The following is a 124,418-nucleotide window of genomic DNA, read 5'->3' as shown; positions in this document are numbered from 1 at the left end:
GGTGTACAGATATGGTTACTGAATGAACTGAGTTTCCGATTACTTTCTTTCCATTCCGATTGTAATTGCAATCGGCTCATACGGTAATGTTTCACACTATATTTTACGTGACTAACGTATTGTAAAATCCGACATCAGCTGAAAACCAACGTGATCCGTTTTAAAGTTTTAACTTTATGAGCCGTGCATAATTATTTTTCTTACGAAACTTATCATGTTACGAGTATTACCCTTTTAATTAGACGTCTAGAACACTGGTTGCCTTCATGCCTTCTATTTCCATGCTTTATGGCTGTTATTGTTGGGAATCAATTAAATCGACTACTTACGTGCCTGCAAGATACGTTGTTTGTGCACTGTATTTACATATTTAGTTCTAAACAAAAGAGGGGACTTCCTACTAGGTGTATGATTTTTTAATTCAAAACATGTCCAATGTCTGCTTCTTCAACGCATTCATAATGTGTTGGCGCTTAACAAATTAAGAGTCATTCAAACGTCCAAACTGAAAATTTGTTGGCTCTTTGTCTGCTGTTGTAATTTCCATTTTGTGGTATAATTAGACCGTTTAACTAAGGCGTAATGAAATTGTCTTCTGTCGTTAAAGAACTATCAAAAACTCATTTGGAACTGTTGGACAACAGGAAAACTAAAAAAAAACTTCTATCCTTGATAATACATGACCACTTTCACCCTTCCAGTCAATGTCTGATTTATTAATAGAACATAAATACCTTTATCTAAATTTCACGTGAACGATATAAAATTTTTACGAGTATCCGCAGTAAGTTCTAGGCATAAACATTTGGGTGTAAACGGTGTTGCTTCCAGCTGCTGCGGATTATGTATGTTATCGGCAGAGGGTAAACCAGTGAAAGGGTAAATGAAAAGGTAATGAGGTGTGATGATTGGAAGAGATCATTCGTCTGGAAACATTATCTGTGAGGTTGCACACATTTGAATTTTGTCGATCGAAATGATCTCTGCTGCGTGAATGATGATTATATTGGGACATGCAGAGGGTTGAAGTGGATGATTGATGTGAAATAGACAAGTTCTTCAAGTTGTCTAGATAACTGGACTCAATCTTAAAAGTTTTGCTAATTTAACTATCGGCACGTGATAGCGTAAAAAAAGTGTTTGAATTGAAGTCTGTAGAGTGACAGATTTATTATTATTTAATCAAATTTTATGCACTGGAGATACTGGTTGTTATTGTTTAACATTTTGTCTTGAAGAAATAAACTGTCCCGTTTTTTCACAGTAATAAGCGGAGTAGATAACGATGTGGAAATAAAAATAAGAACTGGAGTTTTAATTAAAAAAAGATTTATTGTACAGGAACTAGAAAATGATACAGAGGCTAAAAGGGTAGAAGGTTATCTTCGCATTTAATTGTCAATAAGCAAGATCTGCCCCTACTAACACGAAAAAAAGGGTGTTGATATCTAAAATAGTGATAATCATTTTTAACATACGCAAATAATGATCAAAATATTACTGTCACAATTAATTAAAACATCAGTAAAAATACAGAAATTGAAATGTAATTCCACAATACCATAGAGCTATAAGATGTATGTTCTTAGGTAATGCATAATCTTTGAATCATTTCAAAAGTTTATCAATCTGACAGTCTGTTTATTTTTAAAGTTTACCGAAATTTGACATGATGATGTCGAACTAATATTTGTTTTTTAGTTGGTCCCAACTTCCTTTTTATTTTTACCACTTATTTTTTCGTAAACATTTATAATTCATCTAAAAAAAAAACGTTCGTTACCTAGAGTTGTATTTTATTTAATACAATCGCAAATTGAACATGCAGTTCGGTCGATCAACTGCAAAGATCCTTTTATTGCTGAATTCAATTATGATACTTGATATCCACTATATTCCAGTGTACAATTTTATTGTCAATATTTCATTCATATAATTTTGCATGAAACCAGTTTTTGGTGATTAATAAGTGAGATAAACAAGTTGACTGCAGTCATAATAATAGAAACACAAATCTTCCAAGTTTATCCCATTATTATTTAAAATCTGACGATTCTATAGCTAAAATCTTACATTAAAAAGATAGCAGATGAGTTATAACGTGAAGTTTTAATGCTGTAAATTAGATTTATCTGTTAAAATACGTAATAAATGCATCTCGCGTATTATTTATTACACCGACAAACTAACAAGAAGCGATATAATATGGTATAAGAAGCAATTCAGATAAAAACACAAAACGTTCATTGAAATAAATTTAAATTCACGGATGGTCTTATCATACCTTAATATTTATTTAGGATATGAAAGTAAACAGTCTAAACGGTTATTTACTTTGTCAAGCAATCACAGATATTTACTTACATATGTTTCTTGATGTTGACATGTGTGGTTATAGAACCGTGTTATCTTTTAAGACCATCGCTGATTCCACATGTATTTTTGATCTACCTTTACCGTTTGAAAGTCAATAAATGATAATATTACATAAGACTCTTTCTGTTTTTCCGTACCTTCGCCTGATCAGAAAGCTGTTTAAACATGCAGACATTGAAATTTTTAACAGATAGCGAAGACATTCTTAAATTTCAAAATGCACATTTTGGTAATTTAAGCTCTTGGACTATCTTGAGACGGTTTTCTATTTAGAACCTTGAAAAGAACCCCAGTTTCAACTGGATTTATTTATTTTGGATCCACATTCTCCGTATTTTAGGGGGGGTAAAATTACAGCCAAACATTCTAGCGCACTGGGAGTGTGTTCCATCATCCGATATTTCGTTAAAAAAGTCTTTGTCAGTTGGTTTATTGTGAAATTTAAAAAGTATTTTTGTTTCAAACTGGAAGCGGTTCCTTTAATAATGCGAATGAAAAATAAGAATTAAATAAATAACTTTTATTTTCTTCACATACATACATTCATGGCATTCTTACATTTTTTTATCAACTGTTAATTTGGTGATGAAAAAGAAATTCTAAGCATACTTACAGCACCTTATTTCCATATTTTCATATTGTAATTTAAGCATCAATAAATATCGAAATTAAATTAAAAACATTGAATTAATAGAGGCAATACAGATATAAATACGCTGAAGTTAATAAGCTTCTAAAATATATTTCAGACATATAACGATTTTTAATAAATATTTTATATACTTAATGACCTAAAAGCGAAACTTTTTTCTCAATAATGCTAGTGACAATTTTCGATTGTATACACTACAATGTTTTAGTACTGTTGCTACTAAAATTATATCACAAGTAATAAAATTGAAGGACCTATACCATCAATTACTTTAAACATCTGGTGGTAGTATTAAATAAATGCCTAAAAACTGATAAGCAGTGTTGTATTTTTGCCCAATATTAATCATCATCAATCACAAATCCTGTTCTAGCTTGTTGAGCATGTTGATTCCTTTGCAAAATATTTAAACACTGCGTCAAACAATGTAAAGAAGCTGCAGATGTCGCTTTTAGCAACAACAAATTTGGATCAACAAAAAAATTGCTTCCAGCAGATTCTATTGTTCTACATAAAGCTGAGTCTGCTTGTTCAGTTTGTGTTAACTGTGCTCTTGCACAACCCATTGCGTCTAATACTGCTAAATGTTCACGTGGAGGTAGAGGTGGGCTGTTTGCACTGATTGCCTAAAATTTATTATTAGAATTTAATTAACTAATTTTAACTGGGGGTACCTTGGTATGAGATTCAGCTACAGCTCTTAAACCATTAACCCATTCTTGTCTGGCTCTAGCATCTGCTGCTCTCAATTTTAACATATCTCCAGAAGCACAATTAACAGTAAATGTTTTTGAATCTTCATCACTGGGGCAAATGACAGCACCTGCTAAATGAACAGACCCTCTGGGAACTGTTCCATCTGGTTTCTCTCCTTCGCAAAGATAGTAATGCAATAGGCCTGCATTCGCATCTACCATGAAAAATCTATACTGCCACCCCTTCATCACATTTGTGTATTTATACAGTTGACCAGAAAATTGTCTCTGCTTGGTGTGTAAGTCCATAACTGACTGTAAAAAAATATGCAAATATACAAAAGATTTTCTTATGCAGTCGGTCGGATTTTAAGCTCACAGCCTTTGAAAAAGTATAAATTTTATTCAACGAAACGAAATCTAACCTCAACTAACTTGTTGTTGGTCATGAAACGTCAGTCTTGAATAGATTATCAACACTGCACGACTGATTAATTAAATAATTTAGTAGCGCCGTATTAAAAATTTTTATATTCGGAGCACCAAAACCATTGTAGAAACAATTTTTAATTTCAAAAACTTGAATTTTTATTGTGTTTATGAAATAAACTGTCAAATGTCAACGTCGCTACCATTTTTACCGACCTTTGCTACGCCTTTCCTAGCCAATCGTACCAAAGATACCCGGCGCTAAATTTGAGTCAAACTTTGAGTTATCTTTCATCTTTAATTAACATTGTTTAGAATAAAACCTTACCATCGTTTAGATTTTTTGTTAATTATGTAATAAAACAATTATGCAATGTTTGCGTGTGGGCGCCAAATACTATCTTCACTGTTTGGCAAAAACCAGACTAATCTAATCAGGAAAGACGTAATCTTTTGACAAGAGACAGTAAGAGACAGTTTTTACTTTCTTAAATTTATTTTCTCAAATTGTTCATAAATAAATTATTATAAAACTTTAAAATACTGTAAAAAATTCACTCTAATGGCCTTTTATGAGCGCCCCAGCCGTGGAAACACCTGTAAAAGCGTTTAGACTCCTTGTTTTTAAGTGTTAGGAAAAGCTTGCGTGGCCGGTCGGGTTGTTTAGCTCTCATATGTTGAATATAAACCTACAAAACCACGAAACCATTAATTTGTTGACGCCATCACGGTAAAGTACCTGTGCCGATTTGTAGCCAAGTTTGATTTCCACTTCGCTGCATTTAGCGCCAGGCCACAAAAAGACTTGTTCTCCGTTGTCCAAAATCATAATGTCATCGTCCGCTAAATCGTCCTAGTATAAAAACACATTAAGAATTTTATTTTAAATAAGAGTGAGCCAACCTGGCAAAAATCTGAACACTTCTCGGAAACCACGAAATATCCCTTTTCATTAGAACATCTGAAAAGTCTTGTGTATTCCATGAAGGTGGCATCTGTTTCGTAAGGTTTTTTGCCTCCCAAGCCAACCCAGAAGAAATTGTCAGGTTCTTCGCCTTCAGCCAATACTTGCAGACTGACCCACGGACTGTTGAACATTTCTTCTGCGATTTCTTGAATGAGTCGGCCTTCGTCGGGGTCTGCCTTGGAACCTATCCAGACGTAAACTATTCCAGCCCCGTCCTCTTGTTCAAAGGGCACATTCAAAATGTAGCTATTTTAAACAAAAACGATAAAAAATTGGTTATTCCTTAAGCTAGTATTACCAGAAAGCTGAATTCAGAGAACTTGCGTCCGGTTTTATTTGCACCAATCTTGTATAAAGAATACTACCATTAGATCTCAAATGGTAGAATTCCACCGCATTCTTCTCTCTTTGTTTTCGTTTCCCTTGATGAATTATAAATTTTCGTTTGAAATGTGCCATGAACTTCATATTCTCCTGTTGCTGGTACGTCCTGACAACCTCCAGCTTGTCTTGAAACAGAAGTTTGAACTTCTTTTGAAGTGTAAAAGTGAACGTCAACCATCCCATATTTGAAGCTTCCCGTCCTTGCCAGAAATAAACAACACAGTGGTAATCGTCTCCATCGTTTGGTACTTCTACTCCATCACTGTCTTCATCAAGAGGCATCCAATATCTACACAAAAATACGTAACAATCCATAGAGTAGAAATGCCCAAGTTCTTCTTCTGGTAGTCGAACAAACTTCTTTCCTTCAAGAACTAACGCCTCCATGACATCCAAATCTTCATTCCACTCTTCCATCAGTTGCTGGGCTTCCGTTAAAGGCATTGCTGGTTGACGAGGGGTAAATAAGGCAGTTAAGTCGTGTTTAGTTTCTTGTTGGCGAGCCCACTTGTGCAAATCTGCACCAGTTTTGTTGACGGATTCTGCGGTGCGAGTAAAATCAACAGCGATGACTTCATCCCATCCCACAAACTTGCATTTGAAGATCTGCAAAATGTTAATGTAATGTTTAATTTTCGGTGGATGACGAAAAGTTTACCTGCGGCTCTATACCATCTCGTATTCGCGTTACCAAAGCGTAATCAGGTCGGTCGATCATGTTGAAGAGTTCCTCGCATAGTTTTATAGCAGCGGCTTTAACAAGTCTTGTCGATTTCTTTCCAATCCTGCATGAAATCATTGCAAGAGTGTAAAAGTATTGAAATTAGTTACATACCAAACAAAGACGTCCAAATAACAATCCAAAATGTACACATTTTTACTGTTCAACAAATCGTTGGTAAGTTTGGCATGAGGCACTTCCACTTGGGGCAATTCTAAATATCCCATTCCTAACTGAATTTGATACAATCTTGGAGGCACAGGAACAAAATTCGGGTCGACATGTTCCTGTAATGGTTCTTCTGGTGGCACCCCTTCCGGCTCCCCTAAAGCTATCCAAAATTCTTTACTTTCATTCCCCATCATTTCAGTGAGCAATTCCGACTTGTTTTTCCTTTCATTTTTGTTAATCTTTTCGCACAAGAGACGAGATTTTGATTTCAAAGTGTTTTTAGCCTTCTTTCCATTCCAGACAAAAATTTTCGGTCCGGTGTCTAAAATGAACACATAGCAAGGATCCAATGATTTTGCACAAACGGCAACTTGTTCAAGATGGATAGATGGACCGGCAATATGGCAACGATAAAATCTTATATCAATAATCTACAACCAACTGTTGAAGAAATGGATGACAAGAGTGTTAAATCTTACGTTCTCTTCGACAGTGAAGAAACCGCTTCGAGTTCTACCGCCTTCAATGTATGTTATTTGAGTATCAAAAAGATTAAGAAACTCTTCGGACTCGTCGGCTTGTTCTTCACGGATGGTCCGACATTGAGCTCCGAGATAATTGCGTAAGTTTACGGCGTGAATAGCAGAACACGCTCGTTTATCGAGCTGAAAATTTTATTTTTCTGACAATGTATTATTAACAGTTAACTTACAGTCGCCTTTTCACCGATCCAGAAGTAGATTTCCCAACAGAGTGTCTCTTTGTCTCCTTGGGTAGTTTTTAACACAATATAACAATCTTCTTCGTAGAATTTTCCGTAGGCAACTTCTTCAATGCGGTTTGGTAAGAAATTTTCAATTTCCCAAATTGTTAAGCCCGGAACTTGGCCATCATCTTCTTCGAAAAATTCAGAGTAATCTAGAGGGGGCTTCTCAAGAGTTTCGTCCCAGCGTTTTGGTCTAAAAAATTGGGGGGAATATACAATTGCTAGAAATTTGAGAACTCACTTTAAGGACTCGGCCTTTGGATCGTCGGCAGGCATTAAATCTTTCTCTTTAGCTATGTCTTTCATTCCCTGTAACAAAGTTGTAGGAATAGAAAAAAACAAATAGAAACAGAACAGATTGTTTTGTCTGTGGCTACAAATATTCTTTTGGAGTATTTATGATATTTTTAGGCAGAGATTTTTATTTGTACACTTTGTGGAGCATGGTCGCTGTGGTAAATAAAAACGATCGTAATCTGAACATTAAATAAACAAAACGAATTACATTTTGAACATTTATGTTGTGTTTATGTTTATTTTAATATCAATAGGAACCTCAACAGATGCCCTCATTTCCTTGGAACCGAATTAATTGGCTTGTTTTCACAATAATATTCAGTAAAAAGAATAAAGTCTTACTTTAAGAATTTTGGCCTGATCCTGGTCCGCTTCTTCATGATCCCGCTTTCCTCTCCGTAGCCGCATTTTTCTGGCAATTGGGTCTTTGCTCGGATCTACAAAATGACAAAAAATAAAGAAACACCACAAAACGAGGATATTACTTTGTGCGGGCGTTGGTGCTGGAACATTGGCCCCCGCCAGTCTCAACTGGCTTTGCAAAGAAAAATCGATGTTGTAGTACTCCACTCCTGCTCCTCTCGTCATTTCTACAGGTTTTGGGGGCATAATCAGGTCGGGATTGTTTTTCAAGTTCACATCAACCAAATCATTAATTAGATGTATGGTGTCAGGTAAAGTAATGAGTCTATTTGAGCTCAAATTCAACTTCTTTAATGAACCACATCTGCATAAGCCTTCGGGAATCATTTCCAGTTGATTGTTGGCGGCGGAAAAAATTTCCAGACATCCTAATTTCCCAATGCCTGATGGGATTCCTTCAAAGTCAATTTTATTGTCGTTGACGAAAAGTCGTCTTAATGTTGAAATCTTGCACAAGGCTGCTGGAAGACTTGTAAGTTTATTGCAAGACAGGTTCAAAGTCTCGAGTTTTTGCCACAATTCCATTGCTGAAAATCTTATTGAGACATTATCAAACACATATGAAATAAATACCAGTTGAAAGTTCTGTGATTTCATTTTCGCTTAAATTGAGTCTTTTCAAGTTAACCAAAGAGTATAAAGAATCAGGGATCTTTGGTAAAGCATTTTGGGCGAGATCCACATCTGTTAAAAGAGTCAAATTTTCCAAATTCGTAGGAAAATTACTGAGGTTGCGTTGGGTGTTCCTCATGTGAAGAGTTTCCAAATTCAGCAAAGATGGTAACTGTCTTAACTGAAAGTGTCCCAAAGGATTGTTGCTTAAAACTAAAGTTTGTAAATTGGCCAATCTTCTGGTTTGAGGAGGTAAAGTTTCCAAATTATTGTTACTTAAATCAAGAAACAACAAATCGGTCAGGTTTATGAATAATGTGTTTGGAATTAAGTCAATCCTATAAAGTACAAAAAAAAATAAAACAAATTGAGATAATTAGTCCACTCACTGATTGTGACTCAAGTTGAGAACTAAAAGTGACTTGGCCCTATCCAACCCCTCAGGCACTTCTTTCAGCTTATTGTGACTTAAATCCAAGGTACTTAACTCTTCCAAATGAAACAAATCAGCTGGAATTCCTGAACTCTTAACTTTATTATGCCTTAAATTCAACGTGCGAAGACAATTCAGTTCTGTTAATTCTCCATGTAGCTTCTCAAGATTGTTCCTCGTCAATGATAAATGTTCCAATTTGAGCAGATTTCCCATTTCTTTGGGAATTTCCACCAAATTTGTTCGATCTAGTTTGAGCCATTGCACGCCCGTCATTGAGCTTACGGCTTCAGGAAATTTATCATTCTGTGAAAATACTTTGGGTATTGAAAAATTACGCTTTTTCAACTTACGCTAAAATCATTTCGGGTGAAATCCACCCCCCGAACGAAGGGAAGTACACCTGTATTTGCCATTTGGTGAAATGTGTCACTCCTGTCACTGTCAATCAAAATCTGGCACGTTTAGGTTAGGTGTGTCCACTCAAGTACTTGCTAGAGATTTACATTTTCAAGAATCTTCCAGATTCTTGCGCCAGATGCTTGCGATTTAAATAACAGGATGAAAACTTGAGAAGAGTTACACCTAATTTGGAATGGAAATTTTCCATAAACAAAAGAAAAATCGTAAATGGGTCAACCTTAGTTCTCTAGATGGCGCTTTTTTTATTAAAGAAAATTGATAAAATTTTTATTTATAACTTAATTAATAAAAAAATAAAATAAGCAGGGTACCCAAAGAGCATGTACTTTTACAAAAAATGATTTATAAATACATTTTATTAAACTCTTATTTAATCTTTTATCTAAAATTAAATTTAACGATACTACGGCCATCTAGGGGACAATAGCTTCAATAATAATAAACGCATGCGTAGGACAGTTTATCAGACGTTTGAGAGACGCTTTTTCGAATAGGTTAGGTCACAAAAACCGAAAACCAGCATAAGTAGTTTTTCAGTTGTAAATACTGTCTATAGACTGAGCTAAATTGTGGCTTGTTGTGTTTCCTCATAGTATCAACTTTTTGACACTACATTCCTACACAAGTAAGTCCTTGTCTTTCTTTGAAGGCGTGAAAAATTTGCTCGTGTTGTAGCATGGATATTCGTCCAAATAACACAATATATATCAACAATTTGAACGAGAAAATAAAAAAAGAAGAACTGAAGAAGTCTCTTTACGCGATATTTTCTCAGTTTGGACAAATCTTGGACATCGTGGCCTTAAAAACACTGAAAATGCGAGGTCAAGCTTTTGTGATTTTTAAGGAAATTCAAAGCTCAACCAATGCTTTGAGGTCAATGCAGGGTTTTCCTTTTTATGACAAACCAATGGTGAGCTTATAAATTGTGGTTTTTAGGTTAAAATGTAATTGTTATAATTGTGCATTGCACCAGGCACAAGCTAAACTGTGATTTGACTGTTTCAGAGGATTCAATATGCGAAAACTGATTCTGATCTTATTTCGAAAATGAAAGGTACTTTCCAGGAAAGACCAAAGAAGATACGCCCACCTCCATCCAAAGAAGATGAAGCGCCAAAGAAGAAGAAGAAAAATAAGGATCCTAATAGAATTCCTGGTGGTAGCAATGCTGAGCAGCCACCTAATCAAATTCTTTTCCTTACTAACCTACCTGACGAGACAAGTGAAATGATGTTGTCTATGTTGTTTAATCAGTAAGATTAGTTTTCGCGCTTTGTTCACTAATTCTAAGACTTTTTTTTTATAGATTTCCTGGTTTTAAAGAAGTACGTTTGGTACCTAACAGGCATGATATCGCGTTCGTTGAGTTTGAAAATGAATTGCAGTCTGGAGCTGCAAAGGATGCCTTGCAGGGATTCAAGATTACACCAACTCACGCTATGAAAATATCATTTGCCAAGAAATAAAGATATCAATAAATTTAATTTAATCAGAAATATGAATGACTTTTTTTCTCGTTTTATCAAACTAACCAAAAAAGAATTTTTTTTATTTTCTTCAATTGTCAACATTGTATCTAAAATTGGGTCAATTTCTCGCTGATGAACCCAAGTATCTACATACATGCCTGATACCTTGTTAGTTACTGTTAGAATTGGAAATGTAGTTACTAATTAACTCGCAAATATAACATTTTTATATATTTTATAACTACCAATGTATTGCCAGATTATGTCTGGAAAATTTGCATTTAAATTATGTTGAATTCTCCGTATTTACACAAAAACAAAACGATTATGAATATTACCCCAGGAAATGGATGAAACGTTCACTCTCCTAGATGGATATTACCTTTACCTACCGCACAGAGAAAAGTACTTTATCATAGTTTAAACATAATAAAGACTTTTGAAAATAATTATTGAGATCTGCTGTTCATTACGTTCTCATTCACGACTCATTCTCCTTCATTAGCCGAAACAAAAGTGTGATTTTTATACCTTTTGCCGGAAGAAGTAGGTAGCAGCTGTACTAAAATTGACGATTTGCAACGCTTAACTCGGTAACTTTTATTTGGGGTAATTAAATTATTAATGTGGACTTGGTAAATAAAATTCTAATTTCAATTTTCTGTTAGTTTCTACGCACAGTTGGAAAATTTGCGGCGATTTGAACAAATTTAATCCAATGATTTTGGAATTTAGAAGAGTTAATCATTAGTATGTCAAAAGCAGCAACTTATACAAATGTTATTAATGTATTGCGAAAATGCGAAGTTGAATCTATAAAATTTTGTCAATTTTAGTTTGTTCCAAAATTAAAAATTTCTAAAGATTTGTTACTGATCTAAAATTTTTTAGTTTAGTAGAGTTAATAAGCATGACAAAAGTAAAAAAATAGCGAAAATAGGAAATTTAATCTAAAATATTGGATTTAGTTATTCCATAATTCAATAGCATTCATTACATTTTAAATGATAACAGCTCTTTCATTATAAATATTAATATACATGGTTAGAATTTTGTGATTTTAGCGTCAATTTAAACATTTTTTGGCGTAATGCATACAGAAATTTAGATGAAATAAATATAAGATTTATGAAAAAAAAATTTAATTTATGAAATTCTGATTTTTTATAAATCAATTAATATCGCCGAAAAAATAACGTATGGTAACAACAGCACCACTGAATTCGATTTTGTTCGATTGGGGATAAAAAAGAGTTGTGCAATTGAAAACATTTTGAAACAGTTGGTCCAAGCATTTAGAGGAGATGGTAGTTTTGTGCACATTCCAGTAAAAATGTCTGCAAGGTAGGAGAGTTATTTTTAATAGATATTAATATTTTTTGAGTTAAAAAAACAGCTTTTTAAATAGTTTAGTGGAAGTTACCAAAATCGTTTGCAGCCTCATTTAAGTTTTGTCATTTTTTTAGGATATTTTGAATAATTTGTTGTAGAAAATTTCAAGCCAGGCGTTGGAATAAGATAATTTTTTCTTCAATTGGATTAATCTCCACCTAAAGTCCCAAATCCTGAAATTTGAATGGTGTGATTCGTCTGTTGCTAATGTCAATCTCTAGTTTAGAGATATACTAGTAAAATGAAGCACTTTTGCTTTTAGTTGCAAAAATACACTTTTTGGACTTTTTCGGAGTGTTCTTCGAAATCAATTGTGTGGGACTTGTTTGAAATTCAATTTATTTGGGATCTGAAGTAGTGAATTATTTTCTATAAAAAAGTGTTATGTACGCATTTACATAAAACCAGTGTAGTATCAATTAGTACCTATTTAGAAGGACAGTCGCCGATCAACCTCCCCCTACAAATAAAACAGTTTTTTGTGTAAAAAAAAATGTTGGCTAATCGCTTTATTATTATGTAAGTTAATTCTTCATTTAGGCAGTCGAGTTCGGACTTTCGATTAATGAAGACGTGCTGTGGAAATTCGAAATATATTTTCGCGTTCGATTGATAGAAATTCAGGAACAACAGGTAGCTTTAAAATGGTATACATCCATTCTTGACATTTAAAAAAAAATCTAATGTTAAAATTTTGGAATGTGGTGGAGTTAATTAGCGTGGCAAAAATAGTAACTTGTCCAAATATCATTCATGTATGTATTCCTTAAATTTGAGAAATTAGAGTAATTAATCTGAAAAATCCACATTTTTTTTTAATTAATATTTGAACACGATCAACTTCTCAAATTCCACCCTTTCATTTTGACAAGACTCAAAAAATCGGGAAAATTTATTAGACAACCAAGGGAAATCACGTTTATCCGTTTCTGCCTCATTTCATTAATATTTTATAACATACTTACTTTTAATTGCGGCTGTGATTTTTTCAGTCTCTTCTAACAACTTGAAGAAGAAATTCTTTCATCTTTTATCTTATGGTTCGAAGAGTTTGTTTCGATTTTTCTCCATTTCTCATTTCTATGACATTCTTGACTTGGCATTTTAATTTTCTTCTCTATCTTTTTCCGGCTACAATCTCTTCAACTTCTTCTAACAACTCGAAGAGGAACCTTTGAAATCGTTTGTGTTTAATTTCAGATATTTTTGTTCAAATCTCAAAATTGAGATATCGGTGGCCAATTTAACCCATTATGTTTCTTTTATTGCCAAAAGCATGAAAATGAAATCAAAATGTGAATTTAAAAATGTGGTAACATGTACATGTCCCTTTATTTTCTACCCTCACGTTCTTTTCAGTTTTTTCTTGAAGAGTACCTCTGTAATGTGTCTATTCCATGCCATTTTACCTTTTAAGATTTTAATCTTTTCTTTTATTTCCTTATTTTATCCAGTCTCAGTCCCATTTCTATTAAAACTTCCTCCATTCCATGATATTTTTCATTTTTGTTGTAAGTCTCCATTACCATGTGTTTCATATTTAAACCCAAATATCTAATTTTTCAACTTCCCACTTTTTCGTTCAGACAGTACTCTGCTCACTGACAAAATCTTTTCCATTTCCCACATTTGTTTGCACTAATTCTTCCTAAAATTTCCCCAAATTTCGCTTTCCCTTCCAGTTCATCAATGTTTTTTTTAGAAAAGCAACTTGTCAAGAAGAATGAAGATGTTTGTCCGAAAAGAAGACAACACCGGTGTAATGAATTTTCCCAAAACCAGATGGAAGTGAATTTTGCTTGTTGTTTACATTTTTAAATGTCCCTGATAAAAATTAAAGATATCTGAGCTATTCGTGTATTTTTTTAATTACTCGCCACCTGAAAAACACCGATTTAAAATTTATAAATCCTCGTCATAATATTATAGTATGTAAAATCTTCAATCAAATTTATTAAATCGTCGGTTTGTTAAGTCGCCAAGTCCATTTCTAAACAAAATGCGTTTTCAATTTTACAAAGGATAACAGAAGAGTTCAGCGTCGGATCCTTTCATGTGTTATTATTTCAGAATTAAGAAACATTTTATTTTCATTCTCCAAATTTGACGACAAATATGTAAAAAATCAAGATTTCTCAATATTGGTTAAGAAAAATCAAAATGGCCTTAGCAACTTAACAACCTAAGCCGACGAAATCAGATTCGGAATCAAAACAGTTTAAAACTTCCCAAAATAGGTAATATTCCTTTCCATCAGTGTACTGTGTAGATTCCTAGAATTATCCTCTCGCAGATTTTCAACTAATAGAACGAATATTCAGTAACACAATGAAAATTTTCTAATTCTAGTAGGTGCTCATAAGTGCAGACATTCTGCTCTTTCAAAAATAATAACACAAGCTGTTTAAAATCTGTAGGATCATAACTTCAATTCGAAGAATTTTCCAAGAACTATATTTTTATATTTTGACGAGAGTTCCGTGAATTGTTTTAATGATGTTTCTGTTTATTTTCCAATCATGCTTTTTAACCACGTGTCAGGGTGAACACAAAGAGAAAATATAAATGTGCTTCGGGTTCCGAGAATAGCAAAGTTATCGCGAAAGTTGAAAGTGGTGAAAAGAAAAAGATGTACTTGTCTAAAAGTTCTTGTACATTTTACTTGTTTTAAAATAAAAGTCTCTCAGTGATTCCGTTTGTATTTCCCGAGAATTCAAAACTTCAATAATTCAAACCACTCGGCAATTCGAACTTAGATTTCGAATTGTCAAGAGTCGTCTGCAGATACAATTTTGTGACATTTTGGAATAAGGTTTTGTTGAAGTGAACACCTGGAATTCTTATTTATAGCTACACTTTGTTAGGCACCCACAGATGTAAATAAACCAATTAAACATCACCTTTGTAACTGAACTTTGGTAAGTTGAACCTACAATAGTACCACAATTTGCCCCACATATCGACCCATCATTGTTTTTATGGTACTACCTTTGTACCACATGGTTTGTTAACTCTCAAACAAATTAAGCTGATAAACTTATCAATACTTAGGGGGCGTTTCCTGTTCCTCCTTCTTGCCATGATTAGTTGAAACAGTGAAGGGAATTAAAGCAGCTCCAATAAATGTACTGGTAGGTGTTGTTTAAAGATTTGAGGGGGAACTAGCGGTACCACTGACAGGTAGCGACAGCTTGTGGTACTACATTGAATTAAAGTTATGGTTGTGGTACAGGTGTAGAGAAGCTGATCAGTACCTGTGTGTGCGACTTACCTGCTGCTCGCTGATGAAATGAATCGCGATCCGTGAAGTTCGGAATGCCGCGCTGCTCAATTCACATATCGTTCCAGAAAGGTTAGTTATTTGACTCGATATTCATGTTGTCAAGGTTTTTTTTTTAATTTATTAGAGTTAAAATAAAATCAATTCTCACAACACGTAAATCACAGACTTGGAATTAAAACACACGTAATAATTTTACACTGAATTAAAATTAATTCCAGGATTTCTTTCATCATGGTTTAAATATACGTTCGTGTGGTTTAGATTTTCGGAAAGTTTGTTTTTAGTACCGCAGTGGTTTTTGAAGGTTACCACAAAAACATGCTCGATATATAGTTCAGTTTTTGTTTTAGTAAAAGTGTTTTGTAGGTGACTGTCTTTATTGATAAATTTTCCGTTGCAGATATATTGACTAATATCTCTTGTTTACATTTATGTTGAACCACATTGATTGCATTTTTAATACATATTCTGTAGGTACTCATCTATGAGCATTACTTCGATCGCACCTAAAACCGTAATTGATCATAATGACTATGATTTCTGATCATGAAATCCATCTTTATAAATGTTTTGCAATTGCCACAAAGCGTGAAAATTGCTTGAGTTATGTTACGTACTGTTTATGGTATTAGACGTATCAAGACTTCCTCTGATCTTCCAACTGCAATTGTGGTAACACTGATCTATTCCGAGATTTACTAGCTTGGGTGTGTTGCACTAGAAAGAATTGTTTCGAGATCAAATTAAATTATACATATCTAATTTATTGCTTTTGAACCTCCAATGTGTTGTAAGATTTGTATTCTACACTCGTAACTTGTAGTAGTGTCTTAGTGAACTCTATGGGGTACGAAAGATTCTCACTGTACGAGCCAGCTGTGAAGAATGGAATTTCAGTTCGTTTATAGTGATTAATAGACCAAGTAAAGTTTTAAAGAAGAGCTAAATGCAAATGTACGAGCACAAGTTTGATACTTGAAAAAACTATAAGGTTAAAAAGTCTCTACTAATTTCGATTTTTTTGTCCACTTGTGATCTTTAATGAGATGAGCACAATCCCTCAGCAGCTAAACGGTGCCAGAGGCGAAACTCATCACTGTTTAATTCGGTTCTTTAGTCATTCAAATTTATATTGCTGCACGAATTTTTGATTCTAATATGAAATTAAGTACCTATGTTGTGTTAACTAAATGATAATGGTTTATTTTAAAAATTTATTATGACCTTTTTAGAAGGGTCTGATGAAGAAGCCTGCGATTAAAGGGTCCTTTTCTAGCTCAAAATAAATTAATATTTGGCTGAAAAGATGTGGATAATGCTACTAAATGGAGGTGAATAATGCTGTAATATGTGCAAACTCTTTATTTTACGAGAGTTGGATGCTCTCTCGGAAGATTTTTTTTTACAAGTGTGGTACATTTATTTATTAATGTACAAAATGATAGTTATTTGAAAGGTTCTTTTTTCATACATCTGTATTTGTTAGAAGGGATTTTGTCCTCTTTGTTATCCAAATAAGCAGTTTGGGATTAATCTCAATTTTAGACCTTCAGGAATTATTAAGGAATTTTTTTCTGTTCCATTTCAAACTGCATATTTTATTATCCAAATTAAATTTATTTTGAAAATTAGAAAGAACTTCATATTTCAGTAATGTGAAAATCTTGAAAACGCAAAAGTTCAGAGCTTTTTTGGTTGTTTTTTTTTAGATGCACCGACACAGATAGGTATGAGTAAATAAACTGATTGTGTACCATCTTACCTTCCATTTTTTTAATTTGCGCGCAATTCTGAAAGTCTTTCTTCGATTTGATTGAGCCGAATGGAGATTCCTCAAAGAAATTTGTCCTAACTTTGATGGTTTAGAATTCACCGTACTTATATACATATATACAGGTAGGTACTTCTTAAAATCAGAGCTTCATTGTCAAATGCAATTTGAAGCATTTCTTCGGAAGTCAACGATTTTTAAAAACAGTAGAAATAAGACCCTAGAGACAAAATGAAAAAAAAATGCGAGCGGCCTGCAGAGAACTTGCTAATTCGAAGTTACTTTTACTACGTTCTACAATAAGTTATTTTTAAAAATTAGGTATGTAAGAAAGTCAAACATTGGCTTAACAATTTAGCATGAGTTGTAAATCCAAATAAATGTTCTGATTTTTACCAGATTAGCTGAATTGTAATATTGAAGAGACTATGAAGAGAAATTTTGATAGGACATAATGCTCGTTTATTTTCTATAAGGAGTAACTTTTTGCTTGTTTAAACATTTTATCACTTTTTAGAATCGAAAGGTTAAATAAACGACAGACATATTTTGTCACAAAAATAGAACAGTCACCTTGTACTTATTATTCTGTCATAAGTGCTAAAAGTCTTGGCAAATTATATGGAAACATGCTCATACATAACAATATCTAGTATAATATGCAGATAAATTGTGAAATTTGTAAAATTTACTTTTAATTCATCAATTTACATAATCCTAAGCTGTTTCAATGCATAGAGAAACACATTTATAGGCATAGTTTATTTGTATTTTTATTTTAGATTGTAACGGAAATGTATTCACTCATGTTACCAAGTTTATTGGCCATTTATTAAAAACAAATTATAAGTGATACTTTTCAAAATTTATAAGAATTGTCGACATAAATTAATTTTATTGCTTGCTACTGCTTTTATAATATTTTAATGACCAAGATTTTTATAATAATGTAACATATGTGGTCGTTTTATTTACATGTTTCTGACAAATGGTACATGCAATAGGTACGCATAAAATTTTAACAAGACTCCTCTGAGTGACTTTTCTATTCGTCTCTGGTACATGGATGATCGCTAATGGTCATGCTACGAATAGTTACCATTTTACCGCTGACCATCTTGATGAAGTCTTGTCCACATGCCGTCATTACTATTTAAGTACATCACTATCTGAAATAGTCTATTGGTTATGGCAGTAATACGTTTAAAAAAGACACCGATATGGGACTTACTCATCATTATGTAGTGTTTCACACTCGCATTATCGTAGATAAACGAGAATATCACTTTTTAATACTTTCGATTGTGATCTATAGCGGTTCCTTAAATATACTTAGTTTGAATTTGTTGCGAAGCGCACGTGTTTTGAGTTTTCAATGCATTTCTTTCTTGCGCGGTGACTGCTTTCAAAATTATTTTTTTCTGGACAAGCCGTTGATATACTTACCGTGAAATGGATAAAAAGTACTATAGCTCCTGTAGTTTGCAATAATGTTTCTGAATTAATGTAATTGAAGCTGCGTCAAAAAATACGTTTGTTGCTATTTATGGTACTCAGATATAATCAAAACATACCGCTTATGTTATTACTTAAAGTAGATTTGTCTGTATATTTAAATGTAGTTATTCATAAATTAAATTTTTTACATAATACTATGTAAATACAAGAGGAATGTCGTTTTACTTTGACGAGTAAGTGAAATAGATTGGCATTCGTAGGTATACATAATTCAATTCTCAAGTCGATATACATCAATGCACTAATAAATTTAAATGCTAATAAATAGAATACTAATAAATTGTTGTAATTGTTAATGAATACTACGAGGCTTCAGTAATTTAATACGACAGCATTTTTTGCGTAAATGGTATCTAATATAAGTAGGTTGTAGATAAACAAGAAAGAAATGTACTGTTCTAGTAGTGAAAATTTTGTTGACATTACCATTAGTAGATGCCACTTGGTTTATTAGCGCCGAGTCGAGATTGAAGTGAAATTATAATGGTGAATATTTCCTTATGTTTGAAGTGAAATTCATCAAACTGATACTAATTTCTTCTGCAAGTGCGATGCCTCTCTTCTGTTTAATAAATAAACCTGTTAACGATAGTTTTTATCTTTGGGTACAATAATAAGTAAATAAATATGTTGCCTCGAGTAAAAATTACACTTTCACTTATTAATCCTTTCGAGCGACTAAATCGTCTTCATTTCGTATTAAAAGATTATGTTTATCTTTGTAAGAGGTAAATTTATGTAATTTTGAACTGAGTTCACCAGATAAAACACCAAGTCATTCTGATTACGTTAACACCGTTTGGAGTTACTCAAATTCTTACTTTTTGTTTTATTGTTACGAACTTCGATTATGAAAATGGTAATTAGAATGAAACTAGTAGGTTTATTTTTGTTTATAAAGTTGTTCGTAGTTTTTTGTCACAAGTATAAAAAGTTATACTTTTCTATTTACAAAGGATATTAGCACATAATCACAAGAACGTTTGAAAATAAATACAAACAGTGTTGACAGTTTTTCATTAGACGTGGCAAATTTTTATTGAATTCGAAATATAGCATAGGGCAATGTGTTTTCCGATAAAAAATTGCACGAAACCAATTAAGCAAATTGTAGCAATCTTTATAGAAAAAAACATACGCTCTACTTAGAAGTGTGTAATTGGCCAATTTTGGTAATTCATTTTTGCTTTAGGTAACGTATGCATTCAAACATACGAGTTGGAAAAACACTTGATTAGAGTTAATTTATTGTTATTAACAGCTTTCAATTTCGTAATGTAAATTTTTGATATTTTAATTTTGTATTAGACGGGATCCCCTTTCAAAAAACTTGCTAATTTTTTCACTTATTTTTACACCTTTCAATTAGTGTCGAACGAACATATTGTGGGAATTCAGATCCAATAGGCATACAACTTTTCAAATAATAAATATTTGTTTTTATGTTGACCTACAAATGAAAATGGAAAAAATGGGCAAAATATAAACCGCTACTTTTCTCTAGCAATTTAGGACTCTAGAAATTTAAAAGACGTAACAGTGGAATATGTAGCCTTAAAATGTTTCAAGTCAAAACACTGAAACATAGTTATTAAAATCAATTAATAAACAAGGACTTATATCTTTGGAGGTGTCTCAAGAGAAAACTGAAATGTTTGAGATAAAAATAACAGCATACAAATTTGGAATTAGGGTGACTGATTCTGATCAGATTAAGAGTGTCAAGAAGTTCTCTCTGAAGTGGGAATTATGAAATTTTTTAGATTGAAATATTTGCGGATCAAAAAAAAGGATAATAATCAGATTTTGATTTACCTATTATGTGCCTACATAATTGATTTTGAAGATTCGTAGAATTTGTACCCACCAAACAAATGAAGAAGTTATCAAAATCTGATAAAATCACACGTATAAACCTAAAACTTAAAAGAAACTAGGGATTGTTTCAGATCAGGTTTACGTGACAGGTAGAAATGATTTTCATTTTCTTTTTGTTATTAGAACTTATTAAATCTGAAGCTTAAGTGAGTATAAAATTTTGATTGCAAAATTGCAAATTATTGGATTAGAATAAAATTTTTTATTTAAGACTGATTCTGACCTAATCTAAACCTTGCAAATCTGAGTGTCTGAAGAGAGAATTGTCATTTTATTGGTTTGCTGGTCAGTTTTAAGGAGTTTTTAAGGGCAAAAACGACGGTTAATACATTTGACTTATATGCCCATCAATTGGAAAAGCAGTTCCATCAACTGGCCAAATCTCTGATTGGTCAAAGAAAAACGCAAAAATTCAATTTTTTGGAATGCACATGTTTTGGATTCTGCGTTAAATTCTGCGTAAAATGAGTACCAAAAAATACCGACGAAAAAGCTGTGAACCATCAGGACAGAGAAAGCAACAGATGAGAACGGGTGTTTTATACATCGATTGATTTTAAACAAAATTAAAATCTGAGCAATGATAGCACCTTCACATCTTCACATTTTATTTCTTTGGTGGATTTTATTCATCTCAACAAATTCTTAAAATTAAAAAATTGTGTACCTAATAGTGAAAACTAGTGTTAAAACTATTATTATTATTATTAGTTATGCATCATAACATAAACAGCAAATTTTACAAAATTATCTTCGGAGATGCTATTAAAAATGAATAAAATATGAGAAGTCGATGAATAATTGAAGTTTTTTTTGCCTTGGCCTATTTTTCCATTTTTTACTAACTTCCTTAAAGGTGCAGTTTGCGAAGCGACCCTCGTATACTTGGGTGAGAAAGTGAGAAACTAATAAAACAGTCACTCATTTGTATAGACAAGGCTATGGTTGTCACGGTTAATGTTGATGATGTAGTGTGGGTTTACTTTATACAGATTAACAGACTGGAAAAAGTCTGAAGACAATTTGAACGGGAAAAGCGCTCTTGCTGGGTAATTTTAAATAAAATATGGGAATTATTCAATGTTTTTCAGTGAAGTAAGAAATTTAATAATTGGATAGTAAAAAAATTGGATATTTTAAGTGGGAGCTGTGATTAGACAAGATCGATATGAAACGAGAACGTTTATCGTTCGTGATAAATTTTCTTCTGCTGTTTATTAAATTATACTTCATTGGTGTACATAATTATTACTTACATTTGTCAATAGAGCTGTAGATATTTAATTTACTGTTCATAAGAATGATTTATACAGGTGAGGAACCTCAGGAAAAAAGCGCAACTGAAGGAGTTTGAGGAAATTTTAGCTAGAGCGCAGTTTTTTATCTGAACATATGTTGTATTGATGGAGCACTCGAAATAGACGATGTCATTTTCTAAAGAAATAAGCACTCATTCTAAACAAAAAATTGAGGTGAGCAGAAATGTACAAAAACATTGGAAGATTTTTTATTCTGATTAAAAAACTAACAAAATAAGCACTAATTTGCCTATTAGGCAGTAGAAGCACCAGCTTTTACAAATTGTGTATGATTTATATTAATTGTCATAACGGTACCTATACGGATAGCCGCCTGTATTGTTGTTATGTTTACTGTACCACAGATACATGTATAAACAACAATGTCCTCAGCAGCATTATACGGCTTGTACTTATTTTTGATTGATTACACTAGTCAACAAGGTACTGGAGAACTGGAAAGTCATTTCTAAAGTAGAATGGTTTCCTTATTTCGAATGTGAAGACCGTTTTGCTCCATCAGGTCTGGATTTAGAGATATTCTTGAAAAATGATTATTTTAAGTTTTACATGTAAAGTTATGAAATTCTTCGAAAGTGTTGAAAAAACAATTAAAAATGCTTTTTATAAGAGTAAGCTAGGGATGGTTTTTTAGTTTACATGATATTTTCAAAGATCTGGTGATTTCAATGCTAACGCAGCCTAAAAAAACTATTTTAGAAAACTTCTTGATGATAAAGAATTATTTTAATTTGCTTATGGACGTAAAAAATGATAGAGTAGAAATCGTCGAAAGAAATTGTTTAGAATTCGCTAAGAAACAAAATGAGTGAAATTATAATTAAACAAAGTAGTCTCCAAATGCGTTTTTCCAAAAATAATAAAACAACTTTTGAACTATGTAGTTAATATTTTGTGCGTAAAAATTTTATGCCACACCTATTAAATAAGAATGTAGTGTCACGAGACTATAACAATAACAATAACCGGCACTGCCTAAACAAGCAAAGACATTTTTTATGTTATCCACGTTTGCTTTTGAATGTATGAAGTATGAGCATGATTTTTCAATTCGTATAGGTAAGGTAATAATGTTGTAAATATTCAGTTAAATAAAGAATGATTCATATGTTAAATTTAAACTGACTGCTTAAGAAGCATTATGAATATGTAACTTGTTTAATAATAAATGTGATTTGTTCATTTATTAGCAGAACGTTATGCGGATAATGGTTTACCTTCTGCGAACGACAGTCTGTGTATTTACGTAATTTATCTTTACGAAAAGTAAATGATGTTAGTTAGTTAGTAATTAGAATGTGTAAATTTTAGATGAACCAGCTGTGCAAGGTTTGCGGAGAGCCAGCGGCCGGATTCCACTTTGGTGCTTTTACCTGCGAGGGATGCAAGGTTAGTGGCTATATTTATCGCTCTAAAGGAACAAAGTTATTGTTTGGATATAATATACCCACAATTAATAAAAAGATAAATTGGAATTGTATCTACACTACATACATACCTAGGAGCAGGTTCTATTTATAGATTACGATATGTGATCTACGGGTATGTGACTTTAATTTTTTCTGATTGCCAATCTGTATGTATAACTTGTTACAAAGTACAAGGTATGTTTTAACATTAAACTTGTATTTAATGTCATGAAGAGTAACAACAAAATAACACCTCAAGGCAGATGCTGATTTAATTAACAAGAATACAGATATCTTCCTAGTTTTTTCTGAACGACAAGCGACATTTTAAATACCTATTTTGGGACTAATGGTTATTAACGTCTTGATTCCATGTACAAGACTAATAATTTTGTCACACATACCTCGTTACATTCATTAACTGGAAATTTTAATACAGTAATCGCAACCGCTTTTGCAATAGTAAGTGTAATCTTGAAATTATATTAAATATGAATAAACATAAACACAAATGAGAAATGTGGGTAAGAACAATAGATTCACCACCGACGACTGGTAGGTAGTTATTTGTAACTAAATGATACACAAACTTATGCCACGTTTTTATTTTGGAATGTGCAAGTTCAATTATAATTGGTAATTCTCCCACATATCAACAATGTATCGTTAATGACCGCTCCCAATTCTCAACCGCTAGATTATAAATTAAGTATGCGGGCGACCACGGAAACAATTATTAATATCCGTGACGCAACTGAATGGCCATAAAGCCATAAACCACGACACTCCGTCGACGTCCTGTGGGTTCAAAAGCATCGCTATTAACACTCGTCTTGATCGTGATTGATTTGAATTTTGAATTATTTCTTAATAAGTCCAAGCTTGGCAGAAGTAACTGTATAGGGCGTATTTGCAACTACGAATAAAGACAACATAAAAAAAATTGTCTTCAGTCATCATTTGCTATTCTACACTATGTCAACTATTTATTATGTCTTTACATTGTAAAAAAAATAATCTAACAAAAAGCATATAAAAAGATAAGTCTTGTTGTACAAATAATCGAGTAGGTTCGTCCGAGACGAGACGTCCACCAAAAAAATATATAAAAAAAGCAGTTAAGGTATTTTGATTTTGAGGTACAAATCAAAAGATTTGAAAATTCGAATTTATTTTTTCCGTCGCTAAAGCGAATGGATGTTAAGTTCGCGAAAATCATTACTAAAAAATTGTTATTTCTTATTGGTGTAAATAGACAAAGAATTGAAATGAAAAAAAATGTAGATTTTGTCACAATATGTACAAAATAAAATTTGTCAAAAAGTGGTAAATTTAAACTTCATTTGTACTTCAAAATAAGTACAGTCAGACCTCGCCGTTCGCGGTGGTTAGGTTCCACAAGAAATCCGCGAACCGCAAAAACCGCGATGGGCAAGTGCAACATCGTGGTGAAAACGAGGTTGGGTTTCATATGTACATACTAAATTTATTAATACGTGTGTACATACTTACCTATATATTTTATACTAAGTTAAAACAAAAAATACAAAGCAAAATAATTTAAAAAAAGTAGTAAAAACACAAGAGGGAAAAAACTTACAAAAAAATGGCAAAGCAATAACATTTTTTGCTGAATTCAAAATAAATAAACTTTTAATTAAAACTTTAATATTATCATGCTGTATTCTTAAAAAAAAATAAAGTAATAACTTAAACCAGCGAAGAACGGCGAAAGTCCGACTGTATGATCCTGTAATTTATGTTGGCATTAAAAAGGAATTAAGAATACTTGAAGAAAGATACTGAAAAACTACTTAAAATATCTGTTTGTTTTAAAACCAACACGCAAAAGCCAAACCAACAAAGTAAAAAGGAAATATTCTAAGTTCTTTTCCTTTGTGCAATACTGTGTCTCTATTTTTTAGGAGTATGTAATTCAACACAAAAAAAACAATCCAATTTTAAAAAACTTATACACGTCCTTTATACAATAACATTTATCAGATATAATTGTAGCAATTTTTACGTTCCTGAAATCGAAAGATTGAAAAAAAAATCAATTTCCACTTTTAAACTTTTAACAATTTTTCCATATATCGATTTTTAGGGTATTTTCAAATTGTTTCATTTCTAAACTTATCCACTCCTAGACTGACTTATAGGTACTCAAAAACCTGAAACTGACTATTGTCTAGATTAAAAATGTGAATATCTCAAAACCCAAAAATTTAAGAATTGTTGTGCTAATAAAAAAAGTTTTTGAGCTTACAATCGTTGTTGGGAACGTAGTAAACCAAAAACCTTTAACAGAGGATTTAAAAGTACCATAGTATGCCTATGTAAGACATCAAAATGAGAAGCTTTTGTTATCATTTCATTCCTACCACAATAAATAAATAAATTTTCAAAAAATTAAATGTATTTTCGAGGATTTTTCAAGTACGTTTCACTAGTTTTACAACCATTTTTAATCTATTTTTATTTTAAAACCATCTAAGCAGGAAATTTTGGAACTTGAAACAAAATTTACTAACCATACTTCCATTATCTTTAATAGTTCAGGCATTTTCTTTCCATTTACAATGTTAAAACAATAAATGCAACAAAAGGTTAAAGTTGTATAAACGAACACACATTGTTTTTGCAAGTGCAGCGACGAGAATTATGTGTTGCGATCCTATTATCAAATAATGAGATATGTATTGTAAATCTCATTAATATTAATGGTTTTCTGAATTGCCTAATCTAAATACATGCTGAATCGTATACGTTGCATTAGTTGCATATAAAAGTACAAAGTAAACACAAATAGGTATGTTATGTGTACTTATTCTAAAGACGCACCGTGTTTTAGTAACTAAAAAGAAGTATTAAATATTTTCAATGAAGTTGTCTATTAAATTATAGAAGTATATTTGGAAGAATTTATGTCATTTTATAGGTGCATTTTTTGTAATTAGCAAATTGCTTGTCGAGAGAGCAATTGATGATGCCATTGGATGACCCTTGGAAGCGGAATGAAATGCCAAGAGTGCTGGTTAGGATTGGGTTCAGCAGTTATGCTAGTCGACATCGTACCGCAGAATTTTAAAAATGAAAATTACTGGGAAACTTTTTGAGACACTTGGACGACGCAATTTAGTATTCTGTAAACAAATATTTGTAATAGTCCAGCTACTACTTAGGTTTTACCCATCTGAAAAAACTCCAGAATTTTTATTACTTCATGGTGCATATGGTGCTAATAAGTAAACATGAATTATGCTTCTAGCGGTGAATTTATAGAAGGTAATTAAATTTAAGGTACCATCAGAAGATCGTCTTTTAAACTTTTTCTTTCTCAGTTTGTTTTATTTCATTTTAACAACCGAAAGGGTTTTTTGAGGTTTTCAAATATGGATGTTGAAATAGCTGGAAGCTAAATTAGCTGAGACAAACGATGGGGAAGTAATTTTAGGTTTAAATTGTTAATAACCTTTATGGTAATAAGCACTTTTGTTATCGCAAATTGTGTTGTAGGTTTAACGTTTCTAATAAACTGATTGCCTGATTGTTCTTACAAATGAAACATAAATAGAAAATCATTCTCTGGTTAAGTCTGAGCAGATCTTTTTAGAGTGATTTTTGTTTAGTATTTATTTCCCATAGATCGTAACAACCTAACTGAAAAAGAATGGAGTAAATATTATTGTGAAAGATACAAAAGGGATTTTGTGCAATGAATGATTGTTTGCAAAGAAAAGGAGGAAGTACTGCGGTACGTAGGTGTAAATTACATTATTACAACTATTATTAACAAACATAAATAACACCAAATTATTTTATCCGAGCCAGATTTTGATTAACACTTTGCACAGAAAAACTCTTCGGGGCATGAATATAATGAATAGTCCATAGTTCTTCAAATATAGTATAAATAATGATACAGATTTTACAGTGTAGGTGTGTCTTGTTTTTTCTACAGAGGTAAAATTTCTCGTTCTAATGTGTTTAAATGAGGACATCGTTTTGATCGGTACCTGTAATTTAATTTGTTATACTTTCAATCAAATGAAGATCCGATCATCTTCGTCTGTTTAAAGTGTAGGCAACATTACATAGACTAAATGTTCCCGGCACGAGTCTATACTCTGTATTAGATTATCGAACCGGTTCCTTTTAAGATTCGATAAGATGTGCATCTCTGACATTCACACTAACGTTATTTACGCGATTTAAATGTCACGGTTCTTGTTCACAGAAAACACGAATTTCGTGTAAGGTCTTTAGAACGGTCAATATGACTTCTTTGTAAGGTAAAATAAGGTACTTGATAAGTTGACAATAAAAACTAGTTCATCGTCATTAAAATAATACAATAAAATGCAAATCATGTGTAAAAGTGTCAGTAATGAAAAATTTTAACGCTTGATATCGTTAGTTCTATATCAATTCGTTTATGACAAAAGGAATTTTACAGCTCAGGTAATGTGTTAGTTTCTCACGAATATAACTGCTAGTAGGGGAGAGGGGGGCATAGTGGGGTACTTAACATTCAATTAGCCACGCATGTTAAAATAATAGAAATTAACAATTTTTTTTTACTAAATATCATAGACTAATGTATTGCGGATGATTTTTGTTGTACTTTTTTTGATTACCACAAAAAACTTTCGACATGTGAACATTATTTTGAAAAATGGGATTTGCCCCGCTTTGCCCCGCACATAGGGGTAAAGTGGGGTACCCTATGGGGAAATCAAATTTTTGAATAACTGTGTACCTACTTAGAAAAAGTAACATTTTAAAATTACTTAGGCATCAATGCATATTGCACATAAATGAGCAGGTTCATCATATTTAGCCACTACATTTGTATGACTAGATTTGAAAAAAACTTGCTTCCTAACTTCGCGAATTTTTTAGCGAAAACACTGAATTTCACATTTTGTTTTATAAAACATATAGGTTTTCACATTTTGTTTTATAAAACACACGTGGTTAACTGTCAACTAACAACCAATCAAAACACGCTATTCGACTTTTTTCACGGCGTTTGATTTGAGCAGCAGGAGTGTTACCCCGCTATGCCCCGGTACCCCACTATGCCCCCCTCTCCCCTACAAATTAGTTTGGAATAATTAAAAGCTCTGAGCACAAAGCAGAGCTGAGAGAAGATGGCTAGGTATAAATAAAGCGCTATATCCAGCTAAATCATAGATAATCAGATTCCACACCCATACCTTGCCTACGTCCTTGTTACAGTGCAACATATCATACATAACACTGTAAAACCGATAAACGACCATACACCCACCCAAAGAAAGTTAGCCTGAGAAATAGGTTAGCAGATCATCTCAAGCTTTGGCTGTGCAATATTTTCATATTCATGTTCGTTCTCCTAACACATGCGATTACAGCTTTAGGCGTTTTATTTTTTATCTGTTTTCAACTAAGTAGTAGTTTAGAATTACATATAATAATAATTTAGGAGATTTTTCGGAGGTTTTTTACGTGATAATAATAATTTAATTGGACACCTCTGGATTCATTAGTTAAACACGAATATAATGGATTTTATTATTGAGATAACCATTGACAGATAAGGCAAATTGACTGTAAATTGATATATTGAACTACATTGGTATGTTTTATCTTAATTTAATCAGTTTATAATTAATTCTACTTGGTGGTTATGAATAGATGGCTGGACTCATTTTAATTAATTGAATTTCTACAAGATGCACAAAAAATATGAGCTTATTATTTTTATGAAGCTAAATTTTTGTAAAATTTTAAATTTCCATAAATTTAAGAAAAACTTGAAAATCTCACAAACGTGTTTCCTTTGACAAAGTACGTGTGAAGTACGTAGTGAAACCTTGTTGTGTTTTTTTCCACGTTCTTTTATTTGAGAACATGTGTTAGATAGTTTTGAGGTTAAAACGGTATATTATGTATTAAAATACAAGTTTCATTAGGCATGGCTTTTGGCGCACGCGTCGGGAAATAATAAAAAGAGCAAGTGCGCGATATTTAGAACAGTTTTGAGTGTCCATTTAGGGACATTTTCCTAGAACGGTTAAGTAGGTGAAACGTTATTAAAGTGTCAATTGTCATAAAATGACTTTAATTTTTGGATAAATCTCATATTTTTGATATAGGCAATTGACAACAGTACTATCTCAAAAAGCAGTGTTTTAAGGAGTTTCTTAATGCATCGGAAATAATTGAAAAACAATGCTATCGTGTAACTCCTAAAGCACCCAATTAAAAAAATATATTCAAAAGTTCCCAAAGTGAAAAAACTGTAAAGGCCAACTTGGTGATTTTTTTTACAAAATTATAAAAAATTATACAGGGTCTACCAACGCGTTTAGTTTCAAAAATAAAAATTTGCAAATATGCATAGGCTTATAGTCGATCAAGCTTCAGAATCTGACGGAAAAATTTCATCACCATTAGTTTAGCGAATTTTGAGTTTTTGTGGAAAAACTCGCTAATTCAATTTATGTTCAACATAACTGTGATAAAAATATCTCATTTTTATTATAATCTAATGCATTTTTACTCAGATTTTAAACACAATTTGCATAAAATTTAAATTGAAAATTGCAATATTTTTAACACATTTATATTGAAAAAAAAATAAATTAGCGATTGGTTCCACAAACACTCATAAATTGCTAAAAATTAAATTTTCAGGCGTCGCGCCACCGGAACTATCAGTGATATATGACAAATTTTTACCTCAGATTCTAGAGCATTGTCAACTATAAGTTTATGCACATTTTCAAAATTTTATTTTCAAAATTAAAGACGATTTTGAGGGTGACCACAAGTGTTTCCGGACCCTTTATAGCAAAGGAGAGGACACTTTTTTGGCCCTAGCGTTATTCTTCTTATTAATTACATATAACTCTTCTTTTCGGTGATTTATACATTTGTATATAACTATTTCATATAAATATAGTCATTTGCAATTGTTAATCTAAAACCAATAAATCACCTTCATTTTTGACATATACATGACGTTTGTTTCCATCTCCACTAAATATTTTGCTTAATGTAGGCAACCCAGAATACGTTTGTTTTTATTTATTTGTAGGACAATTTGTAGGAGAGAAATTGATTTAAACGCTTCGAAAGCACACGACACAATGACATGTTCTCAAGATAGTAGTGAAAAAATATTAATATTATAGACACCACATAAAATATGAATTCATCGAAATAATGATTCTGCAGAAAAATATTAATGAAATGACATAAGGTCCAAATCGTCGAAAAAAATTGCCTACATGTGGTAAATAAATGTGAGCTGTAGCTTTACGGAGTAAGGTATCCATTTGATAGATTTAATGCAAATCCCCGACAGCAGTATCAAGAAAAAAGTTCTGAAAGTCATGCCAGCTGACGACTCGTGTATGGAGATATGTGATCTTTTTTTTTTTGAGAAAATTCAACTTTTTTTTTTAATTACTCTTTGCATCTTATTTATCAGACGTCTTTTACTATTTATTGCACACAAAACTTCAATTAATTACTCTGTTAAACAATGAGAAGAACGTTCAATTTTCCTACATCGGAAGGAAGCCTTACATTTTTTATGCATACGCTGGTCAATAAGGTGCTAATTCACTTTTTTTTTACAAAATCATCTTGTAAAATAAGACCTAGTTTGGTGGATATTCACATTTATTAAAAGTTTGTATATTGGATTGTATTAATAAATCGCAACGTGCTTCATCAAGATGAGTAAAAATAAACTTGACAATTACTTGTTGGAAATATTATTTATTACACGTTGGTTTCTCTCGTTTACCACAGATTTGTAGTCGGTTTATGACAGTATAATCACAGTTCCAACGTAATTTTATTATTATAATTAGAGCCGATTTCTTACGCTTACAGAAATTTAATTAGTTACTAATTGTAGTGGTTATCGTATAAAGGATCTGATTTATTCACTCAAGTAAAATGTCTATTTTGTTTTTATGCGTTTCAAGCGTAAATAAATTTCAGAGCAATATTGAATTATTATTTCATAACATGCTATATTGACCCCAAGATGTACATTTCAATAGACAATTTATAAAAGCATATGCCATGAATGCAATATATTTAATTGCAAAGTTATGCAAGCTGATCATTTGCATACAAACAGATAATATATTGAGTAATTGCTTATTACAACGAGCAACATGATCTCTTCTATTAAAAATGAAGACGAACCGAGTGGATAAAGGCCATCTTCTGTTCGTAATCGTTTCAATAACGATAAAACAGTCATATTTCACGGATATCGCTGTGTTAATTACGGCAATTATGGAAACACCATACTTAAATTATCTTATTGTAAGTGCGGCTTTGCGTTTATAATAAAGACTGCCAGCTGTTGAAATTCATTTAACGTGTAAAACCGATTTTACAAAACGTAGTTCTAGATTTTCTTTTGACTCTATAAAACAAAGATTTACTGTTAGGAAGATTGTACACAATTTAATTCATTATCGCGGCGTTATTAAGGTACCTATCTTGTCAGTATGCGTTCATTAACACGTTCTACGTCCAGTTCTGACAATCGCAGATGGTTCTTCACCACAGGTCATATCCCGCAACGAATTCAAAAATAAATCAATCTGCTGAGAACGGTCGAAGAACCAAAGTGGGACGTGTAGTTTTTGATCTAGATTCGTTGAAATTTCGTATGATCTGATCGTGGTGTGAATATCATAATAGAAATTTACAGCCGAAGATAGAATCATGATTTATTCATATTGGTGTATTGGAGGCTTGTGCTGCTCACAATAATACTCCTGGCTATAAATTTACCTTATTAGTTGAAGTCGATAAAATTATGTTTCACAGATCACCCGATAACGATTAATTATAAGAATTTCTAAGTTCGCACAAGTCAAAAGGTCACAGATGTTAATAATTCAGACTTTACCGCTACATCGTCGAAATCTTTAACTCATGATGGTTTAAGAGGAAATAACAGGGGGTCTATTACAGTCAATTTAGAAATAGCAACTTAACATTAATTTGAGCTTGTCAGACGGTCCGTCACTGTTTACACATGTGTACACATATTATTAAATTAACATGAAAATTTATATCCAGTAATTAAGTAACGTAAACACGTTCCGAAATGTCATGTTTATCAACATTGTATCTACCATGTCACCCGCGAATTTGGAATAAATTAACTGAATCGCAAATTTCGTTACTCTCATGATACAGTTCCGGGAATGAACTTCTGTTAACACTTGTAAACTTTTTTTTCACCACACAGTAATTTTTCGTTTAACGCTTGCCCTGTAATTACCACAGCGTCTCTAATACATTGTGTTTAACGTTAAATGCGTTTGAATCATTTGCTTCATCGTTCCTCACCTTTCTGGATAACGGAGTTGTAGATCTTAAATGATTGCATGTCATGGCACCTGTCGATTGTTACTGATGTAGTGATGAGCAGTAGGTAGAGTTCAACCTTTTCACTAATGTTGTAATTAACCCCGCTCCTTTTGTTTATGAATCAATCCTGATTAGAAATTCACTTGAGACACGGTTCGTCCTTATTAAATTTACTGACGGCATTATCTATTCTTTTCGACAACCACAAGGATTTTTCCTCAATCCGCTTTTGTTTGTTTTCAACAATAATCACTGCTGTTTCTGTGTTGCAATGATTGTAATTAAAGTGTTATTCGTTCTTGAGATTCATGTCGAGTTTGTAGTTCAAAATATTTATCATAAAGGCCAGCTATATGTATTTATGTTTAAATATAATATTTCTACTTATTAACTTAACATGTTTATATATTTTAAATTATGTTTTACCTTGAATATACAGACATTTGTACGATTTTATGCATTATGAGGATCTAATGAAGTCATCAATTTTGTTTCAAGATGACTAAGAAATGTATTAACATTATTAGATTATTACTCACTTTGGGGTAAAAGTATAAAATTTATAATTATTACCAATAAAATTATTCTACATATTCAATCGATAGAAAAATGATGTAGCTACATACCAAGACAAGAATATTTCTTGATTTTTTTACTTTTCGTTTCTAAATCTTAATTGCCCAAGATGCAGACGTGACAGAGTATGTTATTTTTCTGAGATCATTCAAGTCGGGGGCACTGCACCTTGAAAGTCCAAGAGACACTTGCATATCAAGGCTAATTTTGTAAAATTTTACGTACCACACAAAAGGTGAGATATAAACAAAGAAAAATTATCATCCTTTAGCAAACGGACAACATCATCAAAATCGAAACCAATTTTTCTCAATTTAAAATTATGCACACTTTTCATTTTTATTTTTATTTTTTTGACTTTAGTTGAGCCCGGAAAAAACTTTTGATGAAGAGGTTTGCAATTGAATAAATCCTTATCAACAGAATTCATGTCAAGTACATGGAAGATTGTTACAAATTATGCAAAAATTACAAAACAAAACCGGCTGCTGTTTAACATGACATGAACATATCAAGCCGGTGAATGTTTGTTTTCATACGTTATAAAACAGACGATTGAAGATAAATTTATGTTAATCTTTGAATTGTGGGTTTTGACATAAAACAAATTCTGTTAGAGCTATAATTTTCATATCAAATTTGATAATAAATTTTTATTGCATCACCGAAAATTCCGGAGTTCACCCAAAAAAACCTACATTGTAAATTAAAAAAAAATTAGTGAAAGACGGCATTCTTAACGAAATAAATGCGAGAAAAATGATGCAAACCGCATCTTTTTATCTGTCGTAGTTCCGGAGATATAGAGCTTCAAAATTTTGGCACTTTCTCGCAGCTCAAAAGTTTTGCTTTACAAATAAACAAGATGGGCAAAATAAGTTTTTAGATGGACTTTTCGAAGTCATTTTTAACGAGCTTTTTTGAGGTGATCTTTGAGTTTACATACAGCAACCGAAAAAGCAGCTCAAGATATGTCGACTGGCCAAATAGTTTTTCATCGTTTGAATCGAATTTTGAATATATAAGAAGTAGTTTGAAAGATATGGGGCATTAAAAATTTAAATTTAAATTTAAAAACATAAAATTCATTATAGGAATCTTTAATTCCTTCTAATTCACTTATTTTTTAACCTACATTAAAAAATAGCACATGTTTTGAATTTTGGGTAAAATTCTGTATTAAATAATAATTCAAGTTTGCTCCACAAATCAACTAGATATCGCGCTTTTATATTTGAAAATTTCAGATTTCAAATATGTATCTTATAGGTTCAATTTGAGAAATTCTAAATGTTGCCCAGATTTTTAAATTTTAGGAAAGTAAAGTAGGTGTTCTTATTAAGAAAAAAATTTAGACAGTGGTCCTTCTATATTTTCTATACCCAAAATTCCAGGTTTTTATTCCTGATTGTGTGCATTCATTCTAGATTCTTAGATTCTTCGTTCTCAGATTCTTAGAACACATTGTTTCAGATTCTACAGAAAAAAATCAAAGAATAGAATTGAAATCAGGACAATATTAGAGACGCGAGAGAAACGTCACTAAAATGCTTTCGCACACTGTAAGCTAATGAAATGAATGAGACATTTTAAAGGATGTCTTGGCATTTACAATAGTCATTTACCTCCTTCCAAATGATCCATCTTTAACACCTTCTTCCTTATGTACATCTAAGAACAGTTATTGTTGTCGTTGGACTTTGAAACAAGCAACTTAACTACTTTGCAACAAAAGGGAATAACTACTTTACTTGCAGTTATAGCAATGGAGAAAGTGTTATATTTTATTATAATTTAAGATGCATATGAAGAGGAACTATATGGTGACGCATAATGAGCAAACATCAATCCTTTTGTTCTTCTGAAAAAGAAACACCTACACGAAGCAACTCACGGAATACAATTGCACAATAAAATCACTATAAAGCTGGTAGGAAATTATTCACTTTCTAATGGTCAAGTGCATTGCTGGTTGACAACTGATACTAATTAAGATTAATCGTAGTTGTACTTATTAGTTTAATGAATCCTTTTTAGCCTACGTTACGTGTTTGGATTCAGCAAGAATTTTCTTTTTGTCCCGTCAAATTGTTACATTTTGATGAGAAACTTTTACGGTATTATTACCTTAATTAATTTACATCCTACATGCTAACTGGTAGCAATTATCTACGATTTTTCTGTTTTGGAAAACCGTATGGACTTACAAAATAAACGGTAATTCTTACGATAAAATAGAATCAAAATCTGCTCTTTCAGTTAATTACTATCCAGGAAAAAGATCATTTAATATAGTATTGACATTTATGCGGAGAATGATTTAATAAAATCTTCTATGTAAAGACATGCTTTAAGCGATTTTATACAAAAAAGTGTGTGGTAATTATTGGTAATGAAGGCTATCGGACTTTTTCTTCACACATTTTACTAAGGAAGATTGAATGCTTATTAGCTTAATTATAGCCCAAACGACATGGAATTGGAATGATTTATCAGCATTTTTTTTTTAGAATTTACAAATGTCGTAGTTTCGTAGTTATTGAAAAATTTAAAGAACCGATAAAGTGTGAATGTAAACACGGTTCCAGACAGGACGTGATTTGTTTCTAATTGATTTATTTATACATTTACATTATTGTATTGATTACTCACCGATTTTGAAGAACATCACCAGGTATTACCACTACATTAAAAATTTATTTCCGGGTTATAATTTTGTTTACGTAAACATATTATACATTGTTTTGACCTTCAAGTGAATGGTACTTCAGCTAATTCAGGAAATGTGTTAGTAAGAAGAGTTTTTTGACACGTTTTAGGAGTAATCAAGAAGTAAATCTTCTATGGTTTTTATTAAAATAAACGGATTCAGTTAGCAGACTCTAAATTAGATTTGTTTCTTCACAAATAAAATGGTGAAGTAAATTCAACTAATTAACATAAATTACTAACTCTATTAAATCCTTTAGTTTTACACCTTCAGTATTTTATAGGTTATAATTAATTAATTTGTTTGTCAGGTCACAGACAATTACTGGATTCACCTGATCGGGAACAGTGTTCATGACTGGTTTACATTTCGAGCTTTGGAGTTTATTTAAATTATTGAAGGTAGAAAACTTGTATCTGAAAGCTGAACAAAATCTACATTTCATAGAAGCTGAATCTATTTTTTTTTGCACAGATTTTTTATGAGCGCCAAACTTAAAATGCGGCTCTGTGATTAATAGTTCAGCGCAAGAACAAATTTGATTTTGTCATTGGATAGGTTTTGCTTGAAGAATATTTCAAATTTGACAAGCGTTTTTGACAAAAAATGACAGGAAGCACTTTGCTTTCTCTTTGATCCAGCCGGATCTAGGGTATTGCGTTATTTTAGAAAAATTCCACAAAAAATTGTGAGGAACAAGGTTTGGCTCAATTTCCCACAAACTTTGCTATGCTCGCTATAAATTGTAGGGAATTTTGTCGAAATTTTCTAAAAAAAAATTTTTGTTTTGATAGTCCAAAGAGGTCACTTGTTTCTTAATTGCTATAAAGAAAAAATGCCATTACTGACCAAAAAAAACTATAAAGCCAGAACTCATCGATTTTTAGTTTCCTACATCTTTGCGCATCTGGTATTCCTGAATTGACAGTTTTTTGTCAGAAGTTACTACGCAGCCATTTCCGCTCATTTTGCGAGCTCTTTATTGCTGCATTTATTGCACGACCGCAATTGTTGATTCAAATGAAGATAGCAAAACGTTATTTGAGTTTTGACTCTCTTTGGTCTTTTTTGTTATAATTTTTTCTAGTTGAATCTCCTTGATTTTTTTCGGTACGTTTAACTGTAGATAGCTACAATAATCAAGTCAATAATCAAATCTGTCAAATATTAATTAAAATTGATTAGTTGAAAACGTGCAAATTATTCGTTACTTAAGGATATGATTACGGAATGATTAGTTATTTCTAGGCGGTAAAAAATAAAATTTATTATCTCGGACAACACAAAATGGGCACATAAATATTTAACACACATGGTAGGCGCATCTTCATGTTTTTAAAGTTGGTGAAAATATGAGATTCATTAAATTAAACCTTTCTAATAAAAATATGGTATTTAGGATTGGTCATTTTGACCCGTGTGACCCAGGTTATACTCTCACCTCTCGCTGCGTGGCTATCGTACGATCTTTAATAAGACAAGAAATAAATGGTATTAAATTGTTTTCATTTTTGGTATTGAATAACAAACTGAATTTTCCCATAGATTTTTAGTATTTGTGTCAAAATTAGCGGTAAAACTGCTAATACTTCTAATGCGTACAGGTACCGCTGACGTGAAAGGTGAACCTGTCAATTTCATAGTTCACCGAACGAGTTTCAAAATATGTGTTTCCATAGCGCCTCGAGTCAGATGCTGCACATGTTAGAAATGTTAATATGATTTAATGCGTGTTGATTCGGGTTTTAAGTCCATTTCGTTCCGCCGCGGCTTGCTGCCATTATTTATTAATTATTAAAGATTTTTATTTATAGACAAACGGGAATGTAGCGTCTGCCAATTGTTGGAAAAGTAACTTAGTGATCGGTCGGTAGTATCGTCAGAACGCATGTACTCTCGTGTAGAAGACTGCCAGAACATCTTGCAACTTGTAGGTTGTAACTATTCTGTGTTTTATAATACATGCAGAGGAAGAAGAATCCAACACAGAACACGACAAATGTATGATGTATCCCATGTATCCGTGGTCGATTTAACATCACGAGTCATGAGAAATCCAAGTCCTTGCACTTGCTTTTCGATCGTGAAATATTACACATGCAACTTCTGGTTATTAATCATTCACTAACGGCTTCCCAGCAATAATTTATAACTCATTGCAACTCTTGACTAACCCAACGCTTTAACTGGAGCAATGCTATTTTATATGATTAAATATTTTAGAGATTCATGATATTCTATAATTATAGGTACTCGAATTACGTTCTGAGATTTACTTAATTAACTCCAATTTGGCGAAACTTACCAGCAGGTGTGCGCGCGGGATTAGCCAACACATCTAATCTAATTTTTAATAAAAATAAGTGAAAATGTTAACAGATACAAATGGCTACTTACATGTAGAAACAGATAATTATTAGCGGATTAGGTAATAAAATAACCAAGTAATAAAATTCAATCTTGGTTCGATCTTTTACTATTCCAGCTAGTTCCTTACTACACAATTATGTGCTATAAAGTTAAAAACAAACATAAAGCTTACATAAATGTATGTGCAGCAATACAATTGTAATTAAAATGATAAAACTATTGCTTGGATTTGTTTACCAGTCACTTTTTGGTTTCCTTCTTCTTTGTTTTTTGTTGTGTGTTCATGTTCTTCGCGCTTCCGACTTTCCAATTAGATGTCTTTACAAAAATTAAAAATGGAGCTTGAGCTTCCACACATTAAAATCTTGGCAGTTTTCGTAATTTGCGACACTTTGAAATCCTCCATCATGCGTTATATTGAGTTGCTCTGTAGCTCTATAAAATGTAACAGACTTTAATCGTTGTCTTCATTTATGATGAAATTGACTTTCTCTTATTTAATGTTAAATTTAATTAGTGACACAATAAAAATGAAATAAACTCTTTATGTTCTTAATAAATTAATTCGCTGTTTATCCCGTAGCAGCAATCAATTGAACTTTTTAAACAAAGGTCACTTATCGCAACCTTAAATATTGTTTTGTATTATGTTGAATAAATGAGAATGATGTCACTAGGAAGAATTAATAGAAGGGTGCTTAACTTGATTTATTAACTTAGATATAATAGAACATTAATTTTTGCTGGCTGATTGCTATTTAAAATAGTTGTAATTGACCTTAAAACTTTTATAATTGTGACCGATCAGGTGGAAATGAAAGTATTTTGTGTCGTTGCCGTCTGACCCACGCACAACAGAATGAAGCCGTCTCTGTTCGGGTCGTGGGAACTGGCGTGAAAGAACCGTATTGTGCAGGATCCTATGCGGGCCACAGCCCCGTTCATATTACAACAATATTTTGTAATCACTTTATCATCGATTTAACATTATTGCTGCTATAAGTCATTTTGTAAGTGTAGTCAAATTTGATGTAATTAAAATCAAAACATTACGCCGAATTCGCTCTTGTCCGGAGGCATAATTCGCAGTGCAGCACTTGCAGATATTTAAATTTTATAACGGCTGTGCATTTGCTTTATGAATCATAACATTGAAAGCTAAAAGCTTAGTATATTAAGATAATCTAAGCCTCGCATGCGTTTGTGTCCTACAACGACAATTATCTTCGGCTACAATTCATCCGGAAAGCTGACATTCATGGTTGCTGCAGTAAGCTACAAGAAACATTAAATGTAAAATCTTAGATGTACTAAAATTGTGTTTTAAACTCGTCCTATAATTTATTTTATAACTATGTGTTTCCTGTGATATATTATAATCATCTTTGCGTTGCTTACCAGTGATAAACGCGCACTATAGATAAATTTTACACATGACTTACATTATGCTTTATTATTTTATTCACTTTTTATGACTGCATGAGACGTGAGTCCGCACACGGTTTTCCATGTTTTCAAAATCTTGTAATCGTACCAACAGATCGTTTTGCAAACAGTTAGGTATACTTTTTTTTAAGTGAGAGGTTGTCATAAAAGATGAAAAACTAATGTTAAAAGTCGATAAGTTGATGACTATATGTAACCAAACATTACTTAAAGGCATGTTAATAGGATCTCAATGTGAAAACATCACCACGTGAAACTTACAACAAGAAAACGATGACTTCCTTCAGTTACACACCTTAAAAAAGCAAATATTTCAAAAGAAGAATGACCTCTTCGCTGAGGTCTCTTCGTACTCATCCACCTGTCATGGCAAATATATGACGTATTCAAGATTAGTTAGCTTCGATCTAGGTCCAGATTCTTGAGTGTAGAAAGTAGAAGCGACTAATTCGGTCAACACATCGTGACTTATGAGAATCTTCTTTCACAGACGTGGAGGTTAGATAGGCAAGAAAGAGTTTTATTTTAATATACCTATGTATATCTAGTAAAAATATTATTGCTTAACGTCAACTGCTTTCGCTAATGATGTGAAGATGTTATCGCAATGTTCGTATGTACAGATTATGTAGGTACTTTATTTGCATTATTATTGAATGAATACCAGTTTTACTTTTCGCTGCAATAATCGCATTTTTAACTCTGCAACTTCATTTATTGCGTTAATGTGCGTTTGTGATTTTCAATAAGATTACTGTAATTATCCTGCAATAAAATTTATTTAAATCGAGCTTTATCAAATGAATATAAAGAACGCAACATATAAATGTGTGATTTCATAATTACTTTCTTTTTGTCGATACCTCCATTTTATAGCGATACTTAAAATTCCTTCAACAATAATAAAAAATAATTTTGTTGAGCCCAACCTTCTGCATTAACAAATATTTATTAATAAATATCGTGTATTATTGTTTTTCTCCGGTTGTTGCCTAAAGGAGACTTTTTCTCTTAGAAATTTGTCTCTAAAGTAGGCTGGTTATTTTGTGGAAAAACAATCGAATAATTTTATTCAAACGAGTTTTTATTAATGGCACGGTCAAATACGCTATGAAAAATTAAAGTTTCTGACATCATATTACCTTAAATTAATAGATCATAATTAATTTTAATTGTGAAAATCGGCAATCAATTTTCAACATTATTACGTGTCACATAAATTAATTTCCACTTGACAGTTTTCAGTGGGTGGAAGTTCCATGATCGAATGGGAGGTGAAAATTTATTACGATTAGTTTAACAACATTGCATCTTACATTGTGTTGGATTCGTCATGAAATTGCACAAATTAAATCCTTGACTTTGGTGCAAAATGCGAAAGTTTTTTTCATTCCTTAAAGGATAATTGGATTAAAACCAGAAGTTAAGTAGTTAATAACAATAAATGTCAAATGGCAATTATTGTAAATTAAAGATACGTTTTAATATTCACACTCGAGCAACGTTTTTGTAGCCACAAGTTTTTATCACCCATAATTACCTTGCTGACCGCGTTCGACGCAGTTCCTAGGGTTGCAAGGTTGAACTTCGTAAAATTTTGATTGTTAATTATTGTTTTTCTATTTTAGTCATTCTTTGGGAGGACCTACAACAACATAAGCTCAATCTCAGAATGCAAGAACAACGGCGAATGCGTGATCAACAAAAAGAACCGAACAGCGTGCAAAGCTTGCCGTCTACGAAAATGCATTCTGGTGGGTATGTCAAAAAGCGGTTCCCGCTACGGCCGTCGTTCAAATTGGTTCAAAATCCATTGCCTCCTCCAAGAACAACAACAAGCTGGAGTTAATATAGCAGCGGCGGCTAACTTACTCCGTCCACATCCTTACCTAACACCTCTTTTCCAAAATTCGGCTCCTAGAGCCACTTCCAGAGACACTAAAAGCTCTGAATCGGACAGTGGGGCATCATCAGCAGATCCCGAAGAGGAAGTTCGTTCTTCAAGTGCCTTTAGTTATCTGAAACCGGCGAGTGATCGTGATTATTATTCAGTGAAAAAACTGCCGTCGCCGGCAAGTGACAGCGAGTGTTTTGATAGACGAAAATTTATAAGTGCTTTGGTGAATGCACCGTCGGTTTCACCAGCATCGCTTCCATCGATCTCACCTAGTGGAGGGTTTTCGAAATGGCTACCTCCCTTTCATGGTTTTACTGATCCTTCGTCTTGGAAGGATTTGTGGACGAGAGGTCCTTTTATGAACGCTGTTACTGCACCCGATCAGGTAGAACCTATTGATTTGTCAGTGAAAACCACACAATTAATGACTTCTATACCGCCTTCTGATAGTGATCAAGAACTCTGTATAGATGTTGGCGTTGATGAACCTTTAAAACCTGTGCCTTTGGACTTGACTTTAGACAGACAAGCTACTGATGTTACAAACTGAATAATACTCCTAGTTCCTTTGAAAATGATCAAATCAGCAGTTGTGCTCACGTTTTTGTAGTCTTTTTTCTACGTGATTTCATACATTAGTTTGTTTGATGGTTGCGTGTTACAAAGAAATTTTCATTTCAAATTCGTACAGAACAAACCATTGCACAAAAACCGAAGTTGACTACAAATGGTTTGTTCCAGTAAGGCCAGTAAAAGCATTTTGTGATCTGAAATATACAATTTAAGAGAAATGGAGTTTACTGTTTTATTTTATGTAATAAAGTTTTAACGTGGACATCAAGTTGAGTAGATAGAATGAGTCTACTATGTAATATAAGTTCAGAAAAAAGGAGATAAAATTGTTAAAAACTAATATCAATAGAATTCAAGTGAAAATTTTATTAATATGATTTAATTCCAGAGTATACGTAATTTTAAAGTGCATGAAGATTTTCGTGTTTTTCAAATTTTTTGACATGGGTCCGGGTTTGATAAAAGACTGATCGCCTAGCAATTTTTAATGAAGTTATGCCATAAACACTACTCTCAAAATCAATACTTTTAAATTGACAGAGTTCTGTGATAGATAATGCCAGTCTTATTAATTACCTAAACATAATGTTATGTGGCATATACAAATGTTAATTTGTTAGTTGTAAATTAGAGTAACAGCAGTAAATAAATTATGTTTTACATATAAAACCTGCAATTACCATATATTTAAAATGCATAAGTATGTGTAAAAACTTGAATGCAATAATACTAGTGGAAAATTTACTGCAACGAATTATAATGGTATTGTATAAAGAAAATTTCAGAGCAATAACAATATTTAATTTAATTTACCAATTCATTGATTCTCAGATATGCAAACAATTTAATGTAGCATTTTATGCCACTTCAACTTAGGTGTAGTTTTGATAAAAATTACTGTTTCTATTATAAGTGTTTTTGATAGAAATTTTTTAGATTGTCAGTCACATTTTTATACGCTGTACATTTACTAACATCGTCGTGATTTAAATAAACTGATATTTTAATAGAGTATTATTTTCTTTAGATTATATTTTTTGTAGATATAAACAATGATAATTTTATGATACTAAACAAATCGAATGCACTGTCTTGTTTCAGTATCTACATTATAAGTTAATTAGATTTTGACACAGTGTAATAGGTTTATTTTATTGTATAATATTTCGAAAATATATTTTTAATGTGACAGTAATTTCTATTAAATATGGTATTCAGTGTTGAGCACATTAAAATTTTAGGTACTTAATTTACTGGAAACTAATTATAAGAATGTTGTTCAAAAATGTGCAAATTTATTGTGATGTTTGTGACATTCCATTTTAGATTTGTTTCGATTGCTTAATCGATTTGAGTCATAAAATAGATTGCTGGTATATTATATACTCTCTTATTGTAATAATAGTATTAGGTACATTTTATTTAGTAGATTTGGTTGGTGCTTTTAAACACAGAAATGTACCGCTTTCTGTATATTTAATTTGTCCTTGTTCTTATGTAAATAAAATTATATAGCAGAAGTGCGAACACTTCTAAACTTGTTGTTATTGTTTAAAATTCTTCTACTTGTAAAGATTTTTTTTCTTATATAGGTACCTAAAAATTTACTGAAATTAGCCGTGGTACCTTATTTTCCACAAAACACCATTAGAATTTATAAACAGCAAAAATGTATGTAATAAGTCTGAAGAAGGGTGAGAATTTACGACTCTGTAATAAATATAAATTAAATTAGTACCTGATCACTTCAAAATTATTTTTGTAATCTGATTTAGTACATTTTTGTTCTTTATGTATTTATTAATACTATGTATGTATGTACTTAATTTATGTTATGTTAAAGGTCAGTTGTGGGTAGACAGTTATTGACTATAGCGTTATGTCAGTAAACTTGGTTTCATTTTTATCTGAACTTTTTAGGTTTATAGTTATTTCAGATAGATTTGAAACGTGATATTTTATGTTACACATAATTAATGCTGTATAGAAGTTCAGACTACGTTTCTTACATGTATCAGGATTTGTAAAGTATTAATGTATCCGGCCAGTAAAAATGTGCCTTAAATGTTATATCATTTTATATTTTGCTTTAAATAAAATGTTATGTTTTACAAAGGCGTGTTTTGTTTAATTGAAATAGGCATTACGAGGTAAGTGATTTTAATAACTACATGCACAATCAGATATGTTTAATTAAAACTACTGATAACAATAAATTATGGCCAATTTGTTTACAAATTAGTCCTCGTATCTCATAAAAATGTTAAATTAGCATATACATATCCGATAACGAGCTATGATATGCGTAAACTCTACGATTGTGTTGAAACAGTTTTTCGAAATGATGGTATTAAAACCGCAAGTAATAAAAACAAAGATGGAACAGTGTAGAATAGTTAAACGTAAAAGGTGTTCAGCAAAGGTGTATAAAAAGCAGAAGTTATCCGCATTCCATTTACATAATCGGTGAATTCTTTAAATCCAATAAAAACTTAGGTTTTGGGTGTGAAATGACACCACATAAAGGGTCAGTGGTGTTGCTTGACCCTAACACCTTGGGTGGCAGAACACTACAGTTGTTCTGCGCCCACACCGACCGATACCAACATGTCTTTTATATCAACTACATATCTGTGCTCACGCGATGTTAGGAATACTCATCTCGAGCCGCGCATAAAAATCCTGAACTTAACGTTTGAAAGCTGACCTCCAGCATTACGTGGAAAAATAAAATGGTATTTCAAAATCATGATATCAGGCCAATTAAATAAACAATTTATAAGCGTGCAGGGCCGCCGAAAGAATATCCTATCTGATTCGTTAAGAAGTGGAGGTTCTATATAAAGAATATAAAAGTGCACGATTACTTGTCCCTTTTTTGAAATTGATATTCTCGCAGTTTTTCAGGAGAATGGAAGTGATTGATTACAAAATCGGTGAAACATCTTTCGGGATTTTCGGTAAGTAATTCAATACCAATCAAAATATGTTTTTGGTCTCTTGAATTGTTAAGCACATTTTACCGTTGCACACATGGCAATGGTAACCCTAGTTTGGCGCTGTGCGAAAAAGCTGCTGCAATGCGGCAAAAAATCAGATTAGACTGGTCGCCCAGGGGCATTTAAAAGGAAGCAATTTTTACCACAATGAAGATTATACACTAAAGTATAATTTACACAAATTGTTTCCTCAAACCTTAAAAATCGAAATAAAAATTATTTTATTCGTGGCTTCATTTAGTAGAACATCAAAAAATTGCAAGCGATGTTGTTAAGGAATTGTTAGGTGTTTCTGATTACATTTTTAATTTGTTTTAGATCAATCGAAAAGCTTTTTATGTGAATTTTATTTTCCTCATTCTTGTCATTTAGAAGTTAATTTTATTTTAAAATTTTTAGTCCATTTTAAAATCAACTAGTTTGTGAAAATTATTCATAAAATGAATTCGAATAAAAATCGTTCAAAACTTTAGCTAAAATAAGAATCACTACATGATATTTATGTATTCGCATCAAGCTTTTATTACATCATCGTTAAACATTGTCAATAAAACCGCCATAAATTAATTGCTAATTTCATGGTAAATCAATTCTTTTTAGGGCATCACAAAACATTAATATTTATTCAGCGCACATAAAATGCCATTAATCGCGCAGAAATTATAATGATTACTACCTGGTTATTTTCTCTTTGCTTGTTAGCGCTGCCTTCATGAACTTTCTGAAGCTTTTTATTTATTTTTTGTTTTAGAAGCCTTCTTTGCCTCAGTATTTTTTCAATTACTTTTAGTCTATATTTATATTAAATAAAATTCTTATACTTTGTGAAGAAAATAAAATTAAAATTATTAAACTATCTTTGATATTTACTATGAATCCATATAAATAGGACTGAGAGAAAATTTAAATTTGACCCGCGTAAAAATTAAGGGCGGAAAAAAATTGCAGTAACTTGACTGGGAATTGGTAGTCAGTTATTTTTGTAACAATTTACGGATGTCGCCACTTTTTGAAAAACATAAAATATTCTAAAATGTTGAAGTGAAAAACTAATTTACATAAAATTTTTGCATCGATTTCACATCTTACTTTAGATCTGTTTTAGAACGATTGTTTCCATCAAGTCAGAATATTATTAAATACACTTTTTTGAAATTACATAGAATGTATACAAGCCAATAATCCTGGATTAAGAATCTGCCACATATAATCTAATCTTCTTAGAATGTCGATTTTTAAATTTGTTAGAGGACCAGTCCAGTTTCTAAGAATATAAGAAGATTACAAGTTTTAAAAAGCAGAATTTGAATATGAACCTGTACCGTCAAAATTTCGAAAAATTTAAGATAAGTAAACCAAAATTTGGAAATTCCTAAAATATAAATCTAAATATAAAAGTGAGAAATCAGAACTAAGAACCCAATAATTTGAATTATTTTCATACCCAGTGTTAGGAAAAGAAAGAATTTCATTTTTTACAGTAACTGAAAAATGTTTTTTACCATAGAACAAAGTAGTGCGATTAGCATAAGCTCTTCTTTTTTGATTGGAACTCGCCACGCTTTTAGAGATTCCAACTTTTGTGTACACTGTAAAAACAACACAATTAGTATTCAGGTGACGAAACATGTAAATTTTTTTTTCGTTTAAGAAACTACTTTTGTCTGACATTGAAATGCCAAAGCATCATACGGTTCGTCTGCGCATCGAATTCCGTCTTTGATCTATTGCACAATTATTTCCCGATAAACTGACAAAGTTTTAACAAGACACCGCTATTTAGAACAAAAACTTAGATACATGGATGTTTGGCACTAGACCACCACCGTGCTTCGACAACAAACTGACTATAATGTCCCCAGATGCCTTTCTACTACCTCGGCATGTTGAATATCTGTTTAGACATGAGCTCAAACACGTGCTATGAATTATTTAATCTGCAAGACGACCAGAAAAACTCTTAATTAAAAAAGCGCTTTGTATTATTATTCACGGCTGTTTTTATTGGTGATCTATTCAACACGAGCTGTTAGTGGCCGTATCTGAAGAACCGCTTGGGATACCTAAAGAATATTAGTTGGCACTCTTAAGTGAAATACTGCTGTCAATTTTTTTCTTAATTTTATAAGCCTCATACATACTCAGTATTACCAGAAGAACTGTACGGCCAAGACTATCCAGAAAGGCAGGATACCTTTGGGCCAATGTCCTGTATAAAACTGCATGACTCCTTTCAAAAGACTTTTTTGTCTTACCAGACCAAAAATTTATGGGAATATCCGAATAAACTGACAAATTGTTTAAGAGACTATGAAGAACGCAATTAGCAATTGCGTAAATGTACTATTGTATGTAGGTACAAACCATTTTCAGGAAGAAATTTTAACGATATCAGATCTAAAAATGGAATTTGTTGAAATTAAAGCATAATACTCAAGAGAACAATTCGCATTGTGTTACATTTATTGGAAACGAACAGTGATATAAATTTTCCGATTGAGAAAATATGGGTAAAGCATAGCCGGTTTTTTCTACTACAATATAGATATTACATGCCAGTTATTTATATTGCCGTGGGTGTGTAGCACCTGCCCATTAATTCTTAATTTATTGTGATGTACCATTCTAATTATAACTTTCAACAGTTTAGTAATAAATTACATAATGTATTTCCTTATTTTTTGTAGTACACAAGAAAAGTTCGTACGATTAATTGAATTCATCAGTACTTATTATTATTCTATTTTTTATACGATGTGAATACAGAATCAGTTTTGCTTAGTAATGAAGTGATCAGACTTGATTAAGCAATTAACTAGGATGATGCACATGCACATCTCCAATATGCAATTTATATCATTCCTTATGGTTGCATGTGTGCACTTTCGTTTCGTTCCATTCATCGTTGGTTGCAAAGAACGTGCGTGTCCAGTTAAGGAGAGCTGTTTTAACCACAGATTCATCTCGATTGACATATTATAGCCAAAGGTGGACTGGCCTCTTCTCACATATACACATCGCTTTGATTGTAATATATTACTGTATTCATAAAGCAATAAAAGATAATCCTTCTACTGTATTTTATAGATACGCCAGTTTCTATTCAGTCGGATTACACTATTTGGTACTGAGGCATTTTATTTATCCTATGTGTCTAAATCGCCGCAGGATTTATTACTTATTCATATACATAGTGGATTCAAGACCATCCGCTATAGACTTTCAAACATCCATAACTGCTAATGTTACAATGAAGGATCGGGCGTTTCGTTTTTGATTAGAAATAATGACACATCAAAATATAAATTGTTCGAAATTATATCGACAAAATTGCATACATCTTAAATTCAAGCAAAATTTAATGTTTAACAGTTTTTTTGCTTTTGTTATAAATACATTATTAATTTTATGGGGTCTTATAGTATTGTATGTATTATTATGTATTTCTAATTGATCTTTGACCAGTTTCTAAATCCTTAAACCTTAGATCGTAAAATTTATCGTTTATGAAACACTAGCAAAATTGCCACAGGGCATTTTAGAAATAGCTATGCATATAAATTTTCAAATCTTTGATAGTGCAGAAAATTTAGAATTTCTAATAAATAATTTGATTTTTCAAACTAGCATGATATTTTTGTACGCTTTGTTATCATTGTTTTCTTTCCATTTTTTTAGATTTCTTGGATTTTCAGCATCCTTTGGTTTCCTTTTAGAATAATTTTTTTTTGCATAAAATTCAATTTTTTTTTTATTTTTTGTACCTTTGTATTTTTAGATATTTACTTTATTTTTCAAATTTAGGAAATGGAAAGATTTTTACGATCCTCAGATGTTGTAATTTTTTCAAATTCAATTTTAATTAGATAATTAGATTTTTCGTTTGGGCCTATATGTATGTTAGAGGACGTCTCTAAATAATTGTGCATGTAACTTGTCACAACTTCAGAATTTACAAAATTACAGGTTCCTTTCCATTTTTGCACAATATTGGATTATTTGCACTTTTTTTTGAATAGTGATGAAGACATTAGAACCTTTGTACTTTTTATATCCCCTGGACCGTATTAATTTGTCTAGAAGCTTTATATTTTTAAGCTAAAACTTATTACTCCTACATTTTTTTGATACTATAGATTTTTTTATGAAGCTTAAGAAGACTTTTTTGATTAGATTAATAATTTAGTCTAGGATTTAGAGATGGATTTATAAATGAGATTGGAAGGAATGTTATGCTGATCGATACAATCAAATTTGACAATCGGAATGATAGTTTTTAAGATTTTGTTTACACTAAAGAAATTGTTGGAGTGTTTCGATTCGCCATATTTATCATTACTTAACTCTGAATTTTAAGTTTTGAACCATTTAAGAAATTAAATTCTTCCTAGATTCTTCCGATTTTTTTGAATTCTAAATTTTGTAACTTTGCTCTTCTACTTCACTTCACCCCCAAATGCAATAGTTTTTATTTCGGATTTAAAAGACGTATTATCTATAATATTTTAGATTTTTCAATAGATTTTGTAGTATTTAGGTAGATTTTGATTTCTTTTCTAGGTATGACACGAATTTATAAGCTTGATAATAAATAATTAACAAAAATGAAAATTCAAATTCAAATCATTGTAGCATAGTACTTCACGAATCTCTCTTATTTACGCTGTCAATTTCATGGTCTTAACTGCACAGTATTGAGATCGTAAGAAGGTCATAAAATTTATATTGGTAAATTAATTACAGTGAAATGTGCCAAACAACAATTATTACTACGCTGTGTGAAGTATGTTAAGGTGGGCTCATAATCGGCTGAAGTTCTAAGAGCAATAATATTCTATTCGAGTAATAGATGCGCATACATGTATTATATTTAGACCTCACAAAGAATCGAACAAACAGTATGTTTGATTATTAATTATTGTATAGCTTTTATTTGCTTTCCAGACACAAGCTTTATAGTTTCTACATTATACAGTTGAATGACAGCTTACAGAAAAATAAGAAGCATCGAACTGGAACACATTCTGGCACTCCCCTGTAAAATTCAGAATTTCTGTCATGAAAAACTTTGAATCTGCATGAGATTTTACCAGTCCAGTTTATGGTTTTTTAATGTGGCAATACACCATAAATGTGTCCTGTATATGGGATCGTTTCTAGAAGGTTTGATGGTGCGATAGGTGACAGGCGGTGCACATAACGGCGTGAGATATGTTCGGGTATTTGTAATGGTATCGGGGTCAGAGGACATACGCCGTGTCTGACTGGACGATGCTGGTGGTCTACAAGATCTGCTCTGCACTCTCAACCCGATCTGTAGGAGCGGCGACATTACTCATCGACTTAACTTACCTGCAGGTCTTCGCGGACACAGCCACTGTGCCTTACTCGAATGTCGATTACGTAGTTTTTATATTGAATTTGACACATTAGCTTTGCGGTCACGTACGTGCCACAATTCTTGCTCAATAAAAAATGGTGATTTTTTAACAAATAGGGCGTATCGGATTTAATATTCAAATTACAATGTGGTGATGAACTCTATAACATCTCATATTTATACGGACGTCAAAGGTAACAGAACTGGGACGCTTTGTAATGAAATTTTATATCGCAGGACTTGTGTTTTATGAGCTTTAAACTGGTGACTTTATGATGATAATGTGACTGGCTTGACAACTGTGCTTTATATTCATTTCTCGGGTTTGTTTTGGTGAATTTATTTCATTATATTCTTAAATTTTAAGAAAGATAATTGAAACTGATTTACTAATTTTCTAAACTAACTGCTTAATTTTTCATCATGATAAAATCAGATAAATTATGAAATGAATGGATTTTTTATAATTTGCACATTAACCTAACTAATTTTACAATACGGTAGCTCCTTTTTCTAATATAAACATCGTTTTTTTTTAAACAACTGTTTCGATGAATAAATTATTTTTTGTTGACATTATCTTTGGACATAGAATTATTAGAAATTTAATGCTTTATACAGTAGCAAGCAGGAGCTTGACAAGTAGTTTAATTAGTAATTACATTCTTTTAATAATCAAAAGGCTGCATAGTCTATTTGCATACAGTAGCAGTTATCTTCGTGCCTTTTACATTTATGTATACCAGAAATTTGGGTGGTTTTCTGAAATTTGTTTCTAATACTAACCGCTTATGATTATGAAACCCTTCACTGGTTAATCCTAGATTCGCAATGGCATGTTTTTGTAATGCATCAATAACTTGCCTCAGGTAATGAATGCTTGAATGTGTCAATTTTGATTCAAAAAATTAATATTTCAGTGTGCATGAGTAACAGTTATTGAAAACATTCACAAATTTGGAGACTGCTTGTAGTTCTATCATCTTTCTTTTATGCAGAAATTGAACTAACAATCCAAAATGTTGGTTCTTCTTTTTATTTAGTTTCTAATTTGTTTTTATTCTTTTGTTTCTACTTTTACGTTTGAATTTTCTGTGAAAAGATGAAATTTTGAGTTCTTTTGGACATAAAGGTGATTGAAAACAATTTTAATTATTATTTTTTAAAAATATGTTAACATTTTGATTTGAAGAAAAGCAGAACTGTTTTCAACTCTGTATTCAACTTTTCGAGTAGTCATCCAGTTGAAACTTTTCGGGTCTTCAATAGATTTTTTTTAGATTATTCAAAAAGATCTTAAAGATCTTAAGTAAGTTATCATATCACTAATGAGACTTCTTAAAAGTCAGATAACGTTTATATTCAAGATATAAGACCAAATTTGATCTTTGTCGCTTTTTTTTCTAAAAGAACATAAGTACAGAAGGATCATTTTACAAATGAGAAATATCATAAAATTTAATCAGGAACTGTAACAGAATATGGTACAAGTAATGCCATGAATTTTATTTATTTAAGCAAGAAAACTGTAATATACTTTAATAAAAAAATAATGTGCGGTCGGTTACTTTTATTAACACTAAATTTAACTGTTAATTCAGATCATTTAAGATGTACATGTTTTTTAATATTTTCAAGAATTATATAATTATTATGAATAACTGACCAATATAAGTATTCTATAGGTTCATAATTCAGTTTTATCCTACCAGAAGCATTTTTGAAAAGAAATATGTTATAATTTATAATGAATCTTTAAGTTTAATTGCCACGGAGTACTTTGACTTTTCTTACACCTTAAAATTCATAAATGAAAATTAGTTACATTTACTTACAAAATCGTACCACAATTTTAAACTTTAATTAGTTTTAAATAATTAATTCTTGCAATAATGTACGTAGGTAAGTGTTTAATTTGTACATTTAGATTTGAGAATAAAAATTATTAGTATCTTTATTAGTAAAAGTACTTTCAGGTAAAGAAGGTTACGTTGTTTACTTGTAGCATCTGAAGAGCATTTAAAACTAGATAGTACAATGACATTTTCATGCAAGTCACACTTTTACAGTATTATCGGTAAATCCACTGAAGAAGATCTGCAATCCAAGAAAACTATTTTAATGCGTGATTGCTAATTAAATCACCAGCCATTTTTAAAGAATAGAAAACCGCTCTATGGTAAGTTTATCAATGTGCGTAATTGCGGCATAGCTCTATACCGTAAGCGTCGTATTGTTCATTCGTTAACATATAAATTTAATTCGAATAGTGAAGTAACTAAAGAAATAACATAAGCCAAGCAAGGTGTGCAAATTATAAAGCACTTTACATCGCTGACGAAATAAATTGCATTGAAATATCTTAACCGCTCGGTCCACTGATTATATACCAGTTTCATTGCTCTACATGATATATAGAAAACAATTCCTGTCTTCGTGTTCTGCAAATAAAAACGGCTGAAATCTGAATTATGCCAAAGAAAAGTATATATTCCAAAATTATTCAGAACATATATCTTGCTTACTGGGAGGAATTCGAGACCCAAATAAAACATTCTTCTTGTTTGGACAGGGCTGTCCCATGAATTTTAAGAGGCATTTCATATATTCTTTTTAATTGTCGATGCTCACAAACTATTCAAATGAGATAACAGGTCCAGATTGTACATTATTTTTCACAAATTATGCGCAACAAAAACATTTTATGACCAATATTTTTCACTTTTGCAAGCGTGCTTTATCAACTGAGATTTAACCACACCACTATTAAATGGGAATATTGTTTTTCTCCTCTGATTACTCTTATTGGTGTTAAACTCTTCGTAGCTATGAGCTATAGGTTATGTTGTCTATTACAAGGCTGAATCCTTATGCAAGATTATAAAATAACGCTTTATGGCTTCTTAACATACCTGTAAAAATCTTGACAACGCTTATTATCTCCTGTACAAATAAACGCATTACTAAATTTATCAAACAAGACTAAAAGTAAAATATAACAGTTATGGCATTTGGTAGCTCAACCACATAACGCTTCAGGGTATAAATCTGCATTGAATGTCTCTGGACCGGTCGCTGTAATATTTATTGCTGAATTGCGACGAACCAGTCACCAATTAATTTGTCCATTGCTTAGTAATTGCACGTTTCCTGCTCTGGATGCTGGTTGTTCTTCGGGGCCCGCCGCGTACATAAACCAGGGATGATTATCGGAACAACTGTTATGCGAAGATGGTTCTTCGTAGACAACGATCGAGTAATAAATCCCAACTAGGATCATAAATAGAGGAAACAATGCTGGGTGACTGAACCTACTTGCGGGAGAGAGAGATTACTACCGACTTACGCGGCTTCGTGGTGACTAAAGCTTTGATAAGGAGAAAAACCGAGGTGCTCATAAGTCGTCTAATTGGAGGGAATATTCAGAATGAAATTGAAAAGGATATGGCGGATAATCTTCCCGGCATTGCATGAAATGAATCTCATATCATTTTACAAGAATTTGTATGTAAAAATATTGTTACGAGAAGATTCTGGAAGCTTCGAGCGCCAGCGCTGGAACGTTCCGCTCTGCTCTAGAGCGAGCGATTCATGGAATAATTCTTATTCATACGCGGAACTCCCGAATATTCTCGCAACGCTCCAGCATTAGGCTAGTGGTAGGGGAATATCTGTATATAGGGGAGTAGTGATAGGATTGTAGATAGTCTAGTATTTGGAAATCCTGAAAAGTGTTGTAATTGTGAAGTACGAGAGTGTTCATAGTGCACAATAAAATTGTTATTGTTACAAGCGAGACTTTTGATTTTTCGGCCAACGTGACAATATATTTAAATACTTGACCTTTGCTTAACATGCTACCATAACAAAATGCAGGATATATCTTCCAGAACACTAAATTTAAAAAATATGTTTGAAAACTTCACTACGTCGAAAGTCGCACAATCTAAAATCCCCTTAATCCTCTTGGAGATCCAAGAACCTGAAGACTAAAAAATCTGAAACTGAAAGCCTGAAAATCTAAGAACTGATTTGGTTTTCATTTTTTCGTGACTAAAATTTAGTTCTAAACTATAGCACAGACTAAACGAATTTGGTTTGCAGAAATGACTTAATTCTGGATTAGACAATATAGTCAGAGACTAAATCTAATCCCACAGGTTTAATCGACCATTGAATAAATTAAATTGATAGTTGACGCTGTCAAAAGATGTTTTTTTCCGATTTCAAATCTCATTATTTTCCTTTTTAAGTGATTTCGTTCATATTACCGACTTTTGAATAAAAAAAAGAGTCCCTAGACCACTTTTTGACCAAAGTTTACAATGCAAAACCTGTGAAAGATAAAAATCGAAACAATCAACAAGACGGCATCAAATTTTACTATTATGCCTTATTTTCTGCATTAGACTGAATAATATTTGAATAGGACTACATTTCGTTCCTACTTGCAATTAGAGGGCGCTGCAAAGAAATTTATTTCTAATTTCTTTCCTTGATCGCACCTTATTGTTATTTATTTACTGATTTAATTAGCTTTTGTGGTGTTTGAAAAAAAATAATTTCTAGAATGGTGGAAGATTCTTTGAGTTTAGTAACGTAAAAACCTGCTAACCTGAGAAAAAGAGGCTTTAACAACTTAAAAGTTATCTAACAATTTTAAAATGCTGTGTCCAAAATAGAAATCCTAGAATTTAAAAATGCCACAAATTTTGCCGATTTTAAAGAACTCTAAAGCTCTCACTCACTTCTCAAGTTAATTATTACGAATATAATTTTATTTTCAGTGTAGCAAGCTTAGGGCCTAAAACAGTTGGAACTCCAAGAAAGAACTTTGAATTCAATCTTAAAATTTTTTAAATTTCATAATTTTTATTACAATTATCTAAAAATTTAAAACTTAGGGAATCTAAATTTATAACTCCAAAACCTGAGAAAACATTCACACAGTCTTAAAGAATGTTTTCTTTAAATTCCAAAAAATTTGATTTCAGCGTATACATAGTGTCCAAGAACTCGCGCCCCAGAGACTAAGGGAGGGTACCGACAGCAATACAGATGGTAAATTTCAAAACAAAAATTGACAATGTTAATAGAATGTATAAAATACAATACAATGTTAGTATAATGTAATAGAATTCGAGAAAGAATAAAAAATTAACAACCAATTCCGAAAGCTTATTCTAGAAGTGGAGTAAAAGGCCATCCCAATTTCCTAGGCAACGAGAGTGTAATGTCATCGGACCAATGGATGATAGTATGTGTCCATAGTTACCAATTTTCAAATTCTGTTTAGCTTCGGAATTTGCTCCGTTTTTTCGTCTTATTTTGATTATTTTTTAAGCTAAAAAATTTTAGTTTCAAAATTTTGGTTCAGAATTGTTGTCTCCATAAGCCCTTTCTCTGGGGCGTGAATTCTGAAACACCCTGTATATAAATTTAAGATTTAAATTAAACTCTATGGCAGGTCAGAAAAGGCCACGAGTTCTCGAACCATATTTATTAAAGGCATCGAAATTGAATACGAATTACTGTTAAAAAGTACAGTACCCACTCAAATCAGGTTAAGAAGTAATTTCCTATTTCGCCTCAACTTTTATTTCAAAAAGGTCATAAGAAATAAAATGACAACTTCCCAGTTGAAACCTGAATTTCAACATCCCATTTGACGCCAATTAATCGTAAAGTTGAAAAAACGTATTTTTACGTGACCGGCAAAATATATGTGAATTTGCACTCGTAAAAGATAATTATAAACTTGTACTACAAATGATTTCTCGGGTTAAAGACCAAATGCCGACAAATTTCTAGCCTGAAGCACGAAAGCAGAATTTAAGTGAGGATAAGCTGATGTTTTGATTATGTTGAAGTGTGTCCACCAAAATGACACCACACGCGGGTGGATCTTTCTAAATACATATCTATATCTATGCAGTTTTTTTAATTGTAAAAAGTATTTCTAATTCTAGTACTAATTGTGTTTATTAATTATAAATTAGTGAAGTGGTGAATCATTATTTTGCTACCTCTATAGAAGCGATTTCAGCTGGAGCACATCCGCGAAAGGAGCCTGTTACCTTTTACTTTTAGTAATCGTTGTGCTTCTACTTGTGTAAAAATTTATTGAATAAAATCTGTTATACATTATAACTTTTAGTGCAACGTGAAAGGCAGAGAATTTAATAAACTTAACTAGAGTACATTTCTCCGGGTTTTTGTAGTTTTTAATCCGGTAATGTACCGATATTTATATAGTTTTTCTCGTGATTACCATACGCATTAAATTTTTAATATACTTATTTCTTGACATTCTTTTAGTATTAATTGCGGTTCAAAAATGTCAAGGTTTTTGTGGGAGCTCTACATAAATTATATTACGGTTTTCTGTCCCGCATATTAATTAAGGATGAGCACAACCTTGAATGTGAAAACAAGTTTCAAGTATAATAAATACAGGATTTCATCACGAAAAGTGTACTTACATGCTAAGTTACACAATTGTCCAAGTAGAAAAATCACGTCGATTAAACACTACATGCTCACAGATTTATTTATACATATTTGATAAACCGTAACCCACTGCATAGTGCAACAAAACTTATTGAAACCTTGACGGTTCAATTCAAACAATTCCTATTCCTTTCGCTGTTCATTTTTAAACCACTAATGAACAAGTAATAAAATGCAATAACAAATATTGAAATGAGATCATCAAAAAACTTGACAAGTTAACCTTTGCGATTACAATTTGCCATTACTTACAAATGCATAGTTCTACGAGATTCTCATTTCTTATTTATAGGTACTCACGGTAGCTCATCTTATTGCAAAATAATTACCACAAAGCAATTAGAATTTTCTTTCAGCTGCGTACACTCTCCTCACCAAGTATTTATAAAGAATGAATACAAAATTTGTTTATTGAAATTAAAAATTGTTCTGTCCTTTTAGAACGATATATCCGGCTCTAGATCTGTCAGCGATAAATTACAGTTTCCGAAGGTAAGTTATGCAATAAAAAAAGAATTTTATTATAGCAAATGTCGCGCTTAACATATTCTGATACAATTTCGTTTTGAAATTATAAATTATTAAAAATATTTTCTTCTAAAACGTTGCGAAATTATACCCAATTTTTATAATCAATTTTTTAGAATTTTATTGTACGATATGGCACTTAAATTTAAATAGTCTAGCCCAGTTGCGAAAAGTAACAACAGCACCTCAACTTATTTGCAAGTTAAATGACCACAGAGCAAAATATCTGACATTTAGAAAATCTAATTTAGTTGTAAATGGTATTAAACCCGTTGCAAAGTATGTGAAGATAATAAATGTAATATCACTTGTTCGTCGATGAGTGCTAGAATTAAATTATCAACGTTTCTGGTATTACCACTTCATGATAAGTTTTAGATCATAATGTGGTCGATCACTTTCACAAAGATTGTTTCTAATGCATTTTAATGCTAGTCAGGTATGATTATTATAAATTCTTGTTAAAATTACGCTAAATTATCTATAATAAAAACAATAAATTGGCGGTATCAAGTTTTTTCTCGTTAATTATTATTATAACTGCTTAGATCATTTCACATAAGTGAAGGTTGTAAAACATTTTACAGTTTTGGTCTGAAACATTATAAATCAAGCGATTCCAATAAGTACCGCACTTAAGCTAAGTAATTAAAAGCAATGAAAGTTTCTGTAGTGATTGCTGATTATACCGATAAAGCTAAATTTATCAAGTTTTTATGACGATTGTACAGATCAACCAGTCTTGTTTCAAATGTGTTGACTATATAGAAATTAAAAAAAAAATGTTTGTCTCTTCAAACAGTATGTTAAATAACTTGCTTTATATAGTGTTATTTTTAATCAAATATAGGTTCTCTGTAGAAATAAGAGTTGATAAAAAGCTGAAACATAAATAGTCTCACTGCGACTGTAATGTGGTTCATAAAAACTGCAAACTGAGTTCATATATAAAGGATCAACATTAGAATCAAATTCTTCAAGTCATAATGCTCCTATAAAGTAAGAATTAAATAATCGTAATTCTGTCAAATCTGAAGTAATTTTACCATGTACAATGTTCATCTACTTCTTGTGTTGTCCTTAGATAGTCAATGTCGTAATTTGTATGTGTAACACTATGATTATAGCAGTAGTTATTCTATTTATTGCTCTTGCAAAATAAAAGAAACTAAGTATTTCACACTCGCCTAGAGAATTGAGACAGTTGTAGGTTTGAAGAACAGATGCGCGTTCTAGGAATATCCGATAATAGTGCTTGGATCTTTTATCGATTGCCATTAAAAATGTTATGTCACATTCATAAAAAGTAATATGCAAACACATCAACATCTTACTATTATAACTAAAAATTGGATGCATTTAAATACATTGAATATGAAATGAAACGTTAAAAAAATGTTAAAATATGCGCATACGTTTGTAATAAAGTAAATAATATTAAACCTTCGTTTCTATGGTATAAGTGTGATAGTTTCATCACAATAATAAAATATGGTTTAAATACTAACAGCTGTAGTATTCTCTGCATGATTCTTACAAATAATGGCACGAAAGGCGGAGTCATGGCAATTATTCTTATATTACTGTAACCATAAATAAAATCAAGTGGATCTTGGTCGATATCATGGGTGGGCACTAAAACCGACAATTCTTTTAGGTCTTATCGTGATATCTTGTCTCCACCCACTAAAGATTAACTTGTAACGAATTAATGAATATTTGTTTTAGGCATCTTAACAACGTGGGCAATCTACGACGAAGCTAATATTCATATTTTTGGCTAAACTAAATGCATTGCTTCAGTATTGCTGCTTAACGGTAATTCCTCCGAATAACAAGAAAAAAATCGTTATTTTGTTAGTAGTTGTGATGTATCGATTAAAAAAAATTGAAGAAATACAATATCGTTGCATATTAATGAGCGCGTAACCTGAAATTTTTGTACAGTTCGAGTTACGAGATGGAGCCACTAACGAGTTTTCAAAATCAAATTCTCTAGTCTCAAATTATCTGAGAAATTCAGAGTCAAAGGTTACGCCGTAGCCCAGATTCATTTTTCCCTTTTCAGATGTCAGTATTTGAAAAAACACAGAATTTATTAAAGTTGTCTTGATCCATCGCCACTAAAAAACATCAAGCCTAAAGGCATTCATCATTTTGTTACATCACTCAGCATCATTCAAAAACATCCAATATAAGTAATACCTTTACCATTACCAAGAACAATAATAGCAATTATTTTAAATAAAGGACAAATTCTGTAATAATAAAGTATTGAATGTTGTAACATTGAGTTATGATTAATAATAATAAATATGTGTCAGAAGTTTATGAGATGAGTAAACAATCAATTTTGTTGCTTGAAGGAAAATTAAACATTAATTTTCAGTTATATCAGTAATACCTATTTGTATAAATGGCTAACTACGTTAAATTGATTTTTTTTAGTTTATTGTCGTGTTAGAATAAATATGTACTTATTGATTAAATAATTGATACTTATGATTGAAATGAAAAATTGAAAAATAAAGCTACCAAGAAAATTATTCAAAATTTTAAGTGTTAAACCGTCCTCGAATCCAAAATCTTGAAAATACAACGTCAACGCCAGAATGTATCCGATTAAATAAATCCAAATAAATAAAAAAAAAAATTGATGTACATTTTTGAATAACTTAAAATGTATAAGTTTTACAATAATTTTTTTTCACACGTAAATTTGATAACAAAAAACATTAAACATGTACAAATTTAATACCAAAAACGTAAATTAAAAATTTTGAGTTTGATAGTCTGTGGGATTAAAAGTCATTTTGAATCTGCTTCAGTTTGAAAAAGTTCGGAGTGTGATAGAAAATTCGACATCAAATCTTCACTTTTGACGCATCAATCATGGTTTTAATTAATAATTAAAGTTTTACAAGCCTTAAAAACATTTCCCGAATGCAACGAATATCTCCCACTCAGCTTTGTGCCCAATTTTGGACAAAATTAGGCTAAAGCAAATTTTCTCACGTCTTTGTCATCAACTTTAACACATTGCGGCCAGATTAACTTGGTTTTACTCTAAATTGTAATACTGTCTTATGTATCTTAAAACTGCTTTGACATATAATTATAGAGGAAGTAGATTATTACGTCGGCAAAAAAGGTAATATTAGATCACGAACGTACAAATATATCTCGAAGATTCACACGTAGAATTGTTTCCAGATGATTATTTCCAGTATAAAAAAATAACAGAGATTTAAATGTAATCAAGGTCCGTGAGGGAGTTTTTGTTACACTAACATCTCAATAAACAAAAACATTAGTTTTTGCTAAGCATTTGTGTTTTATGTTTGTACAATTATTCTCTATTCGTGTTATTGTTTCAAGCCGGATTCCACCAATTTTAGAGAATGTCGCATGAGGATATATGATAATCTTAATGCCTTTCACAGAGCCGATAACCAGACTAACCCAGATTATATTTAGATAGAAATCAACGAAAAATCTGCATGTACAGAGTTCCCACGCACGTTGATGCTTTACTTGAATTGTCGTTTACCTAGAAACAGGAAGGTTAAATTTAAACGGTCTTTATCATGAACGAATCTGATTGTGAGTAAATCTTCACTAATTAAATTGGTGTATCAACAATCTGCCAATTCTCGGAATAGAGAAATGCCTGCCGACAAGTTATGCTTGAAACGAGAGAATTTGTATTTATAGAGCACACTAATTTGTCATACAGTAAATTCTCTATATAACGCGGGGTTAAGAAAAAAGCAATTAAAGTGAATTATATCTTTTCCATTTAAAACCAGTTACAATACAGATTTTTATAAAATTTTAACAACCACGTTCATCTCACTCCGGTGCCACCGAAGAAAACAATAAAACTGTTCATTGTTTCACTAACCCCAAGTGACCTTTCAGATAAAAAATAAAAATTAGATCCCTAGAAACTAGCATGTGCATCTTCACCAACTATAGTCATAAAACAAGCTAACAGTAATAAATAATATGGCTCACAAATGTCGTAATTCCTTACCGGTTGCGATCGTACTTTGATACTTGCGTCGCAAAATCATTCATTAAAGTCTGTAGTAATAAATCAAGTTTTCGAATTATTTTTTTTTGAATGTAGATGAGTGATAAATTGTAACTCAAAATAGTATATTCGTTCAGACATAGTATATTCAAAATTGTTCTAAGTTCTTGTTCCCATAGAAATTGATTGCCAAGCTGTTAGTTATGAACTAAATTATTGATGGTAATGATGGTGCGTAGCTTCTCTCACCTCATGTGAAGTAATCTTGATTAAAATTGCCACTAACTGAATACTAAACTAGACTAGAAAAACAAGAAGTTTTTCTTATTTGTCAATGCACTTGCAAATTTTACGAACGCATACAATTTTAATTAACCTACATCTCCAGAAAACGTAATGGAGTTTTTGTGTTTTGATCTGAATCAACTGATGAAGACGCAAAATAATAAAATATTTTAACTTCCCACGAGTTGTTGTGGTGTTTTGTTAATATCTATTAACACGCAACGGAGCAATGGGCTGTAAAATAAAATCTTATTATACTGTTCATATTGTTTCTCGTTCGTTTAAAACAGTTTGAATGGCTTTACTGTAAAATAATGATTCCAATTTACTTCAAGTTTCACGATTCCCGTGTTTGCTTATTTAATATTATTTTCTGGGTAGTTCCCTTATCGGAACAGAGATGTGGGTCCTCAACGCTGTAATGGCAATAACATGCTGAAAAATGTTTGTAGTTGTACGGTAACTGAAAAAACGAAAAAAGCTAAAGAAGCTACAAATGTAGAAACTCAAGTATTATTACTGGTTTGCGTTTGGTAACCATTTGATTACGCGTACTGGTTTATGAAGCTCTTCTCAATGCTTGGTGGTTTGTTTCAAACTGTTTGGAAAAGTTTGAAAAGCAAATTTTCGGGTAAAAGTGTATGTTCTTTAAAATGCTTGCTGATTTTAGGTGTAGGATGCTTCTCGCTTATTCTATTTAAACATTACTTCTTAATTTTCTTTTTTTTTCATCCTGCTCTATTTCCTTATCCTACTTAACTTAACAAATTTTCTGTTCATTTTTTTTTCATTTTACACCAACTCAGCCGTAATCTTTTTAGTCTCTTGAATTGCAAAGCACTTTTCGCTGCAGACATGACAACAACAACTCCACTTTTGCGCTATCAGTGCTGAAAAGCTGCAGCAATGCGACAAAAAGTCCAGAGACCTTTAAAAGGAAAGCAATTTTAACCTCAACAAAGATTAAACACAAAAGTACCTAGTGTTTTCACGAGTTGTTAACAATTAAACTTAATCTTGTTGGTGACGCCATTAGCAGATTCGAAAATTGTAAGTGACGTTGTTAAGCATTGTCTGATACGATTGATGAACATTTTTAATTCAGTTTTAGATGATTTGCCTGCGGCTCAGCAGTTCATCTTACAGTTTTTCGAATGTAAATAACAATTTTTTCACAACATATCCTAGAAATAAAATATGTAATGTGATAAACGAGAAAATGGAAAATGATGTAAACGAGCCTCAAAATCTTTCCTTTAACAATATTAAAAAGATCTGTAAGAAATTCAGAAAAGAAGTATCTGAAAAGCTCAAATAATATGAAAAAAAAATGTGGTGAATCCAGGCACTTTAGTTCACAGATCTGAAGTTAAATGAAAATAAGTTTGTATTACATTTTGAAGGGAAATATTGCATATGATAGAGAAAGCGTTTACTTAAAAAAAGTTATTGTTTCTCTTCTATTGGAAGTGAGCAATTGCGCGACAGTCGCTAATTTCGCTTAGTAAAACACTTGAGTGATTTAAATTTGACACAAAACCACTTTATAGTAATTAATGTTTTGTTTCGTGAAGTAAATTGTAGAAGATTTACGTTTGTGAAAGTAGAAAAAAAAATCCGAATAAGAATATCATTTAGAGAAAACGATGACATTCATCTCACACTCGAGCAGCTTTCTTAGAAGGTTGCAATGGCTTATTGTGTTTACATAAAAAGCAGAAGCTCACTTCTTAAAATAAAGTGTTCCAAAAGTATAGAAGCGGTTCCCGGAGACATGCGATTTCATTTGATGCCGCGTGCGTTTTATTACTCGAACTCGGTTAATCTACTGTCTAAGCAGCGATGTCGGTATTCAGTGTTTTTCCGTATTTGGCTTAGACTCGGTTTCATTGGCAATGGTTGTTTTTGTCACATAATCTCGGTTGTTGACAAATACTTAATTCCCTATTGGATTTACCTTAGACATGTTTTATTTAATTAATGAGGTATCGGCGCGTCCACTTGCCGACATCACGTATATTCATTGATATTTAAATAGGCGTGTGGAATTCCAGAACTCTTCCCGGATTCGTTAGGTAGATACTGTTGTTTGCAAACCGATTCTCAAAACGTGACGTTATTTTAATTGGATGCAAGTAAATTAATTAAGTTTCGTTCTTGGAAGATGCACTAATTAGGTTAAAAATTTGGGATTTTTAACTCAACATAACTGAACTATCAACATACTTAGGAAGCTGTCATTTCTGGTGAATTCCAAGCGAACGAGCGACTAACACTTAAGATTAAGGGTAGATTCAATAACAAATTAAAAACCACATTAATTTATAGCGTTAAAAATGTTAAACAAGTAGGTGGATCCTCTAAGTTTGCCTGAGTAATGACTAATGAATCTATTCTTTCCTGCAAGCGGAGTTTATAAAGATAATAAAGTCATTAAAATGAATAGGCAAACATTCGCATTGCTTTGGATTAACGTATGTGGCTGTCATACATAACAGTGAAGAGGAATTTGAAGGAGAAAGAATTGTGAAAGAAATATGGATAAGTGTGTTCATTAGTAATGCCAACAATTATTAATCTTGATGTTTGCTAGATATTAATTGTTTATTTACTGGAAATTAATCGTTCGACTACACATTTTTGCTTATTGTGGTCATAAAATACGCTACCATCCTCTTCCCGTTCTCTCAAGTGATGTGCGACACACGTATTTTGCACCGTTATATTGAAGATGCAATTTCGTACAATGAACAATCATTTGAGTTACACGGACTTATAACTGCGTTTCTGAATGAGTTAATGAAGATCAAATTTGGATCATTATAGCAACGATGAAGTACCAAATTGGGAACAAAAAAGTGTTAAATTGAGAGATTGAGATTACTTTATTTGTTCTATCACGTCATAAATTAAGCAAAACGGAAGTAGTTTGATTGTCTAATACTTTGAATTTGGATAATCCACGTATTTTTTAATGAAATCATGAAAAGGAAATATTGTTTAACATTTTCTGGAGAACCACCGAGATAAAATAAGTTCTGATCATTTTAGGATACACGACTATTTCAAAAGTGTTTAGATTTTCTAGGACCACTTAACAAAAAAGTTCTTTACAGACTGTTCAACACTGACGAAAGACGATTTTCAAAATTGTAATAAAGCGTCACAAATTTAAAAAAAAGTTACATCTTTTCTGTTCCAGACGTGGCTAGCTTTTATTAATAAATATGGTTTTAGTCTAACCCATCTATACATCATTTTTTCTGTAGAGAATTTACCGATTTACAAAAGAGCAATTTTAAAAATTAGCGGAATGTGAAAGGGATAAATTAGATATTTGTAATGGATACATGTCAATTTTGATTAACAGATGGTCCCACAAGCAACTGACAAGTTTTTTAGTAATCGTAAAACATAATAACGAAAAACATAAAGTTATAATGAAATATCTTCTAATCTGAACTGAAAATAAGAAAAACAAGATTATTGCTGATGCACCTACAATTTACAAGAATTGCCAGAGCTTAAAAAAATCAGCATTGTTGTTGAACAAAAAATTTCAAAGGCGCGTTTTAAATTTGGCGCCTACAAAAAATATTTGCGGAAAAAATAAAGTTTGGTTAATTATTATCGAATTTCTCTTTAGGTTCCAACTCTATATTTATTTTTTTAATTCTCTTTTTTCAGTTTCTCATTGTTTTTTCTATTTCGCCACTTTTGTTCCATTTCCATTATTAGGTTGGTTTCTCACAACTTCTTTTTCTTGACTTCCTTTTAGATTGCCTAGTTCCAAGAGCTAAAATGTTTCAGCATTTGATGAATATAAAATATCAAAGTCTCGAGTACCCACAGTTATTTTCAATGACTATTTGTTCATACAGTTCATATATTTTTTTACTGTTTTACATAACGTTGGTTTAAATGGTTAAGTTGTTTTAAGTCCATTTTGGGCAAAAGTTGGATAATTTCTTATGTTACCATTTCATTAAAAAACACTACATATTTTTATTCCCTAAATTTTTCATTATTAAATTTAACGACAAATATGAAAAAAAATAAGATTTATCCATCTCCGACAAAAAAATTCAAAATGGTCTTGGTAACTTAACGACTTAAGTCCACGATATGCTCAGGTTTTCGAAGTTACAATGTGGTGTTACTAAGCCTTAGACTACAAAATTCTTGGTTTATAATTGATTTTCCAGATTCCAGTTTGCAGTTTGTAATGTGAGTTTTGACAAGTTATGATTTGGTCTCCTCAAAGCTCACAAATTATGCAATGTGAATCCTAGCAAACCAAATTGGCAAACTCTCCTGCAAACAGCTTCACTATTTTTTTAATTTTTAGTCTAATTAAAATACAATTCTTTCAAAAATTAAGCTTTGCCATGAAAATGGAGAGTCCCCCATAAAAATTCGGAGGAAAGAATCTGCAATTGCTTGTAACGAAAGTAGTTTCGCCTGATGTGCCGTTCAACAGCTTCGCAACGTCAGAATTTAATTGCTTTTTCGCGCACTTTTCTCTTTGAAAACGAAGTTGAATGTTGTTTTTAGAAATTTATTACGTCTCATAAAGATTGGATATTAATACCTAGAAGCCAAATCATAAATTTCACTTTCAATACTTTAACAAAAATATCCCAATATCCGTTATTCTCATGTCATTATAAATTTTCTGCACTTTACAATTTTGCAATAAACACCTTAATTTTTGCGCAAATAATCGCTTTAATCATGTGTTGGCTTCTCAACAACTCTAAAGCAACAGGTGCTGGATATCGAAAAAGACTGACATCACAGGTTAAATGTTTAGTGGATGGAGTATAATTAAACACAGGGTATACCATTAGGTAAGTATCAACATAAAAGTTATCGTAAATGAGAAAACGATCATTTGAATTTGAATAGACCTGTCTTCATAAATACACGATGTTTAATGTGTCTAAATCCAATATTGATTATAAAAACAGGCGATGTAAACTAAGCCGATAAATTTGCAATACAAAGAGAAACGGAAATGCACGCACAAACATCTGGTTTCTCCATAAATGTATTTACTCACAAGTCATTTCCTATCATCTAGTTCACAAGACACGCCGCCAGATTCTTGTCATGGGATGACTAGAAGCGACAGAAGTTTACGTCTAGTCCATATTGGCCGTGAACATTTCTCTGTTGGGAATCCGTAATGTTGCAGCACGTGCGCGGAAAATCTGTGGAGCATTTTGAAATACACATTTATTGTGGTTATACAGTTAATAAGAGATGGGTTAAACGTATTTTCCGCTTAACTTGTCGCCGCATTGCTCGGGAATATGTTTGCCTACTGAACCAGAAGTTTGTGTTTTACTTACTGTTCAGTTACTTCAACTTCCAAGTTTTCAAAAATTTTAAATTTCGTTGACTTTTTGATTTAGTGGAGCGTTTAAAAGTGCGCGTTTCTAATTGTGTAAATTCACACCGTTAGCAGGCATTAAATGTTAAATACGCAATAACTGCATATGATTGCAGGTAATTAATTAAGCAAACAAATCTTTAAAACACTTTGTAAAAAAATGATAAAAGTTTTTATTAAGCAATAATTATACCGCACACATGGTTTTATTGCCTAGAATATGGAAAAAATAATTAGAATTAATTAGTCGATGTTATTAAAATATTTACTACTTTTATTAGTCTTCCTATAAAGACGTAACAGACTCGTTAGGTAGCGTTGAGTGTTTGGTCGATTGGATTGATATTTAAACGGTATTTGAAAAATAAAGCAATTAAAGTAAGTAGATTTAATTAAGTAGTAGTTCAGATTTTTGATGAGTAAAAGTAGTTTTAGGTAGGTGTTTGCGTGAAGTATTCCAAAACTCATAAGCTATTAGAACTGAAAAGCATAAAACACAATGTCTTGTGAAAGCATGATGTTTAATAGCGTTAGAAGTTTCTTTAAGGTCAACGGTCAGGTATAATAACATGTGTCAAATTTTTGCTGCAATAAATGTGCGTATTGTAATGGAAGATTTAATGATTTTACAACATGCCAAACACTGGCAGACTAGATTCAGATAAAAAACTTCATTAGAAAATGTAAATAGAGGATGTAATTTAGCGGCAAAGGAACTGCTAATTATAACACGAGTATGCACAAACTGGGATATATTTAAAGAAACAATAAAGACGTGTTCGGGCCTTGTACTGATAATGAATCTAAACCATCGTGTTTATGTAAATTCCGCAAGTATCAGAGCAGCGCCTGGTAATTATAAAGTAGTGTCCTGGTCCGCATTGTGTTATCTGATGGGATACCGTAATTGACTCATTACATTGTGGAGCGTCTAGGTGTGTACTAGTAAAAAATTTCTCGCCGTTAAGATAAGGCTATTGCTGCTACCTCCACTACCTTTTTTACCTTGTTACCGTACTCTTTGCTACTATACGATAATCTCGATGGTCGTTTCCAGGATGCCGATAAGAATTATGGAACTCTTACTTCGTATCTTGGATTTATTACTCTTATTTTTGTCGAAGAATAATTTGTCTTTTATAATATACCATTCTAACTCAAGCACACTTGTAGATCTTTATTGACAGAATACTCATCAGCAATAAAATTAAATTGGTTTCAGTCTTATTACCATTCGAGGTTATATTGCGCTACAAGGACTGTTAGTTACAGGAAAATAGTAAATTTTTTAAAGAAACATTCGTTCTAACAACATTTTTATCATTTTTTTCTAGCTGCGTTTTCTGCGAGATAGTCGGAGGATGTACAGGACAAAGTCATGTCGTAGAGTTGCTTTAAATCTTTAAGTGATATCTAATGTTGCTATATGTGGATGAAAATAACTTAGTAAAAGCGATAAAGTGTGGCATGTTTTCAGCTTTCTCACAGCACGTCGCGAACTACCGGAAAGGTAACACTATCCAATATTTCAGATCTTCCTCTATTAAATTTTAGTTCGTACTGAAGCTGAACGTGATATATTATTTGAACAGCTACCACTTGTACACTTAGCATGCGTACATGTAGAAATCTAGTAAAAAGAGTGTGTTTTATGTTTAGTTGATTGTATCATAAACTAACTTCTTGGACTTGCTCTTCATCACTTTTATACTGTGAGCCTCAAATTTTAAAACGAATAGTTGTTTTAATCTGCATTTTTTCAAAAATTTCAAAATATTTAGTGATTTTATTTATTTTTTGAAAGTAACAATTCAACTAAACAATTCAAATAAACAAAAATTTGATATAATGTAGACTGTGGCAGTAAATTTAAAATTCAGAAAAATTTAAGGATAACGACAAATTCAAAATATCGGCTGAAGTCGTTAAGTTGCTTTATCCATTTTGAATTTTTTTGACGGAAGTTGACAAATCTATATTTTTCACATATTTGTCGTCAAACCTGAGATTTGAAAACTTGTAGACTGAAAATAGAATGTTTCTTAATTCTGAAATAATAACGCATAAAAGAATCGAATGCTAAAACTTTTCTTTTCTTTTTCGTTTTCTTTTTATACAATCGTAATCTAAAGTATTCAAAGCAAAGAACTGGACTAATCTGAAAAAAAATATCAAAAATTAGTTTCAGTATTTGAGGCGTGCAAAATACAGGACAAAATACAGGCGCCCATGTTGCAGCCTGAGCCCAAAATTGAAAACCAAAACATAATATGTGCTTTTTAACTAAGCTAGGAGCTTTCTTTTTAAACGATCAAACTCAATTTGGTTAAAAATTTTATAACAATGTTAGAGATTAGATTTTTACAGTTAATGATTTTGTATCAAAAAAAGAAGTGCTTTAAATTAAGTTTCTTAAACTTCTAAAAGTATCATTTCTTGGTTTTATAGGAGATTTTTCAATGTTTTCAAAAAAGAATTTTTCAATGTTTTCAAAAAAGAACATGAGCGCGTTTTATTTATCACCCTGTATACAAAACGTAGAAAGTGTTGAAAAGTAAAAAGTATAATAATATTCAAAAAACGAATGCAATAATAACGCAATTTTTGGCTACTGTTTTTTTGTCTTAACTCGATTATTTTTTGAGCTAAAAAATTTTTTATTCGAAATTTTGGTTCAGAATTGTTGCCTCCAAAAGCCTTTTTTTCCTGGGTCACGAGTTCTGGGACAGCCTGTATAAAATTTATTCCAAAATTATTAGAAAAATTTTTCTCAAATTTACATGTCATTTTTGTCACGTGCTTTTTATGATGATCTGTGTGGTTATTCCTGTCAACTTAGTTCTCATTTTAAATTCACCATTGCCTACTTCTTTTACATAGATAATAATTGTATTAACATGCAACCGAGTAAAAGCCGAGAATCTGATTCCACCTAATATGGAGTGCAATTATACCGGAATTACTTTTTCCGGCTGGAATTTGTATTTTCATCAGTCTTTTTGTAATCAAAACGCGTTACAGTTCATCAAGAAATAAAATTAATTGCAAATTTGTTTTTACATCTTGTAATGTAACAAAAGGTTAACTAATAACCTTCAAAGTTGTCAATAGATTCTAGTCTAAACGTTACTTCTTGAAGACTCGTGTAAAGTTACTGCAGGAAGTGTTGTTGACTTTGCATAAATCTTTTTTTATTTCAGAAGTTGTTGAAGTAAATTATGGGATGAGCGACGACAAATCGAGAAGTGTACTGGTACCTCAGAGACATTTGTTAAACTGGCTGCCTACTCTCGCTGCTACAAACAGGATGATTTTTTCTATTATTTTGTTTCATTCGTCGTAAAGCAGTCGACTTTTATTACCAGAAGTATGTAAGTGTCAATACTTGTTTGAATTATATTAAAGCGATCTAATTTTGCATCGAAGATTGCTATTTTAAAGGCAATAAAAGTGTTTCCTACATACGAAACTCCCGTAATTAACGCAGGTGTTCTGAAGTATCTACCACATTTTTGATACACCTTTTAGAACTGGTGTTCTATTTTTGTTAAATATATAAAGTTCATGACCCACCGGCTGCATTAAAACATACTTTATTAGGTGCGATGCTATAAATTTCAGGCATTAAACTTTACAGCCTGTAGATTACAAGTTGTTTTTTATTGTATAAACGCATCAGGTAATGTCTGCATATAAATAATTTCGAAAGTGCTCACCCGGAATGTGAGCCTCATCTATAAATTTTATTGTATGTTTTCTTCTTTTATCGATCCTGTTAAAATTAAGTCTAATTTGAACTTGAAATTTTTATTTAATGATATCTTTAGATGGTCTATAAATTTTATTAAACGTAATGTTTCGAAATTTTTATTACGCCTTCTATAAATAACCAAAGTGCTCTTAAATATAATTTTTCATTTACATAATTGAATTAAAAAACCTCTATAAATTTAAATTTTATGTAAAATCTGCTAATCAAAATCACTACAAGGCATTGTGTATACGTGGAATATCTTCTAATGTTTATGGAATCATCATAAACATTAGCAAGGTGACATGAAACTACCTAAGATTTACATATTTATTTGAAACAAATGATACTCTTAATATATTAATATTCCTATTCTTCCTGCTTTATTAATCTTTAAATATTTATTCACCATTTTATTTTCAGTCACAGGACAAAATTTAATAAGAAGTGTTTGTAGGCAAATATTTGCATGTTTTTATATAAAAGTATAAAATCCAGTCGTAACAATAAAATTGTTTTGTATGAAAACCCACACAAGCCACAAAAAAAATCACATATGACCTACCTGAGTAAAAGTGTTACAAAATGTTTAATGCGATTTGTTTTTATTGTACGGAGTTTCTTGGAAAGCAGTGGCTTTTACAGATAACTGGTAATAAAACCAATTAAGTAGTTTATGAAAGAAAGTTTCACGGTGGATTTTCAGGCGTACATCTTCCATGTCATATTTTTATGTAATTTTACAGGTACAAAACATGTGTATTTTCACGTGCAGGAATCTGCAAATTTTCTCAAAAGTCTCTCTGCAAACTTCTACTTTCCAGTGTCGCATGACATTTTATAGGATTTATAGCAAACAGAGAACCTAGATAAAAATCTCCTGTTAGCACTTACAAAATTATAGAGCATGATTCTGGTCTGAATGTTCAGTTTGATAACAATAAAATACTGCATTTCCAAGAAGAAGCCTCACATAGTCGCGTAGTTACAAGAATTAAAAGAATGTATTACAGTTTAACATTTAATCCAAATGTTGATCAGACAGTCGGGCTGTTCTGTGTTCTTAACCGTTTATTTATAGCAATGGGTAAGTATATGTACAGTATCGAACTGAGTATGCGATGTTGCGCATTCCCATAAATTATACTGCCGCTGTGTTAAACAATTCTTGTTAAATCTCCCTGAAAGTGACCGAAAATGAGTCTAAAATTACACCGCGGAACGCGAAAAAAATTGTTTCCACACGATTCTAGACCGGCGAAATAGGTAATCAAATAATGGCTATGAATTCATCAAATGACTGTCAATTTTTTTCCGAAGTTCATGCCTATTACCTCAAAACATAATCATTATCAATGTCCGAGGAATAGACCGTTTTGATAATGATAGAGCGTGCTTTTTAATTCCGCGTTTATATAATGAAATGTTCTTCTTCATTAAAATTGTTCCGGCCGAAATATCTTTAAAGGTCAAACAACAATACCAAGTGTTTTTTGTGATAAAAGATTGTACAATAGTAGAGCGTAAATATAGTATTTACTTAATAACCTTGTTCAGAGAAGGTTTTTATTCTGCATACCAGCGGAAGATTACCGATACGTGTTCACGTTTACATCTCCATATCAGGCAAAGCGTGATATGTATAACACAACCCAAATAATTGGTTATAATAGTTCGGGTTCAAATCGTGTGAACAGACAAATGGCTAGCAATCATCATTGGATTCATTCTCTCACGATGAAATGGGGTTGACTCGCAATGATAATCGCAAAACTTTACGGGAAATTTACAAGTTTTCTTCAGAAACTCAAATTTTTGCTTTTCTCTTTACCACTTCCATACAACAAAGACAAGCAAAATTCTTCCTTCCATGATAATTGAAACAGAAATGATGAAGTAATGACATGTTTTCCTTTGCATTTCAATTACATTACCAAATTAGATTTTGCTACTGGATTTGCTCCAAATCGAGTCGGCTTAAGCATAATTATAGACTTGAAGAAATTTTTGATTGACCTTCATCTGTATATGACCTGGAAGAGCTTCTGCATATTACGTTCTCATTATTAGAAATTATTTCAAATTACCTTCCCTTATTTACATACGGTCAGTTTAAAAAATCACAAATCATGGCTTAAAAGGTAATACATTCCTTTGAAGAGCTTCCGCCAAAATTATTTGTCAAATTCTTATTTTATGTATGTAGGACTATTTATTTTAATCGTTGAGAGTCAGTATGCAATATTAAAGTAATTGATCAGAAAACAGACATGAAAACGCTTGTCTATAACAACCAATAAAAATTAGGCCAGGAAAAGCTAAAATAATCTTTCAGGCTAATTTATAGGCGGAATTACTTATTAACTTATTATTATTAGGTATTAAAGTAATAGATTGAAGTAGCTGAACAGTGGTTAATAGAATATTGGTTCATTCAATAAAAATTAGAGAAAAAAATTGAAATCCATTAACTTGTGTTTTCTGCTTTACTTTGGCTTATTAAATATGTATTTACAAGAGCATTTTAACCTGTTTGCACTAAAATGATTGCCGTAAGTTTTTCTGGCACTAAAACAAATTTTGATAACATTGAAGTGCAATTAATTTATCAGCGAATGGGGCATACAATTTATTAAATAATAAATAATAATTAAATATTAAATAAATATTGAAACGTAGTTAAAACATTTTGGTGGCGAATTTAAATTTCTGTTAACCGCTACTTAAATTCAACTAAACAAAGCTCGTTGTCCGACTGATGAAACCTGCAGCTGTTTTTTTGAACTGCTCTTTCTGTTCAGTTTTTCTTGTTAAAAACAAATCAATTTATTAAGTAGCACAATAATTATTACAACTACGATAATAAATTTTAACGGCACTGTAGAGCTCAAAACAAATAAAAAATCTCAGAAATAGAGCAATGATTTGATCCTTTGGATAGCTACATGTTTTACAGAACATTAATCTTCGCATATTGAAGAATTCGCATCATTTGTCAAAAGTCATCGAGTTTGAGCATTGGAAACGTCCTTTCCGAAAAAAGATCTCTGGAATCTGCAAATACTTATTTTTGCGCAACATAGGTGTAAATCCCTCACCAGTGAGTACAATGACAACGCAACGTAGCATTTTTACAAAGTTAACAAAATTTGAACACGAAGATGTCGCCGACTCGAAATCAACAAGTGAAGCTGTTCTGGTTTTTCCTTATATAATCAATGTGAATTTAATGTGGGCATGCTAGACCATAAAGCTAACGTCGTTTTTATTGTTACGTGTTATTGCCGCCTTATAGAGATCTCAGTATAACACAACATAGCATCGAATACAAATCAGTTAAAATGACGTTAGTGCTTTTCGTTGGCGACATCTCAGCAGCAACCGCGATCGATTCAGCTTCCTCACACAAATCGGTTCTTGGAAGGCAAACCGTATCGCATATAATGCGAATCGAAGACCATTAACAATTGAGGATGAGGTGAAAGTTCTTAGATATTTCAAAAGATGTCAGTGTCATTCCAAGATTGCAGTTTTAAATTATAATACTGTATTATGTATGGGTCAAAGGTTTCTGGAGGGAAATTATTTGTGTTCTGTGAGTAGAGAACAAACTGTGAAATGCTCTTATCCAACGGATGGTGATTGATGTTGAAAACAGTTCAACTGATGGGCTGTGAAACCTGAGTGATTGGTTTATTTGATAAATGAGATATCGTTCACTTAGTGTGAGATACCGATTATGACAAGATAAATTGCCACACAAAGATGAACACTTAAATATTATTAATAATTCAATGCGGTCATGTTATTTTAAATATATAATTTCTTACGAGATTGAATCTCATTTATAAAATTATTGGGTCAACCGTATGTATAATAACTACATTCTAATGCCATATAGTTCAACCAACAGTTAAAAAATCTCACACAAAAAGATATACTTTGATCACGCTTTATGCAGTTTTTCATTTCAAGTCATTGCTACATATTTATTAAAAGCTTTACATTACGCTGTTGCATCAGTGATCGTCACGGCTTAAAAAGTACCTTTACTTTTTAATAAAGCATGAAGAGCAATACTGTTTGAATATATCTTTACCTTGAAACCACCGTGTATATGTGAACTACATCTCAGATCTATGGTGAAATTCGAAAAACAAACGCCAGACGCTTCATATTATTTGTATCACTGTGAAGATAATGAAAGTTGCCAATTATCTTCTATTGTCGTCAACTTTCTTTGTCAATATTACATTTGTTCATCCGATGTCAAGATGAGACCGTACCAAGAAAAATTTTATACAAAAATTGACCCAGTGTGTTGGTGAAATTTATTTAAGTTGTTTAATAACATTATCTACGTACGTGGTAATATAGACAAACGTTTTGTAGATTGTGTTTAGCTGTCTAAATATCACGACGTGGAGTCGGGTAGCACGATTGAATTTTTACGGATTTGCCTTGATTTATGTGTTTACACTAGTTTGTTCTTTTTACTTTATTTGCATAGTTACTAAGTTGGTGCAAAAGTATCCTTTCAGATGAATTTTATGCATTTCATTCGTCTCACCTATGAGAATTTTTCGCATACCGATAAAATTCAATTAATCCAAGCTTGGTTTTATGGAAGCTTTTCGTCTATGGTGGTGGTTTAACAGTTTCAAATTCTAGTTTCACATTCCATTTTATTTGTAATTTGAATATGCCCAGAAATAGTTCGTAAACTTCTTAAATTTTTTAGTGATGCTTACCTAATGTTTCGCTTGAATTAGACACCATGATTGATACAGACCTCAAATCTGATATGGATTTAAAAATGTATTCCATGTTTAAGTTGGATATCTAATTTATCGTGTGTTTGTGGTCACCGACATACAATCAACGTACAAGCCTGCTAATGTGGAGACAATGTAGCTCGAACTTGACAGGGTCGGGCTTTTGTGAGGACCCACACCGAATTTGGGGCGGCGAAAAATTCCGACGAAATTATATTTTTTTTAACGTATAATCTTATTACTCTAGCGGTATTGAACTCGAGAACTACATGTGGGCCACCCGTCGATATGAAGGACATGAATGTGCAATGTCATATTGAATCAGTATTGTTTTTGCACATACTTTATCGTTTTTCACACGGTCAATCGTGTCTACGAAGTGTAAATATAGGTGGGTCTACTACAGACAGTTAAATGGCTTTTGTGCTCAAGAAAAAATCCACTTTGAACGGCATTTAAATGATTTTGCTTTAGATTAAAGTTCACTAACGTCAAGAAACCTTTAGGTACTCAAATTAGCAGTCTGGAAAAAATAGGAAACTCTTTTTGTGAGCACTGAGGTCTGATTTATAGTCCTAAATTTTTCAGTTCTGTTTATAAGTTATAAGTCATAAGTCATAACAAACGGTTCGAAGACTGTTATAATTATGTTTCATTGTTTGTGCAACGATCAACGTAAATTTATCAGAAAGTGACAATCAAGGTGATAAAAGAACGAAACTGGGTTGGTCGTGAGAACGAACGATTTTAAGCTAAAGGTGTCTCTGATAAGTAAAGCGCGCGGATTTCATGCAACTTTTGTTTATTTACGGAAGTTTTTTCTCGGTCCCTTTGATTTCTCTCAATAAATTGAAAATTTTTATTGTATTTTGATCCCCTCGTTAAATTGAAGGAAAATCAAGAACTAATTTGCCGCCAACACTCTATAGTTTGAATTTTTCCCTCCTGAACTCTCGTTAATTTGAAGTCCGTCGCGTGGGCGTTCAAGAAAAACAGAAAACTTCTGAACAAGTCATTCTTAAAAATTCCATTGCAGCTTTAAAATCAGAGTTTACATTTTTTTGACTTATGTCTTTTAATAAAGGGTTCTTGGAAGTTTCGTTGTGTTATAAATCTGCTTAATTAATAGCTTACAAAATATTAGATTTGCGATATTTTGTTAAAGTGGAATTGGAATTAGTGGATTTTACGCTCTCTTCTATGATTGGTTTGTTTTATTCTGATTATTGTCTGGTTGTCTTTAAACTCTAGTTTATTTAAATTTTTTCTTGTCTTTCTCTCGATTATTTGATACACTATATTTTGAACTCTCGATAATTTGAAACTTTTGCCAGGTCCCTTGAGTTTCAAATTATTGAGAGTATACTGTATTATAAATAGAGACAAACGTTTAATAATAATTCCTGAAATATAGCATATTTAGAAAATCTACACAAATCAAAATGTGTATGTTTAGAGTTTCAGGACATTAGACTATTATTTCAAATTTTTAAAAACTGTAAGTGTTAATTTGCCCACAAACTAAAATTGCGTACCTATCTGAAAAAACTAGGAAAAAAACATTTTAGAAAGATCTGAAGAACGTAACGAACTTGAACGATTGAATAAAGCATCCAAGGAATCTAAAGTCTCTAAATTCCTCAGTTAAAAAATAGTCTTAAAAACGAATGAATCTAAAAGTTGGTAATAGAAAAAAAAATTCTGAAAAATTGTGAGAAAAAAAAAATCTAAACAATCTAAAAAAATAAGATCTATACAAGACGTCATTAAAAACCGTAAATAAATGAGTAAGTAGTTGAAAAATCAAAATAACTGAAGAATCTGAGATATCCAAAAAACGATTATAATTCTGATTCAAGCACAAAGGAATTGGACACAATAATAGATAGTCCAAGTTTAGATATAAAGATTTGAATTGAAATATTCTAGAGAATCCAAAGAACTTTTAAAATATTAGTTGTAAACCGACAAGATACAAAGTTATGAAGCAGAAATACTTAAATTTCCAGCATTTGATAAATCTGAAGTATTAGGATATTTTGAAATAAATTAAATTAAACCAAGAAAGTAAACATAAAAGAGAATATATAGTAACCTCAGTTGACATATACCTAGTAAACATTTTATGGCTTAAGTCAAACCACCCATAGAAATAAAACTGGGTGTTGTAAACAGCAGCCGACAAATTTCTAGGTAGAGGGTTGACCGATGGTTGAATAGGTCCGGACTCATTTCGTGCTCATTTATGGTCCCCAATCGCAAGGATTAGTTACTGCCCGGCCCTCTCATAATGTGGCCATAAAATTTACTAGATGTATGTCAATTGCGTTTACAGTAAAGAGTTAAAACGAGTTTAACACACATATGACATTTGTTAAAATGTTTCTTTAAACCCTTTTATATATTCTGCAGATATTTCCCTTCTATTGGCAGCAACGTTTGTTTATTTTTACATTATCTTTGCAGCGTGAAAAAATGTCGTAAATTTAACGTTCGTACCACTAAAATTGTCCTGATTTACAATGCTGAGAACACCACTTTAATTTAATGGTTCATGAATAAATAAAATTATTAGCTGGTACACAGTTCGTATTACAAATTAGATTAATCTTTTAATGTATGTGTATTATTCTCACACCTCCGCTAACATCTATATCACCTACAGGTGTGAGTCACAGCGCAGTGGGATTGCCTAAAGAGGGCGCTCCTCACTTACATTACTATTTAAATTAAATTAGACGTGATTTATATTTTCATATATAAATAGCTAATGTGTGAAACTGTGAACTGCATCGTTTGTAGGTAAAGAGAAAAAATAGCGTAAGCAGGAGGAAACACTAAATTTTAAATATATGTTGCAGTTAATCTCCAGGTTTAAGTGAGATTCAAACGATCCAAGTAATCTGCAAATATAATTGTGGAAAATATATAATCCTGTTATGTATTAAGCATATATCACATTTGATTAATAATAGTTAAACAAGGAGCACAGAGATCACACCTTGCGCATATGTTGTAGATTTTTAAACAAGTTTTGAACACGTTAATGTACTTCTACAAAGATAAAAATGTTAGCTTGACAAGATAGCTTGCATCTAAACGCATGTATTGCATATAAAGCAATTTATATCGTTTTTTGTGCGGTTGAGCTCGGAATATCAAGCTAGTGTTTCTAACAAATTGCGAAAAGTTTTGCCTCATTGGTTCTTTGATTACAAACAAATCAGCTTGTTTGATGTACTCAACATCATCATATTTCATAAAAAGAAATATCTTTGGCAGTCTGATGAATTAGAGCAAGCAGCAAGCAGAGCGGCACTTTTTTAGTATCATAATTTATATCGCTCCTAGGCGCTAAATGTAATACGAAATTTCGAAACGTGACTAATTCCAACTTTAGAAATTCATATGAATTGATGCTTGAAGTAGTTGAAGAGAAAAACAAATGATATCTGTACTTTTCAGACTTTCCCTATCGTCTAAACATACTTTATAATGTATCTGGTCATTACTCTTGCAGTAGCGCTCTCGCGGTGGACATTTCAATCATTCTTCCGTCTAATGAGTTCCTCTCTACAATAACTTGCGACGTCGAAGTAGGTGCATGGATCAATTTTTGAATTAAATCTACCATGGAATGGAGAACACGTTTAATGCTTCATTGGTATAAGCGTTTGACGTTTTCGATTAGAATTGGAAAATTATTTTATGGAAACAATGAATCGTTAGAAAAGTGATACCTAATTGGTAATAATGTCACAATCATCGACTAGTTCCCACGATCATATATGAGTGCCCCACTGGGAAGGCCCATTACTTAGGCTAGCCCGCGCATGCCACATATGACGTATATGCATGTATGCATGTATGTGCGAAGCGATGCTGTGGAAATCCTCACAATCCATACCATACACTTTCACCTGACGACCCGATCTCTGGCACTCCCACGTCGTTGGCACCTGCAATTCCAAAATTGACAATCCGCCAGTACCAGCAAATTGCATTACATCTTTACGTCCGCAGGCAGTCTAATAACTCTTCGATTTCTATTTAAAGGCTGAATAAATAAAACATCTATTATTTGCGAAGAAACTTCCGGCTTGATAAACGAAAGATGAAAAATTGAATTGTTTTTCTTCGTACACCTACGATAAGCGCAGATTTACACATACGAAGATTTATTGCAGAGATTAGCCACCACAATTTTTGGTGTTTTAGAATAAATTTACAAATCGCATTAGCTTTAGCTTTGGGATTAACGGAAGTTTCTTCCCTAATTCGAGTTTTTAGAACTCGCCGGATAAAAGTCCCTTAATACAAAAATTTTACTAAATTGAAGAATATTATTAAGATTGTAACAAGAAAATTCAGTTCAGATACGCGCATCTGTGAAAATTACGGATTTAAGCTGAGAGACTTCAACGTGACATGACACGACGAACATCAAACTCCTGTTTTCTCAAACGAAAAATCCAATTAAATTAAAGCAAACATACAAAATCACAATTAAATGTAACCAACTGTTGAGAAAGCTCCCTTTGACATTAAAGTATTTAACGCTATAAACTGCTACCACTCTGCGCTCATGACAGATTTATAGCATCGAAATGGAACGAAGAAATAGCTTCAAATTTAGCAGTAAAATGAAGCATAACAACCCACGCATTACTTTTAATCATCACGGATGTGTCGTTTTTTTCCTGTGCTCAGAGTCATAGAGGTCATCTCGAAATTTGTGTGAGACATCTTGATAATTTATTGTTAATTTGTAGTAATTATTTCTGGATTTATGTCACAGGTATTTGGACCATCTCCGGTTAATTCAGGCGACTAACAACCTGTTCGTGATATACGACTCCTGAAAGAAGACGAACAGTAATATAAAACGAAAATGCATAGGTCTCGCCCAGCGTGATACCAATAAGAGTTTAAAATGATCTAGTCTTCATTCGAATTATTCAACTAAAATATTTAAATAAAACTCAAGATTAACAAATTACATTGTCCCTAATGTGTCCCGTCTTGTTTGGTTCCTGTTGTTTTTAATGATTGTGGTTTTTGTGAATTATTAAAAGAAGAATCTGGTATTCTATTTTAATCATAAAAGCGATCCGTTCGTAGTCATTACCAACCACTATTCAGCTACGTGAAATGTAATAAATTATGGCTCATTTTGTTTGATTTATGATCGATTTAAAGTTTTATAGCGATTATAAACACTCCAATTCGGAGAGTAACCCTAGTTTTAATAGGAAGATGTATACAAATGTCTGTTAGACGGACTTATGGTATATTGCCATGTGAATTTTTATTTGTTCATTTTAATTTGTTATAAAGTTTTTAATTACATAGTCAATTAGAAAACGTTCAAGTACTTTCCTGGTTTGAAATGTAAATTGACAACGTATTTGCCTAAAGATACAATAAACCTTTCTTGTTCTAAATACGCGATAAATTGCTGTACCTATTTACAATATTATTTAACAATAGGTAATGATTTTCGAAATCAGAGGTTTTAAAACTGTAAAACTTACATTTTCAGGTCTTATTCGTTGTTCTAAAGTTATTTTGTTAATTATTAAATAATTATTTGTCGTACAAAATTTAACCAAATATGATTTGCGTAATAAATATCTTAGAGTTTGAAAATTTTAAAAAGAAAATGTTGGATTACAAATTATTGTAAATAAAAAGAAAATGTACAGTTTGGGACACGAAATTTCAAGTGGCAATCTGACATTAAAAAAAAATAATTGTAGTCTATACCTTATTGATTATGATTGACACTTTTAGAACTTTCAAAGCTATCACCGTGAAATTTCAAGCAATTATTAAAATGCCGGCAGTCTTTAATTTTTAATTTTTAATTTAACAAAGCAAGGTTTAAACCGCAATTGTTTCAATCTGAAATGAGAAAAATTTGGCACCTAGCCTCTTTTATCACTCATGTCACTGTGATAAATATGCCAAAAATTAAAAGTTTGGTTTAGAGAATTTAGAAAAGGTTTTAAAAATTGTTTAAGATGCTTAGATACTTACAAATCAAAAACAAATAAATATGTTAGATTTTTATATACACGCTGTCCCAGAACGCTCACACTTCCTTTTCATAGGAAATTAATTCTTCATCAAAATCTGAAATGATTTTTGAATCGCAGAATGTCCAGGTATTTACAATCATTTTATGTTGATCAATCACAATGCATCTGGCTGTACATAATACAAGATAAAATGTTTGGTGGTAATTTAGCAATGGAACACTATCTAGCGATTTATGAATTATGATTAGCCAAATTAAAGTGCTTCTAATTAAAAAACCATAGGTGCCTCAACATTGTAATTTAATGAAAAATTTGCCATTAAAAAAGTGCGAGGGTTTTGAATCACATGTATTTAAAGGAAAAGTTTTGAATAAAAATCAAAAAAAGAAGCAAAGATAAATAGAAAAAGAAAAGATGTAATGATATTTACTTCAGAAAACTGGAAAGACAGCTATGGATATGAATAAGGGTTGACTGAAGAGTTAATTTAAAGTGAGAATCTTTTAGAAGTTATATTATTATTTATAAGACAAAAATAATAACACATTTTGCCTAAAATATTCTGAAAATTAGGCCAACAAACTCCACAACGCAACAGATTTTTTTTTGATTTTTCTTTTTCTGTTGGATTCATCAGAATCTAATTCTTAGTGGGTACGATCTTAGTGGGTTCCAAATTCTTTGAACTTTCTCGATACTTTGAATTAACGATTTTCTCAATTTTTCAGCATTGTCAATTATGTATTATCATTGTCAATTTCAGTAAGTTTAATATAATGCTGTTTTTATCCGGAACAATCGAATTTAAGCAAAAAGGAATGAAGAAATGAATGTGACAAACCGTTAGAATTGTGTTAAGAAATTAATAATAGCTCATACTGTCTTTATGCGAGGTTAATATTACATCAGTGTATTGTTTATTCGCTTTATTTTATTATTCATAAGTAGTACAATGTTTGTATAATACTTATGTCAAGAAGGTCTCATAAGGTTAAACAAATGTCTTCATATGTACCCCAGCACGGTCTGTGATTCTTCAACGACAAAACGGTGTAAAGGTGTTATTTTTTAAACTAGCCTTAATATAATTTGGCTTAAGAGTACAAAACTGTATAATAAGAAGTGTTCCTAGGTATGTAGGCATGTAGAATACAATCCAACATAAAGTAGGAAGATATATTATTGTCTCTTCGAAACTTTGTATTCAAGGAGTCATGAAACAAGTTTGAATGAAAACTGGGTAAAGAAAAAATACTGTGGTATACGTATTCTAAGCTACTCACCGCAATCTTGATATTTATCGAGTAAACAAACTGCATATACGGCCTTTCCGATTGCAGTTGTCCAGGTACGATCTTAAATTTTCAATAAAGCAAATCTTTTAAATCTCAACCGTTAGCATCCGTGAAGATGGGTAACTATATCTTTATTTATAACTCACGCGGAGTGGATTTACCCATCTGATTGCGCAGTCTTCAGTAATATATAGCGCACTGTAATATTGTTTGATTAATATGTCGGATTTCATTGGACATAAGGAATTCGAGTAAATCACTAGCTTTTCTAAGTACCACGCGCTAACACAGGAATGTGGAAGAGATTAATAAACATTATCATGTTAAACTAGCGGCCATGTAGGTTGGTGGTCACTGAGTTTAGTGGTTTACAACCCGATCTAACTGTTTATTGAAAAGATCTCGCTGAGACAACGACAGAAATTCAAAATACTTCTTTGCAATTTAAATGGCGTTGTGCAGAATGTGAAATGTTATAGTCTTTTCTTTATCAAATATTTTCTATGGCACTTGAAAGTTGAGCGAGAGGCGCTTTCCAATTTAATTTTCATTAGCTGCTTTTATAATTTTGAGTGATCTTGTTACGCTATTAATTGAACTTTTGTAAAGGCCAATAAAGGCGATCAAAGCTTCAAAGCTCTGTTTTGCCTGAGGACAATATACTTCGTACGTGTTACCATTCCTACCAGTTTTTTAGGTGTAAATAATTTTTTTCTCATAAACCAGTTTAAAAATTGCTGTATTTCATTTCATTTATTTGTTTCGAAAAATAAGAACATTATCGGTTTTAACGCCATTTTACATAAGAATTTTACCAATAATCGGCGTATTCAGTACAGTGACACTGAAGTTCGTACAGTAAATTAATGATGCTGCTATTGTGGTGTCTGCGATTGTTATTGTCTCATTAAGGCTATTGACAAGATCTTTTAAAAGAGGAGCACCCTTATTTAGTTCGTAAAATGCTAGACGCCACTCAAAAACTTTCATTAAAACTTAAACAAAACGTAGAGATGCAATTTTTTTAAGTATCTATAATTTTTCCTTCTGTCTATTGCCTTTAAAAATATCAGCTAAGCTAGTAACAGTTAGAAGTAACCGTAATATTCAACAGGGGCAGCAGAGAAGAAAAGAGTGATACAAGAAAGATTAAAGTGATTCAACACAAGTAAATAGTTGTGAAAACAGATAGAAGACGACATAAAAAAGTTTTGAAATGGACAACACAACAAAACTGATTTTCCAGACGATGGGATAAGAATCTCTGAGCTATCTGAAGAAAGAGGTAACTGAAGATTTACCTTCCTGCATATGGAATGCCCGAGTTTGTGCAGTTTGGCTACTAGTTTTAGATGGTATTTAAAAAGTTAAGCATTTGATAACTTACAGAGTCATAATTTATATAAGTAGTAATTTTATTAAGTATAAACATTCTGTCATCCTGAAACTTCCATTGATTATATCAATCATCAATCATAGCCAACATCATAAGTGAAATACAAGCCGGGAAGACGGTTGTGTTAGTTTTCACATGTTAATTAGGCACAAAGTATGTCAAATTATTGTATTATTGTAGATACTGATCTTAAGTCATGGATTAGAAGCTTTAGAGAAAACAACCAAGCAATAGGCAATCATAGACACAGTATGCGGTAAATATTAACACACTGATATATTAAGTAAATAATATTTAAAAAAAATAGAAAATTGTCCCAAAAGCACAATCGATCTAACAGTAAGATTTATATTAGCGTTAATCAAACCTTGACCAGGACTGAGAACAGTTGACTTAACCTCCCAGTGATTTAAAGCCACATCAATGCTAATTTGTTAAATTATTCCAGTATGTGACAGCACAAAACCTAAAGACTGAAATAATTTTTCGATATTTATTGATTCAAAATACCATTACTTCTAAAGGTAATAGAATTCAATTCGTCGCAAGTCAAACACCTGTAAATAAATCTAAACTCATTTATTAAGTATGATTCTGCGTACCTTATTTTAAAAAAATAAATTATAACCCAGTCGCTTTGAACATGACCTCTGGGACAAATAATTTGACTAGAATTTTTATGGGCGCGAATTTATTATACGCATATCGTTTACAATCGAAATCAATTATGAAATTGTTCAATAAATTACAGGTAACGTCAGAGATGTGCCAATAAAATTGCAGTAAAACTGAACTTTCTAGTTTAGATGGAATTTATGGTCAGTGGATAATCTTTATTTAGTGCACGTGGTCGATATTTTATCAATTAGTACCAGGTGCGGCAGGTCATAGGTCAGATCGAAGGTCATATAACATGTAAATTCGGAAAATTACCTTCAGCACCAAGACCATTGACCAGAGACAACGGTTATTTGATAATGATAAAATTAAAATTTCGTTCCAGGAGGAAATTTATAGAGCTGTTGGATCAAAATTCCAGAATTGGCGATAATTTTGAAAACGTAGAGGCAATTAGAATAAATTCTTCTTTCAACATTTTCATTAATTTAAAACAATCTAAGTACCTAATTATTTACACTGGATATAGATACATCGCATAGAGGTTATCGTCACCACGCAGTGGTGTTCGTGGGTGTGAAATATGTTCTTAGCACCACTACAACAGATCTGATGGCCATTCATTTATTATTACTCAGTTTGATTACACATGCTACGACCAGACTGCATGTAAACCATAATCTGAATAAGATTAATTGTTGTTATTTGTTAAACACTGTCGAGCTAGATTTTTGCAAAGTAGGAAGTGATTTATGCGATGTTCAAAGACCCACCAGACTGCAATAAAATTTTAACTGCAGTCAAAGCTCTTCTGCATGTATATGTATGCATGCATGTATTCACAGGCAAAACGCGTTATTAAACGTTTTAATTAGCCAGTTTTTCTGCTCAGTAATTACCTTTTTACATTAGCAGTTTAGTAATTACATCTTCATTGATAATTCAGCTTCTTGTGTTCCAAAAAAATGTTTAATTTTAATCTGTAATAATTCCGCTTCGATAACTAGACATAAATGTATACTGAAAAGCTCAACTAAAGCCCGGTGCTGCAGAAACCGTTATTTCAATGGCATTTCAGTTTTCTAAATTTACAAGCCCGGTCAAGTTATTAAAATAACGTTATGGCATACGACACTTTACAATACTTGAAAGACGCGCCTAAAATATTTTCAGCCATTTCCTGAAAACTATGCGCCCTACTTTTCAGAGCGGTAATGCACTCAGTATCGTCTTCATATTGTGAAGTATGAGTTCGTTCAATTGTAAGTATCCGTTACATTTTAACAGGTCATTAATGAGCTAAAAGTGCTAGTAGAATGTGAGGGCAGTTTGCGGTGCGTTCAAGCACGGCGCTGCAGGTCAGTGAGTTCTCGCGACCTCTGACCTAGGTCTCAGTTCGCAACAATGCACACGTTCCACGCAGATAAAATTGTTTGTGCGATATGGGTGCTCAAAATGATGTGCAACTTTGTGTGCTAATGCATGAATTGAAATTAGTTTTTGCCCAAAATTATGACAATTCGATTGATAGCCCACGATGGTAGTAAAAATTTCTGTTTAGTTGTACTATATTGTGATCTAAAGCTCCCCAGAAGAGTGCTTTCAATCTGAAGAATATTTTTTGTGGCGCGTGCTGTATACAGCTAACAGACACGCGACGCATCTTAAGCAGTCTTGATCAAGTTATGTCACAAATATAAGAATTTTACAATATCTCATCTTCATGTGTCATATTTATTTCAATTGCGAAACTGTCACACTGTAATAAATCACTTTTTCAGTTAAAGCGCCTGTAAAACATATCAAAAGAAAGTTATTTCAGAAATTACGGCCTGTAATAACAGCTTTGTTGTTCACGCAACATTATAACAAAGTGGATTAATATTCATATAAACATGCGTTTTTTCAAAAAATTTGTACAATAAGAAGAAGCTGCAAATTGAATGGTAATTAAACTGAGTCAAACTCACCTACCTGAGTTTAAAACCGCAGACAACTGTGGGAGGTCTTCATTGAAGTCGCAGTGCCCAGAAGATCACCTGTTGGGTTTGTAATAAAAAAGTTCAATAGGCAAAATTTGGAATCATTGTTGGTCGGGTTTATTGAAATTAAAATGCGGGATTATGAATGAAAGACATATCAAGCTCACAGGCGTTTATTATACCAATATTTTATGCATAATAGTTACACTACACGCTCCTTGTATGTAGTATGTAGGTGTCTAAAAAACACGATTATTATAGATACCATTTTCTCACATTTATCAAAGTTTATTTAGTTTGTTTTATTCATTTTATATCTAAATTGCGGCTATATTTGTAACGGTAAAAGATGTCTAAACCAAATTCGAAAATTTGACCTATAAATACAGAATGTTCCAGAACTTGCGCCCCAAAGATCAAGGGCGAGTATCGACAGCAATACAGATGGTAGATGTCAAAACAAAAATTGATTAAGTTTAATAGCATTCGAGAACGAATAGAAAATTAACAACCAATCCCGAAAGCTTATTCGAGAAGTAGAGTAAAAGGCCATCCCAATTTCCTAGGCAACGAGAGTGTAATGTTCATCTGACCAATAGATGATAGTATGTGTCCATAGTTACCGATTTTCAAATTCTGTTTGGCTTTGGGATTGGCTACCGTTTTGTCGTCTTATCTCGATTATTTTTTAAGTTAAAAAATTTTAGTTTCAAAATTTTATTTCAGAATTGTTGTCACCATAAGCCCTTTCTCTCTGGGTCGCGAGTTCCGGGACACCTATAATATCAACTGAAGCGAAATAGTTATTTACGTTCAAGCTATTGTAAGCAGGATATTAAGGATCGACGGCAACCCAAAATAAGTTTTTCTTTATCTTATTTTATTCGGCAGGTGACAACATGACATGTTCTCAAGCTATTAGTAATTTTTTTTTAATTATTGCGTATCTGTACGAATATAGGATTGATACGCCAGATTTAGCAGTTCGATTTAGCAAATTCCTGCAAATTCTGCAGTACCTCAAACAGAACTATTACGTACCTAACTATCAAACTATCACTAAACTGTAAGAGCGAAAGCAATAATTTGATTTGTTTTACATATTGATGTTTTGTGATCGGTAGGTATAAAATTTAACATTTGCTCGTGAAGCCATATCTGTCTAACATTTTTGAAATGCATTCAAAAGTATCTCTTTCAAATTCTTCTGATTTTTGAAATTTCTCCTTTGTAAATTCGCTGCTGGAAAAAGTTAGTAGTTCAGTAGTCAAACAGTTGTTCAGATCCAAATTACTACTAATTAGAAAAAGTAAATAGAATAAACATAAACTGGTCAATAGTTCTCAAATTCATACCAAGAAATTATTAATCTGTCTTTGATCAATCATAAAATCAAGAATTTTATTATTCACTGTTTTGATCATTCTAATTTGCTTATATTGTTGTATTTTTATAATCACATAGATACTTAAAGCTTACTGAATCCTCATCTTATAACTTAATTTGAATACTTGTGTCGGCAAGTCCATCCCTGGTCCTATTAATACGTTTGCCTTCAGGATATAAGCAACAGCTTTAAACCCGGTATTTACCTGTAAGTTTAAAATTATAATTAAGTAATTATACTTCTTTCGAAAGATCGAATCGCGACATGACCATTTAGTCAAGTGACGAGTAGGTCTTACAAAAGCAACAAGATTTAAAATTATGTTATTCTTTGCTAATTAATATTTAAACAAACATTATTAATTTATTAGTTTTACTTAATTTTCTTTCACAGTTCAATTGACAAAATTTGATTAAAAACCAATACCAAACGAGCTTCTTCTTTTACGTATTAACTTGCCAAGTGCAGTGTGTGGTCTGTGACCAAGTATCTTAATATTGATTTAAAGAACAGGTATAGCAATCTTGTCAAATTATGTGGTTTGTTTTTAAACGAGGTAATTCCACTTTTTCATATACCTACATGCCTGACTAGGCAACAAGATTGATTTAAAGCGTAACTCGTTCAAATAACAGGGAAACCAAATTGGTAAAGTCGATCGATAATTTGTTCTATTTTGTCAACATTATTAGCAGAATGAACTATGTTGTAGGATGTAATTTAGTGTTATTATCCATACCACCCAGTAGCGCACGATATTTCCGATTGTAATTGATGTAATATAGGTAACTCTGTATGGCAGCGAATGATTAATAGGAACGCCAACTATTTTTATTGTCTCTTTATCCCATCGATTTTAGCTATAATTTATTTTATGGCCATATCGTTTCATATATTGATATAAGCGATATGTACACTCAATCTGAGAATATTGGGATGTTTTTGACGTCATTATCAATATCAATATCATCCAGTTTGCAATTGTAAGTTGTATACAACACCCTACGTAAGATAATAAAAAGAGATTTGTGTTACGCCCACGAAAAGAAGTCATGATCCATAAAGATTTCGACCCATAATTCAAATGATGAAGTAAAAAGAGTGCAGAGAGTAATAGTGCATCGCCATGCGTGTATTTTGTTTTAATTACACGGTACGATCACGCGGCATTATTCATATGCACGTCTGCTGTTCCACAATAAGTTCACATTATACGCCTTCGAGTAATTGCACTCATTCGCCTTCTCAGAAAGCATTCGCATAGAGGATCTCTATCCGTGAGGAATGTATCGTGAAATATTAATAATATAAATTATTACTTGCCACATGTAGGTATTACGTTTTAACTTGTCGACAGAATCAATACATGGAAACACTAATCATAGAAGTCGTTTGTTACTTGTTGAACGAATTTTCTAAGTTCTTTTTCTGCATTGATCTGTCAGTCATTGCTACGGTATAATGAGCATAATAGTTCTTGCAAAAACTAAACGGATTCAAAGAAGGAGAGAAATGAGTTTTGGTCGAAATTGTATTTTGATTTCTATTACATTGAAAGTACACATTGGTTCAGAGTTTTAGTTTTTGAATAAAGGAATAACAAGAAGAAGAGAAAAGTCATCTAAATATTAATTCCTTTAATTTTTTTTATCTTTAATTTTGACGAATCAAATCGATCAGTTAAAATATAAGATCGAGTAAATCGCTCTTAAGTCTTATTAAAGTTGTGCTGGATTGCGTTCTATTCTTTCTTTCAGATCTTCCACAATTTCTTTTAAAACTGGAGGTCTCCCAGATGATTTTCCTCTATTGATAAATCCATTTTGAGCAAACTTCTACGGTACTCTTCAAATACGGTTTACGAAGGACATTTCCTGAAATTAGGATAAGTGTCTCTAGGGAAAAGTTAAGAAAAGGTTAAAAACAATTTGTTATCTTGTTACTGTTTCCTAAATTTTTTTAGTGTCCACCACTTAAATAGGTTAGTTTACAATAGGACACAGTTATATCAGCCCCCTGTTAATTATCACAAATAGCATTGATATAAAGATAACTTAGGTAAATTTATTAATAAATTAAAATGTTTAAATAAATAAGTAAGTCATTGATAATTTTAATAATTAAAAAAATTTCGGAAAAAATTTGTACTGAAGAAGTGGAAAATCCGTTTCGCTCCATCAGAGTTATAGTTGGTCAGAAAGGCTGTTTAATTATTTTTTCAATGATGATGTATTAAAAAGTTTTATAATTTTGCAAATTGTTACGCAAAAAAAAACAGAAGTGCACTTAAAAAAAGTTCCGACTGGATGCAGCAAAAGGAGCTTCGGATTTAGAATCACAAGACAATTCTATTTTAGAAATGATTTTTCACTACTTCAGTACGAATTTCGTCTAAAATTTGTGAACTAGTCTTGAAACAAACACTGCTCTAGATTAAGTATAAAATTTTAAACCCGCCCGAATCCTCACTTTTATTCTCTAACAGACTGGAAGAGCTTATCGACAAGTCAATCAAATTCACTGAAACCATCAACTCTTGTTCTAAATTAGCTTAACATCTACTTGTAAAAACTATTAATTACCACTGATGTCCAAGACATGTTGACGTAAATTCCTTTGATTAAACCAGAGAAATGATATCAAAGAAACCTAATTAACACCATCCATACTGGGATAATTTTCTCGCTGTAACACTGTAACATGTGCACTTTTTAATGATACAGGTAGTCGGGAAGACTGGAATAATTTTTTAAGTTCGCGAGTAGAATTTTTAGATTTTTTATTTTTGATACAAAGTCGTCTTTATATCTGCAATTTCCCTCGCCAAATATATGAAACAGCAGTGACAAGCAACTTGTATATGATATAGAAGTCTGCTACACACAATGCCGTCCATTGTACCTTACACAAAGTTTTCAATCATTTATTTCTCAACTCCATTGAATTCGTAATTTGTATATTTGTTAACCTGTGCAGAATCTAATTTAGCTAAATTTCAATGTGTGTGGTGATATCTTTGAAATTAATGCTACATTGGTTGTTACGCTATAATGAACCTATTTTAGAAAGGTTTAACAAAGAAGACATTAGCGAGCTTAGAACAGATAACTTATTTCTTTGTTTTTATAAAAGACCATACAGAGAGAATGTTGATAAATTAAATTTTAATTATGGGACTCTCATTTGATCGCTAAAAAAGCTATAAATACAAGTAATTTATTCTAGCCTTATAATTTTAAAATCAAATTATATTCTCGGACGATTTCATTATTTTTTCCATTTTCGTATTAACCTTATTAAAGATGAACAGTTTTGTTAGGTTGCGAACGAAAACATTTACCAAAAATAATTAATAACTTAATTTTGTTGATCATGCATCTCGGTCGAAATAGAAATTAATTATTGGTTGAAAGGTGAAGTGACGGTTGAATTGTGCGATGAGCATCTACTTTTAAACCTGTAGAGATTTGCATCATCATGGCTATTGACTATTTATCCAAATATTAAACCAAGGCTTTTTTTAATGTGTATGACTTGCAAACCTGCAGACGAGTTTCAACATTTGTACCTATTATGTGATGCTTTATAACTGGATCACCATATTATCTCTGTTTCATTTAAATTGTTGGCACATATTTAGTCATATTTTCTCACGTTCCACTTGCTTGCACGCAACAACGCGATTCATTCTATGCCAATACATTTATTACGCGTTTCTTAGGTGGGTGTACCTATTATTAAACGCTCCTCTTTGATTTAGATATTTTACAGATAAAAAGTGTATTAGAAGAGCATGCTTTATTATAAAAAGACCAAACATCCGCACGGGTAATTATAATAATTAAATTAATTATAGAAGAATTTTCAATATTACGTAAAGTTATACAAATAGGTACACAGCAAAATAAAAAAAATGTTCAAATAAGAAAAAAAGTCCCTAGATTATGTTATATTATTTTTGTTTTGAATAAGTTAAAACAGAAATTTAGCAGTACAAGATCAGGCAACACTTGTGGTCACCCCTACAATCGTTTAACATTACAATCTACAATTTTAATGATAAAATTTTGAAAGTTTGCCCACGCTCATACGTAGGTAGTTGTCAAAGCTCTAAAAGCCGACGTAAAAATTTGTTTTTCATCATTTATAAAATTTACTTTCAATTATCTACAGAAAAAATGAAATTGCCAATCTGATCAAGAATTAAAATGTACAACTAAGAAATTGAAAGTCTTGAATTATAAAACCTAAAAATATGAGAACCTCAAATTTGAATAATCTGAACACAAAAAACTAAAAACATCCTAATATGTATGAAATATGACTGAAAAATGAGGGAAATAATTTGCTAAGAATTAAGAACTTTCTGGAGTAACTTAAAACGTTAAAATTTTTGGAAAGCGCAAACACCAAAAAACTGAGTAACCAATAGCCGTAATAAAAAATAAAAATCTTATAAATCTATTGTATGTATGCTTTTAGATATTTCTGGATCTGAAGACTTTTTGTACCCTTCTAATACATAATAATATGTAATTTTCAAGATCATCTTTCCATTTTTTTATTCGAGTGTAAAATTTTATAACATGGCGCAAACATTTTAGAACTTTTCATTTTGAGGACGTTCCCAAAAACTCCAAAGCGGAGATTGAAGTCCTACATTCTAAATTCTGTTGGCGAGTGTGAAGTGAAGGGCAGCGTAAAAAAAAACTAGACAACTTTATTAGCATTTTATTTATCGACAATTTTAATTTTTATATTAATGATAAATCTCTTGAGTCAGTTAAGTATCCGCAGATGGCGCTCTACCATTGAGAAGATTTACTGCTATTTTTAAGCAATATGTGTTCACTTTAATAAAACCAATAATAATAGTGGTTGATTGTGACATATTTTATAATTGCCACAAAGTCCATACCGTATCCGCAGCAAGATTTATTTCTTGTCCAATACCTAAGTTCAGTGTGTTAGTGATTTATATTATACAAACTTAAGTAACAGACATGCTTGAGTATTTGTTATACACGGCCCAGATGATGCGATAAGCAAAGTTCCCCTATAATTATGCATTATCTAATGTTTATTTTTTGATCCTAATGCGCTTGTGGGTTGTTATTAATTATTATATTGTTCCCGGCGCGAACTCACGCGGTTCTGATTTATTGCTAGGTCGCCGACGAGACTCTTCATCTAAATCACTAACGACTAAATTCAATTTGAGCATTCCCACACCAAAGCAGGCCACAGACGATGCTTCTACATGAGATGAGTTGATTTATACCTGTCAACTCTGCAACCTTTTTAAACATATAACCGTGAACCTTCCTTCACGTTTTCGATTTCCACTTTGGACTAACACAAGCTGAAGTCAAACTATAACTGTTCTCACTGCTCACAGTTAAGTAGCGTGTTGCCATCAATACCCACTTTTTAAACCTTGTGTGTGCTATACCGAAATACACGAAAAATCACTGAAAATTGTGTTAGAAAGGAACATTCAACGAAATTTTTGGGATAATAATTATTATTTTAGTGATGTACCCACACAACCCAATTTTCCTTCTAGACCAGTGATTCACTCAAATTAACTTTTAGCTTAATAAATACGAACATTTGGCATTTCACGGACGCTATTAGTAACAACTTGCTAATAACATGACTTCATTTTTCCCAATTCAGATTATTGCACCTACTGGTAGGTAACATGATTCGTGCTTTGTTTGGAAAGGAAACTTCCGATGATGAAGACAATTATAATCCTCCTTTGTCAAACCAAATCTCATTTCGTGGTCCAATTAATCCACATCGAACGACTGTAGGTGAAAAGTGACGTAATTATTATAATTAATAATGTAGGTAGTACAATACAGTCAGATCTAATTAAATGTTAATGCAATTCGTACAAATTGGTTTAAGCTTTTTATCAATAACTTTGTTACCTGTTATTTGCTTCCCACAGACCCCTTAATTAACAATTACGACGAATTTGCGTCATTTATAACGTTGTACAGTCGAGATCGTGATGTGTAGCTCTTCGTTTTTGCTTAACGTCTAAATTAACAGAAAGCGCAATTACATACAAAGAAATTACTTTTAAAGATAAGACTAATAATGTGTTAAGCAAACTATCTTGCGATTAAAACAGAATTGATTTGCGATATACGGAGTGTTTGAAAAATACGATTCTCTCACACGATTTCCGAAATTAAACCCAATTAGATAATAATTTATTTAGTGTTGGCAATTCAAAAATCGTTAATTTGATTTTTATGATTTATTACACAAATTTGCATCCAATCTCGCTTGATAAAGCATTTTAGTATACAATCTGATTAACTTTCAAACGGTTTTCACAAGAAATTAGTAGAACCTATTCATTTTATGTAATATAATATCAACAATTGCGAAATGACTGTAAATTCGGCGTCCCGTCGAGAATTTTTCTTTAGTTTATCACGCGATACTTGTAATCACTTACAACCCAATAAATTTATTTCACACGATATAAAAAGCTTAGTTGGATCGAACACATCCGAAAATAAATATACTGTTCTTGAATGAATGAATATATTACATTGGTTGCTAACTGTGTAGTTTGTTAAATAAAATTACACGTGTTAAATTATAGAAGTAAATGTTTTGTAAGTAAAGCTTGATAAACGATCTGAAACAGGCTGTGACTGGCAAATCTTTATATCGTAATAACCTGGCCGGACTTTTATTAAAAATCAAAATTAGGTTTGATTGGACGCCTGTTTCAACTAAATTTGGTGTGGCGCTTGGTTCAAATTTTCATGTTTTCTAAACCTCATTTTTTCTACTGAGAATTTTAAAGTCTTTCTTAGATATCTACTTTTAGAGTTTTTACAGCTTTGAATCCTTGAGTTTCCAAATTCACAGATGTTAAGATTTCAAGATGTAATTTTTAGGCTCTTTAAGTTTTGCAGGTTTTAATAGACCTAAATTCTAATGTAAAATACTTAGATACCAAATTAATTTGTTTCTCAATATGTAGAAGTCTGGAAGTGAATTCTAAGGCTTTCAGTTTCAAATTCTAACTTTGCAAAACGGTGACGTTGGCCATTATATCACACTGCGTTGTCTGATATTCAGGTTCACCCTGTATTGTTGAAAATTCAAGTACAATAAAACTTCAACTTTGGAACAAAAGAGTCATGCGCTTTCAAGGTGTTTGCAATAAACTAATGAACACGCTGTATGGATATAATGAAATTACGTGAATTATGCCTAGAGTGAAAAAACAACCTTCACTTCCTGGTGTTTAAGATTGTTTTTCTTCTATCCCATAAAAAAATTAGTGAAATAGTTTTTCTAATCTGTATAATGAAGATATACTTTATTTAAACAACCAAAAAGCAATTTCTAATAACGCACTTATGCTAATACAATTAACGCCTTTCACTACTCATTTATTATTTGAATCCTATGTTAGGAATATGTCAAGATATATCATAATTAAACAGTGAAAAGTGAAATACAAAACGCATAATTACTTGCGTTAAGTCTCCAATTAAAATGATCATTAAAAATTTGCAGGGCTATTTCTAACAAGTTATTCGATCTCTAAGAATAGATACAGTCCAACACAATAGTTCAATTCGTCATCATTAAGATTGATGTTTTGTTTCTCATTAAATATTCAGCCTCATTTTCCCATTTCTGTCTATTAAAATTATGAATTTATAACGATGAATCTGATTATAGTAGTATGATTCATAGAAGATCGTACTACACATCCTCAGTTGTGTAAGCTGCCAAGTTAAAAAGAGAGATGTGGGATGTTAGTAAGATACTTAGAAGGAAATAATTGTATTGTTTCGTGTGCTAAGTGATGCAAGTTTAGCCTTCAAATAATTGCGGAAGGAAACGATAAGTAGGTAGAGGCAAATTTTGTAACTGCAGCTTAGCAAAATTTTAATATGTTTTTCAATAACGTGAAAAACCGGCTCTAATTGTAATAATGATTTATGTCTCTTTTCTAAATTAAATGAATGTCTCGTATCTATTGTTACTAAATAAACAGAAACGATGTTTGAGGCAATAAATCTTTGCGCCTCCGTAAAAATGTGAAAGATTTTTTAGTATTATTTATTGCTTCATAACCCGATTAAAAAATAAATAATCTCCGACTTTTCTGGTCTTGAGTGTACACTTTTTCTTATTTGTATTATTCTATTTAACACAATGCAGGTCATTTTTAGATTTATGCAGTGATATGTTTCAAATTTATGTAGATATTTATGTATTCAACTTTTACGAAGTGACAAAGATATAGATCTAAACGGCTCCAGCTGAAAACTGCACAAGCTATAGAATGATTCGTAGATTTGTAGTTCAGAAAAAGTCATGCTATCTATGATAATATCTGTATTCAGACAACAGTCTATGCGACCTGAATAAAACATTCTAGCGAGTAGTTGACTAATTTATAGGATGTTAACTAACACCATTGTTATCGCTTGGGGTACGAATGACCAAATACAAGATATAATTGTATACATATTCACTCTGAATACTCCGTGTCAACCTTATCTTCGATCTCTACTCTAGAAATCAAGGTGCAATCTTCAACTATTCATGAATAAAAAGGTGAGAAATATTCGTTTGTTTCGCAAACGAATTTGATGCTGGTTTCTGAATATTAAAAGTTCTATTTGGCTTACGTTGACAAGCATGGAACGCCTATATTAAATTAAGTATGGGTATGCTAGAAGCGTATGACAATAGGTTCTATCTTGCCATCTCAACAGTAGCGCGACCGGACAATCATGGTCTAGAATCTATAATGCAGTACTTAGTCATCATAACTCTTTTACAATGTAAAACGAATAGCTAGACTTACGTTAACAAAATTTTGTCAAAGTGTAACAAAATGTCGCCAAAATTTTTGCGAGATACAGGTTTTTACATTTGTGATTTTGAAACTCATCATTTGTAGCCAAACGCAACATAAAATTATTAAAATGTTCTGTCTGTGTGAAAAAACCATGAAGATTTAAATTACACACATACTTAGCTACATGTATGTTAAAACAGCAAAATGATAAATCTCTTCTTCCTGTTGGTCAACATTTATCTTTTCACTTGTCAGTAACTTCATGTGGTGGGGTTGATACGCCTGTTGACATAGTATAAACGGATGTTTCTTAAGGGGTTTGAAATATTACGGTAACATTAAAAACAGCATAAATTTCGGTTGACGTAGCATGGTTGGCTGTAGCATAAAAATTATAACACCCCATATTTGAGTGACAAAACCATAAATGACAGTACACCGTGCTTCAAAATGATTTTTATCAAGTTATTTTTGGATTGTAATTTCTCTTGTGCCGCTTGCTTTGTACTGTGTTTGAACTAGTTCTGTCACTTTGGACTTCTGTCAATAGTGTCACTTGTCAAACGTCAAAATTTCCAATAGGGAACGAATTTAAACAACAATCAGAAATATTAAGCAGAAGTAAAGTCTATTTAGTCTCTTCAGCGATCTTCTGAACCCACATATGTGGCTTCTGTGAGAATGATACAACTAGATAATGTAGGAGTCAAATCAGATTTTGAAATTTGGGATATCGTCGGATTAGGTCGTTAAGTTGCTAAGTCCATTTTGAATTTTTTTAACCAATGTCGAGAAATCTTAATCTTTTACATATTTGTCGTCAAATCTAGAATTTGAAAATTTGTGGAATGAAAATAGAATGTTTCCTAATTCTGAAATAATAACACATTAACGGATCCAACGTTGTTCCTTTTTGTTATCTTTTTTATAAAATTGAAAACGCATTTTGCTCAAAAATGGACTTAGCAACTTAACAACTTAAGCCGACGATATGTCAAATCAGATTCTTGCAACAAAAATGCGACCAAAATGATGGCGAAAACCACATCTTTCTATCTGTCGTAGATTCCGAGACCCAAATTTTTAATCGGCTGTAATTTAGTTATTTGTTAACGTACGGGAAAAAATATCAACGCTTTGAATTCTCTTTGAAATTCTGTGTTAAATGAGTACCAATAATTTAAGTTTGCTGAAGAAATAAGCTAGATATCGACCGAAATAGATTTTCAGGTGTTTATGGTGCGATTTTCAAGAAACTTTTTCAGGGCGAAAACGATGTCTTAGAGTTGTATATCTTAGAGTTGCAATCGAAGGAGCACCTCAAAGTCTATGATAGGCCCAAATTTTAAATGGGTAGAACAAGTAATTTACGAGAGGCGAACAAAAAATGTAAAATTTATTTTTTTTATTGTCTGAGCAAGATTTTTTTGAAAAACCATCGAATTTTAGACATCAGAGAGCGGATTCTAAGCAAGATTTGAAATATGCGTGAAATTTTTTGTGAAATGTACCAATAATTAAAAGTTTGCTCCTCAAATAAGCGAGTTACCGACGAAAATCGATTTACGTAGTTTTAGCCGTGAAATTTTTAGTGATTTTTTTTTATTTTCCGCAAAAGCCATGGTGAAAATTATTGAGGATTCTTGATATAATGGTGGTCAGTTGGTAGTGGTAATAGTTATATGTTATAAGACTGACCTATTGGGCGAACCACAGAAATGGAAACTAGTAGATGACAGCAAATTGAAATATTTTTTCTTTTTAACACTTCCTTCATCTTTACAATTTTTAAGATTAAGAAATATGATTTTGTATAAAGTTTGCTTAAAGTCTTCTACAGGGGATTATTTGTTTAGAAAATAGATTCTTTCGATTTTAATTCGCTAAAAAATTAACAATAACACTTTAGTAAAATCTGGAAAAATGGGGACCTGTAGAATACAGCCTTCATTAAATAAAACGTATCAAATTATTCCACTTAATTCTCGAGATACTTTGTCTGTTATAACTTTAAATTGCAATTTCCATATAAAAACGAAAGACTGCTGAAATCCGTTCGATTTTCATTATTTTCAGACTTCTAATTATTGTTAGTTTTCATTCGTCTAGGTTTATGTTGATGATTAAAGTACAAAATTTTCACAGATTTAGTAAACCTAAACAATACAAAAAAAAATTAAGAAAAATTAAATTGCCCTTTGTACATCTCTTAAGTTATGCCGAGCACGTTTCACAAACTAAGTTCTTACATGAATCTTGACTTATCTACAAATTCGATAAGATACGCAAATTTTCCAATGATTAATTTTAACGTTATTCATACAATTGCATTATTATTTATCACAGTTAGTGTAGGTGAAGTTGTTGGACACTTCCATAGCAGGTTTGCTACAACATAGCGCGACAAATCACTCTACGGGACAGTTCGCACGACCTTTCACCTTCCACAATAACCATTACCAATCGGCGCAATTACTACTCTATGGACTAGACATATTACCTCATAATTGGCCATTATGTGTTCTGAACTGATCTCAAAATAGTACAGGTCTTTGACTGCAATTCATTCTGTTAGCTACTCATTAGTTTTTTTGCTTCTAACCACCTATGTAACCTATAGTTCATCTTTTGTAACGAACTACCACAAGAAATACGTTTGCCAAAGAAGCAAAGTATTTAACATTCTACATAGGTTATGATGTTATTTCGTTAAAACATCTTCAAGCGTTCAGTTTGAAGGTACGGTCCTCTACGATTCTTTTTTTTTGGTAAAATACAAGTCGTATGTACAGATTCCACGAGGTGTTAAGTGCATTGCAAGGTCACGTTTTGCGATTTTCACCATGCGATAAGATCTGTAACAAGTTGCCGGTGAGGAGCTCCTAATGGTCGTATTTTGCTATAAGTCCTTTCGTTTGAAGCAAAGTAACTTTACAGAAAATAGTTAAGATAAGAGTTTTTTACATTTCAAAGCTGGGTGCGTGAGCACACTGTGAGCTATCTTTCGGATTTCCCGTTTAGATATAAAACTTCGGTATATCAAACCACCGCATTCATTCTAGAACGACTGATCTGGGAAACCTACAGAAATTCCGTATCGCTTCGATTTTAGAGGCGGCCTGTAGACATTTTTTACAGACGGATTCCTGATGCTTTGTACGATAAAATTGGCTAAACTGCGACAAACTAATTGTTTATAATAACTCAACAAGTAGTGTCCTGGAAATTTGTAACATTACAATAGGGTATGATGGAACAGATATGTATTTACGTAATAAGTGCCAAATATCACACGAGTGCAAAAAAGACACTTTGCAACGAGTTATGTACACAATTTTTGATGACCCTCCATCTAAAACAAACAATAAATCTCGACAATAGTCCATTTCTTACTTATTCTAAATGCATTTTCCTACGACCCATATGAAAGTTCCACATAGTTAAATGCCCTGAAAGTTAATGTTTTCGTACGTCTATTTATGAAAGTAAAAGTCTCAAGTGAAGTCTATCCGCACAGACCTGCCAAATTTACTCATGACAACCTAAAAAATTCATTTCTTAATAAAAGCTTACGACCTGCAAACTATCCGCTAATCTAAAACTAATTTAATTTAAACGTGAGGAACATTTTACTTTCATATGGGGTCGTAAGAAAATAGATTTCTTGGCTTTTCTTCTGAGATTGTCGCCACAGAAGAGCCTTATTTATATATTGGGAATACTCCTATAATACAAATTAAATATGTTTAACATCAAGTGTTTTTGGAAAAAAAAATTAAATCAACAGAATACGTGTACGTATAATTTCATTGTGGACTTATAAAAGGAAGTCATGATTCGTTGTGAACGACGTGGATGCAATACATATCGCCGCTGAAAAGGATTTTAGTTTCCGGCGAAATTAGTTTGAATAAAAAACACGCGTCTAGTTTATAATGTTATACACAAAATTAAAGGAAACACTGAATTATTTAGTACATTATTTGAGGAGCTTCCAAATAGTGCTATTATTATAATTTTATGTAGGAAGCAGCAACAAACTGTCTCCACCAGTCTAATTTTCTTTGTAGTTTCTTTGATACTTCAGAATTTTTTTTCAGAGACTAGTCATAAACTTAAATTATAGTTATTGAATTTCATAAGAGTAACAGTCGTGTCGTTAATTTAATGTTGTTACGGTTATGTAAACACTAATACCTGATTGGTTAATTTAATATTAATTACTCTAACCAATCAAGCGTAAAATGTAGTTTTAAGAGAATAGACGAGCAGAGAAAAAGCTCTGTTACTGTAAAAATGTACTTGAAGGTGGTATCTTTGCCGCAATGAAAAAAATTCATTCATCTTTTTGCAAGCATAACACGAATTTGTAATTTTTAATTAAACACCGTAAATTTTATTACAATCGTTCGTATAACGCTACGTAATTAATCTAGATAAATTATCCATATTGTCCATAAATAATGGTCTTCTAAGAGGTTATCCTGCATTTACGATCACTCCATTGTTGTTATTTAGCTATATTGTTTGCTATAAATTACAAGGCACATTGTATGTGAGTGCACGTATCTTCTATCTTGTCCAATTAAATGTTTGTACAACGTTATGTTATAAAATAATTAATCGGGCCTTTCACCTAGACTTTCATTTAAAAATGCTGCTGTCCAGTATATTATTATCAACCAGTTGGTGTGGTTTTATTGTGTAAATTAGTTTCAAACCTAATCATTACCAAAAAGATAGATTTTAAAAAGTCTGTAGTTATGAAGGATAATTACTCTATTATATTACGGAAACGGCTTCGCTGTAGGTAGCGATAACATTCTTGATATTAGAGGCGCGTTTGATCGATTAATTTTATGTTACACTATATAAGGGTGATTAAAAATAAATAAAGCGTAATTATGACACGTAATGTGGGCTACAAAAATTCGAACAGTGTCAGCAGGAAGTCAGGACAAAGGAACCTTAAATCTTCTACTCGAATTCACTTTTGCTTAGACTCCAAATGTTAATATTGTCAATTCAGGGTTTTATTGTAACATTTGATGAAAAATTTTGTATTTTAACATTTACATTTACAAAATTTAGAAAAAATCTTGCCAAAATTCAAAAAAATAAATTCCAAAGTGGAAATTTTTTTATTCCTCATGATTCCCTATTTTTTAAACCTAGCAGGATTACAGTTTTTTTTTTTTTAATAGACCTAAAAATAAAAATTTCTGACTCTAGTAACATACTAGTTACTACTAGTATTTCAAAATAAAAATTGACTAAAAATTTTCTGCAATGCTATCGGCACCCTCCCTTGCTCACTGGGGCGCGAGTTCTGGGACACGCTGTACAAGTGTTTTTAAACTGACTAATCTAAAAATAGAGTAAAATTGAAACCGCGAAGTGTAGGAAGTAAGAAAAGAAAAGAAAAAGTGTCCTATTTACACATTTTACACAAAATACCTGGAGTCGCGAAAAATCGGTTAACCACAAATTCTGTTTGGAAAGAGAATTTTCGAAAAAAGAGTTGCTGTTGATAAACTGTTGTTATTCTAAAGCTAATGAGTTTAGATTTTTTTTGCGCATTTTTGTAACTCTCAGAATACTAGACAGGATATGTGTTTAATGACTAACGAGTCCCTAGCGAGCTCTGAAACATCTGTAAACAAAAAAAAAATAACTGGCGTCGATGCAGCCTATGAAATTTGAAAATGTTGGTATAGCTCTGGTTTCAACCAATACCAGGTTTGACATTCCTGCACATTCAATCACGTTAGCCTAATTAACTAATTAAATTAGGCAAAACCTGTTCGTTTAATACGCCTCTATAGTCATCCTTTGAAAATAGACAAAAATATTTCGGTAGCTACAATGTGTAATTCATTTTTTGTACTAGTTATTAAATGACATTTACATTTATCAAAAGTTAATTTTGCTCGCCGCGTGAGATCAGATAAGAATTATGCTAATAGTAAGTTACACTGATTACAAATCCAATAAATAACTTTCTAAAGTGATACTCTCTGTATATTGTAGAAATATAAGCACTAATGATTAATGTAGCAAAATTTATTTGAACACATAAAGCAAAGAAGATCAATTTATAACATTTCCACATTTATAAGTCGTGGGAGGGTCATGAATTAAAATTTTCAGTTTTTTCATATTTGTCTTTACATTCTGTATCGCACAAGTATTTAAGTGGTATTGTCAATTCCCCTGATAAGGGTTTTTGACAAATAATTTTCGTATACTGACCCCGTCTTTTCTTATAAATGACTCTCTCGCTCGTGACAGATAGAGATAGATAAAATGGTGATGTAGCATTATTTTTAATCTAATGAAGAGTTCACACGATTGCGGCGCCTGTGATCATGGCTTATCGATTCAAAATCAGCCGTGATCCGCCACATTAATCAGAGCCTACGATTAGTGAGATATGAATCAATGTGTATCGATAAAGAGAATATCGATCCGCTTGCAGATTATATCACGCCTTCTAAAATGCAAGACGAACTTTTATTATAATTATAAAATATTTTGGCTCTTCGTTATTTCACATGCCCTATTGAAATTTTGACAATGAAGCAATATCGAACATGTATCTTGTTTTTCAATTATCGAGATGCTGTGGAATGTGGTAATGGCAATTTCTTGTGGATATTAGTTGGAGATGGATACGAAAGGGTAACGCGAATAATCACACGTGATTTTCATTGTCACGTTCGAGTGACATGGCTAACTTGGCGAATTACGGCAATCCAACACAATACGTGTGGCTTGTCAAGGGTCACATGATTAGATATGGACGAACGGAGGTCATGCTGGCACGATTAAGTTGAAACGTGTGTCGACTTTCTGTTGAGATGAGAAATTGTTATTTCACAGATTATCTTGGAAAAACTCTATACTTTGCAGAATAAGGAAATCAAAATCTGATGTTAAGATGGTTTATTCATGGCGAAAAGACCTAGGGTTAACAAGATTGCAGAGAACTCAACACTGTTTCTTCTATTTTTTCATTTTACATCTAAAACTATTTCTTTTTTCTTAGTTTTTATGTGCATGTTCAAATTTTTAAATTTACATGATAACAACAAAAGCTCCTGAAAGAAAATAGTTAAGAAAAATGATCTGACCTAGAATTAGTAATACTGAATAGTTGTCCTCTATAATGGGCTCTGCACGCTTTTTCAGCAAAAACTCTTCCAAACAGAATACATTTTTCGACGATATTCTGCTTAAGATGCAACATTTCAAGTTTTGATACAGTTTAGAGAGTCGTTATGCAAAAATTTACATCAAAAGCTGCTGAAGCTTTTTGTTAAAAAAATGAGAGGACAACCTAGATGCTTATTCTAGATCAACAAACGAACATTTCCATATTTTCTAATACACCCAAATGCTAATTTATTTAAACCGTAACGGCGTTTGGCGGCTTAGGTCTTCAAAAGGAAACTAGTTAGTTTTTTGTTTAACGGTTGGTATTGCACTGTCTTCAATGAACACAGGAGTCTTGTGAAGTATTTTAGAAAAGGTTAGAATGTTTAATTTCCAATATAGTTACTAGACGAGCAACTATTTTTAATTGTCTTAATACTCGTCATTCCTTAGCATCTGTCAATTATTTAGCGTTTAAACGTCGAGTTCCGACACACACACGTTCAGAAGATCCCAGTCGATCAAAACGTGAACATTTCTATTATAGCTGTTACATAGGTGCGACTTGACAAATTTTTCTACAGGTGTCCCAGAACTCGCGCCCCAGAGAGCAAGGGAGGGTGCCGACAGCAATACAGATGGTAAATTTCAAAACAAAAATTGACTAAGTTTAATAGTATTCGAGAACTGATAAAAAGTTAACAACCAATCCCAAAAGCTTATTCGAGAAGTGGAGTAAATGGCCATTCCAATTTCCTAGGCAACGACAGTCTAATGCTTAACTGACCAATGGATGATAGTATGTGTCCATAGTTACCAATTTTCAAATTCTGTTCGGCTTTGGGATTGGCTACAGTTTTTTTGTCTTATCTCGGTTATTTTTTAAATTAAAAAATTATGGTTTCAAAATTTTGGTTCAGAATTGTTGCCTCCATAAGCCCTTTCTCTCTGGGGCGCGAGTTCTGGGACACCCTGTATAAAATTGAAAGCATCACACGATAGATTTAATAAACACGAGAAATATTTTGAAATCATTAAAGCATCTGCGCAGCTAAGGCAAATGCGTTTTCACTTTTTCTTAAGATAATTTGGTGTTCTTGTTCTAGATTATTAATGGTATTTTAGGTTTTCTTATTTTAGGTTAAACGACTGTGTTTATGTGTCTGACGTAATTGTATTCATCGCAGACATCTTAACGAATGAGGCGAGTTTAAAATTTGACATGATAATTAACTGTGATGGAATAATCTTACGTTTAGATAACAAGAGAAGTAATTATCGCCCAACTGACAAATTGTTTACAACTTAATGTTATAGCATTATAAATTTAAAGATTCATTTCTCACACTGATAGGTTACATTTCAACATCATTAGTTTTAGTTTAGTTTTAATTTTTATTAATTTTTGGTTTAATTGCGTATATAACTTCCAGGAATAAAAATGCACATTTTACAATAGGCGACGAGTAGAAACGCATAACTTGTTTCATCATTTTGCAGTTCAGCTAAACCTGCTAAATCTCATTAATAAAAGCACTTGCAAAAGCACTGGAAATTAGTTATAATTTGCAAGCCGCGCGTTGATAATCACCGTGAATGCAAATAATTACCGTGCATACAAAGCGTTCCTAATAAATAGAATAAAACTTTCTGAAGTGATTTAATTATATATTTCTGAGCAATTAGATCTCAACTACGATGATGAAAAGCCGCTCATGAGATTAAATTTCTTGCAACTTCACAAGAATGCGTAGGAAGTCTGCTCGCTTTAGCCTTATTTGTCCGAATACAATAGAACACCTCCAGAAACCGCTTATGCTATGAACCATTTGTGACTCATGAATTAAAATATAAAATGAGTGACAGTTGAACCAGATAGATACGTGGGAAATAATAAAAGACTTTTACGATGGTGAATATAAAATTGTTTTTGAATGAGTCGCCGAACGTTTTAAAATTTGATTTTTCATAAAGGCAACTCGAATAGAGGAAATTCCATTCAGGAAGTAAATCTTGTTTTAATTATCACTTTAATTCAACTTCGAGTTAATTGTTGAGAGAATAATAGAAAAAGTGAAAAGTTTTCGCTTTCAGGCGCGAACGCCCGGATCCGGAATCCCCGGAACATTTGACAATTTTTATTCTTTCAATTTAACCGAAAATGTTTAACACGGTTAAGACAAACCAATTTCCGTCCTAAAAAAATGCTTTGAAACTACTAAAATTGGTTGCTTCCACGGAAAGCAGACCATTTCCTAGATCGTTACTGTTCTCGTTGATGATGGGAGGATATGATGCACTTCCCTAATTATGGGCACTACTTTTATGTCCAGAATATTGCTATAAATATCATCCATAAAGTCGTTGAACCCATCCTAAGACATTATACTGATGCTTATAGATATACGTAAAAAATCATTGAATGTAGACTCACACTGGTAATATCCGTCCGGTCTGATATTCTGCATGCATACGAAATCACTTTCGTTATAAATTTTGATGCATCCTCGAGAGAGGAATAACGAATAATCTATATCCCCAACGCATAGACCAACAAATACCGATGCACCTTGACTCTCAATTAATACCTGTATTATACGTGCGGCGTAAGCTTATTTTATGTCTATCCGAGTTGACCATTTAGTTACTGATCTAAATACAATAACGACCAAAGCAAAACCAGTTGAAGAGTTTGCTGTCTTACTAGACACTTGCACTCGCGCCGGACACGTATGCATTGAATAGGGTGCTTTATGCCTTCTAAATTCAATGACCGCACTAGTACAGACATTTCTTCTCCAATGTCAGGCCACCGCTAGCCAGCATCGCAATCCGTTTAAGAAATCTAATGATTAATTGCACTAGATACATGCGAGTTAGGCAAATTGAAATTATAGCAAACTTGTTTACAAATCCTGCAAAACGATAAATCACACATTGAACTATCAGATTTCTTCACCTTTTGTGGACGATCTCAAAAGATTTTTTAGAATTTTACGTGAACGTATCGATGAACTAAATAAGTACTTTCGTATCAATGCAAATACTTTTAAGAGTTATTTTTGTATTAGTGGTAACAATTTTTTACAGAAGAATGGGTACATAAATCAAAATTTTTCAAAAAGACTGGCTCTGAACGGGTACTTAAGTCAGTTAACGGCAACCAACGTGGAAGCTCGTGCTTTGCTGTAACCACAAGTCTACCATATTCGGAATACACTCAAATAATCAACTGTTATCAGTAATTTTAATCATTCCTTTACGAAAAAAATCATTTTGTTCATAGAAAAATGTTTTTGTCGCAAAGAAACCGCCAGGAAATTTTAGTTTTATACGTATGACATTCTAGTTCACTACATGATCCGTTATAGCAAAAATATTTTTTGAATTTTTAAATAAAACAATTATTTTCTTTATTTTTTATGTTTTTGAAAACTTACGAGGGTGTGAAATTGTTTAAAACGATAATGGAAATTGGTAGCATCAGCAGTTCCCAAAATATTTTCGAAAAACAGACGCCATCTCCAAAAAAATGCTACTCTTATTTTAAATCATTTTAAAATATTTTAATTATTTTGCTCGTAAATTATAAATTATTCTACTGATTTTTCATTGTTGTAATTCTAAAGGTTTTTAATTCCAAAAGTTTTAAAAATCATCTCACAATGAGCATTGGGGCTTACTGAAAAATCTTTCAATTTTGGTGATTTTATTAAAATATCGAGAGATCAAATAAAAACTCATTCTCAGTTATCTTTGGAATTCCACAGCGTGTCCTTAATTGTCACTTTGACAGCTGCCAGTTTTAAGGTTATAAGATGAAAACTGTCTTGAAATGCAAATAATGGAAAACAAGAGTACGTGTTGTGGTTAGTTTTTCACAAGAGAACTTTTTGCACGCAAACATCAAACATGACAGCGTTGACAACATCGTTCATTAAAATTTTCACAAAATTTCCAGTTGGACAACATAAAATTACTTGACAGAAACAAAAGACTGTTTCTTCAATCAAAGACATGACTTGAAATTTCAAAGCCAACTGAGATGCGTTTTTATTTGATCTCTCGATATAAAACATTGATGAATTATCACACTCTATAAATGCAAAAAAAACACAGTTTTTGTGAACAAGTTAACGATATGAACAGACTAGTCAAAAATTTATGTGGTTACATACAGCGTGTTTTTGAAATGCATGTATAAATCAGTTCTGCGCTATTCCAGAAGAAGTACAAGGTAAAATTAACCCCTATTCTCGTACTTCCTACACCATTGGCAAAAGACGTAGGTACCTGAAATGACTTGTTTCCTAAACAACCAGCAACTTTGAATTTCTTTCTGTTCACTTTTAATCAGTAGCGCACAAGCAAGTTTATTGAAATATTTGTGTAAGTTTATTTCGAGAAGAAAGAGTTTTACTAAAACTTTTTTCTCTTGATAGGCTCAATTTGTGACAAAGAATTACCACACTTTTTTTGTACATGCTTTTCAAAAACACAACCTGTATAATATTTTTCTTTTTTTAATACAAATATAAATCATCATCCGATTTATCAATTTCAAAATTTGCAACAAATGCCGTCTGCTAGATAGGGATGGCATGAATAGATTATTAACAAAATACAGGAATTTTCCATCTTACTTTTAAACGTTTTTTTTAAATTTTTTCATCAACACACTATATTCCCATTAGTGTGGACAAAAGTGGACAAAAGATACTTTTGTGACCATGACAATCAGAATTTAGTCGTGGTACTGAGGCGTGATGTGTTGTTCCATCAAGTATTGTCTTAACATGAGGATCAATTCTGGGCGGTAACATTCCATTGTTACAGATGATCTGAACTAAATTTCTCACGAGAGCGGTAAAGAAAAAAATGGATTTTCCAGAAAAAAAAAGATGCCAGAAACTGAAAAATGTTATACCTACTAAAATTTTTTAACGTAAAAGTGTCTGACAGTAAACCAAGAACTCAGAAGTTTGAATTTTTAATAATTAAAATATGATTTCAGATCCATATAAAGAATAAATTACAGCGCTGCACAGTTATTGTTATCCCATGATTTTAATTTAATATCGGAAATGGTGACAACGACAGTTGTTTTCAGATTATATACTTATGTTAAGTCGTTGATAGCATTTACTGATAAAACTTTTTATTTCCCGATTGTTGAATATAAACGAGAATTTTGTTACGATCCAGGATGTATGTTACACGTTGACGAAAGTTATGAGACCGCAAGGCGTGATCCTGCTCTGTTATAAATATGTACATATTTAGAAGTCATCTATTTTAAGTTTTAAGGAAGTAACATATTTTAACATAATTATTGCCAGTATCAGTTTTAATGCAAATATTATAAATATATTTAACATAAAATTAACGATCAGTTTAACTGCATTGTTGGGTTTCAGCTTTCTTAAGAAGCAAGTAATAAAATTAATAATGAATCTTAGAGGTGTCAAATTTATGATTTGGAGATAAGTGAAACTGAATAACTTGGCAAAGACAATATTATAAAACTAAATAAAGATACCTATAGAAAAAAATTGTCCACGACATTTGTTCTTCTCCAGACATCATTTTTCCATCCATCTCCCTCTGTAATCTACCGCAAAGTAAGCAGAAACTGTAGCTTTTAATTTTTTACACCTGGACGATTATATTACTAGTCTGATCGGCGTGAAGATGATGAATGATACATCCGCTAGAGGGTGTGAGATGCATCAGCTCAATGAACCACCCGGTGAGTGACTATCGATCAACACTTATACATCCATAGTCATGATTAAACTATGAAAAGAATGTACAAAGCTCTTTGATTCATTGTATCGATATTAGTTATCCTGTCTGAATTACTTATAATTTTGATGTGTGATATACTGTTTATTCAAATCGTATGTCAGTTTTTTCCGTTAGTAATTAATACTTCAAACAACGTGTAACTTCGATTATGCTTTTGAAACGTTTAATTATTATGAAGTTTACCACGGCGATCTATGTTATTCATTCATGCAATAAACTGTAGGAGGGCCGCAGCATGATAAATTTTATTCTAACCTGTTATTATAGTTATCTCTAATAATTTGATTAATTTTTTCTACTCCAAAAATAATAACACTTTTTTCGTTTAAATAATGCTTTCAAATTCGGGCATCATAATCTTCCGAGATCATTTTCTAAGAATTATTTATCACTTTCTTTCGGCAAAATATCCGTTCTGTGAAATAACGACAGATGGCAGCATGGTTTCCCTACAAAATTTTAAGAAAAATTATTTCGTGATATGATGTGGTTGAATATACTCTCAGATAATTGGTATTGGTATTTATAAAATCCAATTTGAATTATTGCTAAATGAAACAGCACAAATATGGAAAACAAGATAACATTTATTAGATTTACAATGTTTGATGTAATGTGTCTATAAGTATATTAATTATCTTTATAATGTATGAGTCACACTTACATTGTTTGTAGAATTGAGTAATTTCAGTGAGATGAATGTCAACAGTTAAGGGAAGACAAAAAAGTTACGATAATACCAACGAACTTTGTAATTGTCCTGGGAAAGTACGTGTTCTCGTTTCTAGGATATTTAGATAAAAAGGAACCTTGAACCAATTGTAAGCAAACTGAAGACTATCAATTAAAAAAAGAAAAAATTCTTCACGAGCCGTATTTACGAAAACAACAGGAGAATTACTTAAACACTGAATATTGAATATTTAATACAGGCTATTAATAATTAATGATAATTATGATAATTATCAATACTGTTTTATCACTTTTAATTCCACGCAGGTTATATTGAGACGTAGCGGTAAACGAGAGAAAGTATGACCACGCAATTGCAAACTGATTGAATATGTCAAAATAAACTGAATTTGCCGGATTCGAGGATTAACAAAGGAGAAATTTAAAGAAATTCCATGAATTGAAGACGTTGAGCTAAATACAATTACAGTAGACTCGTGATACCGTGAATACGGGCTAACGTGAAAACCCTAATTTTAGTGCAGAACTTCGGTAACTTGAACAACGTTACCTCGATAACATAAAGAGCAAACATTTTGTCAAAGATGCGTGTTCGATTTATTATGTTATGCAGCAGTTAAAAGCAAAAATTTTTAAGTTTTAGTGTAAATGCACAAGTACCTACAATGTTGCAAAACATTCAGTTCGTAAGATTAAACTGCAGAGATGAAATTCTCAAAAACTTTGTTTATATGTACAATCGGTGGTCCTGGAAAATAAAAAACAGTTAAGGTTAGTAAACCTAGAGTTCTTTTTTTTTAAAAACACCAACACCGCACCCTTCCCCACTTTACAACTAGCAACGTCGTCGATGGTGATTTTCTGGTTATCAAATTAAATAGGTTAGTTGTCAAATTGACAATTTGATTATAGATAACGAACTTTCAGGCAGTGCCAAGTCATTTCACTATTAATCCTTTAATTTTCAATTTAACGCACTGTTAAAAAAACGCGAAATTTTCGGAAATGTCACAAATTTGGCATTATTTGTTTTTTTTAGGCAATTTCGTTAGGCGACGTCGATGTAAAGATGTAAAGATTGCGGTGGTTTAAAAAAAGAAGTGTAAATTAATTCGACAAAAATGGAGTAGGTAAATTACTCATTACTCGCATTTGAAAAGCCTCAAAAGAAGCTAAAACAGAAAATAGGGGAACCCAAGGTAATGGGAGCCTACTAAGGGAAAATGTTGATAAAAACAACATTTGTTAACATTCTTATAATTTTTAATTAGGAACTCTTACATTAATTATTTAAGTATATTTCAATCACAAATATAATAAATTACAGTCATAGGTCAAGGTCCAATAACGATTTTACAAAAAAAAGTCAATCGCTCCCATTACCCGACACATGCGAGTAATGAGAGCCCACTTAACGTTTTTTGGAAAATTGGGCCATAATATTTATTCTGGCCCGAAAATTCAACTAAACATACTTTAAATGAGATCTTAGTTATTAATGCGATGAACTATTTGTAACACAAATAAAAAATAAATATAGAATATAATTTCATGCTTAGCTTGGCGCTGGCAATCGGCAGTTTTTTTATAAGCATGGAGCGAAAAACACACAACCCTTCTTCGTGACTTAACGGATGGCGCTAACGACTCGTGTTCATCGGGCGAAGTTTAACGATGGTTGACGGAAGCGACCGAGTGCTTACGATCGCGCAAATGTGCCTACTTTTCCTTGTATTACTATCGCCCCCATTACCCGATGGCTCCCATTACCCTGCGTTCCCCTACTTTCAAGTTATTTTTCAAAATAAATTTATATATTAGTTTACGTTTTTTGTTTAATAAAAGTTCTTAGTAACACATAGTTTTCACATACCCTCACTACTATGAACAATTCGTAAATGTGAACAAGGCTTACCTTAATTAGTTCACACTATCGCGAGTCTAATGCATATCAACTTTTTACTAATAAGAAACGTTGTTAATATCATCGATGATAGATAAAAGTGTCACAAATAATTTGTGACTGAGAACTCTGGTTGTGGGACTGAAATAACTGAAAAAACGTCCCATACAAAACGAACGTACCGGCCTCAGAACGCATTTATTGCCAAGACCATGAATTTGTCGTCCACCGCAATTTTGCTGAAAATATTAGTACAAAAAGCAGCATCGAACAAATAAAAATAATCGGTATTTATCGCCCCCGTAAATTTCAAGTTTATCCTGGTAACGATGCCATTTTCCTGTAATGTACACCGCGTCTGCGTGTGGTCACTAGATCTCATGCTGCCTGACCGCCGTTCTACACTAAATACATGACAATTTATATATATTTCTATTGCATTAATAACTGCCTTTAATATCGTAAACTTACGGTTTTGCATGGAATGTTCATTTATGTTGAAGTGTGAGCATAAACCTAGGGTTTTAATGGTTTTATTAAATACGCGGACGCCTTCGTGGATATTATAAATTTAATTTTTGTTTTAACCACAATAATATTGTTAAATAATGACCGTATAGTCAAAGAACATTGTCTGGAATAAATAAGGACATTATCAAATTACATTACCTTTGTAGTTGTAATATTAATGTTCATCTTTAACTTTAAAAGTGTTTAAAAGTTTGATTGACTAGAAGATACCACACCGATATCAATAAAAAAAAAACGTCAGTTAAGATTTTCCAGCTTCCAAAATAGTCAAAACTCATAGAACTGAGACCACTGTTTAGCCTAGAAACCTTTGCTAATTTTTTAGGAGTCTCAGAAATATAATGGCATTAGCGCATATGTAGGTATCATACCACTGTCCTATTTCCATAATATAAAAATCATAAATATTTTAGATATATGAATAAGACAGGTTAATCTGACTTTTTAGCCGCACTACTGCAGCTTTTCAGCATTGGCAGCGTAAAAGTAGGGTTGCCGTGAACCGGAAAAATACTCGAGAAAATGCCTTTATTATTTTTACCATGAATTCGGCTTTAAATTTGAATATGTATAGGAATGAAAAGTTTATCTGATTTGAGTATAATCAAAAACTAAAACTAAAGTGAGATGATTGAGTCAGAATCTGCAAATTTTCCGAAATTTATTGTGAAAATAAATAAATATTTATTTAGCTTGTAGGCTTATAAAATTCTCTTTTATTCTCTTTTATTCACGAGAAATGATAAAACTTGATCAAAATTAAAAATGTTAGGCGTTTCCATATAAATTGCAATCTTTTAAAATTATGAATTTCTAAGAAACCAAGAAGTGTAACATTTTACGCACACCTTTAAATTAATTTTATGTGAGGTTAAGTGGAGTTTTTGTTGGTTTGAGTTATCTCTGCCACGGAGCCAATATCCTTTTAGCGATGTTTTCATTATGATTTTCTCCACATTTTCACTTTCAAAAAAATTTATTTTTGCTTCGGAACTGCAGGTGTTGTGTTATTCTTTTCCGTTGCCAGATTTTGTATTTCAACGGAGTAAGAGAAGGTCCTGAACAGCATCCTTGACGATAGCTTCTTTACTCCGGACTTTGTACAAATGCTAATTTACTCAAAAACGCGAAAAACTGCTTTGTATAGGTAAAGTAGAATTAATTAAATCCCTAGGTACTAGATTAGCAGCAATTCGTTTTTGTGTATTGATACCCAATAAACAACTGCCTCCATCAAATAAATGTATTTCTTCGATTGCTCGTAAAAGAAAACATTTAAAGAGAAGTATGTTGCCTCAAACACTTTTGTACAAATAAATTTTTATCTTTTATTTAATAGTTCAATTACGTAACTTAATTATTTCAAAGGTTCTTTAAAGAATACAATGCGATGTAATGAGTGATGTTACATAACAAACATAAAAATTGCAACAATTCTATTTACTTCATTTATTTTGTTTCATAATCCAAGTAAGCAATAACATGATGATGATCACTATATCCTGTTATAGTTTCCTCAAAGTGAGTAATTTAGTGGAACGTAAATCGTTATGACCTTCGAAAAACCATGAAATCATGTCAGTAAATCATTCTTATTTTAATGTTTGTGTTTTTGCAATTTAATTCAAACACCTACAATTTTTAGTAGGTACGCTATCTTTAAAATGACGTAAGTTGTGTGCAATCATCCATATTAATGATTTACTTAGTACGTCTCCTCTATTTTGCAACCAACAAATTTAAAATGTGGATAGCTTACTGACAGAGTAATTAGACAGTGAAATTTTTAAAGGTGTATGTGGGCTTGTTAAGATCAACAGTTCGTGAAGCAAATTTGCTGCATTATAAAAGGAGATTTTTTAGATTTTAGATACAAATTAACACTGTGGCGAAAACATTGCCTTGAACTGTATAATGTGAGAAATTACAGGTGGAAGAGGTAACTGGACCAAGGTTATGATGCACTTTCACGGTTATACTGTTGATTTGTCTACAACAAATATAGACACAAACATTAAGCCAGTGGGCACATTTTGACAATCATAAATTTTAATTTATTATAATCTTTTGCAAAGCTAATTTGTTTCTATGCTTTCTGTACAAGAATAGTAATTTATTACCTATTTTAAGGTAGCAAAAGTTTGTAAGATAAATAAATATAACCTTTCAAGTTTGTAACTTACAACAGTTACTACAGTAGTAATCTTTTTAATAAAATAATTAAATATTAATGTTTTAACGGGCCATAACCAATTTAATTACGCACTATGCAGTAATACGATATAATATTAATTAACTGTTAGCTGTCCCTATAATCTAATATTAATAAATTATAAGTTTTACTATATTTCTGCCTCCACATCCACCTTGTTCGTTTTTGAAACAAAATGACAAAAATTTTAGTCTCTTTCCACGCCTTCATTTTTTACTCGTAACTTGACAGTTCTGGGAAAGCAAAAATCTGTGATGATGTATTATGCAGGTGCATTCATATGCATAATTAACTCGCTCTTTTAATACATAAAAGCGGCAACCAATAATTTTATTAGAAACAAGTTATGCAAGAGAATTTGATAGAATTCGTGGATATATGCTCATCATTTAGGCATGAAAGCGAATTAAAATTCAAATTATTTTAAATTGTAATGTATCACAAAAGTATTTCGTTATAAACTCACGCGATGTCAAACCTAATTTGCTTAGAATGTATTTAAAAGTCAAACACGTGTCACGACTATCAAAGTAAAGCACTTCAGTTCCATGTCAAAATCAATTAATTCTTGCTCAAGGCGGCAATGTGAGAGGTGTGAATTGTTAAAGTTTTGATGTCCTTGATTCTCTTCATTACGTTTTCATTATTTATTAAGCTTTACTGAAGTTGTTCTTGTATTAATTATGTGAAAAAACTATAACGCCAAATCATGCAGGTAAATAAGGAAAAATTTCGTTTTAACAGGGATAAGATTAATTATAACGAGTAAATAAATCCGTGTTGCTTTTTTACACAGACGCTGAAAAGTTCCATTAGTAGCTAAAGTTAATAACAATTTTTTTGATTAAAATGCGTAGATTTTATGTTTCCACTTCCGGTAGAATGATAAATTCGCGCGGCCCTCTTACAATCTTGCACAATATGACAGTTGAAACCGACAATATTATGTCAAACATGGCATTATTATGGTAGCATTATTTGCACAATTAGTGTCATGGTCCACTCTAATTCATTTTATTTCTGTTCACACGGTATTACGAAGCTGCAAGTGGCAGAATTGTTCTAGGTCAGGGTTTGGTGAGCTTTATAAAATATGTTGGTAAATTTTCTTTATTCATATTAATAAATCTTTTGATAGGCACTTGATTAATTGCATTAGAAGAATTGTACATTCATATTTTTTCATCTCCTTGCTGACGCACTATTTTTGATATTTATATATTTCTTCTTGTGGTAGATTGACTCAGTTCAGCTTAGTCATAATTTTTATCTTTGTTTGAGACGGAACAACGCACATGTATAAAAAATAAAACACAGGCATAATTAATAAGATGAGCTAAGTGACTTTGAAATCTTCTTTTAAGTTATTGATTGACATATTTCATGGCCATTTTTTAACATAAAACTGAGTGAATCAATAGAGGATCAAGTTCTTCGGAGGACACTCTAATGATATCATCATGTTTGTTAATATAATTACATCACTGCTATTAGAGAAGGTGTAACTAAATCCTTATTTTCTTATTCTGCACATTAAATAATTAAGCTGGTAATTAACATTTTTTGGTAAATGTTTTGACTAAGTCGAGGACTAAATCTAGAAAGGAACACCTATTGTGCCAAGTATATACAGGCTGTCTCAGAACTCGAGCCCCAGAGAGAAAGGGCTTATGGAGGCAACAAGTCTGAACCAAAATTTCGAAACTAAAATGTTTTAACTCAAAAAATAATTGAGATAACACGAAAAAACGGTAGCCAATCTCGAAGCTCTCAATCCCTCTGGGGCGCAAGTTCTAGAACAGCCTGTATATCAATCAATTCGGATAACTCCTCTTTGCAGAGACTTTATTTACTTTGAATATCTGTGTTTTTCAAGTTATACTTAGTCATAATAGATAATAATAATAATAAGACTAGATAACAATTATCTATTTCAACAATCCGAATACTCATATTGACCTAGTCAGAAAAAATGCTAAAAAGGCGAAAATATTCTGACTTAAAACTTCAGCATCAGGTTCACATTGAAAAACACATTTACAGTTAATAATATTTTAATATAATTTTAACGTGAAATTTAGTTTTTATCCATGGATAACTAACGATTTATTATTCAACAATATAAATTTTATATGTTCTGGGAAATAATATAATAAAAAATTTCCGTCATAATTCAGTGTAAAATAACATTAGAAAGACAAATATCCATCACATTTTATAGCCAAGATATATTTTTATTTACAGTATTTAACAATTATTAACTTTTAATAAAATGGAAAGGAAAACAAGAAGAGACTGTGGAATGACTGTTCAGTGTGTATTTTGGGTTGCGTTTCTACGTCGGCGTTGGGCTCGAAATCCTTTATTTGTTTAATAAGAATATTTTCCAATGGGTATTGCTTTTAATTTATAAAATTACAACAATAGTAGAAGAATTTATAAATGTTAGATATAGTAAAATCAGGTATTATTACTTATTAAATTAAATGTTTCCCATTTATGTTACAATGCGGATCTTTACCCTAATACATAATTAACTCATTTAATAAAAGTTGCATAAAACTTAAAGAACAATGTGGTAAATTTATAAAAAACATTTTTTTAATGCAAGCTTTGTTTAATAAAAGCAAAATTATTAATTATTAATATTTTAGCATTATAAAATTGTCTTAATTTTTTAGGATTTTTTCTTGATAATCGGTGCATGAGCTTGTATGTCGAACGCTTGGTACAAAAGTATCAATAAAAGCAATAGAAAGTTGAAACTCATTTCTGCAATTCGTGGATAAAGCAATCTGGAAAAAATGTATTAGAAAAAGAATTGTCTAATTAAAAAATTCCTGAGGGATTTTAAAATCTTCGAGCGAATAACAAACAGTTTAATCGCATGTTGCTATTCTACTTTTCTTACAATATCACAACAGTTTATTCTATACTCAACGCAACAGTATAAAAAAATTAGAAATTTAAAAAAAAATAGCGAAAACTGAATAAAATGCAAATCATCACAAGAAAATTCTTAGATGAACCAAAAACATAAAAGTGTCGGTATTAGAAAAATCATTATTTAAGTATGTACTTACTAACTTTTACCAATAGAGACACTTCAACAGCAGTGCATTGCATTTTTAACTTATATTTTACAGAAATCCCTTCCTAAGAAGCACTTATGTTTATCTTAATGACATTTTAGTTTATAATTTTCCTTTCTATTGCGTTTTTTTTATTTGTACTACACCTATACAGGTGTACCAGAACTCGCGCCCCAGAGAGCAACGAGAAAGGTGCCGACAGCAATACAGATGGTAAATTTCAAAACAAAAATTAATTAAGCTTAATAGTATGCATGCATAGGTAAGAGAGACTGGGGTAAAATGATCCTTCGGGGTAAAATGATTCTCTTTGATTCCCAAACTGCCCTTAGTTCCATCTATCAATGAAATGATTAAATATGTTGCTGAACCTGCGGATATTACAGACTAGCACCTGCATGCAGTTCGGTGAATATTCAAAAAAATTGCAGTGATATTTGTGTTTTTCTTTGGGTCGATCTAAGATAAGGTATTTTTTAATCAAGTGTATTTTACCTCGAATTAAAATTTCAAAATGACCCCTGTGGTGTTTTAACACATCCTTACGATAGAAAGGAATCATTTTACCCCAATCGAGGGATCATTTTACCTCTAGTCCATGGGTAAAATGATCCTTCTGCAGTCTTTCACTTAATTTTTATTTTAATGAAAGTTATGCAAAATTTCGGATGCATTTTTAGACGGACTTGTAGTACATTAGTTGTCAAAGCTCCTGTCTAAGTGGTAGATTTATCAGTATAAAAGTTTTGTAGCAATGATGCTAAAGACCTTAGAAAGATCATTATACCCCAGTCTCCCCTACATTATTAACGAACAAAATGCTCTGCGTTGTTGTTAGGGTTATTTATTATTTGACATATTCCTTAAAAACACACTGTATAAAAAGTCATTATTTTTCTATTTAATAATCGTCCTCCTTACTTAAAGACACCATTTTAGTTAGAAGCATTGTATCTATCTATGCATTGTACATTAACAATTAAAAATAGATTTTCTTCAAAATGGATAATGTCTTAAATTGGCGAATATTCACAATACAAGTGGCTAATGTAAATAACCATAATAACGGACCAAATGACACTTACGCTTGACAATAGAATTTCAATTTTAACACCTGTTATTTATGACAATTTTAATTTATTTAAAATTAGAACTTAACTTGGTATTGTAACATTGTAGTCATGAAAAACAGTAGCAATAAGTGGAAGCAAAATCTAAAAGTCCGTTTGTGTCGTCGCATTAAATTTTACACTCAAAAATTTTAAGCAATAAATAACACCAACCTCATAACTCCACTCAAATAAGAAATTTAATTAATGAGCGTATCTATAAAAGTAACGCCTTCAAATTTCAATATCATCCCGATCGATGACTTAGCTCCTTTAATAGCGAACTGAGGAAACAAATCGTGTGAACATTGCTTTTTCTCTAACAAATTATGGCCGTAATAGAACATTTTATATGTTTTATATGTTCTTTTTTAAAAATCCTGAACTGATACTACAAGTTTTTAGGTTGTTACGGTTATAGCGAAAAACAATTTTCAAATTTATTAATAATTATCAAATTTTTGTTTGTGAGCTGTAAGGCTTGTAAAGGGTCGCAGAACTGTGAATAAAAGTCATCTTAGAAAAATTTGTTTTCATAAAACTGACCATTATTATTATTTTTTACCAGTTGATTCGTACTTTTTTTTGCTTATCTTCGGCACAACTGTAACAGTTACAACTTTTGTGTGCCTGCGTAATCTATCTCATTTGGCCCTCTATTCGTAAATAACTTATAAAAATTTTAAATTTTAGTTCGTACAACCATCAGGAAATAAAATTAACTACGCATATACCCAAACCAATTAACTCAAGATTCAAACTTAAAACTCCGATAAGTTGTGAGAAATGCCAATTTATACATGGTGTAATACAAATGTTACAAGGCCAGATAAAAATCTAAAAGATCTGATTCTTTAGAAACGGATGATACTTTGCGTTAGCTCATTTATGGAAAGCCAAGGTTAATTATATTTAGAACTCACTTTGTTTGCAAAATATCGTGATGTATTGTTTATTGTAATATGCTCTTTTATACAACCGATAGGGATCTGCTGCCTTTTAATTTATTTCTTGAAGTAATAACACGATAATTAGTAATGTGAACTTGTTATCAATAATAAACTTTACCGCTCACTGTAATATTTTAAAAACCCTTCACTTTCTATCAGAAGACGGAAAAAATGTACCTAAAGCTGGTGGTGAACGCGGTGTAGGTATAATCATTGTAATGTTTCACTCATGTTGTACCTGCAATTAAATAGTTATTTGGAGATAACTGTAAATGTTGATCATTTGTGTAATCTGATTGTTATATAGGCTGAAAGTATAGTTGATTTTGACAGAAACGCGTAACAGTTCCATTGAATAAAAGCCCGAGGTCTAGCGCTAGCTATATGAAGATTACTTTATAAAGATCATTTAACAAGTTGAATGAGCTATCAACTTCTGTCAGTCATGCTTTATTGTAGTTCAAACGTAGGTACAACTGCGTTAATATTTTTTATATGCTTACTGACTTAACAACCAGTTTAGATAATAATATGTAAGCATAATGTCCTTCTGAAATGAACTAATTACTTCGTATCTTAAGATAATAATCGGTTTATTTTGAAAAACTACCGTTGATTCGTTAAGCTCGAGACGGAACTCGTATCGCGTACGTCTAATAGAATAGAAAATAATTGACCGTATAAAATCAAAAAGCATCAGAGTTATACCGAATGAAAAGAAATCTTTAGCAGATGCTCAATCGGTGTCTATTGATTTCCACTTCGATGCACCGCCCGTTGAAATCGTAATCAATACGGCTCATAAATAACTAGACTAGAGTATTAATATTGTCACTAGCCAATATAAACACAAAGGGCTTTCGATACTTCACAATAGTATTACCAGAACATAAATCTAGGTAAATAGATACACAAAGTCAATTCGCACTTTTCTTTTGTGCATTTCTGCTTGCAAACACTACACAATTTGAGTACACATACACAAAACAAGGCCACAGCTTTTGTTACCTGTGTTCCAATATATCATTCCCATCTCTTCTCCACACCACTGAATCAAATTTTGCCTACTGAAGATACGCATGCAGCTTGCTTCAACTTACTTTTTATGATGCAACGAAGGGATGTTTCCACACTTACTTATGCAGGACAATGAGCAGCGCATAATAAATTTCATTAAAGGCGATTAACGACAGAAAAAGTTTTGAAGCGTTACTCATTAACAGGACCGGAAAGGATGTCGCTTATCCTTTGTGAAGAGCTTATTAATGCGCCTTGAATTTTTATTCATAACGTCTAGATATGTCTTCATTTTCATGACCACTTCAGATTCAGTTTATTATGGCAAATTCACATAAATTTAATATCTCTTCAGGTTTCTCTTTTGTATTACGAGTAGATGAATTTGTATCAGCATCTGACTACAACTTTCGCTGAGCTTTTATAATTGAAAGAACCATTAAACCCAAATTAACGTACCAGTGACGATAGTCTCACATTGAAAGAATCTACTCGAATGTATCTGGATCTGAAATGGTAAGATTTTTTTGTAGTGTTTGAAGAAAATAATATAAAAATGTATAATAAAAAAGAAACTCTTGTACTGCATCAAAAAGAGTCACCCCTTGGACAAAAACTAATGTCGCAATTTCCTAAATATTCCTTGGGTTATCTAATAATGTTTTCTTTTGGAATAAAAAAAAAAGTATTAAAACTAAAACACAAATATTTATTGAATTTTTTATTTTTAGATCAACTGCCAATTTGTTGGAAATCCATTGCATCAATAGCAGAATTCACATCACTTGGAGGAAACTGAATTTCAAAAAAAGTCGTTGGAATAGATAGTTACAATAGTGCGGAAAGTGATCAATTTCGGACGAGTGTGAATGTAGATATTACACGAGTACAAGAAAGACACTTTTCGACGAGTTATGTGCACTATTTTTCCTACGATCTTCCATCATCAGGAAGAAACCATATATCTCGACAATAGTTCATTTCTTACCTATTCTAAATGTTATTTTTCAACGAGCTCATATAACATACATATTTGAGACAAAAATTCAAGAGCTACATTTGTATTTCAAAATAACTGTCAATTTTGACAGGTCTGTGCGGACATATTCATATCACACTAATGACTTTTACTTTCGAAAATGGATGTACGAAATCATCAACTTTCGGAGTCATTTAACTGTGTAGAAAATGTCACTGTCCTATGGAGTCGTAGGAGAAGGACATTTAATTAAATACTCTTTCTGATAGATAATGCTCATTCGTTCTTTTTGTAATTCTTTACATTTATGTATGTCGGTATGTTTAATACATAAATTTTACGAAAATATTTTATTCTTTATTAAAAGTGTTTACCCACCATTTTTTGCTTCTACAAAAATCGAGTAATTTTTCAAACAAAATCGAAATATGTAGTTTTAAAAATATGAAATGAGACTTTAGGTTTGTAGATATATCAGGAAAACATTATTTTATAATAATATTTAAATACTTAGCTAGTAAAAAAAATAATTTTAGAAAATATAATAAAATAAAAGTTTAATTTTTACAGCCAAAGGACTGACGACGTAAAACACTTTTTTTTTGTCGATAAAAACTGCTCTAATAACATTGTGAGCACTAGTTATATGAAGTAGAGTTCCGAAAAGACAGTTTTAAATTAGTTATTTAACAGAAAACAGCTTAGTTTTTTCCAAAGTTGTACAAAATTAAAGGCTTAAAAAATAGTTTTGAAGGCTATTTTTAATTGTAAAATAAATACATTTTTAAGACTTTACGATGGATTTTCAAGGAGGTAAATAATAACACTAATTTATAAATTTTATAGAATTTATTATATGACCATACAAGTACTATTTATTTTAGTTGTAACAAGATAAGGACCTGATTAATAAAACAAAAAACCATTTTAAAAATGTTCTCACTTGATTTTTGGATTATTAAATGTATAGATTATAAGATACTTAGAATTCTCTGTTACAAAACAGTCTCAAAAGTTAAATATTTCTAATAAGGTTTCAGAAAAACTCAGGTAACAGTAAATTACCCGACTTTTGTAAACGTACCTTATTATTATTTAAAAAAATTGTACATTGTAAAAAACGCTTCAAACTGTTCATTTGTGTTCATTATACTTATAAAAAATCTAATCTAATATCAAATCTACCTCCTACACGCTTATTGATTTTTAAATAAAACCACATTAACTGCAATCAATCTAATTTTCAACAAAAGTTCATGCAGCAACAGTTTAGCCAAACGTCCCCCAAAACGAAAATTTTAAAGTGTCTACTTAATTTAGATTTCATTCAGTTAAGCCGATCTAGATCATTAATAATCTTTACAGGATCCAG

At 31.8% G+C, this 124,418-nt stretch overlaps 4 protein-coding genes and 1 long non-coding RNA gene across 7 annotated transcripts; 3 read left to right on the top strand and 2 right to left on the bottom strand.

The window, feature by feature from the left end:
* Positions 1-2,881: 2,881 nt before the first annotated feature.
* On the bottom strand, positions 2,882-4,571 carry LOC148179124 (oxysterol-binding protein-related protein 11-like). Of its 2 annotated transcripts, none has more exons than XM_088029750.1 (3): positions 4,481-4,571; positions 3,703-4,038; positions 2,882-3,654 (listed from the first exon to the last, which is right to left on the bottom strand). In XM_088029750.1, exons 1-3 carry the CDS (start codon positions 4,481-4,483, stop codon positions 3,370-3,372), a joined length of 624 nt encoding a protein of 207 aa, XP_087885876.1. In that variant the 5' UTR covers positions 4,484-4,571; the 3' UTR covers positions 2,882-3,369. The 2 variants fall into 2 exon arrangements, with proteins under 2 accessions (XP_087885876.1, XP_087885875.1); XM_088029749.1 differs by lacking the exon at positions 4,481-4,571 and adding an exon at positions 4,149-4,384.
* Positions 4,572-4,629: 58 nt separating this feature from the next.
* Positions 4,630-9,586, bottom strand: fliI (FLII actin remodeling protein). The gene is made up of 14 exons (XM_088030008.1): positions 9,280-9,586; positions 8,883-9,232; positions 8,455-8,831; positions 7,944-8,408; positions 7,801-7,895; positions 7,403-7,470; positions 7,108-7,354; positions 6,875-7,060; positions 6,339-6,826; positions 6,162-6,288; positions 5,418-6,109; positions 5,056-5,365; positions 4,892-5,005; positions 4,630-4,841 (listed from the first exon to the last, which is right to left on the bottom strand). The coding sequence occupies exons 1-14, from the start codon at positions 9,340-9,342 to the stop codon at positions 4,707-4,709; spliced, it is 3,717 nt and encodes a 1,238-aa protein (XP_087886134.1). The 5' UTR covers positions 9,343-9,586; the 3' UTR covers positions 4,630-4,706.
* A 200-nt stretch (positions 9,587-9,786) lies between these two features.
* snf (U1 small nuclear ribonucleoprotein A snf) lies at positions 9,787-10,848 on the top strand. The gene is made up of 4 exons (XM_088029733.1): positions 9,787-9,974; positions 10,025-10,262; positions 10,358-10,605; positions 10,659-10,848. The coding sequence occupies exons 2-4, from the start codon at positions 10,026-10,028 to the stop codon at positions 10,816-10,818; spliced, it is 645 nt and encodes a 214-aa protein (XP_087885859.1). The 5' UTR covers positions 9,787-9,974; position 10,025; the 3' UTR covers positions 10,819-10,848.
* A 4,566-nt stretch (positions 10,849-15,414) lies between these two features.
* Positions 15,415-44,477, top strand: LOC148179121 (uncharacterized). Its single transcript, XM_088029642.1, has 3 exons — positions 15,415-15,565; positions 23,294-23,371; positions 41,521-44,477. Exons 2-3 carry the CDS (start codon positions 23,294-23,296, stop codon positions 42,337-42,339), a joined length of 897 nt encoding a protein of 298 aa, XP_087885768.1. The 5' UTR covers positions 15,415-15,565; the 3' UTR covers positions 42,340-44,477.
* A 703-nt stretch (positions 44,478-45,180) lies between these two features.
* Positions 45,181-123,392, top strand: LOC148179120 (uncharacterized). Of its 2 annotated transcripts, XR_015769586.1 has the most exons (3): positions 45,181-45,322; positions 70,696-70,866; positions 122,799-123,392. It is a non-coding gene; the product is annotated as an uncharacterized LOC148179120 (long non-coding RNA). The 2 variants fall into 2 exon arrangements; XR_015769587.1 differs by lacking the exon at positions 70,696-70,866.
* The last annotated feature ends 1,026 nt before the right edge of the window (positions 123,393-124,418 follow it).

This window comes from Gnatocerus cornutus, chromosome 2, assembly GCF_029298725.1.
Source record: "Gnatocerus cornutus isolate USDA-ARS CGAHR chromosome 2, icGnaCorn1.1, whole genome shotgun sequence".
In the NCBI taxonomy this organism is placed as follows: Eukaryota; Metazoa; Arthropoda; class Insecta; order Coleoptera; family Tenebrionidae; genus Gnatocerus; species Gnatocerus cornutus.
Note: the sequence above shows the minus strand (reverse complement) of the source record. Positions and strands in the feature narration are given on the sequence as shown.

Bases quoted from the DNA above. Each gene is read 5' to 3' on its own strand.
- LOC148179124 (XM_088029749.1), bottom strand. From the start codon at position 4,172: ATGACCAACAACAAGTTAGTTGAG. The intron at 4,039-4,148 runs GTTAGATTTCGT...ATTTTTTTACAG, and splicing joins CCAACAACAAGTTAGTTGAG to TCAGTTATGGACTTACACAC. The intron at 3,655-3,702 runs GTACCCCCAGTT...AATAAATTTTAG, and splicing joins TAGCTGAATCTCATACCAAG to GCAATCAGTGCAAACAGCCC.
- fliI (XM_088030008.1), bottom strand. From the start codon at position 9,342: ATGGCAAATACAGGTGTACTTCCCTTCGTTCGGGGGGTGGATTTCACC. The intron at 7,471-7,800 runs GTAAGACTTTAT...ACTTTGTTACAG, and splicing joins ATCAGGCCAAAATTCTTAAA to GGAATGAAAGACATAGCTAA. The intron at 5,006-5,055 runs GTTGGCTCACTC...TTTTTATACTAG, and splicing joins AGTGTTCAGATTTTTGCCAG to GACGATTTAGCGGACGATGA.
- snf (XM_088029733.1), top strand. From the start codon at position 10,026: ATGGATATTCGTCCAAATAACACAATATATATCAACAATTTGAACGAG. The intron at 10,263-10,357 runs GTGAGCTTATAA...TGACTGTTTCAG, and splicing joins CTTTTTATGACAAACCAATG to AGGATTCAATATGCGAAAAC. The intron at 10,606-10,658 runs GTAAGATTAGTT...TTTTTTTTATAG, and splicing joins TTGTCTATGTTGTTTAATCA to ATTTCCTGGTTTTAAAGAAG.
- LOC148179121 (XM_088029642.1), top strand. From the start codon at position 23,294: ATGAACCAGCTGTGCAAGGTTTGCGGAGAGCCAGCGGCCGGATTCCAC. The intron at 23,372-41,520 runs GTTAGTGGCTAT...TTTCTATTTTAG, and splicing joins TTACCTGCGAGGGATGCAAG to TCATTCTTTGGGAGGACCTA.